Source organism: Lissotriton helveticus, chromosome 7 (genome assembly GCF_964261635.1).
Source record: "Lissotriton helveticus chromosome 7, aLisHel1.1, whole genome shotgun sequence".
NCBI classification, from domain to species: Eukaryota; Metazoa; Chordata; class Amphibia; order Caudata; family Salamandridae; genus Lissotriton; species Lissotriton helveticus.
In genome coordinates, this window is record NC_136068.1 from 745,693,017 (window position 1) to 745,837,195 (window position 144,179).

The following is a 144,179-nucleotide window of genomic DNA, read 5'->3' on the forward strand; positions in this document are numbered from 1 at the left end:
GAGAGTGGAGAGAGCATGGAGAGACAGTGGAGAGAGTGAGCGAGGGAGAGTGGAGAGAGAGAGTGGAGACAGAGAGAGTGGAGAGAGGCAGTGGAGAGACAGTGGAGAGAGAGATCGGAGAGAGAGAGAGAGTGGCGAGAGGGGAGAGAGAGTGGAGAGATTGGAGAATGAGTAGAGAGAGAGAGTGAAGAGAGAGAGTGGAGAGGGAGTGGAGAGAGAATGGAGAGAATGGAGAGAGAAAGTGTTGATAGAGAGTGGAGAGAGAGAGTGGAGAGAGAGGAGAGAGAGTGGAGTGAGAGAGAGAGAGTGGAGAGTAGAGAGAGAGTAGAGAGAGAGAAGGTAGAGAGAGTGGAGAGAGAGTGGAGGGAGACAGTGGAGGGAGACAGTGGAGAGAGAGTAGAGAGAGAGAGAGAGAGAGGAGAGAGAGTAGAGAGAGAGCAAGTGGAGGGAGAGAGACAGTGGAGAGAGAGACAGTGGAGAGACAGTGGAGATAGAGTGGACAGAGTTGTGAGAGAGAATAGAGAGAAAGAGAGAGAGTGGAGAGAGAGTAGAGACTGACTGACTCAGAGACTGAATACTGACTGACCGAGAGACTGACTGGCTGATAAACTGAGTGAGAGAGAGAGAGACTGACTGACTGAGAGAGAGACTGACAGAAAGAGAGAGATAGAGAGACTAAAAGAGAGAGAGAGACCGACTGACTGACAGACTGACAGAGAGAGAGACAGACTGACAGACAGACTGACTGACTGACTGAGAGAAAGACTGACTGACTGACTGGGAGAGAGGCTGAATGACAGAGAGAGAGAGACTGAATGACACAGAGAGATAGATTGACTGAGAGAGAGACTGACTGACTGACTGAGAGAGAGAGACTGACTGACAGAGAGAGAGAGAGAGAGAGAGACTGTGATGGAATTGGGGTCAAAGTGTGTATGAAGCTATGCAATGCCTCTTAAGATTACTATTGTCTACTAATAAAAATGTATTATCAAAATATGCTCTTTGTAGTTACATCTGCTTTTGAAATACTGCATTGTTGCATTGCATTGGATTGGATCACTCCCTGCCTTCCGCGGGAGTCATTGACCTAACAGACCCCTTATTTTAAATTTCACTGGCATTTCCTCAGCGCTTGCTCGCGCTTACTTTTAACTGGCACCTACCTGCCTTCAGGGACTCTCCCTTCCTCTGTGTCCGCCGCGCAGCCCAAGGTGACGCTGCAGCGCCCATTGCAATCCCTGATCGCCGCCTCCAGCGGCCGCTCCCCTGGCCACGCCCACTGTACCTGGCCACGCCCACCGAGCACTTAAGGAGCTGAATACGAGCTCAACACATTGGTTTGGATCACTCCCTGCCTTCCGCGGGAGTCATTGACCTAACAGACCCCTTATTTTAAATTTCACTGGCATTTCCTCAGCGCTTGCTCGCGCTTACTTTTAACTGGCACCTACCTGCCTTCAGGGACTCTCCCTTCCTCTGTGTCCGCCGCGCAGCCCAAGGTGACGCTGCAGCGCCCATTGCAATCCCTGATCGCCGCCTCCAGCGGCCGCTCCCCTGGCCACGCCCACTTGACCTGGCCACGCCCACCGAACACTTAAGGAGCTGAATACGAGCTCAACACATTGGATTGGATCACTCCCTGCCTTCCGCGGGAGTCATTGACCTAACAGACCCCTTATTTTAAATTTCACTGGCATTTCCTCAGCGCTTGCTCGCGCTTACTTTTAACTGGCACCTACCTGCCTTCAGGGACTCTCCCTTCCTCTGTGTCCGCCGCGCAGCCCAAGGTGACGCTGCAGTGCCCATTGCAATCCCTGATCGCCGCCTCCAGCGGCCGCTCCCCTGGCCACGCCCACTGTACCTGGCCACGCCCACCGAGCACTTAAGGAGCTGAATACGAGCTCAACACATTGGATTGGATCACTCCCTGCCTTCGGCGGGAGTCATTGACCTAACAGACCCCTTATTTTAAATTTCACTGGCATTTCCTCAGCGCTTGCTCGTGCTTACTTTTAACTGGCACCTACCTGCTTCAGGGACTCTCCCTTCCTCTGTGTCCGCCGCGCAGCCCAAGGTGACGCTGCAGCGCCCATTGCAATCCCTGCTCGCCGCCTCCAGCGGCCGCTCCCCTGGCCACGCCCACTGTACCTGGCCACGCCCACCGAGCACTTAAGGAGCTGAATACGAGCTCAACACATTGGATTGGATCACTCCCTGCCTTCCGCGGGAGTCATTGACCTAACAGACCTCTTATTTTAAATTTCACTGGCATTTCCTCAGCGCTTGCTCGCGCTTACTTTTAACTGGCACCTACCTGCCTTCAGGGACTCTCCCTTCCTCTGTGTCCGCCGCGCAGCCCAAGGTGACGCTGCAGCGCCCATTGCAATCCCTGATCGCCGCCTCCAGCGGCCGCTCCCCTGGCCACGCCCACTGTACCTGGCCACGCCCACCGAGCACTTAAGGAGCTGAATACGAGCTCAACACATTGGATTGGATCACTCCCTGCCTTCCGCGGGAGTCATTGACCTAACAGACCCCTTATTTTAAATTTCACTGGCATTTCCTCAGCGCTTGCTCGCGCTTACTTTTAACTGGCACCTACCTGCCTTCAGGGACTCTCCCTTCCTCTGTGTCCGCCGCGCAGCCCAAGGTGACGCTGCAGCGCCCATTGCAATCCCTGATCGCCGCCTCCAGCGGCCGCTCCCCTGGCCACGCCCACTGTACCTGGCCACGCCCACCGAGCACTTAAGGAGCTGAATACGAGCTCAACACATTGGATTGGATCACTCCCTGCCTTCCGCGGGAGTCATTGACCTAACAGACCCCTTATTTTAAATTTCACTGGCATTTCCTCAGCGCTTGCGCTTACTTTTAACTGGCACCTACCTGCCTTCAGGGACTCTCCCTTCCTCTGTGTCCGCCGCGCAGCCCAAGGTGACGCTGCAGCGCCCATTGCAATCCCTGCTCGCCGCCTCCAGCGGCCGCTCCCCTGGCCACGCCCACTGTACCTGGCCACGCCCACCGAGCACTTAAGGAGCTGAATACGAGCTCAACACATTGGATTGGATCACTCCCTGCCTTCCGCGGGAGTCATTGACCTAACAGACCTCTTATTTTAAATTTCACTGGCATTTCCTCAGCGCTTGCTCGCGCTTACTTTTAACTGGCACCTACCTGCCTTCAGGGACTCTCCCTTCCTCTGTGTCCGCCGCGCAGCCCAAGGTGACGCTGCAGTGCCCATTGCAATCCCTGATCGCCGCCTCCAGCGGCCGCTCCCCTGGCCATGCCCACTGTACCTGGCCACGCCCACCGAGCACTTAAGGAGCTGAATACGAGCTCAACACATTGGATTGGATCACTCCCTGCCTTCCGCGGGAGTCATTGACCTAACAGACCCCTTATTTTAAATTTCACTGGCATTTCCTCAGCGCTTGCTCGCGCTTACTTTTAACTGGCACCTACCTGCCTTCAGGGACTCTCCCTTCCTCTGTGTCCGCCGCGCAGCCCAAGGTGACGCTGCAGTGCCCATTGCAATCCCTGATCGCCGCCTCCAGCGGCCGCTCCCCTGGCCACGCCCACTGTACCTGGCCACGCCCACCGAGCACTTAAGGAGCTGAATACGAGCTCAACACATTGGATTGGATCACTCCCTGCCTTCCGCGGGAGTCATTGACCTAACAGACCCCTTATTTTAAATTTCACTGGCATTTCCTCAGCGCTTGCTCGCGCTTACTTTTAACTGGCACCTACCTGCTTCAGGGACTCTCCCTTCCTCTGTGTCCGCCGCGCAGCCCAAGGTGACGCTGCAGCGCCCATTGCAATCCCTGCTCGCCGCCTCCAGCGGCCGCTCCCCTGGCCACGCCCACTGTACCTGGCCACGCCCACCGAGCACTTAAGGAGCTGAATACGAGCTCAACACATTGGATTGGATCACTCCCTGCCTTCCGCGGGAGTCATTGACCTAACAGACCTCTTATTTTAAATTTCACTGGCATTTCCTCAGCGCTTGCTCGCGCTTACTTTTAACTGGCACCTACCTGCCTTCAGGGACTCTCCCTTCCTCTGTGTCCGCCGCGCAGCCCAAGGTGACGCTGCAGCGCCCATTGCAATCCCTGATCGCCGCCTCCAGCGGCCGCTCCCCTGGCCACGCCCACTGTACCTGGCCACGCCCACCGAGCACTTAAGGAGCTGAATACGAGCTCAACACATTGGATTGGATCACTCCCTGCCTTCCGCGGGAGTCATTGACCTAACAGACCCCTTATTTTAAATTTCACTGGCATTTCCTCAGCGCTTGCTCGCGCTTACTTTTAACTGGCACCTACCTGCCTTCAGGGACTCTCCCTTCCTCTGTGTCCGCCGCGCAGCCCAAGGTGACGCTGCAGCGCCCATTGCAATCCCTGATCGCCGCCTCCAGCGGCCGCTCCCCTGGCCACGCCCACTGTACCTGGCCACGCCCTTAAGCAGCCATATAAAGCATGTGCTTTTTCCGTACGCGCAGCGGACGGGCGCAGCGGGCGCGACGTTTGCGCGCCAAAGGCGCGCCTAAGGCGAGCCCGTCTGCGCCCGTCCGCGCCCAGACGGGCCCAGGGCCCCGAAATGCTGCCCAATTAATGGCATAATCATCCGCCGCACTTAGAAATCTCCAGCAGCCTCCCGGTGCTCTTCTATCTACAACCTGGGACCGCTTGACATCCCTCGGCATTGCGGCCGACGTAGCCTCTCCCAGACTCATCTAAGCATCTGAGCCGCTCCCTGCGCCGTCGGAAACTCGTATCCGCATACTATACCTTAACACTCGGTCTCTTCCCCAGCACCACGCTGAAATTTTTCTCCTACTGACTGCGGAAAACCCAGATATCCTGTTGCTCACCGAGACCTGGCTGTCTGACTTATCCCTTCCCGACATTCTGGCTGCCTTACCCCCCAATTATTACCTACTGAACGCCAACCGGCCGCACGGCCGCCGTGGCGGTGGGGTTGCAGCAATTATTCGCAAAGACCTTCCTTTCATCAAGTCTTCATCCCTATGTCTTCCTGATACTGAAAATTTGGTAATCAGCCTGCCAACCGTAGCTGGGGCCTTGACCCTTATTGTTTTATATCGCCCCCCTACCGCGATGCCTCTGTTTCCTGTCACGCTTTGTGAGCAGCTCTCTGCCCTCATGACCTCTTCAGCCCGCGTTGCCATATATGGCGACTTCAACTATTGGTTCAACCAACCATGCCGATGCTGGTCCTCATGCCATCGAATTGTTTGAGGCACTCTCTAGCCTCAATCTGACGCAGCATGTCACCTCTCCCACCCACATCGGGGTTAACATCCTAGACCACATCTGGACTCAGGGCATATTACTTTCTGACCTGATTATTTCCCCTTGCGTCTGGTCGGACCACTTATTGATTAAGTCTTCCATCCTTCTAACGGGCCTGGTCAGGCCTCCACTCCAGCTCGGAGGGTCTGCTCGGAATTGGAAGTCTCTTGACTCACCTGCCTTCCTCTCCTTACTCGCTAATACCCAGCCCCCACCCCCTGAGTCCTCAGACATTGACATCAACATTATGGATGCCAATATCTCTCACTGGTTAACGACGGCCAGTGACACTTGTGCACCTATTACTCGCTATTCCCGCACCCATCTTAATAAATCCCACAAATGGTACAATTCCATTCTAAAGCAACAACACCTGGAGCTGCGCCGACTGGAATGCAGATGGCGGCGCCACTACCTTGCCCCCGACAGGGAAGCTTACGTATTCGCACGCAAAGCCTATAAAGCCGCAATCATTACTACAAAAACCACTTTTATTTCTAACAGGATTTTAACAGCCCCTAACAGATCCAAGGAGATCTTTAAAGTCCTCGGCGAATTGACATCGGACGCCAGGACACTCCCGACCCCCCCCCCCTCCCTGGAATCCTGCACTGCCTTAAATCTTTTCTTTACCGATAAAATCACCTCCATCAAGAATTCTATCCCTCATTCGCCCCTCCTTGCTACATTAGATCCCTCCCCTGCCAACACATCCACTCTCTCTCAGTTCCCTGCGCTCGACCCAGAATCTCTCGCTAGACTGTCTGTCCGCGTGAAATCTGGTTCCCCCAGGGACTGCTGCCCTCCCTTTGTGCTTTGCGACATCTGCCATACCCTTCCCCACTGCATCCTCCCTCTACTTAATTCTTCTCTCAGCTCGGGCACCGTCCCCAGGTCATTCAAAGAGGCCACACTGGTGCCTCTCTTAAAAAAGCCTGGCGCCAATCCAGCAGTTCTAGCCAATTACCGCCCCATCTCCCTCCTACCCTTTCTATCCAAAATCCTTGAGGCTCATGTCACGACTTGCCTCTCAAATTTCATCGAGGAGTCCAGGTACCTGGCACCTAACCAGGCCGGGTTCAGACCTGCTCACTCCACTGAGGCCGTGATTCTCGCTGTGCTGGATAATCTCAGACGCAGCGAGGACAGAGGACAACCCCAGGCATTAGTATTACTCGATCTTTCAGCGGCTTACGACACGGTGGACCATAACATCTTAATCCACCGTGTCGAATCCGCTGGAATCCGTGGGGCCGCCCTATCCTGGGTTAAATCCTTTCTCGAGGAAAGGTCCCAGGCAGTCAGCTTGGGCCCTTTCTGTGCCACCAGTGTCCCCTCTTCTTGCGGAGTCCCCCAAGGATCCTCTTTGTCTCCCCTTCTTTTTAATTTGTATCTCCAACCCCTCCTTCACTCCCTGGGTAAATGGGATATCACCGTGTTCAATTACGCGGATGATCTACAGATTATCTTTCCCCTCACTGCCCCTGATGCTGCCATTAACTTCCAGGCTGTTATGACACATATCCAGCTTTGGATGAACCAAAACCAGCTCAAGCTCAATCCGACCAAGACTAAGCTCCTCCTTCCGGGGAGAAGCGCCCTTTTCTGGGGCCCTCAGTACTGGCCGGTTGAGCTTGGAACACCACCTTCCCCCGCTGGATGTGTCAAGAGTCTCGGAGTCTTGATTGACTCCGGGCTCACTCTCAAGGCACAGGTGAGCGCAGTAACATCTTCCTGTATGTTCCAACTTTACAGGATACGGAAAGTCGCTCACCTCCTTTCACCTGAAGCCCTGCTGCAAGTCCTAATAGCCCTGGTGATGTCCAGGTTGGACTTTTCAAACTCCATCTATTACGGTCTCCCTAAAACTTTATTGTCGAGGCTGCAGATCGTCCAAAATCAGGCCGCTCGGCTGATCTTTAAAATCCCCAAATGGCAGTCTGCTCAACCTCTTTTACGCCACCTTCACTGGCTACCAGTGAATGAAAGAGTTACTTTTAAAATCCACTGCTTGGTGTTCAAAGCTCTCACTGGTCCCGCCCCCGTGTTTCTCAAGTCTCTTATCACCCCTTATTGTCCCCCTCGTACCTTGAGGTCCACTCATCTTTCGCTCCTTGCTGTCCCCCGTTTCAAACTCTCCAGATCGGGCGGCCGCAGCTTCTCCTGCTTAGCCCCCAAGTTATGGAACTCTCTCCCTCTCGCACTTAAGTCATCTTGTTCCCTCCTCTCCTTCAGGAAATCCTTAAAAACCATACTTTTCCCCCATTAACTCCCCTCCCTTCCTGATCTTTCCCCTCTTTATCAGTCCAATTAGCGCCAGGAAACCTTTGGTGACAGTGCGCTCAAGAAATTTGTTATAACATAACATTGTCTAATATTTTAAAATGGAAACGAGAAGGAGCAGTGGATGCACTTTTGCCAAAACTGAACGATGAGTGGGCCCGATGTTGTATATCATGACAGGAGTCTGCATCAGGAAACCCGCCTACAATTGGGCAAACCTCCCCAGCGTACTGATGGCAGGGACCCTGTAATGAATGGACCACCACCTATGATAGCCTGCTGGCAGACTAAGCCCAACCTTTAACTCTACCATCCAGTGTTACTTATAATGGCTGCATTGGTGAAAGTGGCGTAACAATAGCCGCGCATTCCCTGCATGCAGTATGGCGGGTCGCTGGCCTGAGAGCTTTAGACTGGCACAGAGGGGAGAAGGGTGCAAGGCAGAGAGGAGAAGGGTGCAAGACAGAGGGGAGAAGGGTGCAAGGTAGAGGGGAGAAGGGTAGAAGGCAGAGGGGAGAAGGGTGGAATGCAGAGGGGAGAAGGGTGCAAGGCAGAGGGGAAGAAGGGAAGAAGGGTGCAAGACAGAGGGGAGAAGGGTGCAAGGGGGATGGTGATGAAGTTAAACCCCCCCCCCCCCCCCCCCCCCGGGAAACATTTCTGCGGACGCCCATGGCAACGCACACTATTTTGTGAGAGAGAGTGAAGTGAGAGAGATAGTGGAGAGAGAGAGTGGAGAGAGAGAGGGGAGAGAGAGATAGAGAGAGAGAGAGTGGAGAGACAGTGGAGAGAGACAGTGGGGAGAGAGAGAGTGGATAGAGAGTAGGGAGAGAGAGTGGAGATAGACAGTGGAGAGAGAGAGTGTGGAGAGAGCGTGGAGAGAGTGGAGTGAGAGAGAGAGTGGAGAGAGTGGAGTGAGAGAGAGAGTGGAGAGAGAGTAGAGAGAGAGGGGAGAGAGAGTGGAGAGAGAGAGTGGAGAGTGAGAGACAGTGGAGAGAGACTGGATAGAGAGTAGGGAGAGAGAGTGGAGATAGACAGTGGAGAGAGAGAGAGAGTGGAGAGAGCATGGAGAGACAGTGGAGAGAGTGAGCGAGGGAGAGTGGAGAGAGAGAGTGGAGACAGAGAGAGTGGAGAGAGGCAGTGGAGAGACAGTGGAGAGAGAGATCGGAGAGAGAGAGAGAGTGGCGAGAGGGGAGAGAGAGTGGAGAGATTGGAGAATGAGTAGAGAGAGAGAGTGAAGAGAGAGAGTGGAGAGGGAGTGGAGAGAGAATGGAGAGAATGGAGAGAGAAAGTGTTGATAGAGAGTGGAGAGAGAGAGTGGAGAGAGAGGAGAGAGAGTGGAGTGAGAGAGAGAGAGTGGAGAGTAGAGAGAGAGTAGAGAGAGAGAAGGTAGAGAGAGTGGAGAGAGAGTGGAGGGAGACAGTGGAGGGAGACAGTGGAGGGAGACAGTGGAGAGAGAGTAGAGAGAGAGAGAGAGAGAGGAGAGAGAGTAGAGAGAGAGCAAGTGGAGGGAGAGAGACAGTGGAGAGAGAGACAGTGGAGAGACAGTGGAGATAGAGTGGACAGAGTTGTGAGAGAGAATAGAGAGAAAGAGAGAGAGTGGAGAGAGAGTAGAGACTGACTGACTCAGAGACTGAATACTGACTGACCGAGAGACTGACTGGCTGATAAACTGAGTGAGAGAGAGAGAGACTGACTGACTGAGAGAGAGACTGACAGAAAGAGAGAGATAGAGAGACTAAAAGAGAGAGAGAGACCGACTGACTGACAGACTGACAGAGAGAGAGACAGACTGACAGACAGACTGACTGACTGACTGAGAGAAAGACTGACTGACTGACTGGGAGAGAGGCTGAATGACAGAGAGAGAGAGACTGAATGACACAGAGAGATAGATTGACTGAGAGAGAGACTGACTGACTGACTGAGAGAGAGAGACTGACTGACAGAGAGAGAGAGAGAGAGAGAGAGAGACTGTGATGGAATTGGGGTCAAAGTGTGTATGAAGCTATGCAATGCCTCTTAAGATTACTATTGTCTACTAATAAAAATGTATTATCAAAATATGCTCTTTGTAGTTACATCTGCTTTTGAAATACTGCATTGTTGCATTGCATTGGATTGGATCACTCCCTGCCTTCCGCGGGAGTCATTGACCTAACAGACCCCTTATTTTAAATTTCACTGGCATTTCCTCAGCGCTTGCTCGCGCTTACTTTTAACTGGCACCTACCTGCCTTCAGGGACTCTCCCTTCCTCTGTGTCCGCCGCGCAGCCCAAGGTGACGCTGCAGCGCCCATTGCAATCCCTGATCGCCGCCTCCAGCGGCCGCTCCCCTGGCCACGCCCACTGTACCTGGCCACGCCCACCGAGCACTTAAGGAGCTGAATACGAGCTCAACACATTGGTTTGGATCACTCCCTGCCTTCCGCGGGAGTCATTGACCTAACAGACCCCTTATTTTAAATTTCACTGGCATTTCCTCAGCGCTTGCTCGCGCTTACTTTTAACTGGCACCTACCTGCCTTCAGGGACTCTCCCTTCCTCTGTGTCCGCCGCGCAGCCCAAGGTGACGCTGCAGCGCCCATTGCAATCCCTGATCGCCGCCTCCAGCGGCCGCTCCCCTGGCCACGCCCACTTGACCTGGCCACGCCCACCGAACACTTAAGGAGCTGAATACGAGCTCAACACATTGGATTGGATCACTCCCTGCCTTCCGCGGGAGTCATTGACCTAACAGACCCCTTATTTTAAATTTCACTGGCATTTCCTCAGCGCTTGCTCGCGCTTACTTTTAACTGGCACCTACCTGCCTTCAGGGACTCTCCCTTCCTCTGTGTCCGCCGCGCAGCCCAAGGTGACGCTGCAGTGCCCATTGCAATCCCTGATCGCCGCCTCCAGCGGCCGCTCCCCTGGCCACGCCCACTGTACCTGGCCACGCCCACCGAGCACTTAAGGAGCTGAATACGAGCTCAACACATTGGATTGGATCACTCCCTGCCTTCGGCGGGAGTCATTGACCTAACAGACCCCTTATTTTAAATTTCACTGGCATTTCCTCAGCGCTTGCTCGTGCTTACTTTTAACTGGCACCTACCTGCTTCAGGGACTCTCCCTTCCTCTGTGTCCGCCGCGCAGCCCAAGGTGACGCTGCAGCGCCCATTGCAATCCCTGCTCGCCGCCTCCAGCGGCCGCTCCCCTGGCCACGCCCACTGTACCTGGCCACGCCCACCGAGCACTTAAGGAGCTGAATACGAGCTCAACACATTGGATTGGATCACTCCCTGCCTTCCGCGGGAGTCATTGACCTAACAGACCTCTTATTTTAAATTTCACTGGCATTTCCTCAGCGCTTGCTCGCGCTTACTTTTAACTGGCACCTACCTGCCTTCAGGGACTCTCCCTTCCTCTGTGTCCGCCGCGCAGCCCAAGGTGACGCTGCAGCGCCCATTGCAATCCCTGATCGCCGCCTCCAGCGGCCGCTCCCCTGGCCACGCCCACTGTACCTGGCCACGCCCACCGAGCACTTAAGGAGCTGAATACGAGCTCAACACATTGGATTGGATCACTCCCTGCCTTCCGCGGGAGTCATTGACCTAACAGACCCCTTATTTTAAATTTCACTGGCATTTCCTCAGCGCTTGCTCGCGCTTACTTTTAACTGGCACCTACCTGCCTTCAGGGACTCTCCCTTCCTCTGTGTCCGCCGCGCAGCCCAAGGTGACGCTGCAGCGCCCATTGCAATCCCTGATCGCCGCCTCCAGCGGCCGCTCCCCTGGCCACGCCCACTGTACCTGGCCACGCCCACCGAGCACTTAAGGAGCTGAATACGAGCTCAACACATTGGATTGGATCACTCCCTGCCTTCCGCGGGAGTCATTGACCTAACAGACCCCTTATTTTAAATTTCACTGGCATTTCCTCAGCGCTTGCGCTTACTTTTAACTGGCACCTACCTGCCTTCAGGGACTCTCCCTTCCTCTGTGTCCGCCGCGCAGCCCAAGGTGACGCTGCAGCGCCCATTGCAATCCCTGCTCGCCGCCTCCAGCGGCCGCTCCCCTGGCCACGCCCACTGTACCTGGCCACGCCCACCGAGCACTTAAGGAGCTGAATACGAGCTCAACACATTGGATTGGATCACTCCCTGCCTTCCGCGGGAGTCATTGACCTAACAGACCTCTTATTTTAAATTTCACTGGCATTTCCTCAGCGCTTGCTCGCGCTTACTTTTAACTGGCACCTACCTGCCTTCAGGGACTCTCCCTTCCTCTGTGTCCGCCGCGCAGCCCAAGGTGACGCTGCAGTGCCCATTGCAATCCCTGATCGCCGCCTCCAGCGGCCGCTCCCCTGGCCATGCCCACTGTACCTGGCCACGCCCACCGAGCACTTAAGGAGCTGAATACGAGCTCAACACATTGGATTGGATCACTCCCTGCCTTCCGCGGGAGTCATTGACCTAACAGACCCCTTATTTTAAATTTCACTGGCATTTCCTCAGCGCTTGCTCGCGCTTACTTTTAACTGGCACCTACCTGCCTTCAGGGACTCTCCCTTCCTCTGTGTCCGCCGCGCAGCCCAAGGTGACGCTGCAGTGCCCATTGCAATCCCTGATCGCCGCCTCCAGCGGCCGCTCCCCTGGCCACGCCCACTGTACCTGGCCACGCCCACCGAGCACTTAAGGAGCTGAATACGAGCTCAACACATTGGATTGGATCACTCCCTGCCTTCCGCGGGAGTCATTGACCTAACAGACCCCTTATTTTAAATTTCACTGGCATTTCCTCAGCGCTTGCTCGCGCTTACTTTTAACTGGCACCTACCTGCTTCAGGGACTCTCCCTTCCTCTGTGTCCGCCGCGCAGCCCAAGGTGACGCTGCAGCGCCCATTGCAATCCCTGCTCGCCGCCTCCAGCGGCCGCTCCCCTGGCCACGCCCACTGTACCTGGCCACGCCCACCGAGCACTTAAGGAGCTGAATACGAGCTCAACACATTGGATTGGATCACTCCCTGCCTTCCGCGGGAGTCATTGACCTAACAGACCTCTTATTTTAAATTTCACTGGCATTTCCTCAGCGCTTGCTCGCGCTTACTTTTAACTGGCACCTACCTGCCTTCAGGGACTCTCCCTTCCTCTGTGTCCGCCGCGCAGCCCAAGGTGACGCTGCAGCGCCCATTGCAATCCCTGATCGCCGCCTCCAGCGGCCGCTCCCCTGGCCACGCCCACTGTACCTGGCCACGCCCACCGAGCACTTAAGGAGCTGAATACGAGCTCAACACATTGGATTGGATCACTCCCTGCCTTCCGCGGGAGTCATTGACCTAACAGACCCCTTATTTTAAATTTCACTGGCATTTCCTCAGCGCTTGCTCGCGCTTACTTTTAACTGGCACCTACCTGCCTTCAGGGACTCTCCCTTCCTCTGTGTCCGCCGCGCAGCCCAAGGTGACGCTGCAGCGCCCATTGCAATCCCTGATCGCCGCCTCCAGCGGCCGCTCCCCTGGCCACGCCCACTGTACCTGGCCACGCCCTTAAGCAGCCATATAAAGCATGTGCTTTTTCCGTACGCGCAGCGGACGGGCGCAGCGGGCGCGACGTTTGCGCGCCAAAGGCGCGCCTAAGGCGAGCCCGTCTGCGCCCGTCCGCGCCCAGACGGGCCCAGGGCCCCGAAATGCTGCCCAATTAATGGCATAATCATCCGCCGCACTTAGAAATCTCCAGCAGCCTCCCGGTGCTCTTCTATCTACAACCTGGGACCGCTTGACATCCCTCGGCATTGCGGCCGACGTAGCCTCTCCCAGACTCATCTAAGCATCTGAGCCGCTCCCTGCGCCGTCGGAAACTCGTATCCGCATACTATACCTTAACACTCGGTCTCTTCCCCAGCACCACGCTGAAATTTTTCTCCTACTGACTGCGGAAAACCCAGATATCCTGTTGCTCACCGAGACCTGGCTGTCTGACTTATCCCTTCCCGACATTCTGGCTGCCTTACCCCCCAATTATTACCTACTGAACGCCAACCGGCCGCACGGCCGCCGTGGCGGTGGGGTTGCAGCAATTATTCGCAAAGACCTTCCTTTCATCAAGTCTTCATCCCTATGTCTTCCTGATACTGAAAATTTGGTAATCAGCCTGCCAACCGTAGCTGGGGCCTTGACCCTTATTGTTTTATATCGCCCCCCTACCGCGATGCCTCTGTTTCCTGTCACGCTTTGTGAGCAGCTCTCTGCCCTCATGACCTCTTCAGCCCGCGTTGCCATATATGGCGACTTCAACTATTGGTTCAACCATGCCGATGCTGGTCCTCATGCCATCGAATTGTTTGAGGCACTCTCTAGCCTCAATCTGACGCAGCATGTCACCTCTCCCACCCACATCGGGGTTAACATCCTAGACCACATCTGGACTCAGGGCATATTACTTTCTGACCTGATTATTTCCCCTTGCGTCTGGTCGGACCACTTATTGATTAAGTCTTCCATCCTTCTAACGGGCCTGGTCAGGCCTCCACTCCAGCTCGGAGGGTCTGCTCGGAATTGGAAGTCTCTTGACTCACCTGCCTTCCTCTCCTTACTCGCTAATACCCAGCCCCCACCCCCTGAGTCCTCAGACATTGACATCAACATTATGGATGCCAATATCTCTCACTGGTTAACGACGGCCAGTGACACTTGTGCACCTATTACTCGCTATTCCCGCACCCATCTTAATAAATCCCACAAATGGTACAATTCCATTCTAAAGCAACAACACCTGGAGCTGCGCCGACTGGAATGCAGATGGCGGCGCCACTACCTTGCCCCCGACAGGGAAGCTTACGTATTCGCACGCAAAGCCTATAAAGCCGCAATCATTACTACAAAAACCACTTTTATTTCTAACAGGATTTTAACAGCCCCTAACAGATCCAAGGAGATCTTTAAAGTCCTCGGCGAATTGACATCGGACGCCAGGACACTCCCGACCCCCCCCCCCTCCCTGGAATCCTGCACTGCCTTAAATCTTTTCTTTACCGATAAAATCACCTCCATCAAGAATTCTATCCCTCATTCGCCCCTCCTTGCTACATTAGATCCCTCCCCTGCCAACACATCCACTCTCTCTCAGTTCCCTGCGCTCGACCCAGAATCTCTCGCTAGACTGTCTGTCCGCGTGAAATCTGGTTCCCCCAGGGACTGCTGCCCTCCCTTTGTGCTTTGCGACATCTGCCATACCCTTCCCCACTGCATCCTCCCTCTACTTAATTCTTCTCTCAGCTCGGGCACCGTCCCCAGGTCATTCAAAGAGGCCACACTGGTGCCTCTCTTAAAAAAGCCTGGCGCCAATCCAGCAGTTCTAGCCAATTACCGCCCCATCTCCCTCCTACCCTTTCTATCCAAAATCCTTGAGGCTCATGTCACGACTTGCCTCTCAAATTTCATCGAGGAGTCCAGGTACCTGGCACCTAACCAGGCCGGGTTCAGACCTGCTCACTCCACTGAGGCCGTGATTCTCGCTGTGCTGGATAATCTCAGACGCAGCGAGGACAGAGGACAACCCCAGGCATTAGTATTACTCGATCTTTCAGCGGCTTACGACACGGTGGACCATAACATCTTAATCCACCGTGTCGAATCCGCTGGAATCCGTGGGGCCGCCCTATCCTGGGTTAAATCCTTTCTCGAGGAAAGGTCCCAGGCAGTCAGCTTGGGCCCTTTCTGTGCCACCAGTGTCCCCTCTTCTTGCGGAGTCCCCCAAGGATCCTCTTTGTCTCCCCTTCTTTTTAATTTGTATCTCCAACCCCTCCTTCACTCCCTGGGTAAATGGGATATCACCGTGTTCAATTACGCGGATGATCTACAGATTATCTTTCCCCTCACTGCCCCTGATGCTGCCATTAACTTCCAGGCTGTTATGACACATATCCAGCTTTGGATGAACCAAAACCAGCTCAAGCTCAATCCGACCAAGACTAAGCTCCTCCTTCCGGGGAGAAGCGCCCTTTTCTGGGGCCCTCAGTACTGGCCGGTTGAGCTTGGAACACCACCTTCCCCCGCTGGATGTGTCAAGAGTCTCGGAGTCTTGATTGACTCCGGGCTCACTCTCAAGGTACAGGTGAGCGCAGTAACATCTTCCTGTATGTTCCAACTTTACAGGATACGGAAAGTCGCTCACCTCCTTTCACCTGAAGCCCTGCTGCAAGTCCTAATAGCCCTGGTGATGTCCAGGTTGGACTTTTCAAACTCCATCTATTACGGTCTCCCTAAAACTTTATTGTCGAGGCTGCAGATCGTCCAAAATCAGGCCGCTCGGCTGATCTTTAAAATCCCCAAATGGCAGTCTGCTCAACCTCTTTTACGCCACCTTCACTGGCTACCAGTGAATGAAAGAGTTACTTTTAAAATCCACTGCTTGGTGTTCAAAGCTCTCACTGGTCCCGCCCCCGTGTTTCTCAAGTCTCTTATCACCCCTTATTGTCCCCCTCGTACCTTGAGGTCCACTCATCTTTCGCTCCTTGCTGTCCCCCGTTTCAAACTCTCCAGATCGGGCGGCCGCAGCTTCTCCTGCTTAGCCCCCAAGTTATGGAACTCTCTCCCTCTCGCACTTAAGTCATCTTGTTCCCTCCTCTCCTTCAGGAAATCCTTAAAAACCATACTTTTCCCCCATTAACTCCCCTCCCTTCCTGATCTTTCCCCTCTTTATCAGTCCAATTAGCGCCAGGAAACCTTTGGTGACAGTGCGCTCAAGAAATTTGTTATAACATAACATTGTCTAATATTTTAAAATGGAAACGAGAAGGAGCAGTGGATGCACTTTTGCCAAAACTGAACGATGAGTGGGCCCGATGTTGTATATCATGACAGGAGTCTGCATCAGGAAACCCGCCTACAATTGGGCAAACCTCCCCAGCGTACTGATGGCAGGGACCCTGTAATGAATGGACCACCACCTATGATAGCCTGCTGGCAGACTAAGCCCAACCTTGAACTCTACCATCCAGTGTTACTTATAATGGCTGCATTGGTGAAAGTGGCGTAACAATAGCCGCGCATTCCCTGCATGCAGTATGGCGGGTCGCTGGCCTGAGAGCTTTAGACTGGCACAGAGGGGAGAAGGGTGCAAGGCAGAGAGGAGAAGGGTGCAAGACAGAGGGGAGAAGGGTGCAAGGTAGAGGGGAGAAGGGTAGAAGGCAGAGGGGAGAAGGGTGGAATGCAGAGGGGAGAAGGGTGCAAGGCAGAGGGGAAGAAGGGTGCAAGGCAGAGGGCAAGAAGGGTGCAAGACAGAGGGGAGAAGGGTGCAAGGGGGATGGTGATGAAGTTAAACCCCCCCCCCCGGGAAACATTTCTGCGGACGCCCATGGCAACGCACACTATTTTGTGAGAAAGAGTGGAGAGAGAGTGAAGTGAGAGAGATAGTGGAGAGAGAGAGAGAGTGGAGAGAGAGAGAGCGGAGAGAGAGAGAGAGAGAGAGTGGAGAGACAGTGGAGAGAGACAGTGGGGAGAGAGAGAGTGGATAGAGAGTAGGGAGAGAGAGTGGAGATAGACAGTGGAGAGAGAGAGTGTGGAGAGAGCGTGGAGAGAGTGGAGTGAGAGAGAGAGTGGAGTGAGAGAGAGAGTGGAGAGAGAGTAGAGAGAGGGGAGAGAGAGTGGAGAGAGAGAGTGGAGAGTGAGAGACAACGGAGAGAGACTGGATAGAGAGTAGGGAGAGAGAGTGGAGATAGACAGTGGAGAGAGAGAGAGTGGAGAGAGCATGGAGAGACAGTGGAGAGAGTGAGCGAGGGAGAGTGGAGAGAGAGAGTGGAGAGAGAGAGAGTGGAGAGAGGCAGTGGAGAGACAGTGGAGAGAGAAATCGGAGAGAGAGAGAGTGGCGAGAGGGGAGGGAGAGTGGAGAGATTGGAGAATGAGTAGAGAGAGAGAGTGAAGAGAGAGAGTGGAGAGGGAGTGGAGAGAGAATGGAGAGAAAGAGTAGAGAGAGACAGTGGAGAGAGACAGTGGGGAGAGAGAGAGAGTGGCTAGAGAGTAGGGCAAGAGAGTGGAGATAGACAGTGGAGAGAGAGAGTGTGGAGAGAGCGTGGAGAGAGTGGAGTGAGAGAGAGAGTGGAGGGAGAGAGTGGAGAGAGAGTGGAGAGAGAGTAGAGAGAGAGGGGAGAGAGAGTGGAGAGAGAGAGTGGACAGTGAGAGACAGTGGAGAGAGAGAGAGTAGAGAGAGAGACAGTGGAGAGAGACAGTGGGGAGAGAGAGAGAGTGGATAGAGAGTAGGGAGAGAGAGTGGAGAGAGAGAGAGAGTGGAGAGAGCGTGGAAAGACAGTGGAGAGAGTGAGTGAGGGAGAGTGGAGAGAGAGAGTGGAGAGAGGCAGTGGAGAGACAGTGGCGAGAGAGCGGAGAGAGAGAGAGTGGCTAGAGGGGAGAGAGAGTGGAGAGATTGGAGAATGAGTAGAGAGAGAGAGTGAAGAGAGAGAGTGGAGAGGGAGTGGAGAGAGTGGAGAGAGAGAGAGAGAGAGGAGAAAGAGAGGGGAGAAAGAGGAGAGAGAGAGAGGAAAGAGAGTGGAGAGAGAGTGGAGAGAGAGAGGAGAGAGAGTGGGGAGAGAGAGTGGAGAGATTGGAGAGTGAGTAGAGAGAGAGAGTGAAGAGAGAGAGTGGAGAGAGAGTGGAGAGAGAATGGAGAGAATGGAGAGAGTGGAGAGAGAAAGTGAAGAGAGAGAGTTGATAGAGAGTGGAGAGAGAGAGTGGAGAGAGGAGAGTGGAGAGAGAGAGTGGAGAGAGGAGAATGGGGAGAGAGGAGAGTGGCGAGAGAGAGAGAGTGGAGAGAGAGAGAGAGAGTGGAGAGTAGAGGGAGAGAGTAGAGAGAGAGAAGGGAGAGAGAGTGGAGAGAGAGTGGAGGGAGACAGTGGAGGGAGACAGTGGAGAGAGAGTAGAGGGAGAGAGAGGAGAGGAGAGAGAGTAGAGAGAGAGAGCAAGTGGAGAGAGAGAGACAGTGGAGAGAGAGAGACAGTGGAGAGACAGTGGAGATAGAGTGGACAGAGTTGAGAGAGAGAGAGAGAGTTAGAGTGGAGAGAGAGTAGAGACTGACTGACTCAGAGACTGAATACTGACTGACCGAGAGACTGACTGGCTGATAAACTGACTGAGAGAGAGAGAGACTGACTGACTGAGAGAGAGACTGACAGAAAGAGAGAGATAGAGAGACTAAAAGAGAGAGAGAGACCGACTGACTGACAGACTGACAGAGAGAGAGAGAGACAGACTGACAGACAGACTGACTGACTGACTGAGAGAAAGACTGACTGACTGACTGGGAGAGAGGCTGAATGACAGAGAGAGAGAGACTGAATGACACAGAGAGATAGATTGACTGAGAGAGAGACTGACTGACTGACTGAGAGAGAGAGACTGACTGACAGAGAGAGAGAGAGAGAGAGAGAGAGACTGTGATGGAATTGGGGTCAAAGTGTGTATGAAGCTATGCAATGCCTCTTAAGATTGCTATTGTCTACTAATAAAAATGTATTATCAAAATATGCTCTTTGTAGTTACATCTGCTTTTGAAATACTGCATTGTTGCATTGTCTAATATTTTAAAATGGAAACGAGAAGGAGCAGTGGATGCACTTTTGCCAAAACTGAACGATGAGTGGGCTCGATGTTGTATATCATGACAGGAGTCTGCATCAGGAAACCCGCCTACAATTGGGCAAACCTCCCCAGCGTACTGATGGCAGGGACCCTGTAATGAATGGACCACCACCTATGATAGCCTGCTGGCAGACTAAGCCCAACCTTTAACTCCACCATCCAGTGTTACTTATAATGGCTGCATTGGTGAAAGTGGCGTAACAATAGCCGCGCATTCCCTGCATGCAGTATGGCGGGTCGCTGGCCTGAGAGCTTTAGACTGGCACAGAGGGGAGAAGGGTGCAAGGCAGAGAGGAGAAGGGTGCAAGACAGAGGGGAGAAGGGTGCAAGGCAGAGGGGAGAAGGGTAGAAGGCAGAGGGGAGAAGGGTGGAATGCAGAGGGGAGAAGGGTGCAAGGCAGAGGGGAAGAAGGGTACAAGGCAGAGGTGAAGAAGGGAAGAAGGGTGCAAGACAGAGGGGAGAAGGGTGCAAGGGGGATGGTGATGAAGTTAAACCCCCCCCCCCCCCCCCCCCGGGAAACATTTCTGCGGACGCCCATGGCAACGCACACTATTTTGTGAGAGAGAGTGGTGAGAGAGTGAAGTGAGAGAGATAGTGGAGAGAGAGAGAGTGGAGAGAGAGGGGAGAGAGAGAGAGAGAGAGAGAGTGGAGAGACAGTGGAGAGAGACAGTGGGGAGAGAGAGAGTGGAGAGAGAGTAGGGACAGAGAGTGGAGATAGACAGTGGAGAGAGAGAGTGTGGAGAGAGCGTGGAGGGAGTGGAGTGAGAGAGAGAGTGGAGAGAGTGGAGTGAGAGAGAGAGCCGAGAGAGAGTAGAGAGAGAGGGGAGAGAGAGTGGAGAGAGAGAGTGGAGAGTGAGAGACAGTGGAGAGAGACTGGATAGAGAGTAGGAAGAGAGAGTGGAGATAGACAGTGGAGAGAGAGAGAGTGGAGAGAGCATGGAGAGACAGTGGAGAGAGTGAGCGAGGGAGAGTGGAGAGAGAGAGTGGAGAGAGAGAGAGTGGAGAGAGGCAGTGGAGAGACAGTGGAGAGAGAGATCGGAGAGAGAGAGAGAGTGGCGAGAGGGGAGAGAGAGTGGAGAGATTGGAGAATGAGTAGAGAGAGAGAGTGAAGAGAGAGAGTGGAGAGGGAGTGGAGAGAGAATGGAGAGAATGGAGAGAGAAAGTGTTGATAGAGAGTGGAGAGAGAGAGTGGAGAGAGAGGAGAGAGAGTGGAGTGAGAGAGAGAGAGAGAGAGAGAGTGGAGAGTAGAGAGAGAGCAGAGAGAGAGAAGGTAGAGAGAGTGGAGAGAGAGTGGAGGGAGACAGTGGAGGGAGACAGTGGAGAGAGAGTAGAGACAGAGAGAGAGGAGAGAGAGTAGAGAGAGAGCAAGTGGAGGGAGAGAGACAGTGGAGAGAGAGACAGTGGAGATAGAGTGGACAGAGTTGTGAGAGAGAATAGAGAGAGAGAGTGAGAGTGGAGAGAGAGTAGAGACTGACTGACTCAGAGACTGAATACTGACTGACCGAGAGACTGACTGGCTGATAAACTGAGTGAGAGAGAGAGAGACTGACTGACTGAGAGAGAGACTGACAGAAAGAGAGAGATAGAGAGACTAAAAGAGAGAGAGAGACCGACTGACTGACAGACTGACAGAGAGAGAGAGAGAGAGACAGACTGACAGACAGACTGACTGACTGACTGAGAGAAAGACTGACTGACTGACTGGGAGAGAGGCTGAATGACGGAGAGAGAGAGACTGAATGACACAGAGAGATAGATTGACTGAGAGAGAGACTGACTGACTGACTGAGAGAGAGAGACTGACTGACAGAGAGAGAGAGAGAGAGACTGTGATGGAATTGGGGTCAAAGTGTGTATGAAGCTATGCAATGCCTCTTAAGATTACTATTGTCTACTAATAAAAATGTATTATCAAAATATGCTCTTTGTAGTTACATCTGCTTTTGAAATACTGCATTGTTGCATTGTCTAATATTTTAAAATGGAAACGAGAAGGAGCAGTGGATGCATTTTTGCCAAAACTGAACGATGAGTGGGCCCGATGTTGTATATCATGACAGGAGTCTGCATCAGGAAACCCGCCTACAATTGGGCAAACCTCCCCAGCGTACTGATGGCAGGGACCCTGTAATGAATGGACCACCACCTATGATAGCCTGCTGGCAGACTAAGCCCAACCTTTAACTCCACCATCCAGTGTTACTTATGATGGCTGCATTGGTGAAAGTGGCGTAACAATAGCCGCGCATTCCCTGCATGCAGTATGGCGGGTCGCTGGCCTGAGAGCTTTAGACTGGCACAGAGGGGAGAAGGGTGCAAGGCAGAGAGGAGAAGGGTGCAAGACAGAGGGGAGAAGGGTGCAAGGCAGAGGGGAGAAGGGTAGAAGGCAGATGGGAGAAGGGTGGAATGCAGAGGGGAGAAGGGTGCAAGGCAGAGGGGAAGAAGGGTGCAAGGCAGAGGGGAAGAAGGGAAGAAGGGTGCAAGACAGAGGGGAGAAGGGTGCAAGGGGGATGGTGATGAAGTTAAACCCCCCCCCCCCCCGGGAAACATTTCTGCGGACGCCCATGGCAACGGACACCATTTTGTGAGAGAGAGTGGAGAGAGAGAGTGAAGTGAGAGAGATAGTGGAGAGAGAGAGAGTGGAGAGAGAGAGAGCGAGTGGAGAGAGAGAGAGAGAGTGGAGAGACAGTGGAGAGAGACAGTGGGGAGAGAGAGAGTGGATAGAGAGTAGGGAGAGAGAGTGGAGATAGACAGTGGAGAGAGAGAGTGTGGAGAGAGCGTGGAGAGAGTGGAGTGATAGAGAGAGTGGAGAGAGTGGAGTGAGAGAGAGAGTGGAGAGAGAGTAGAGAGAGAGGGGAGAGAGAGTGGAGAGAGAGAGTGGAGAGTGAGAGACAGTGGAGAGAGACTGGATAGAGAGTAGGGAGAGAGAGTGGAGATAGACAGTGGAGAGAGAGAGAGTGGAGAGAGCATGGAGAGACAGTGGAGAGAGTGAGCGAGGGAGAGTGGAGAGAGAGAGTGGAGAGAGAGAGAGTGGAGAGAGGCAGTGTAGAGACAGTGGAGAGAGAGATCGGAGAGAGAGAGAGTGGCGAGAGGGGAGAGAGAGTGGAGAGATTGGAGAATGAGTAGAGAGAGAGAGTGAAGAGAGAGAGTGGAGAGGGAGTGAAAAGAGTGGAGAGAGAGAGTGGAGAAAGAGAGGGGATGAAGAGGAGAGAGAGAGGAAAGAGAGTGGAGAGAGAGAGGAGAGAGAGAGTGGGGAGAGAGAGTGGGGAGATTGGAGAATGAGTAAAGAGAGAGAGTGATGAGAGAGAGTGGAGAGAGAGTGGAGAGAGAATGGAGAGAATGGCGAGAGAAAGTGAAGAGAGAGAGTTGATAGAGAGTGGAGAGAGAGAGTGGAGAGAGAGGAGAGAGAGTGGAGAGAGAGAGAGAGAGTGGAGAGTAGAGAGAGAGTAGAGAGAGAGAAGGGAGAGAGAGTGGAGAGAGAGTGGAGGGAGACAGTGGAGGGAGACAGTGGAGAGAGAGTAGAGAGAGAGAGAGGAGAGAGATTAGAGAGAGAGCAAGTGGAGGGAGAGAGACAGTGGAGAGAGAGACAGTAGAGAGACAGTGGAGATAGAGTGGACAGAGTTGAGAGAGAGAATAGAGAGAGAGAGAGAGAGAGAGTGGAGAGAGAGTAGAGACTGACTGACTCAGAGACTGAATACTGCCTGACCGAGAGACTGACCGGCTGATAAACTGACTGAGAGAGAGAGAGAGACTGACTGACTGAGAGAGAGAGAGACTGACAGAAAGAGAGAGATAGTGAGACTAAAAGGGAGAGAGAGACCGACTGACAGAGAGAGAGAGACAGACAGACAGACTGACTGACTGACTGAGAGAGAGACTGAATGACAGAGAGAGAGACTGAATGATAGAGAGAGAGAGACTGAATGACAGAGAGAGATAGATTGACTGAGAGAGAGACTGACTGACTGAGAGAGAGAGACTGACTGACAGAGAGAGAGGGAGAGACTGTGATGGAATTGGGGTTAAAGTGTGTATGAAGCTATGCAATGCCTCTTAAGATTGCTATTGTCTACTAATAAAAATATATTATCAAAATATGCTCTTTGTAGTTACATCTGCTTTTGAAATACTGCATTGTTGCATTGTCTAATGTTTTAAAATGGAAACGAGAAGGAGCAGTGGATGCACTTTTGCCAAAACCTAACGATGAGTGGGCCCGATGTTGTATATCACGACAGGAGTCTGCATCAGGAAACCCGCCTACAATTGGGCAAACCTCCCCAGCGTACTGATGGCAGGGACCCTGTAATGAATGGACCACCACCTATGATAGCCTGCTGGCAGACTAAGCCCAACCTTTAACTCCACCATCCAGTGTTACTTATAATGGCTGCATTGGTGAAAGTGGCGTAACAATAGCCGCGCATTCCCTGCATGCAGTATGGCGGGTCGCTGGCCTGAGAGCTTTAGACTGGCACAGAGGGGAGAAGGGTGCAAGGCAGAGAGGAGAAGGGTGCAAGACAGAGGGGAGAAGGGTGCAAGGCAGAGGGGAGAAGGGTGCAAGGCAGAGGGGAGAAGGGTGCAAGGCAGAGGGGAGAAGGGTGGAAGGCAGAGGGGAGAAGGGTGGAAGGCAGAGGGGAGAAGGGTGCAAGGGGGATGGTGATGAAGTTAACCCCCCCCCCCCACGGGAAACATTTCTGCGGACGCCCATGGCAACACACACTATTTTGTGAGAGAGAGTGGAGAGAGAGTGAAGTGAGAGAGATAGTGGAGAAAGAGAGAGAGTGAGTAGAGAGAGAGAGAAAGTGGAGAGAGAGTGGAGAGAGACAGTGGAGAGAAAGAGAGAGAGAGATTAGAGAGAGGGTGGAATGAGAGAGTGGAGAGAGAGCGTGGATAGAGAGAGTGGAGGGAGAGAGTGGGGGGAGAGAGTGGAGAGAGAGAGTGGAGAGAGTGAGAGTTGAGAGATATTGGAGAGAGTGGAGGGAGAGAGTGGAGGGAGAGTGTGGAGAGAGAGTAGAGAGAGAGTGGAGGGAGAGAGTGGAGAGCGAGTGGAAAGAGAGTGGAAAGAGAGAGTGGAGAGAGAGTGGAAAGAGAGTGAGAGAGTAGAGAGACAGTGGAGAGAGACAGTGGAGAGAGACAGTGGAGAGAGAGAGTGGGGAGAGAGAGTGGAGGGAGAGAGTGGAGAGAGAGAGAGAGAGTTGAGAGAAATTGGAGAGAGTGGAGGGAGAGAGTGGAGAGAGAGTAGAGAGAGAGTGGAGGGAGAGAGTGAAAGAGAGTAGAGAGAGAGTGGGGAGAGAGTGGAGAGAGAGTGGAGAGAGAGAGTGAGAGAGAGTAGAGAGACAGTGGAGAGAGACAGTGGAGAGAGAGAGAGTGGAAAGACAGTGGAGAGAGTGAGCGAGGGAGAGTAGAGAGAGAGAGTAGAGAGAGACAGTGGAGAGATAGTGGAGAGACAGTGGAGAGAGAGAGTGGAGAGAGTGGAGAGATTGGAGAGAGAGTAGAGAGAGATAGTGAAGAGAGAGAGTGAAGAGAGATAGTGGAGAGAGAGAGTGGAGAGGGAGAGAGGAGAGAGAGGGGGAGAGAGTGTGGAGAGAGAGAGTGGAGAGATAGAGAGTGGAGAGAGAGAGAGAGTAGAGAGAGAGAAAGTGGAGAGAGAGACAGTGGTGAGACAGTGGAGAGAGAGAGCCAGTGGAATAGAGTGGACAGAGTTGAGAGAGAGAATAGAGAGAGAGAGATAGAGTGGAAAGAGAGTAGAGACTGACTGACTGACTCAGAGACTGAATACTGACTGACCGAGAGACTGACTGGCTGATAAACTGACAGAGAGAGAGACTGACTGACTGAGAGAGAGAGAGACTGACAGAAAGAAAGAGATAGAGAGACTAAAAGAGAGAGAGAGACCGACAGACTGACAGACTGACAGAGAGAGAGAAAGACTGACAGACTGAATGACTGACAGACTGACTGACTGACTGAGAGAGAGACTGACTGACTATGAGAGAGACTGAATGACAGAGAGAGATAGACTGACTGACTGAGAGAGAGAGACTGACTGACTGAGAGAGAGAGACTGACTGACCGAGAGAGAGAGACTGACTGACACAGAGAGAGAGAGAGACTGTGATGGAATTGGGGTCAAAGTGTGTATGAAGCTATGCAATGCCTCTTAAGATTGCTATTGTCTACTAATAAAAATGTATTTTCAAAATGTGCTCTTTGTAGTTACATCTGCTTTTGAAATACTGCATTGTCGCATTGTCTAATGTTTTAAAACGGAAACGAGAAGGAGCAGTGGATGCACTTTTGCCAAAACTGAACGATGAGAGGGCCCGATGTTGTATATCATGACAGGAGTCTGCATCAGGAAACCCACATAAAATTGGGCAAACTTCCCCCACGTACTGATGGCAAGGACCCTGTAATGAATGGACCTCCACCTATGATAGCCTGCTGGCAGACTAAGCCCAACCTTTAACTCCACCATCCAGTGTTACTTATAATGGCTGCATTGGTGACAGTGGCGTAACAATAGCCCCGCATCCCCTGCATGCAGTATGGCGGGTCGCTGGCCTGAGAGCTCTAGACTGGCACAGAGGATGGGAGGGGGGCCCCCTCCATGTAGTTTGGAGGGGTGCCCCCTCAAGTTTTTTTACGCCACTGAGATGAATCAGAATTAACATTAGTTTTGAGAGAGCGCAAACTGACCTAAATGTATGAGTGCATCACACTTACCCGTAGTAAGCACAAATCATGAGGAGAAATGCCATGAGTGCTAATAGTATCTGCAATTATATTCTGAATGTATAGCTAATGTAGAGATTTAAGTAGAAGTGGAACTAATACAGAAATGTGTGACACTATATGATTTTATTAGATGTGATTATTCCTGAATCCATGTCGTGTAGCTGTTAAATTGTAAGATGGTATGTGGTTAAACGCAGAATGTGGTAGGCCTCAGGGCCAGAGCTAGAAGGGAAGGGGAAGGTGTTTCTTTTCACGACATAGATTGTACTAATGTTTGGTCATTGCATTAATGGGCCATGATTTATAGATGTGTTTACTGAATAATAGAATAAGAGTATTAACATGCTTTAATTAATGAAGAAGTTGAATGCTATAATTATTATGAGAAATATTGTAGGCCTGAAATGTTTTAACATTGATTTACACGTACATGTCTGGGCCAAGAAATGTTGCGAACCTTTTTGGAAGTCTATGAGAGTTGGGATCTTGGCTGCAGATGTCTGTCTGCAAGAGAAAAGGGGGAATCCAATTATAAATAAAATGAATAGAGGTCTGTTCAGTAGACGGCCCAGACATGGAGGAGGGTTCTGGAATGTTTAAGGGGTATCAGCGGGCCGGAGAAGAGTCTGAGAAGCAAGGTCAACTCCAACGTATGAGGCCCAATACAAAGCAGCATGGAAAAAGCCAGAAGCTACACCACGTGAGGGGCGTCTCGTGAGGGGCGTCTCAAATGTTGTTGACTGTTTTGTATTAGGGACAGCACCCTTGGGTGGAGTGAGAGCAGATACCTGAGGACCCTTTAGAGAGCGGATGGGTAGGCAGAGAGGGGTCATGACTGGAGAACTATAGGTTTTCACCAAGAGACTTAGAGTGAGTGACTTCCCTTGGGGGTCATTCACTGCTGACACCTTTGTTAGGTTGGGATTTGGTTAAGTAGGGATACCATCTAGAGCAGGGTAGGGACAGCCTAACCTGTGCGTTTTCCTCCAACTTAAATGAAGGAGAGATATGCGTCAATGCTGATAGCTTTATTATTCTTAGAACTTGTGTTAGTAATTTCCGTTGCTCGTCTGAGGGCTTTCAGAGAGCACATGTATGTAGTTGGACCTGTGTATCTCGTGAATCTCATTCTGAGATGCCTGTATTTGCAGCTTATCATATCTTTACAATAAACTTTTGAAAGCTAGAAGCTGTTTGTGATCTTTTGGAGCGGGGTCCTTTATTGGGTGAACTAGCTTGGGAGAGAGGCACTTTCTTCCTCAAAGACAGGCAACAAAGGTTCAGTCGACCAGATCGAGGTTTGGATCAATAGTGATAAGGTATCGATCAAAATCTCGCCCTTCCAGTTGGTAGCTATAGAGGATGGTTGCCTTCTTGAGGACGGTGACCTAGGCCAGGTTAGCTTACCCCAAGGCCCCTAGAAATCGATGATCGGAAGAACCGCCCGCTGAAGAAGATCCGGATGACGTGAGACAGAAAAAGCAGCAGTATCGGTCGAGAGTGAGTATAAAGGGTCATGCGTGTTAGATTGCGGTGTTTTTGTATTGTATCTATGTTGTAATGTCTGGCGGAGTTGAATGTCTGTAGAGTGACTGTGGAACAGGTTGTGAGCGCGCGCAACCGGTGGAAATCTTAAGTTCAAGGAGAGCTTAAGTGGTTCGGGTGTATCGGACACCCAGAGTAATTGTTAACTAGTGTGAAGGGGGTCATGAGGTACCATTGATCACCCGAAAGACCGAGATAGGGGGAACGTAAGAGTGAGTGCGTGAGTAACGGACGCTGGTCGGAAGTTACTGTGTGTGTAAGCAACCTATCAGAGAGACGATAGACATTTCGTCAGTTGTGTTGACAATTACATATAGACTGTGGACGTACAGTCGAGGGAAGTGACCGCTTGGTCGGAAGTAGTCATTTTTCGGTGTATGAATGGGACGCATGCATGACCGGGAGACGAGTTGAGAAAGGAGGGGTGCTGCTGCGAAGCGGAGAAAAGTGACGTCAGGAAGTGTCGCGACGTGATTGGCCGACCGGAGAAAGACCGCGCTGTGATAGGCCAGCTAGCAAAGACGTCAGAAAGTGTCGCGACGTGATTGGCCGACCGGAGAAAGACCGCGCTGTGATAGGCCAAGTTAGCAAAGCCGCGACAGGATTGGTGGATTGTCATCAGGAAGTAAACAGAGTAGCGAGGCTGGATATTGTGCGCATAATTATGAAGTGTTTTAAATGGCTGAGAGCGGTGTTTAAAAAAGAGAAGCGGGGATCGTATGAAGGGGAAGAAGCCCCGCCGGAGGGTACGCCGGCTCGTTACATGGCAGTGAATGTTGGGTTGCATACGATCCTTTGGATATCAGAGTGGAGTAAGATTACGGAAGGAAATGAGGAACTGACGTTCCCGAAGTACGGGACGTTCAGATTAGAGGTGTTACATCGATTAAAATCAGTCATGACCTCAATGAGACCCTTGCCTAGACCGACCCAGTTTGAAGCCCTTGATGCATGGATTAGGGCAGCGCATGAAAAGAATATGAACAGACGACAAGAAAGGGTGAAACGATCGGTAAGGGCAGTGCAGGATGCCAGATGGGATGCGGATGCTAAAAGATGGAGAGTGCATAACATGGAAGTAAATAAACTGTACCCAGTGTTAGAGGTGCCCGGAAATAAAAGCCCCCTAGAAGAAGATGATGAGAGCGAAACAGAGGATAGCCTGATAAACAGATTATTGACAGACAGGCCACCCCCGTATAATAGAGCAGGGGGAGAGGTCGAGCATAGCGAAGGAGAAAAGGGGGGCAATGCAGGAGAGCATGGACCGCTTCCCAGTTCAGAGTGGGATCCTGAGGCAAAGAAAGAGCTGTCCCAGCCTAGTCAGGTGCAACAGGTAGTCGGGAGGTTTGTGGTACAAAGAGCGCCGGAAACGGAGAGCGCCACATCCTACGCATTACCAGATGCACTACAGGTACCTGTTACCATAGGTCCTATAATATCGATATATGACCAAGAAAGAGCAAGAGGGGAAGAACGGGTACGGAAGGACAGAGAAAGAGCAGGGACGGCAAGGAGGAGCGATACGATTAATTCCCCAAGTCAGATGCCGATACCAAGAGAGTGGAGCACACCGATGCACACAGCAGGGGACCCAGGAGGGGATCCCGGGGGCCCTAGATGGCCAGTGGATCTGAGGGGATCTGGACGAAAATCCTTTCAAGAGCTAAATGAGTACATGAAGAAGTGGGATGAGGCAGTGGAGGCTCACAAGAGCATCATAGCTGCAGAAGCTGAAAGGGAAAGTCAGGACAGCAGAGCTCGGACTCACTGCGGGGCTGGGGAGAGCAGCCCGGAGTGGGACTGTAGAGAGAGAGATAGTAGGGGAGTCACCCATTGGGCCCGGAGTGGAGGTAGAACAGACCTGGAAAACGGGGGCCCCGGGAATGGGAGGGTGGCGCGCCCAATACTCAGTGAAGAGGAGAGGAGAGCGCAAGAGTACAGAAACAGCTTTAAGTGTCCACACTGTGTGCCCGGCACCAGAGAACTGAATGGGAGTTGTGAGAGGTCGCACCATAGTCCCTGTGATGACGGAAATGAGCGCAGCCCAGGGAATATGGGGAACCAGGAAGGATCGTATCGGATACTGAGCGATACTAGGCAAAGGGAGAGTAGCGACCAGAGGGAAAATAACAGAGAGGCGTACGGTGAAAGGAGAGAAGAAGAAGAGAGTGGGCAGAGCAAGAGTGGGGGTAACAGGCCCGTGTTCCATCACCTTCCAAGATCGGATGGCCGAGCATGGGACCTGGAGAGATGGGAGCAAGGGAAGGCACTCATTAACTCTCCCGAGCCCAAACGTAGAGCTCGAAGTTGGGATGGTAGGGAGACTAGTGAGCCCCCTTCGAAAGACATATTGCGAGCTGAGATAAAAGCTAAGAGACTCGATGTCGCCAGCTTAAGGTCAGACCTGGATGACATGATAGATGGTACCCTGCCTTTAGAGAGAATGGAAATGTATGAGCAAGATGAAATACTGTATATGGCAAAGGACATTACTCGAAAGGCGAGAGCAATCCATGAGAAGTTAGTCGAACTAGCAGGCAAATATATGGTGGACCTGTCAAGAACCAAAGCATTACAGGGTAACCACAGGCTACATTACACAGATCGAGACCTAGATGAGAGGAGAACGATTGGGCTGAAAACGCACATAAGGGAACTGATCACTGGAATAGGGACATGGAGGGCACTAGATAAGTGGGAAGAGAGGTGGTCCAAGAAAGGGACCGTCAGGAGAAGCACGCTTGGTATGACACCAGGAGGGCTGCAGGGAATAGAAGCATACCCTTTGCGTGAAGTCGCAAATGGGAACTATGTGCATGTCCCTTGGAGTAGGGGAGATTTAGCTGCTTTTACCACCTCCTTCCCCAAATTGCGGGAAAACCCAGTGGAGTGGTACAAGCAAGTCGAGAGATTTGTAAAAATCTCAAAGGTCCTATGGATAGATCTGAACACGCTGTTTGACATTGTAGTACCAGGAGATCTGTGGACAGCATGCAAGGTTAGCGCTGAGTGGCCCACAACGGAGCCAGAGAGAGATGCTAAGACTAATGGGCCGTCCGAGATTGTGATGGCAAAATTCGAGAGAGTGATGACTTGGCTGAAAGAGAAAGTGCCAATGCAAGACATAGATTGGGTCAGAATAGACCGAACCAGACAGGAACCTAAAGAGACAGTCCACGAATATTACGAGAGATTGCTGAAGGCGTTTAAACAGTATAGCGGCTTGGATGTAATGGATCCAAAAGACATAGGGCAATTCGTGTCCAAGTTCGTCCTGGGACTGAGACCGGATATTAGTTTAATGATTCAGCAACACTCGATTTGTTGGCAAAGTAAACCCCTAGACGAAATACTGAGATATGCCAGGTACTGCTGTGATGAGATAGACTCCAAGGCTAAGAAACTAAAAGAAAAGTTGATGGTGGTACAGATGCAGGCAGCAGGGAAGGGGGGACAGCAGCAACAACCGCAAGGAACAGGTACAGGAGGAAAGAAGCAGTACAGTCAGAACAAGGGCAATGAGGAGAGTTCCACCTTTAGACCCAGAATAGACATAGCTGCCTTGAAGAAAACGACTAGGTGCCACCAGTGTAACGAGGTGGGGCATTGGAAACGCGAGTGTCCCTACAATGTAGAGATAGGAGAACAAGAGATAGAGGAGGAAGAGGTCCAGAGCGCGCCTACAAGAGGGGTGATGCCATACCAGGGAAAGGTGCTCAAAGGGGGGGGGGCTCCTCCCCGAGCCCAGTTCCCGCAACCTCCTCGAGTAGGGACTATGGGTAAGACCTATAGACAAATGCCCCTGTTTGTAGAAGGTCAAGAAGAGTGCGTGTGCCTAACAGAAGATACTCCACACCTGAGTGGACATATCTGGCGACAAATGTCTGTGAAACAGGAGACAGGGAGGATCCGAGCGGTGGTGGTGTCCAGTTCTGAGCCCATCGTCACCGTGGAAATACGACTGTTGGTACCCGGAGTCGAACAAGAAGGGTCACTAACATTCATGCTCCCCAGACCTCCCCGCCTCAGCAAGTTAAAACACATGTTTCTCTCAGAATTGCAATTCCCCGACTTTGGTACAACGATAACAGCACATGAAGAGCACAATCTTCGTTTGGAAATACTGAACTTTGCTATCGAAGCTGCAGGCACAAACTTGATAGTAGACTGTTAAAGGACTTTGTAAATAAAGCGAGCAGAAAAAGAAGATTACCTAGCGCCCAGGAAGCAGAGAATATTAGGGAACTTCCCTTGAGTTGATGGAGAAGGGCTAGGGTTGTCTTTATTGAACTGTTAAAGGACTGTTGCGAAAAAGGTTGTCAGCTTCCAGTTGTGTGGATTCTAAAGACAAAAGGATTAAAAAGAGACTGTAAAGGAACGAGAAGAAAAGAACTTTTTGCTAAGATAAGAGAGAGCCATATTGTCTGACGAAATGGAAGCCGGCACCCAGAACCGCAGAGCTAAATGTATAATAGGTACACTAATAGTAGGAGTGATAATATTAATAGCTTTAGTGGTAACAATTTCTTACGTAAAGGGACTACTGGAAGAGTGAAGACAGATTGGCCAAGTTCTTCATTCCTTGGATTACCTTAGATACTTCACATGCCCGTAGAAATAACCTGACATGCAAAGTGTCAGAAGTCGAGAAGAAGTTCATAGGGCAGGTGGATGATCGTTACAGGAGACAAAAGATTTTGAAAAAATCAGGACAATGGAAAACAGATTGGACCGAGGAAGAGAAGGCACACAAGAGAAAGGGTAGTAGTGGTCCAATAGCTTTAGATAAGACGCAGAAAGGAAAGCTATGTCTTCACCGAGCCAAAACGTATTATGAAAATGTATACGTGGGAGAAGTCGACTGTGAACATGCTTTCAATATAGAGTACTATACTAAAGATTTCCTGAAGGGAATGCAAGTGATTCCAAATGTGTATTTTGTATGTGGAAGAAATGCCTACGTGAGACTACCTGACAACTGGTATGGATCATGTTACCTAGCAATTGTCTTCCCCAAAATATATCATGCACAAGACTTAGTGATCATCGAGGGCAAGACATCATCGAGGGGAAAGAGAGATGTAGGAGATGCAGAAATGGTTGGAGATGTCTTTGGAGCTATGTTCCCTCTTTTGGGTCTAATCCTTAATGATGTTAAAATTAGACGACTGGCAACAGTCGTCGACAGGTTGTCTGCCAGCACTGCTCAGTCCTTAATGCTGGTAGAAGGAGAGATGCAATCGATAAGGGCTATGGTTCTTCAGAACCGTCTTGCATTAGATGTCCTACTGGCAAAAGAGGGCGGAGTCTGTAAGGCTTTGAAGGTCCAGGAATGTTGTACTTACATTCCAGACAATTCGAAGCCCCTTGAGAAAGTTATTAGGAACATAACTGATATTCACAAGGAGATCGAAGACTTGAGTAGAGAAAATGTCTGGGAAAAGGTGGGCCACGGAATGAGTGAAGTTGGAGGGTGGATTTCCACCTTAGGCAAAAGCTTTGTGTGGTATATACTAAAACCTGTCATCATAATATTGATCTGTGGGATTATATTGTGGGGATTGGTGAGGGTATTCAAATGGTACAGAGCAAGAAGGTCAGAAAGGGCCCAAAGAGAGCAGCTGCAGAGATTGGCTGCCATACAAGATAATCAGTACAGGAGTCTGAGGGCTCTGGAAGCGCAGAGACAAGTTATGCTAGCAATAACTACAGTTTAAATGTTAGTGATGACCCCGAGAGGTCATCAAAGGGGGGAACTGAGAGAGCGCAAACTGACCTAAATGTATGAGTGCATCACACTTACCCGTAGTAAGCACAAATCATGAGGAGAAATGCCATGAGTGCTAATAGTATCTGCAATTATATTCTGAATGTATAGCTAATGTAGAGATTTAAGTAGAAGTGGAACTAATACAGAAATGTGTGACACTATATGATTTTATTAGATGTGATTATTCCTGAATCCATGTCGTGTAGCTGTTAAATTGTAAGATGGTATGTGGTTAAACGCAGAATGTGGTAGGCCTCAGGGCCAGAGCTAGAAGGGAAGGGGAAGGTGTTTCTTTTCACGACATAGATTGTACTAATGTTTGGTCATTGCATTAATGGGCCATGATTTATAGATGTGTTTACTGAATAATAGAATAAGAGTATTAACATGCTTTAATTAATGAAGAAGTTGAATGCTATAATTATTATGAGAAATATTGTAGGCCTGAAATGTTTTAACATTGATTTACACGTACATGTCTGGGCCAAGAAATGTTGCGAACCTTTTTGGAAGTCTATGAGAGTTGGGATCTTGGCTGCAGATGTCTGTCTGCAAGAGAAAAGGGGGAATCCAATTATAAATAAAATGAATAGAGGTCTGTTCAGTAGACGGCCCAGACATGGAGGAGGGTTCTGGAATGTTTAAGGGGTATCAGCGGGCCGGAGAAGAGTCTGAGAAGCAAGGTCAACTCCAACGTATGAGGCCCAATACAAAGCAGCATGGAAAAAGCCAGAAGCTACACCACGTGAGGGGCGTCTCGTGAGGGGCGTCTCAAATGTTGTTGACTGTTTTGTATTAGGGACAGCACCCTTGGGTGGAGTGAGAGCAGATACCTGAGGACCCTTTAGAGAGCGGATGGGTAGGCAGAGAGGGGTCATGACTGGAGAACTATAGGTTTTCACCAAGAGACTTAGAGTGAGTGACTTCCCTTGGGGGTCATTCACTGCTGACACCTTTGTTAGGTTGGGATTTGGTTAAGTAGGGATACCATCTAGAGCAGGGTAGGGACAGCCTAACCTGTGCGTTTTCCTCCAACTTAAATGAAGGAGAGATATGCGTCAATGCTGATAGCTTTATTATTCTTAGAACTTGTGTTAGTAATTTCCGTTGCTCGTCTGAGGGCTTTCAGAGAGCACATGTATGTAGTTGGACCTGTGTATCTCGTGAATCTCATTCTGAGATGCCTGTATTTGCAGCTTATCATATCTTTACAATAAACTTTTGAAAGCTAGAAGCTGTTTGTGATCTTTTGGAGCGGGGTCCTTTATTGGGTGAACTAGCTTGGGAGAGAGGCACTTTCTTCCTCAAAGACAGGCAACAAAGGTTCAGTCGACCAGATCGAGGTTTGGATCAATAGTGATAAGGTATCGATCAAAATCTCGCCCTTCCAGTTTCATCTTCAACCTCATTCATGCAAGCAACAGTTTTCTTTTCTTTATTCAATTTAAATCTGCAAGCTTTGGTAAAATGGCCAACTTTACCACAAAAGCAGCATTTAGATTTTAAAGCTGGGCACTTAGTTTCATTGGCATTAATGGCCCTTGTAGCCACGTCTATAACAATTGGGAGTTTTGTCAGTTTTAGAATTGTTGGAAAAAGTAAAATTCTTTTTTACTTCAGACGATGGACGTTTGTTGTTCTTTTTAATATGACCATGGGAGATTTTGGCAACAGTCAAACCATCTTCCTTATCTTTAAGAGCTACTTTCGCACACCTCTTAGACATTTCTGCTTTTCTAATAATTGCAAAAATGACATTAAGAGGAGCATCCCCATAAGTCCATAATTTTTCTTGAACGGAGGAGTTGTTGGAATGCATAACTAATTGATCCCCGATGAAACTGTCCTTGAGTGTACCAAACTCACAGTTAATTACCAACTTTTTTAATGAGGACACATAATCCTCTACTGCTTTAGATTTTTCTTGCTTGCTTTTAAAGAACTCATATCTACTTATTCCCACACACACAGGTGGATGATAATAGGCATCCAAGTCTTCAAGGGCATCCAAGAACACATTTGCACTGTCATCAGGTCTTAATTTTTTTCCATCTGGTTGAATACCCTGTTCCCTTCAGGACCAAGACTATGAAGAAGCATCTTCTTTTTTCTAGATTGGGAAAATGCATCTTCATGTTTTTCTTCTAATGCTTCAATGTAGTTTAGAAAATAGTCTTTCCGATCAGACCATTTAATTAAGGGTTCACCAGGACGTGGTAAGAATGGAACAGGAGTGTTTAATCCTCCTTGTGATGCCATGAAGAGTAAATAAGGATCTAATAAATAATGAATTTTAAAAAATGAGTTAAAAAAATACTGAAATACGTGTGCACACTTAATTATGCTGTGTGCACATCTCCAAAATAAGAATGTGCAATGTACTATAGTAATTTATAAATCATAACTAAATGTGTAATAAAATCGTTTGAAAATGTACTTCACCTAAAGAAGAATTATAGTAATACATAAGTCTTAGTCAGGTGTGCACATCACCGTGTAGTTTTAAAGGTTAATATGCAATTGATTCACAGGTGTGCACATCACCGTTGCAAGTAAGGAATCAGTAACCTGTTGTGTATGAATCACCGTAGAAGACAATGTCTAATTTAAAAGTTGATGTGCAATTAAATCAAAGGTGTGCACATCACAGTTGAAAGTAGTAAATCAGTAACATGCGGTGTGCATATCACCGTAGAAAACAAAGAAATGAACGAATCCACAAGAAAGTACCTTTTTTTTTTATTCTGCTGTCTTCAGAATACTCTGTAAATTATTTTGCCGTCTTCGGAACACTCTGTAACTAAGGCGATCGAAAATCCTGAAGAATAGCAAGATGGCAGTACGTTGCGTCACGTACGTGACCCTGTGTGATGACGCGTACGTCAGGGTCATACGTACCGCGTCACAGCCTTGGATCTTTGAGTGCGCATGAGAAGCTTCTGAAGACGCGCAACAAGAGAATGGCGCCGCCGCTCGACTGATGCGGCCGAGGAGCGCCGTTGATTCAACTGCCTGGCGCTGCCGCTCGAATGATGCTGCCGAGGAGCACCGTTGGAAAAACAGTCAAGTATTCCCCAAAGTGGAAGGCAAAGTAAAAATAAGAAGTAAGGCTACTTCCTTAAGTATTCTCCTCTTTAAGCAAGAAAGCTCAATAAGTATAACAGGAACGTGTATAGTAACAGTGAATAATCGACGGGTATAGGTCAATCAACACTGTTACAAATATTACACGAACACGTTACATATAATTCCATGATTGAAGAATTTTGTAATCATCAGTCACAGATTATCCATAAGCAGTCAGTCATTCTTCCTTTACTCACGGGTGCCAGTCGAGTAAATCATGATGATAGCTGTGGAATGGAGATTCTTCCTAGAAGGTTAGAGTTGAGAAAATGAGTAATCCTGCGGATAATCTATAGAGAGTAACTCTTGAAGGATGTAAGTCAAAAAAAACATTTTGAAGATGCTTTTTCTTCTTTATATGAAGAGTAATCAAAATGTTAATATAAGATGAAGCTGCATGGGTCCATCATTTACTCTGCTTGTTGATCCATCCCATCAATAGTCGCCAAAATGTAAAGATGAGTATATCCAGGTTAGAGTAAAGTAATCCTTTAATGCAGAACAAGCAGGTACATCTTACATCTCCAACTTCTCTCCTTCAACTGTCCTACTCCACCCCACATTCTGGAATCTAACTACAGAGCATCCTTCATTTACCATGGAGCTGGATGCATGCACTGCAGCCAAGACACCACAATAAGCAATAGTGTGTGCTCTCCACATACCTTAGAGAGAGAGAGAGCATGTAGTAGAAATGATAACCGTCACTGGTGAATGTAGGCGGTCAAGTTTATATAATATTTAAGGTAGGCTGATAATGTATGCACATACTGCATTATTTAGGTGTACACTACTCAGCCATCACTAGTAATTGGAAAAAGATGAAAAAACACTAACTTACTACATGGATAGCGTTCCAATTATGCTTCTAAACAATCGAATGCTGGAGCAAAACCAGGAATTCCTTCAACTTTCAAGCGTTACAGGAGAAACCCGCAAGCTACTCACAAGTAGGAGACAGTTTGAAGATTTTAAGAATCAACATGTTGATTAATAAGGAACAAAATATTTTAATTTTGGAAGAATAAGTAAGGAGTGGGGTATAGCAGTGATAACCTCTATTATGTGCCACACAAAGATGAGTTTAAACAATAGAGACCACTGCTTGATTCTGAACGGTGTCCTTACAGGCAGTTGCATGAGGCAGTTTATGGGTCTTATGCAAAAATTTGAGGATACAGGACATTTGAAAAAAATGGGCAAATGTCCTGTCTGCAGTAGTGGGAATGCACTGAAGTCAATGGTACTCTAAATGCAGGGGATGGAACATCTGCAACATTTTGATGTCTGTTCTCAATCTTAAACTCTAAACAAGGCCCTACGTCTACAAGAAAAATTAAATTTAAGAATCAGGGTATATTGAGCTGGCCAAGACTTTATAAAAGTGAAATGTATAGGATATTTCCATATCTGTCCAAGAAACAACAGTAAACGCATAGCTCTTAGTGAGCTAGTAGAGAGAAAGAGATCATCGGGCAAAAAACAAGGGAATCCAAAGTTGCGGCAATCATGGAACCCTTAGAAAAACAGAGAATACTAGTTCTCTAAGTAAAAACGGAGTTCCCAAACATACTGATGTGTATTTACTGTTCGCGTAATATATGAATGAAAAAGGAGGGAAGTAGAAAATACTCATCAACTTAGAAAAACTGCTACTGCAGGAGGAAAGACTCCTAGATTTAAAATGGAATCATTTAGGTCATGAATAGTCTATTGTAAAAGTTATGTTCAAGCATTTGGTCAGTATTCTGTACATAGCATCAAGCCAATTATTACAGGACCTCACAGAAAAGTCATTTTCATTCATTACTTTTGAAGCATGAGGGAAATATCCTTGCATACACATACATTCATCACTTACAGAGAAAGTGCATTGCAGGTGACAAAAAGAAGAAAAAAAAGAATGCTCCTGTCATTATTTTAGACAAGGTTAAGGAGGAATAGAGATATTCATTCACAGGCTGTAATGAACAAGTATTGGCATAGAAAAAAAATAGGTCTCGCTTTTAGGACCATATATGTGTTTAGTCATGCAGCACATTATTCTGGGTGGTTCAACCATAGCACAAGTCCAGAATATGTTTAGGTTATATCAAGCCCAAATTGCATCCATTAAAAAAATAAAAATAAACTGCACTCAAAATAAAAAGTGTAGGCCAAATCGCAGGCACAAAGGAAAGTAACAAGTCTTAAGAAGATGAAGGTACCACCAATCCCACCATGGGATGAGCCTGTGAATGGGGAATTGCTCATTTTAATAAGGGTGAGAATACCAGATGGCCCTGTAGGAGAACCAGAGTGGACTAAGCAGGGGGCTACTATGAAAGAACCAAGCATTGTGTAGAAAATAGAAACCTTCTCAGGGGTCTCACTGATACACCTGGTTCTTTTAAACCAGCAAAGACGAGATTGGCACAGGAGCTGTAATATAAAATACATATTTATTGACCTTAGATGAGGGAGACTACGTCACACAGTACCCTCAAGTAACTGTAGGAGGCATTTTAAGGAGTACAGAAAACAGGGGCTTTGTATATGCTTAGGTTTACATAGTCAGCATAAAACCAAGGGGAGGTCCTGGCTCATAACAGCATGCTTACTGGCTAATATGGGTATACAAAATTTGCTTGCTCCACAAAGTGGGAGGAGGGACATTTATCCTTACGTCAGCAAGAATAGCCTGACAGTTATAACATAAGAGCAGGTACATTCTACTAGCTAGGCCCCTCTGAGCATGTGCAAGGCTCTGGAAGAGGGAAATAGCACATGGCAAGCACATGGCTAACTAAGATGGCTGGCAAGTACAAAATGGCTTTCAGCTCATGCGAACAGCGATCCCTGCAATCTTTTAACAATTGTGTACCAGTAGTGAGGTGAATCTAATGAATGCCTTGTACCGCTAACATTATTTGTTGGATTTAATGCCTGTAATAAACTTTGCCGAACAGGTTTTGTACCCTATGACAATGACGCATCCTTGGAAATAAAGTTCTCTTACAAGGCCTAAAATGAAGCAGGCTTAAAGATGAGAAACGTGATCAAGTGGGCAGACAAAAACTTGTCTCTTCAACTTGCAGGATTAAGTTTGCCATCTAATGTACTTTTCTACAAAACTCACCCTGCACGTGAACAAATCGATAACTGATTTAATGTTATGCAAATCACTCATGGCGGCATGAAAACTCCCAAAGGTCCAGGCCTGCTGATGATATCCACATGGTGCACCACTGGTATGCCAACTCTAGCAGCAAAAACACACTAGAACAGTCGCTTAAGGCAAATGGTTCATATGTTCTAACTATATTTAAGAAAAATTAAAAGTCATGACGCCAGTCCATTATGCAGAAAGGCAGTTAGGATGGATAAATTCCCAGGACAAGAGCTACTAATGTGAGCAGTATTTTGTTGCCAAGTCACACCAAAATCTAGAATTAAAAATACATTTAAAAAGGCTTAAGTCTTAAAAAAACAAATTGAGGATTTGCTCCGCAAGAGGCAGGTTTGAATTACTGACACGCACAATGTAATATGATGCTGCAGCCAATTAAAAAGGCAAGCGTGGGGCAACAATAAGAAATTGACTTTTACAACAGTGGCACAATCTGATCGTGCCTAAAAACAATGGAGCTTAGAAAGAAAAAATATACACATTCACGGCAACCGCCTTGAGTGAGTGGATAATGGAAAACAAATAAGACGATGGCGTAAACCGTAATAAGCGGCTAGCTTTTATTCTGTCGAGTGACTCACTTAAATGATATTTGGAAAGATAATCAAACAGTGAGCAAGGGAAAGCGAGGGTGAGACAGGCAGTGGAAGAACAAGCGCGCGCGGCCACGCTAATTGAAAACAGATGGCCCCTGCGCGTCGCTGCTCGCTCCCGCAAGGTGGATGCCACCACAAGCAGGAGTTTGTGAAAAGAGCAGACCAATTTCTAAAGGTCATCTCCTAGAGCAGCACATGTGCGCTGCTCTAAGCTCGACCTCAAAAGAAAATGTAATCTTACTCAACATTACTTAACGCACTTCCATTGCAGAAATTTGTTTGCAGTGTTGTATCATCTAAGATGGCGGTCATTGTGGAAAGGATGCCACAAGTGACAGTGAAACTAAAACAAAATATTGTAACACTTGGAAATCTCATCTTGCTCAATTTCATGGTAGCGGTCATCTTGAATCTCCAGTATAAAAGGAGAAAGCTAAGTGAATCAAATCACTTCCTAATCTTGACACTGGAGTCCTGGAATCCCTGGATTTCTTGAGCCATGCTATGTTTTTCAAGTTGACTTGAATTTCTGCTTCCCTCGCCACTAGTACTGGCTTTGGAAGTCTGGTAGGAAAGTGTACTTTCACCCATGACTGTCTTTAACTGAACTATAATAACATCTTGCAAAGATTTGCTTGTGACTCTATTTCACCTCATGGAATGAACTCTGCTGAACAGGGAATCATTTTATAAGAAGTCAAGGACAGACCTTTCTCCATATTTTGTGAATTTTACTGGATTGTGAGTGCTGTTAACTCACCTTCCTTGAAACAGTAAGATTTATTTTTTTCAAGGTCGATTCTAGGCAGTGCATGCACTGACTCTTCGAGACATGCTGTATTCACTCTGTGGGGTTACAGCCCGCCCACTGCTTTTTTTATTTGTTCATTTCAGTGCTGCTTGAAAATCCTTGCTTCTAAGTGTTTTTTTCCCTCCTTTTTTCATTGTTTGTCCGCTCCCAAGGAGAAGGCCCTTACTACTTGTAACCTTACACTTGTCCCATTTTATAACTGTAAAAGGGACTACTTTTTCTTTTTTCTGAGGGCACTGCACATGAGCGCTGGATGTTTTCAGTTGCTCCGAGCTCCGATGTCAGGCAGCCGAAGTGCAATAACCCCCACAGCGAGCCTGGCCAATTGAAAGGATCATTACCTAACTAGTGCAGCCATCATGAGTGGCCGTCCTTGTTGCTCAACCCTCCTCCCTGCACTTCCACATTCCTTGCCCAGTATGTACGCTCTCGTGGAAGGCGCTTTCCATTCTATGACATTCAGGTGCTCCTGGGGCACCCACCAGGGAATACACCCCTGCCAAGCTGCCTTGGGGCCCATCATGAGTATGAGCACTTTTTAAAGCGTGCCATCAGAATGCAGTGCTGCTTGGCAACAATAGTCTCTAGGAGAAGACCTTCAGTGTCATTGGTTTAAAAGTCAGCACTAAGTCCTTCTTCATGTTCAATGGTGACTCCAAGACGGTTGAATCTATGAACCAATCAGAGAACCGCTGCCTCAAGGTGGGTGCGATAAAGAGTTGGGAAATACGCAATCCACTACAGGGCTGGTCCAGTACTATGACGCTATTGTGTCATTAGTAGGGCCGCTTCTGGTAATGGGAAGCGGGTGCTACGCTGGCATCATGGCTGGCTCCCGACTGAAGTTTAACATCCTACGGCTGCTGTCTCGCTGCTAGACCATGACCTGGGAGAGCCCTGAGCATGGGGACTGGAGGCTGGAGAAGGTGGGTAATGTCACTCCTCCCCCTCTTGTCCTGGCTATCAAAGTGACATGTGTTAGTGGTATATAGTTTAAGTTTAATTAGAGCAAACTTCATCTGATTAGGCCTCCAGGAGGTGACAATGTCATCATTCCGATGGATGAATGCTCCAATAGTTCAACATGTGCTGCTTGCTCAGGTTGCGATCATGGGCTCAACTTCTAGTATAGTAGCTCAGCAGGTTATTGCACCTGTTGCTCCTGAAACTTGTATGTAGCTTACTGCTTCCAGTCCCTGTATGGCGTCTCTGAGGGTAAATGTTGTGTGCAGGCCATGCCTTCCAAACCAAGTGACATAGCTCAGAGTGCTATTGCACCTGCTGTTGTGGTGTGTGTTTAGTATACAGATCCTTATACCAACAGAGAATGTCAGTGGGTTTATACTCAGTGCATACTGAGCACTGTCTCCTATGCCAGAGAGTAAACGCGAGGGGTTAGTGTTACCGTTGCAAAGATCTGTGTGTAACTTGCAGATTATATTATGCAGTTTGATGAAGCGCACATCTGCCAATCACTTGCTCCCTTGGCACTTTTCATTGCAGATGTACGTGTTTAAGGTTGTAGGGTTGCCCATCGAGGGTTGTCCTTGACAGACCATGCCCAGTAAAGAGTTCCATGGTTGGTTTTTGCTGCAGTTGTGTTTCTGAAGGGAGGGCATGTCATTGTGATCTGCCGGCCAAACACATGTGAGGGTAAAGTGGATTTTTTATTATTTATTTATCATTAAAAGAAGTGACACAATAACGTACACAGAGAAAGCTAGTCATAATCTTAACATGACATTGTGTCTTTCAGTGAGCGATCCGAACATATTGTCTCCACACAGTTTCACAGTTTCACAACTAAATATTATTACTTGAGGGTTACACATTTCATGGGTACCTAGTCCGTTGCCAATACGGGTCTTATACTATCATATGTATACCCAGCATGGGAGCCACTGCAGACTGCTTAGTGGACAGAGCAGAGTTGAGTCCTTAAATGGCTAAAAGTGGACTTCAGAATCCGCTGGGGGGAAATCTCTAGCTGCCTTGCAACCCATCTGTGTATAGCAGTGGGTAATCAATCAGACATCAGAGCTTTGGAGATAACAGCAAAACAGTTCATGTTGTGATAATCAGCAGATAGCGTTTCAGGGGCTCCAAATGTCTCTGGGCCTAGACGGGGCTGCGTTAGTTCTGTGTGCAATTTCATCTGTTCGTCGCAATATACAAGGGAGTCCAGCCATTGCTTGAACTTCACACGTCGTCCCTACCCCAGCAGCAAGCCACCTTTCACCTGGCCAGCAATAGCGCCGGGGCAATCCATTTTTTATGTGCAGTGGGAAAAGCCCTAGTCCAGCCCAGCAGTGCAATTTTGGGGTTCAGTTGTATTTCATATTCGATCGTGAGATAACGCAGACATCTTGCATCAATGAAAGTGTACTCCATCACATGACCATGCCAAATAGAGGAAGCCAGCCTCATCCACATTGGCACAGTTTGAGCTTTCAAGAAGGCCAAACCTCCAAAGATCTAGAGGAGTGTAGGAGGCCCACTGTAAGACTTTATAATGTGTGATTTGTAATTGACAGCTCGAGATTGTTGAGCCAGTTGGGATACAACAGAACCTCCAGGTGTCTATATGAATGTCCTCTCCAAGGCCTCCCCTACCTGGCATTTAATTCTAGCTGGGCAAATTGTGGCCCGGATCGCATCCTGCACAGCGCAATATAGAGTAGAAATTAATTGTTTGGGAGATATAGCCATCAGAAATTTCTCAAGGGGAACATTAGGAATAGCTGTTTTGCCTGCTCCATGAATGTGGTAATGCTAAAATATGTCAAAGGGGTGCTGTTTAAGCCTTCCCTGAGATCAGTAGCTGTGAGAAAACAACCGTGTTTATAGCTTTCTTTCCAATTGCTTATTCCCTGACCATCCCGTTGAGTAATTTATTTTGTTTCATGTGTCACCGGCAGCCTGTAAGTCAGGGGCAGCTCCTCCATTAGGGCGGAGGCGCGTCGCCCCATTGCCTACTCACAGTGAAAGAAGCATAAACATAAAATGGTAAAACTACCATTTTATGTTTCTGTTTCTCGCATTGCGAGAAAGCAGAAGGGTTTGGTTGGGGGCGGCAGGGTGAGCGGGTCTGCTCTAGGGCAGGGGAGGAGCGGCTTGCCCGCTGCTGAATACGCTGACTGTTTGGTCGGCCCGCTGTGGCCGTCCAAACCAGTCATGCACACTCTGCCTTTCCTCCTTGTAGGCTGAATGCAGCCTATATTGAGAAAATGGCCTCCCCATAGGCGCCTAGCCCCCTTGCGGCCCCCACCCATGATTAATGCCGGCCGTGACTGCTGTAGGTGATAGTGTGTAGGCAGTGTTGGGGAATAAAAAATACTTCACCCAGCTCCTTTTCCCAGCCTACCCCAGGCACCCACTCTGCAGGCAACAGTGCTGGGCACCGCCCCTTGAGCGAGGGGATGTCGCATCAAGCCAGGATGGAGGCGGCATCAGTGTTGCTTCTCTGATCTGGACCTCAATATGTGGCGAGAATTATTGGCCATGCCAATGCTTGTTTTTTCTATAGAGCAACACTTGCAGGGTAAGTTCTTTTAACTCACATTTTTACTATACTCTCTATAGAGGATGTCAGCATAAAAAGTAATCACTTTGATATGTTTTGTTTGTAGATTCCTGTTAGAACCGGGAGTCTCTAGTTGGTAGAGGTAAGTACCTTAGACCAAGTAGGGACCCCTGCTTCTAGTCAGGGTGAAGGAATAACCCTCTGAGATAACCCCTGCTCACCCTCTAGGTAGCATGGTGCGAGCAGTCTAGGCTAAACAGAGGCAATGTGGATAACATTTGCACTTAACACAACAATAATCCCCAATCCACCACAAACTGAGACCACACAGGTAAGTATATTTTATAAAAATATATACATTTATCTAGTTTCAGCAAGGTAAATAAGGCAGTTGTACGATAATCATTTCTTTAGACAGATGTTGTACTTAATCTTAATGGTTGCACTTATCTTTATGGTTGTACTTAATTTCAGAAAGTTCTTATGTAAAAAGATAGTCTCAAGTCTCTTTAAAGATCAGGGTTCAGAATAAGCAGTCCTGACTTATTTAAGAGAAAGGTGCTCTCAAAAACGAGCAAGGAACCACTGCCCACGTGTACTCTGATTTGTGGGCTCCAAGCGCTTCAAATGCGCTCCTTCGCGAGGCCCAGGGACTCTTTCTCTCCCCAGGTGCAGCCTCGCGCCTTCTTGGGCCTCAGGCGCCCCAGGCCGTGCAGATCGCACGCGTCCCCGCCCCGGCCGGTCCCCTGTCCTCTCCCGCCCGCTCTCGACAATCCTACGAGCGGCGGCGGAGGCGATGCTGCTCACCTTGTGGGGGACGGCTGGCCAGGGGTGCGGGACGCCTCAGATTCCCTCGGCGGGGTCGGGTCAGTCTTCCCCGGTCCCGGCGGTGATCGCGGCGATTCCTCGGCTCCTCCAGCCACCTCAGCTAAGGCAGCCAATCCCGTCGCGGCTCTTCGACGAGCCCCTCTGAACGCGAGGCCGCCAACCAATGGCAGCGCGGCCTCGCTGATGACACTCCGCTTCCTCCCCCAATCCCTGCTCAGCCACGGCAATGATGCTGCGCCGCACGGGCCAATGCCGTTGCGGCGTTAGTGAGGGGGCTTGGCTCCTTCTTCCAATGGGAGCGCGGCGGCTTCGATCTTCGGCCCCGCAGCTCCTGAACACCGAAGCAAGTTGCAGGGGGTGTTCCTGGCCCCGGGCCGCAATGGTGATTTGGCGGCAAAGGGTTTTTGAGGGCGCAGGTCCCGAATAGACCCCCCTCTCGGCCTCACAACCACTCTGGAGCGAATTTCACGAGGGGAGGCACCACAAGCCTCCGACCCTCGCTGGGAATGTGCCGATGAGCACACCGATCCCTTCCTCACGCTCCGCAGTTGAGGACCACACGTCCCAGGTCACCACAGCACGATCTTGCAGCTGCTTTTGGCAAAGTTGTAGGAACCTTTAACCCTGTGTTCCCAACAGGAGGCCAGCTCTTCTCAGGCCCTTGGAGATTCAAGTTGCAGACACAGCACACAGCAAAGTCTTGGCAGTTTCAAGCAGGTAGGGTCACAGCACACAGCAAAGTCCCTTTCTCCTCCTCAGCTTTCAGTTGCACAGCAGAACAGGTCAGCCCTTAGAGCACACAGCAAGGCAATCTTCCTTTAGTTCTCCAGCAGTCCTTCTTCCAGCGGAGGTTCCTTCTTGATGGTAGGTTCTTAGAATCTAATCTACTGTAGTCAGGGGTCCTTCCCTTATACCCCTCAAAGTCTTTGAAGTCCTTTGAAGTCTTTGTGCAAGTCGGCCCTGCCCGGTCTAAACCAGTTCTGGGGGTTGCTGGAGGACTGAGGTGTTTCTGGTTTTCTTCTTCCTGTCAGCTTCAGGGTCAGAGGTGTCAGTTGGCCGGCAGGAGAGGGAGCCAGCAGGGGGGGCAGGCAGACACAGCCCGGCACTATCAGGGCTTCTTCCTCCCACCTCCTTAGCAGCAGATGCGGCCTTTCACCCATGGCTAACTCCGACCCCCTCCTCCGGGGGCCCTGCAGCCCTCTGTTACACCCAGACCAGACAGGCATTCCACAAACCCAGGCACACAGAAAGGTTTAGACAAGAGAACAGCCACTTTATAAAAGTGCTATTCTCCATTACAGGATTTAAAAACACCCTTCACTAAAAGATGTGTTATTAAATTCTGAGTTCAGGGATATCTTTCACTTATGTCCCATCTTGTTCCTATGGGAAGATAGGCTGGGATCCCATGGGACCCGCCTCCTCCATGTTACTCTATGGAGCAAGATAGCCTTACAGCAGTGAGCACATAAAATGGCTGCAGCCCACTACCAGAGCATGTGACCTGCACTAGTACATGCTCTACCTTATCCATACACTGCACCCTGTCCAGGGGGGTACCTAGAGCCTTCCATAGGGGTGACTGAGGTGCACAGACAGGGAAGGGTCAGGCCCAGCCAGTGGAGATACTGGCCAGGGGGACAGGCAGTCACTGACTGCACACAGGCCCTGCGCTGGCAGGCCTGAGTCACCTTTTTAGGGCTACTCATGTGGGTGGCGCAATCTGCGCTGCAGGCCCACTAGTAGCATCTGTCATCACCAGCCCTGGCACACACAGTGCACTTTACTAGGGACTTCATGGTGATGCAAATATGCCAATCAGGTATATGTAATCAATATGGCAATTTACAGAGGGAGCACTTACACTCTGGCACTGATCAGCAGTGGCAGAGTGTCCAAAGCATCTAAACCAGCAAAAACAAAATCCAGCACAGCATCAAAAATACATGAGTCAGAGGCAAAAAGATGGGGAAGAACCACGCCAAAAGGTGTCAAGTCTAACACGTGTCCCCTCCAGCTGAAAGTGGGGAGAACTACCCAACCTCTTGGGAGTCCTCATCACTAAGGCGGAAGAATCTGGACAGACCGTCAGCATTGGCGTGTTCTGTACCAGGGCGGTGCTCCACCGTAAAGTCCATCCCCTGTAGGGAAATGGACCACCTCGACAGTTTTGGATTCTCACCCCTCATCTGCATTAACCATCTGAGGGGCCTGTGGTCGGTCTGAACACGGAAGTGAGTCCCAAACAGGTAGGGCCTCAGCTTCTTCAGAGCCCAGACCACAGTGAAAGCTTCTCTTTCAATGGCACTCCATTTCTGTTCCCTGGGGATTAGCCTCCGGCTAATTAAAGCCACTGGTTGGTCTCCGCCCTCATCATTGATCTGTGAGAGTACTGCTCCCACGCCTTGCTCTGAAGCGTCAGTTTGCACAATGAACTCACTGGAAAAGTCAGGTGCCTTAAGCACCGGTGCTGTGCACATGGCAGTTTTGAGGGTGTCAAAAGCAGTTTGACAGGCCTCGGTCCAATTCACTTTCCTGGGCTGATTTCTAGATGTCAGCTCTGTCAAGGGGGCCACAATGGTGCCATAACCTTTGACAAACCGTCTGTAATACCCGGTGAGACCTAAAAAGGCTCTCACCTCAGTCTGGGTCTTGGGGGGCTTCCAAGCCAGAATGGTATCAATCTTTGCCTGTATGGGCGCCACCTGGCCGCTCCCCACCTGGTGTCCCAAGTACACCACCGATCTCTGCCCTATCTGGCATTTACTGGCCTTGATAGTGAGGCCTGCCTTCTGCAGAGCCTTCAACACTCCAGTGAGGTGTTGCAGGTGTTCCTCCCAAGTGGAGCTGAACACAGCAATGTCATCCAGGTAGGCTGCGCTGAATTGCTCCAGCCCCGCCAGCACCTGGTTGACCAATCTCTGAAATGTGGCGGGAGCATTTTTCAACCCAAAGGGCATGACACGGAACTGGAAGTGCCCTTCTGGCATGGAAAATGCTGACCTCTCCTTGGCCCCCTCGGTTAAGGCAATCTGCCAGTAACCTGAAGTCAAATCAAAAGTGCTCAGGTACTGGGCAGCTCCCAACCGATCCACCAGCTCATCAGCTCTGGGATGGGGTGCGCGTCAGTCTTGGTGACCGCATTGAGCCCACGGTAGTCCACGCAGAACCGGAATTCTGGGGTGCCACCGGGGGTAGCAGCTTTCTTAGGCACTAAGACCACTGGGCTAGCCCAGGGGCTGCTGGAGGGCTCAATAACCCCTAGTGCCAACATCTTGGAAACTTCTTCCTTGATGCTGGCTCTGACTTTGTCAGCCACTCTGTAAAACTTCTGTTTCACAGGCAGACTGTACCCAGTGTCCACATCGTGGACGCACCATTTGGTGACACCTGGGGTCAGGGAGAACAGGGGGGCGAACTGACCCAAGACTTGGCGACAGTCCTCCTGCTGCTCTGGGGTCAGGGTGGGGGAGAGGACCACACCATCCACTGACCCATCTTGCTCCTTGACTGCCAGGAGGTCAGGGAGAGGATCACTATCCTCCTCCCCTCCAGCATCTGTAGCCATGAGCATAGTTACTTCAGTCCTCTCAAAGTGGGGCTTGAGGCGGTTCACATGTAGCATTCTCAGGGGCTGCCTGGGAGTCTTCAGATTAACCAAATAGGTAACCTCGCTCTTGCGCTCCACCACCTCATATGGCCCAGACCATTTGTCACGGAGCGCACAAGGCTCCACTGGCGCCATCACCCACACTTTCTGACCAGGGTGGAACTCAACCAGAGAAGTGTTCTGGTAATACCACCTCTTCATTTCCTCCTGGCTAGCCTCCAGGTTCTCTTGAGCGAGCTTCCTGAAGCGCTTGGTCTGGTTGCGAATGGCCAGCACATAGCTGAACACATCCTGAGGGGTTTTCCCACGGGATTTCTCCCACCCCTCCTTCACCAGAGTAAGAGGCCCTCTGACAGGGTGGCCATACAGCAACTCAAAGAGACTGAACCCTAAGGATTTCTGAGGCACCTCCCTGTAGGCAAACAACAGGCATGGCAACAAGACATCCCATTTCCGCCTCATGGGCTCTTCCAGGCCCATAATCATGCCATTCAATGTGCGGTTGAATCTCTCAACCAACCCATTTCCTTGAGGGTGGTACGGAGTGGTGAATTTGTATGTCACCCCACACTCCGCCCACAGGGACTTCATATACCTAGAAATGAAGTTTGTCCCTCTGTCTGAGACCACCTCCCTGGGAAATCCCACCCGGGAAAAGATTCCCATCAAGGCACGGCCCACCACTGGGGCTGTGACTGTCCTGAGCGGGGTGGCTTCCGGGTACCGAGTGGCATGGTCCACCAAGACCAGGATAAACCTGTTGCCTAGGGCTGTCTTGGGGTCCAGGGGCCCCACGATGTCAATGCCCACCCGCTCAAAAGGGGTGCTCACCACAGGAAAGGGTTGGAGGGGTGCCACGCACTTCCCTCCGCTCTTGCCACTGGCCTGACAAGTCTGGCAAGATTTACAAAAGGCAGAGACGTGCTTCTTCATCTGGGGCCAGTAGAAATGGGTGACAAGCCTGTGATAGGTCTTGTCTTGCCCCAGATGTCCTGCGAGAGGCACGTCATGAGCCAGACCCAGTAGGAAGTTCCTGAAGCGCTCGGGTACTACCAGCACACGGGCTGCACCGGGCTCAGCGAACTTAGGCTCACTATAAAGTAAGTCGTCCTCCCAGTAGATCAAGTGCTCCTTGGACCCCAGGCCTGTGGCCTGGTCGGCAGCCTGCTGCCGCACACCAATGAGAGAAGGGCACTCCTTCTGAGCCTGGCAGAATTCCTCCCTGGAGGGACCACCCTCTTGCTGCCACTGGGACAGCTCAGGCAATTCCCCTAGTTCGGCCACCTGCTCCCCTGTAGGTTCCAGGGCATCCCCCTCTGGGTCTGCTTCCTCCTGGACCGTGGGAACAGTGGGGGCCGGTTTCCCGCGCCCTCTACCCCTTCCTCTCTTGGCAGGTCCCTGGGCCATTGTTCCAGGCTCCAGCTCTGCTAGACCGCCCTCTCTGGCTGTCATTGCACGGGTGGACACACAGATCCACGCAGGCAAACCCAGCATCTCCAAGTGAGTCCTGTGCTCCACCTCTTTCCATGGGGAGCTCTCCAGGTCATTACCTAATAGACAATCTACCGGCAAGGCATCACTTACAACAATCTCCAAAATACCGGAGACTCCTCCCCATTCAAATGGAACCTTGGCCAACTTGCAGTAGCGCACTGAACTGTCAGCTGCCACCACAGGCCGGAGTACCTTGGGAACGATTTGCTCTTCAGACACCCACCGACACCTGACAGATGTCACACTGGCCCCTGTGTCTCTGAGAGCCTCTACCTCCTGTCCATTGATGGTCACCTTCTGCCCGTATTTCTTAGTGTTTTGGGGCAGCAAGGTTTCCTGGGCCATCTCTTGGTCTCCTAGAGAGACAAGGGTCACCAATGCTAACCCCTTCTCCCCACTAGAAATCAAATCCCCTCCCAAAGCTACACTGGCTAACGCCGAAGCTGAAGCTGGAGCACCAGTGGGTGCTGATTTCTTCTTTGGACAGTTGGGAGCAATGTGCCCCACCTCCCTACATGAATAGCAAGCAAGTGGGGTCTTTCTGTCCTGCGTGCCCTTATGGGGCCAGGACTTCTTAGGCTTGGGGGGTTGAGACACCTTCTCCAGGGAACCATTTTGGGGCCCTTTAGAAGACTCCTTGTGATTACCCGTGTCCCCCCCACTCTTCTGCGGGGGACCCTGTCCACCTTTGGCTGGGGTACTTACCACCCCCTTGTGGACCCTGGTGCTAGTCCACCGGTCCGCCTCTTTAGCAAGCTCACTGGGGTCAGTTAACTTGCTATCCAAAAGATGCCGGCGCAGCTCTGGGACACATAAACTACTTAAGTGCTCCCTACTAATCAAGTGACACAACCCCACATAATCAGTAACTTTGCTGCCCTTTATCCAACCTTCCAGTGCACGCGTGTACATACTCACACACTCCACCCAAGTACTTGAATCAAGCTTCTTGAAGTTCCTAAACTTCTGGCGGTACTGTTCTGCAGTGAGCCCATACCTGAGGCACAAAGCCTCCTTCATAGCGGGGTAGGCTAAAGCATCTGCTGCTTCTAAGGGTGCCAAAACATCCCTCCCAGAGGCCTCAAAATGCTTCCACAATCCTGCCCCCCAATTCTTCTCAGGCACGTCATTCATCCTTAAGGCAAGTTCATACGCTCTGAACCACGCATAAATATCCTCACCCCTCTGATAATTCTGTACCAGATCCTTTGGTATGTATACCTTACCCGCCTGTACCGGTTGTGCGCTGCCACCATTAGAACTGGACTCCTCCTTTCTGAATCTAATGTCCAGCTCCTTCATGCTCAACTCATGAGCCAATTGGAGTTTCTTCTCCTCCAAAGCAAGAGTATGTCTTCTCTCCTGCGCCTCTCTCTCCTGCGCCTCTTTCTCAGCTTTGAGCTTAAAAAGCTCAATCTCATGGGCCCTAGCTCTCTGATTCTCCTCCACCTCCTCTGGAGAAATAATCCTACCGGAGTGGTTGCTGCCGGTCCTAGACCCTGGCCTCCTCACTGGCAATTCACTGGGCAAAAACCCATTCTCCTGTGTGCCTCCCTCTCCAATAGTAGCTTCTGGAACACCATCCTTGGCCTCCCACCAGGCCCTCAGAGCTTTCCTTAGCTCTTCCTTGTTTGCGCTGCCCCTCACTGGGCATTCAAGCCGTTTTCTGAATTTTCTCAGTTGCTCCTTGCTATAGATGAACAACTCCTGGATTTCAAATTCCACTTCCACTTCTCCATTCACGCTTGGCGCGTTCTGAGACATGATGCTTCCTAACCTTTTCAACTAAAGAGGTTTCACCAAAAAAGAAAAAATCTTGCGCAACCTGTTCTGCTAAACTAGACTAGTGATGTACAAGAAATCACTGCAGGTCAAGTGCAATTATTAGTTCAAAATCCGCACCACTGTCCAACAATGTTAGAACCGGGAGTCTCTAGTTGGTAGAGGTAAGTACCTTAGACCAAGTAGGGACCCCTGCTTCTAGTCAGGGTGAAGGAATAACCCTCTGAGATAACCCCTGCTCACCCTCTAGGTAGCATGGCGCGAGCAGTCTAGGCTAAACAGAGGCAATGTGGATAACATTTGCACTTAACACAACAATAATCCCCAATCCACCACAAACTGAGACCACACAGGTAAGTATATTTTATAAAAATATATAACTTTATCTAGTTTCAGCAAGGTAAATAAGGCAGTTGTACGATAATCATTTCTTTAGACAGATGTTGTACTTAATCTTAATGGTTGCACTTATCTTTATGGTTGTACTTAATTTCAGGAAGTTCTTATGTAAAAAGATAGTCTCAAGTCTCTTTAAAGATCAGGGTTCAGAATAAGCAGTCCTGACTTATTTCAGAGAAAAGTGCTCTCAAAAACGAGCAAGGAACCACTGCCCACGTGTACTCTGATTTGTAGGCTCCAAGCGCTTCAAATGCGCTCCTTCGCGAGGCCCAGGGACTCTTTCTCTCCCCAGGTGCAGCCTCGCGCCTTCTTGGGCCTCAGGCGCCCCAGGCCGTGCAGATCGCACGCGTCCTCGCCCCGCCCGGTCCCCTGTCCTCTCCCGCCCGCTCTCGACAATCCAACGAGCGGCGGGGGAGGCGGTGCTGCTCACCTTGTGCGGGACGGCTGGCCAGGTGTGCGGGACGCCTCAGATTCCCTCGGCGGGGTCGGGTCAGTCTTCCCTGGTTCCGGCGGTGATCGCGGCGATTCCTCGGCTCCTCCAGCCGCCTCAGCTAAGGCAGCCTATCCCGTCACGGCTCTTCAGACGAGCCCCTCTGAACGCGAGGCCGCCAACCAATGGCAGCGCGGCCTCGCTGATGACGCTCCGCTTCCTCACCCAATCCCTGCTCAGCCACGGCAATGACGCTGCGCCGCACGGGCCAATCCCGTCGCGGCGTTAGTGAGGGGGCTTGGCTCCTTCGTCCAATGGGAGCGCGGCGGCTTCGATCTTCTGCCCCGCAGCTCCTGAACACCGAAGCAAGTTGCAGGGGGTGTTCCTGGCCCCGGGCCGCGATGGTGATTTGGCGGCAAAGGGTTTTTGAGGGCGCAGGTCCCGAATAGACCCCCCTCTCGGCCTCACAACCACTCTGGAGCGAATTTCACGAGGGGAGGCACCACAAGCCTCCGACCCTCGCTGGGAATGTGCCGATGAGCACACCGATCCCTTCCTCACGCTCCGCAGTCGAGGACCACACGTCCCAGGTCACCACAGCACGATCTTGCAGCTGCTTTTGGCAAAGTTGTAGGAACCTTTAACCCTGTGTTCCCAACAGGAGGCCAGCTCTTCTCAGGCCCTTGGAGATTCAAGTTGCAGACACAGCACACAGCAAAGTCTTGGCAGTTTCAAGCAGGTAGGGTCACAGCACACAGCAAAGTCACTTTCTCCTCCTCAGCTTTCAGTTGCACAGCAGAACAGGTCAGCCCTTAGAGCACACAGCAAGGCAATCTTCCTTTAGTTCTCCAGCAGTCCTTCTTCCAGCGGAGGTTCCTTCTTGATGGTAGGATCTTAGAATCTAATCTACTGTAGTCAGGGGTCCTTCCCTTATACCCCTCAAAGTCTTTGAAGTCCTTTGAAGTCTTTGTGCAAGTCGGCCCTGCCCGGTCTAAACCAGTTCTGGGGGTTGCTGGAGCACTGAGGTGTTTCTAGTTTTCTTCTTCCTGTCAGCTTCAGGGTCAGAGGTGTCAGTTGGCCGGCAGGAGAGGGAGCCAGCAGGGTGGGCAGGCAGACACAGCCCGGCACTATCAGGGCTTCTTCCTCCCACCTCCTTAGCAGCAGATGCGGCCTTTCACCCATGGCTAACTCCGACCCCCTCCTCCGGGGGCCCTGCAGCCCTCTGTCACACCCAGACCAGACAGGCATTCCACAAACCCAGGCACACAGAAAGGTTTAGACAAGAGAACAGCCACTTTCTAAAAGTGCTATTCTCCATTACAGGATTTAAAAACACCCTTCACTAAAAGATGTGTTATTAAATTATGAGTCCAGGGATATCTTTCACTTATGTCCCATCTTGTTCCTATGGGAAGATAGGCTGGTATCCCATGGGATCCGCCTCCTCCATGTTACTCTATGGAGCAAGATAGCCTTACAGCAGTGAGCACATAAAATGGCTGCAGCCCACTACCAGAGCATGTGACCTGCACTAGTACATGCTCTACCTTATCCATACACTGCACCCTGCCCAGGGGGGTACCTAGAGCCTTCCATAGGGGTTACTGAGGTGCACAGACAGGGAAGGGTCAGGCCCAGCCAGTGGAGATACTGGCCAGGGGGACAGGCAGTCACTGACTGCACACAGGCCCTGCGCTGGCAGGCCTGAGTCACCTTTTTAGGGCTACTCATGTGGGTGGCGCAATCTGCGCTGCAGGCCCACTAGTAGCATCTGTCATCACCAGCCCTGGCACACACAGTGCACTTTACTAGGGACTTCATGGTGATGCAAATATGCCAATCAGGTATATGTAATCAATATGGCAATTTACAGAGGGAGCACTTACACTCTGGCACTGATCAGCAGTGGCAGAGTGTCCAAAGCATCTAAACCAGCAAAAACGAAATCCAGCACAGCATCAAAAATACATGAGTCAGAGGCAAAAAGATGGGGAAGAACCACGCCAAAAGGTGTCAGGTCTAACAATTCCCTATTGCTATCAACAATGTGAAGAGAGTAGCTGAGACAGAGGTATGTGTACTCCATATATTACTTTGCCTTAAATCAAAGGGCTATTAGAATCTAGCTTATGATAGTAGTCAAAAGAAAACTGAAAAGTTACATTTTCTTTTGTAGACCAGAATACAGAAGTTGCACTTACTGAAATGTGCCTGATGTGAAGAAAGCCTTACACCAGCTATTTTTCCCTCTTATCCCATTCCCCTTACTCCTTGAGTTTTTCGTGATCTACATTGAATGTGTTTTTTGTCTGGAGTGTCTTTTGGGAGAGTTTGAGCAAGTCTTGTTGTATTCATGGTACTTCTACAGAACAAAGACTTCTTGTATGTTCCCAGAGTTCACGACAAATCCGATTTGGACATGATGAGCTTCATTGTGCATAGAGGTAAGGAGATGTTCATTATGATACCTATTATTGACATGTATTGTAACAGAGAAGAGAAATACAGTGATCTATATTCAAATATATATATTGGTAAGTGATTGCCACTCGAAGGATTCATTAGGACCTTGTTTAATTGTATCTAGATAAGAAATCCAGTGGTGTTCTCTGAATAATATTTGTGTTGTGTATACTAACATGGATAAAAGGAGGTTTAACCCCCCTGAGTTACTTTCTAGTTGAAGTCAGTCACTGTGTGTTTGAATTGTGTGAAATGCTGTACTAGCAGGACATTTTCAATTCCACAGCATATTCTCCTCTCAAGTTTTGATCCTGTGACCTTTATCTTGTGTCTGGAATGCCCTACATAAAGAACACACAAAACGTGACTCGAGGCTGCTAGCAATAAATCTAACCACTGGCAGAAGCTCAGGGTAGCACTCCAACCTATCGCTCTTTTGCACACCATGCCACCTCAGTTTAAACCAAGCCATATGCGAATCAGTTTTGAAACTGCTGCAATGGGAACAGCCCAGTCTGAACTGCTAATGCAGGTCCTTCTTGAACCGGAACACAAGCTTCCTGGGACTGGTTTTGCCCTAGATATGGGCTCATCAGCCAGGTACAGCTTGGTTCCAGTGACACAATGTGATACATTCTTAATAACATAGGCAGTTAGTCCTTGCATGGGCCTTGTCTCCGATCAAATGTATGCACAATTGTTTATTATGCCTCATTTTGCAATTTATTCACATGTAAAGATTGAATTTCCAAAGTAACCAGAATCTCCTCATCAAGGTTAACCATGCTATCTTCAGTTTTATTAATGTGGTGTGTGCTGTCCCACATTTATGAATTTGTTATAGAAACAACAAGTTTTACAGAGAAATCAATAGATTTACTTACAGGTTCTAAAATAGATCCACAGCTGTTCTCTGTCACTTTACCCCTGATTTGTAAGCATCAGTGAGGCCAGAAAATAGTTCTGTAAGGATTATGTGGTTGAGGCTATTCAGGCTTTCATTATGATAAAACATTTCTAAGAGGAATTTGACATCTTTATTGTCCTATGTATCTTCCTGGCCATATGTGCATCTGGGGTACGATCATCGAATGGACAACTGCTTGTCCCAGCAGACTTGTCAACATCAAATTCTTCTTAATACATGAAGGGATTTAAAGGATGACTTAATTAATGCAGGTCTTCTTTCAGGAAGTGCGGAAATACATGTTTCTCATTCTCCTTCTGCTCCCCAAGCAGAATATCCTAATTGCCCCATGTAAGGACACAGAATGTGGGGATGAAACATTGTGTCTGCTCCAGAAAGATGAATCCTAGTTTCTGTTGAATATGTATCAATACATCCAGCAGCTAGGAACATAACTGTTTGACCAAAACATGTTTTAGCAATCAGTTTTTTTAAAAGTTTGTTATGCAGTTTTATTAACAATGTTTCAAATAAGTATAACAGTTTTGCTTATTTGTGACAAATAAAACTACACATCTATCGCTGTTATTGTTACTGCAGTGTCAAAATAACCGAACATATTGTCAGTGTATAAGAGTATGAAGAAAATAGTACCATATCAATATCGTGGTACAAAGTCACATTATAAGGAATGAGAACTTTAGTAATATATCGACTCTTGATAAATCCAGAAGAGTAAGAAAGAATAAACAAGCCAAACATGTAGAAACAATACTCAGTGAAATCAAGTACAAATATAAAATAACCTGCCCAGGTCAAGCTGTCTTCCTAGTAGTGTCCTCACAACCAAGCACGTTCAGAGAAGAAGCAAAGACGATTACCCAAATTAATTCACAGGCAACACTTCCATACCAGCTCTAAAAGCAAATAGTATCTTCTCCCAGAGAGGTGCATGGGGTATTTACAGTGGCCCTTTTGTTCTTATGCATTTAACACAAGACTCTCACATGTAGCCCATACCAGCACTTACACAGACTTGTATTTATTATAGGGGAGTGTAAGATTTGCAGTGCATCGCACTACAACTTTTAGCAAGGATCAAAGCCAAGTTGAGAAATCTGTTACCAGCTTTTTTTTCATCGGGCAGACTAGCCAGCTCCTGCTTGGCTACATACTGAGCTAACATACACAAGCAATCCAGGATACAAAGAATAGCTCAACACTTTACATAACACTTTCCACATTTTACATGGTTCTCACAATACACAGATATGCTGCTGAAATGGCTATGATCGTACCCAAATAGCACTTAATGGGAACTGAATATCCTAACGCTCATGATATACAGAATACTGCACAAGTATACAACACAGCATAGGTAGGCACTTTGTACATACAGCTGGATTTTTCATGTGAAAACATCCAACACAACACATTAAAAAAAAACACACACCCAACGCAACACAGACAAGGCATATAGCTGGATATCAAAATGACGACAACAGCAATAACGCACACAAAAGCATACAACACAAAATATTAGACAAACATCTAATACGCATGTGAAATCCAGTTCTGTCCAAACAACAGAACATGTCAGATGTAAATCTTACAGCCATAAAGCCCAAATAAACTATAAAATGGTAGCATGACTCGCCTATACCAATACTAACTGCAGTAAATTCATTCACATCACATCATGCACAATGGGCAAGCCAAATTGCCAAATGGGAACACAACATAGGAGGCCCAAGGGAGATTTAAAGACCAGCAGACGTTGACGCCACAATGTTACCACTATACCACACAAATAAATACCGGGGTCTAAGTCAGAAGGAGAAATGGATATAACAAACACATGCAACAAACCTGGGATCGGATATTCCTTTTTAAGGACAATTTCCCTCACCCACCATAGGTGGCATGCTTCATCATTGGGAACCTCCTCACACCGTGATATCTAGTCTCAGTGCGGGCTTCAACTTTTTCACTTAGAAATAGGAGCTCAACTGATGTTTTCAGAGGTATGGTAGGTGCCCTGCAATGAACTGAAGGATAGGAAGGTAAGCAGATCGTGCAAAAAGTAATGTGGTGGTTTAAATTGTCTACAGGGTACGCATACACCTTTATTCATGCACCGCTGGGTCAGAATTAAAACAAAGACGCTGCAGGAGTGAATTAAATCTGCTGTAGTATTTCACCAGTGGAGGTCAACAAGCTTCTGCCATTAGGGGGCGTGGTTTCAGCGCCGACCGGGATGGCTGCGTGAGCGAGTTGCTCCGCGCCGAGTCCCGTCTTTTCTCCTGTAGGACCCAGTCCCATGTCACCTGGCGGCTGAAACCGAGGTCCTGGAGGGTCGCTGACCCAGTGGGGAGCATCTGACCCCCGACGAGACCCTGGGCGCTGCGTGAGGCGGACCTGGCGACCGGATCGGCTTAGCCAGAACACGGAGGCAAGATGGCGGCGCCGACGGAGTGAAAACACCGGGGGCTGAGCGGTGAGAGGTGCGGGGCCGTCGGAAGGCGCCTGGAGGGACCTCGCGCGGCGGTGAACCGAGGTGCGGACAGTGGATGCGGGACCTGGGCAGCGGAGGAGGCCGGCGCGGAGAACTGGTAAAAGCGGCGCCCCTCCCCCACCTGATCACCCGGCCGGCTGGAGCGCTGGGCCCTGGCTCGCGCTGCGCGGGCGGCGGTGCTGTTGGCGTGTGGGGCCGCCCGGCCGCTGGGTGCACCGCAGTGGGGGCAACTGAGGAACAGAGGAGTGCAGCACGTCATCGGAGCGCTGGAGGTGCGGCCGCCCACGGCGCTTGGGCACCCCGAGGAGCGGGCAGACCGGGCGGCGGCTGGCTCGGTCTGACCGATCGGTCGCCGGGGGTGGGCCCGCCCGGTGAAAGGCAGGGGTGCGCCGGACTGGCGCCACGGTATTTAGACCCCAACGTATCCTGAGACTGGGGTGGCCTGGATTTTACAGCTAACAACAGGGACGTTTCACAAAAATAAAAGAAGGACTACATTTTATTTTAAGCGCTGGAAACGCTCCTCAGCAGAGACTTACAGGACATGCAGTAAGACCATACCTACAATGCAATTTTTAAGCCCAGTATTTTGCCTGTTATTTGAATTGCTTTCTTGAAACAACAGCTAACTATCCCTGCTTTGTGACACATAAAAAACACCTCCCACCATTTTCAGTCGACCCTCTCCAACAACGGGGTCATGGGCAAATTTTTTTTTAACCTTGCCTGAACAACAGGTTAAAACTGGGCCCGCCCTGACACAACAGGGACGCCTGGTCGCCCTAGCTGGGACCCACAAGGAACGGCGCTACCGGGGGCAGCGGGCTCGGTCTGCCCGGGGACAAGAACTTCCAGCTGCCCGCCTGTTCGGTGGGGCTTACACCCCCAGGGCTTGGTGGGCCATGCAGGCGCACTGAGGTTGTCGGTGGGGCGGCACGGAGTGCACATCTGGACCGGAAGCTGACGGCTGAGCATGGAGGAAGGACGGCTGGCCCCGCGTGGTCACGCTTGACCTGGAGATCGGAGAGCTGCGCTCCTTCAGATATCCCATTGGGCGACACCGGGTGGACCTAGGATCGGAACGACCGGAGGGGCTGCCGCCACCGACCGTCGTCAGTAGGGGCTGCTCGCGCGGCAGGTTTCCGGTGCTCGAGATGGCCGCGCAGGGAACTGGCATCGCCGCGCCGCCTGAGCGGGGAGACAGGAGGTCAGAGGACACGGATGGCGGTTTCTCGACGGGGCCCTCGCCACAGGAACAGAGGCTAAATCTCCGCCTTGATGCAATATTGGCCGCGATCACTGCTACAAAGGAAGAGCTGCACCAGGACATAGCGCAGGTGGCGACGGGGCTTGGCCTGCTGAGAGCGGACCACGCCAAGCTCTCTGACAGAGTGAAATCCAACGAACAACTGCTCCAGGAGCTGAAACCAGCCGTGGTCACTGCGGAACATAAACTTGAGGACGTTCTCCACCGACTGGCGATCCTGGAACGTCGAGCAGAGGATGCGGAAGGACGCAATCGACGGAACAACGTGCGGGTGGTGGGGCTTCCGGAGAAAATCGAGAAGGGTGACGCGGTGGCCTACATGGAGGACTGGTTTCGGACAGTGGTGGCGCCGGAGGGCCTATCCCCCTTCTTCTCACTGGAGAGAGCACACAGGGTGCCCGCCAAGCCGCCCCTGGAGGGCAGACCGCCCCGACCGATGGTGGTCAGACTGCTGCACTACAAGGATCGGGATCTGCTGATCCAAAGGGCGAGATCCCAAGGGCCCTTCCAGGTGGATAACAGCAAGGTGACAATCTTTCCGGACTACACGCAGGAGGTGCAGCGGGGCAGAGCTTCTTTTCTGTCGGTGAAGAAAGAGCTGAGAGAGGAAGGGATTCAATACTCCTTGCTTTTTCCGGCGAAGCTGCGGGTCATCGTTGATGACAGGACTCACTTTTTCCAAACACCCGATGAAGCATGGTCTTGGCTGGAACTGTATCATGCGGGGACGGATCGTGCACACAGGCCTGCCAGGGATCGGCAGCAACCGGTCAAGGTCAGGAAGTCACAGCGCATCCGCTCCCGGAACAGGCGCCAACGGGCCGAACGTGAGGCACAAATGCTGGCCGATAGACAGAATGCGTTGGAGGCCACGGCGAGCATCACGGGATCGCAGCAAGAGGACGCTTCCAGAGGCTCGGCTTCAGAGGGAGAAGGGGAGAAGACCGGCGATGATGACTCGGAGGTGGGAGGAGTGCAGGGGCCGGAGGTCACCCCACAGACATCTGATGGTATATTTAATGGGTGAGGCTCGTGGCCGCTGAACATTTTGGTAAGACCTGGGGGCGCGGACACTCCTAACTTCTACTGGACTACCAGGTATGGGGCTGCATTAGCAGTGTGGGGCTACAGGCGCGGGGTGGTTGCTCTGTCGTCCTGGTTTGGGGCTCCATAGCCCTCATCAGACCCTTAAGGTCTTCTGTGGTGACGACCACAGGTTAGTGTGATGTGTTGGGTGTTTACGGTTTGGAACGGGGCTGAAGCTGGGTTATTAGGCCCTGTCCTGGGGAGGGGGTTAGTGGGAGTTGAGGGACATGTTTTGAAAGGGTTGTACAATTGCTGCAATGCGGGTCACATTTGTTGGAGGGCGCCACTGTTGGGATTGATGCTCTATGGGGACGTTACCTAACCTGAAATGTGTCACATGGAATGTCCGGGGTATTCGGACTATGGTGAAGCGCCACAAGGTACATGCCTACTTGGTGAGGCGGGGCATTCAGATAGCGATGCTTCAGGAGACTCATTTGACGCAGCAGGAGTGTGGGGCATTACAGAGGAGGTGGCGAGGTCAGGTGTTTGGCACGACTTACTCGGCATTCGCCAGAGGGGTGTTGATATGGATTAGGGCGGGCACGCCATTCCAAGTCACGAGTCAGAGAATAGATCCGGAGGGTCGATATGTGGTAGTGGAGGGACGGCTATATGGTAGGGAGGTGGTGCTGTGTAACATCTATGCCCCCAACGCTGATCAAGCACATTTCTTCGAGGGTTTATCTCGCTCACTGGCGTATTATTTAGCAGGCCCTGTATTGCTGGCGGGGGATTTTAATTCCATTTCTGATGTGCTGTTGGACAGATCGCACCCACCTTTAGTGGACTCCCCAGTGCGCCGACTTGCGTCCCATATGCGGGACTGGCAGGAAAAATGGGGCCTGGTGGATGTATGGAGGGCGCAACACCCCGAAACTCGAGATTATTCTTACTTCTCCGCGATGCATGATCTGCATGTTAGACTGGATTCAGTACTGTGCAGCGAGTCACTGGCGACCGTGGTGACTCACTCTGAGTATTTGTCCAGGACCATCTCGGACCATAACCCCCTGCTGCTCTCTATGCAATGGCAGCTGGTGAGATCGGCAGTCCCTACGGGGCGACTTCGCCCGGAGACGCTGGATGACCCGGCGTTCTGCGACACGGTCCGACAGGGCATAGACAGCTATTTTACGGATAATGCTGGGTCGACAGCGACTAGAGCGATTGAATGGGATGCAATGAAAGTGGTGGTGAGAGGGGTGTGTATGGGGCGGTTTCTGACAGTGAGAGGAACAGTGCTGAATGACCTTGCGAAGGCGGAGGAAGTGCTGAGAGGGGTGGAACGGCAGAGACCCGAGAGGCCGGAGTTGCAGGACCGATTGTTGCAAGCTAAGGAGGTTGTGGCGACTGAGACGGAGAGATTGCGGTGCTATGATTATAAATTGTATGCTGTGAAAGTGCATGAGGAGCGAGATAAAGTGGGCACGCTCCTTGCGAAGCTGGCTGATCCGAATCCTAGAGGTTGCCCGGTCATGAGTGTGCGACAGGAGGATGGGGAGGTGATCTATTCGCAGTCAGCGGTCCTGGGGCGCTTTCAGTCCTACTATACGGGACTGTATGCCAGCCACCTCGAAGCAGAAGCTACGGAAATAGGTGATTACTTAGATCAGATCCCTTTACCGTTACTGGATGGGGAGGAAGCCTGGGATCTGGGGGGCCCCATCACCCTGGCAGAGATCAGAGGGGCAATTAGTCATATGGCACGGAACAAAACCCCTGGGGTGGACGGATTGCCGATCGAGTTCTACGCTAAATTTATGGAAGTGTTAGCACCCAGGCTGCAGATTGTGTATGCGGAAGCGAGACAATTGGGGCGGTTGCCTGACTCTATGAGGGAGGCGCTGGTAGTGCCGCTGCTGAAGCCGGGCAGGGATGCTTTGGATGTCTCTTCTTATCGTCCATTGTCTATGCTAACGGTAGATTACAAGATCTTGAGTCGCATACTAGCTACCAGGCTCCTACCGCTGATGACCTCCTTAGTGCATAGGGATCAAGCGGGGTTCATCCCCTCTAGGAGCACTTCGATGAATATCCGCCGGCTGATTGGGGTCATTGATGGTGCTGCTACGGCGGAACGGGGCCCGGTAGTGTTGACGGTTGATATCGAAAAGGCGTTTGACAGCTTGGAGTGGGATTTTCTAGATGGCGTGCTGTTGAAGTTCGGAGTTGGGGAAGGGTTCCGGGGTTGGACGAGAGTGCTTTATTCCTCGGCTAAGGCGCGGGTGCGGCTGGGGACCATGGTCTCTCCGGTTTATCCGGTCTGTAGGGGCACGAGGCAGGGCTGTTCGCTATCCCCTCTGCTCTTTGCCCTAGCAATGGAACCGCTAGCGGCGCAGGCAAGATCGGGCTTTGTCTACGACGGGATTGCACAGGGACCTGAATCGCACTATATATCGTTATATGCCGACGACCTGTTATTGTACCTAGCGGACTCTGGGAGGGCATTGGAAGGCGCGGTGGACATGTTGGGCAGGTTCGGGAGGCTCTCAGGCCTCAAGGTGAACTGGACTAAGACTTGTGTGTTTCCATTGCGGAAGACCACGCTCTGCCCGCGGCTCACGAGGCCGGTAGTGTGGGAACCCTCTTGTTTTGTTTACCTAGGAGTGCGCATCTACCATGACGCAGCGGACCTCCTTGAGGGGAATGTGGGGCGCTGCATCCGAGCACTGAGGGGCAGCATGGACTTCTGGGCCTCTCTCCCGCTGTCCGTGCTGGGTCGTGTTGCGCTGTTGAAAATGGTGGCACTCCCGCGGCTACTCTATTACTTTAGAACGTTACCGGTATGGATCCCGCAGGGCATCTTTAGGGAGCTGAGGACGTTGGTGACTGGCTTTCTCTGGGGCCAGGGTCGTCGAAGGGTGGCATTGACCACCTTGACGAGACCCAAGTGTGAGGGGGGGATGGCAGTCCCCGACTTTGAGTTATATTATCTGGCGGCGCAGCTCCAGGTCCTGACACAGAACGTGGCCAGAGAATTTAGGGGGCCTGATAGCGGCCGAGGGGTCGGCATTCAGAGACATGTCTTGTCTTCTATAGTGATGCAACAGAGACTGGCTAGTAGGGATCTTATGATGGAGGAAAGGACACTTAGATTGTGTTGGAATAGGAACCTGAAGAGGGCAGGGAAGCGCCGGCCATATGCACCGGAGATTCCGCTGGGAATGCTGACGGCCTTACCGCACGGAGGTGATTGGTCCCAATTATTAGCGTGGGAAGACTTGGGTTTGCAGATGGTAGGAGACCTCTATGTGGACGGGACGCTGGCCCCATTCCAGACTTTACAAGAGCAATTCGGCCTGCCGAGTGGTACCTTCCTGTTGCATGCGGCGGTTGTCGCAGCGATACAGCGGCATTGGGGAGGTGGACTGGTGGAACCGGAGGTGACAATGGTGTGCCAGTATGTGGTGATGGCCGCGGGCACCGTCAAGGCGGTGACCTGCCTCCACAACAGAATGTTACATGAAGGACTGGTACCGCTGGTTGAGTTGAAATCGCGATGGGAGGCCAGCATAGGTAAACAAATCCCGGACTCCGTATGGGGTCAGGTGTTGCACAGGACCTGGAAAGGGACGAGGAATGCGAGGTTTCAGCAGGTGCATTTTTTCGTTCTCCATCGGGCGTATTTGACCCCGGAGAGGTTACGTCGACACTTCCAGGTGCTCGATGCCATGTGCCCACGATGCCTAGAGCCTGAGGTTGATCTAGACCACATGCTGTGGGGATGCCCGAAGTTAGGGAACTACTGGCCTGAGGTAGGGGAACTCCTGAACGCTGTCACGGATCGGGAGGTAGACTTTGACATGGCTGCATGTCTGCTTCTTTGGTTTCCGCACACCAAAAAGACCAAGGTAACGAGCAAATTCATTGGGTTGGGTTTAATACTGGCACAGCGTGAAATCACTTGGCATTGGAAATCTAAAGAGGGGCCGTCTGTGCGGAGATGGAGGAATGAATTGGTGAAGTGGTCGGGCTGTGAGAGTGTGCTAAGGATGCGTCAGGTGACTAGAACTGGCAACGAGAAAAGTTTGGAACTGGCGCGGTCCTGGGAGCTGGTAGTGCAGGCTTTGAGGGACTACTTCACTGAAGGCGAAGAGACCGATCAGGTATAGGAAGGGATTCCATGGGACTACTTGATTGTCAGAACTTCCTGGTAGTTGTCACCCTAGGACAGGAGGGGGATATTGAAACCCGCATTAGCAGCAGTTGGTGGGGGGGGGGGGGGGGGTACTGGGAGGGAGTCGGAGGAAGGGGTGGTTTGCCGGCCAGCGGCAGCCTCCCGGAACCGGGTGGCCCTGGGAGGTCGTAATGACGATTTAAAGAAGCGACAGTGGAGTGGCCTAGGGCTAGATGGAGCGGGATGGGTTGGATGTTCTGGGGTAAAAGCAGATACGATGTGTTACAATTGACCTATGGCCCGAATAGGGCACGCACCGAGGTACCTCCAGCGAATTGGTTCATGGAAGTGCCGCCCAGCCTCCGGGATGTGGGCTAATCGGCTGTGTATTGTATTGCTGTCATACTGAATGTTGGGGGCCGTCGGTGTGTAGGTTGGCCTGTTGGACCTGTTCATTCCTGATTCTGCAATAAAAATATATTTAAAAAAAAAAAAAAACAAGCTTCTGCCATTATACATGGTGTTATGGCATTCGTAAGGATCTAAAGTAAATGTGTTTCTGCTCCAAAAGATGTGCTAAAAAATAGTAGTACAATACAAAACCGTACATTGATCCAAAGGCATATTTAAGGGGGATCCACTCTCGGTCACCTGTAGGAAAATATAAACAACTAGGTTATCGTTTCCACAACACAGCGGATTGTTTTGTTGTGCCTCCTATCACCCAAACAAAGAGAGATGTACACCTGGACCTATTATTGATAGCTGTAGATTGGACACACTTGAAACAATTGAGTGAGACACAATTGGAACAACTGCTGCTGTGAGTACTTCATATATTGTACAAGTGTACATGCAAAATAAACCCTAAAAAAGGCTTACCTGCATTCGTCAGGTGTGGTACCTCAACTATGGGTCCCTGGCATGGAGCTCAGGGTAATCTCTGCCCAACAGAAGGGCATAGGAGAGACTAGGGAAGTAGAGGTTAAACGTTCTAGGTACTTCAACAAAAGAGAGATAGAAAGAGAAAAGAGAGCTGTCTAATAGGCAGCGTATAGAATTAAAGTCAGGTTTATATGCAGATGTAGACCTCACACCCTCTATATAGAGAAAATACTGACATACTTCCGGCTGCACCAACCTAGAAGTCATAGTAACTGGGAGTAGTCTTGGTCAGTACTAAGTGTACCAACCAAATCCAAAAACAGGTATACCATCAGGTAAGAACTGATAATGTAAATTTAAAAATACTCAACAACTCGGCTTCATACAAAAGACACACTGTGTGCAACATAATTGCTCAACCTAGAGTAGGCTTGAAAATGGAGGACAATGGCTCCCTTCAAATACACTACCAGCCTTTTGTTTGAATTATTAAGGCAACAGTGTTCCCTTACAAATAATAATGATTAATCAATAAATATAGACGAAGTCGTTGCTATATTTGAAAATGACATGCCCAGCCGGGCAGAGGTCTAGGTATTTACTTTTCAGTCAATGTAAAACATGAATAACACACAATATACAAGACAGGGCACAAGCCTGTACCCAGTCAATCACACAAGAAATATCAGGACAGGGAACAATTAAAGGGAACAAACAAAAGGGCTTAGGCAAGAGGTTAACGTTCTGTAAACTTGTTAATCGCACAGTTTTGGTTGTAAAACAGAACAATATTGACACCTTCACACTTTTAAAGGACAAATAAATCATTCCATGTGTGTAAGGTGCTCATAATTGTCGACGGCGTTTCGATCCGTTTAACACATTCTGCCGATCTCATCAGGACATTTAATGTATGCCTAATAGTAAAGCAGCCTCATTTGCCAAGAGGGAAGCCAAGGGGTTCAAGGCTTATTGTGTACCTGATCACAGGAATTTCCGGGTGGGCTGTTGCTGACCTGTTGGCCTGAACGTCAGGCGGACAACATTCGGGAATATAGGGACATTCAAAATAGTCCAGTACAATAACCGATAGTAAGGATGCAGTGCTGCTCAATCGCGGGTGCTGCCGTTCTTTTACTGGCCAAACCTTGGCCCTTCTTCAGTCTTACACAAGCACATTGCTAACCGGAATCGAACCCAAGCTGACCCCAACAGGTCAAAGCAAGAGCCCGCCCGTAAATTGCTGTGATCGGGTACACAATAAGCCTTGAACCACTTGGCTTCCCTCTTGGCAAATGAGGCTACTTTACTATTAGGCATACATTAAATGTCCTGATGAGATCCGCAGAATGTGTTAAACGGATCGAAACGCCATCGACAACTATGAGCACCTTACACACATGGAATGATTTATTTGTCCTTTAAAAGTGTGAAGGTGTCAATATTGTTGTACAATCAAAACCGTGCGATTAACAAGTTTACAGAACGTTAAGCTCTTGCCTAAGCCCTTTTGTTTGTTCCCTTTCCTGATATTTCTTGTGTGATTGACTGGGTACAGGTTTGTGCCCTGTCTTGTATATTGTGTATTATTCATGTTTTACATTGACTGAAAAGTAAATACCTAGACCTCTGCCCTGCTGGGCATGTCGTTTTCAAATATAGCAACGACTTCGTCTATATTTATTGATTAAGCATTATTATTTGTAAGGGACCACTGTTGCCTGAATAATATTGACTCCCAAGGTCCCTTGCCGACTTCTTTGGGTTCCCTTGTTGTTTTCAAAAAATGCCTTTTGTTTGAAGCCATCCTGATGGCTTATTTTTACCATGCTGCTTCTATTTGAACTATGTGGCTCCCACGTTGCTCCAGATGCGGACAATTGATTTTAATTAAGTATTTTTAAATTTACATTTATGTAACTTATTTGATTATTTAACTGGGTTCATACACTGAGAGAAAGTTTTATTGTTAATGTTTCATATTTGTCTGTACATCTCCGGATAACATCAGCATAGAGGGTGTTGAAAACGATTTTAGAATTGGGATGGTGCTTATGTGTTAACTTAATGGCGTGTATTATTCTTGTGTTCTGATTTGCTAAAGAACTGATACTTTTGCTCACACCACCAACTTTGCATTGCACCCGAGAGCTTTCAAGGCATTGACTCTGTACTGCTTATTTGAATTTTTGTAATAAAACTCTTTAACTTTTCATTGATCTAAAAGTCAATTACTGAGATGACCCCATTACTTAATGAACTGTTTTACTCTGCTAATTGATGTTGGAGGTGGTGCCTTAACGTGAGGACAAAATGCCTCATGAAATTGAGGTTTAACTCTGCCTCCGATCGAGTAAACTGTGGGAGAACAGAATGAGTTAAATTTGGGGGGGGGGGATGTTTATCCAAATTTTGGGATACAGTTTTACTCCCACGTAGGTATCCTCAAAATCAGGGCAGTTCTAATAATGTTGTCAGGCCGCACTAATGGCAGGCCATTAGTGCAGACTGACAACATTGTCAGAACTGCCCTGATTTTGAGGATACCTATGTATGTAAATATTCCTAGCGTAACATAACATGATAATTAGGACTAGAGGAAGATAATTACAGACAACAAGGTGTACACTGCACAACTATTATATGCCGTTCAACATCCATTGACCTACCTGGGATGATGGAAAGAGTTCTTCAGTTTTAAATGGACGCTTTCTTACACTCTGTTCCATGATGCCATAACACAGTATTTGAATGGTTAAAGGGGTACCTTTGAGTTTACCAACCTGATAAAAAATATGTTTTGCAATAATACTTTCCCCTAATCAACACGTTAATAGTAATCTATATTCATTTAAGAATAAGGCATGTGTCTTCACAGCACAGCATGCAGTATTAAAAGGAGGAAACTTTAATGTAAAAAACAAAACAGTAAATGTATATTTTTGACTATTTGTAATATAGTATATGCCGCTATTGCTAAATATTTGAAATGTACGATTCCAATGTAAAACGTTTTCTTATGTGCCCAAATACAGGTCAAAACTGCACACTGTTATTCTCAAACATTTTTAAAAAGCGAGATTATTTCTTATGTAATTAATAGCATTATAATTGTTCGTTTTTGCAGATTTCCTTACATTTCAAGTGACAAATATGAAGTGCCAGCAATGAACAGCTGTGGCCACCAGGTGGCAATCAACTAAAATGATAATGCTAATATTTGACAACTTTATTCCATACGGTCTATAAACGACCCTGGGTCGGAGCACACAACATTTAGCACTGGCACCATTTCATGTCCCTGGTGGTAAGTTACGGCAATGCTTGGTGCAGATACCTTTTGCCACCATATTATTAAAAACAGGCTTGTGGGGATGACAATGTGTGACAAGAATATTTGTGCATTTTTTGGAGTGGTACTTAGTTGTGGTGTTGGTGTGTTTTGTTGTGTTTTTTGTGCTGCTGTGTTTATGTTCTATTTTATACCAACGTTATGCCACCGTATTTTACTCTGGTTGTTGTGCTGTGCCTTTTAAAAAATATATTGTGGTTTGCCCTGTTATGTTTTAATTGTTTTGTTTTTTTGTGCTTTAAAGTACGTTATTAGGATGTGTTCTGTTGTTTTCTTTAGAAATGTCAACACATGTAGCAACCATTTCCCACTGTTCAAGGTGGTAAAATAGCAGAGCTTCAGTTCAGCTATTTAAGACCTCAGGGAGCCCAAAACTGTTGCAGAGACTGTGCCTTAAATTAGCACGTGCAGTGTGTACTTTCTATAATCCGGCCATGTGACTCACACATGACAGATACAAAAAAAAATCTTTCACAAGCACAGTATAATGTTCTCAAACCTCCCCTGCTGTAAAGTAAGCCTCTCAAAGTTGTTCTATAAGTAAAATCAATTGTATTACTACTGTAAATGCAGGGCTATGAAAAAGCACCCAGGAACTAGATACATATCAGAGTGCTTCGTGATACACCGTCATGTGTATAAAGCACTATATAACTGTTACAGTAAATACAGCACAATATTGGATCTGAGCATGTAGCGTGCTGTCACATTCAAACCCTCCAACCTTAGTTGGTTTCACAGTTAAAAAAGGTGGTGCATCTGACTCCAATTGTTTTAACTCATCTTATCCAACATAGTGTAATAATTGAAATATTATCCCATGTTCTACTGTTGTGGTAGAGTCCACAACCCTCACTCGCACCTCAGCTTCTGGTCACCTTAGAAAGATTCCCAGAGAATGCCCCTCACACTAAGAAAACAAAGAAAAGGGGCAAAGAAAAAAAAACACGTACCTTTCCGGCGGCCACTTTCCTCCATCCTCATCAGGTCGACAAACCAGGAAGCACACAGGCTCCCGACTCCCCTGAATAATCCCAATGCTGCAGTGCAGCGTTGTGATTGGTCTGAGCGCTGTTGTTTGGGCTCAGCCAGGGAATGGGAGGCTGAGCATGTTTTCCATCAGGCTGTACAACACACCCCAGTGGAGAACATGCCAAGTGCGCATGACGGTTTGGCTGGCCCGATATGGCCGGCCAAACCCTTGTGTGCACTTAGGAGAGTGCCACCACTCCTTTCCCTGCTCTGTGGGAGACGCAGACCCAACCCGCCTGCGCCGGCTTTACATAGCCAATAATGAAAAATATAATGATAATAATATTTTTATCATTTCATTTTACTTGTGGGGCGACACTCCTCCACTTTAGTAGTGGAGCCGCCACTGGGAAGATCTCTGCACACACAAACGCCCATTTTTTTGGACTGTCAGTCCACCTGCTGCCTCTTCAACCTCTGAGACTCTGAAGACTTACGTCTTCGGAAAAGCATTCTATACTCTGGCTAACTTCTCCACTTTTCAAATATTCTCTTCAAGTCAACTGTATCTACTATTTCCGCATTCCACATAAAGTGCTCAGAAGCGTCAATATTTAAGTGTGACCTCTGGGTGAAAACCACAAACAAAATAAATTAAGTTATTGAAGTTCCTGAAACCCAACATGTTATGTCACGTTACCTACAATGTATGTGTAGGTCGATTTTTGACTTATAACCATTATTTCCAGTTTCTTAAAACAATGGAATTCAAGCTACGTTATGTTCTGTGAATTTCATTCAATCCCAATGTGCATGTATGTTTACTGTTCTATGCTGTGATTTACCGTAAAACATTAATTTGAAAAGGATTTAACAAGAAAGATGGAATGAATCGCCGATCATTAGTGTGTTTGTCCACCGGACAGAAATGCCTAAATTGGGGCCAAACTTGAATGATAAACTCCTAAACAGCACTGTGCAGATCGTTTGCATGAAATCTGGTACGCTGGCACCAAACATGCACACATTCATGCACTTATTAGATGTAAAAGTCCCGAGCAGTCATTACAGGCAGGTAAAGGTAAGTTCCATTTGTGAAGGTCCAGCTTTAATTTACATTTCTTGGAAGGTGATTGGTGGGTCATAGATTGAAATGATACCCAGTCTAGCCAAACACGACAGGCATGTGCGCATCATTGTGGACATCCAGGAAGCATAGTGCTTTCTTCCCTAGCAAATTGGGCGATGGAAGATCCTCCATGTTGAATGTTTTACTGTTTGGCATTTTGGAATAATGGGTTTTCTGTAATCTTTGAATGGTACCAAGCTTTGTTACTTTCCTTTCTGTCCTGGGTTCTCCTCAGTACAGGCCCTCTCATCAATCAATCAATCAACAAATTTATATAGCGCGCTACTCACCCGTGAGGGTCTCAAGGCGCTGAGAAGGGGGGGGGGATGCTGCTACTGCTCGAAGAGCCAGGTCTTGAGGTGTTTCCTGAAGGTGAGATGGTCCTGGGTCATATATAGGTGTGCGGGGACGGAGTTCCATGTTTTGGCTGCCAGGTAGGAGAACGATCTTCCTCCGGCTGTGGTTCTTCGAATCCGTGGGACGGTGGCGAGGGCATGGCTGGCTGAGCGGAGCTGGCAGGTGGGAGTGTAGAATGAGAGGCGGTTGTTGAGGTATTCGGGGCCCATGTCGTGGCGCGCTTTGTGTGCGTGGGTGAGGAGCCTGAACGTGATCCTCTTGTTGATGGGGAGCCAGTGCAGGTTTTTGAGGTGGGCGGATATGTGGCTATGGCGAGGGATGTCGAGGATAAGTCGTGCGGAGGCGTTTTTGTATGCGTTGTAGTCGTTTCTGAAGTTTGGCGGTGGTTCCTGCGTATAGGGCGTTTCCGTAATCCAGGCGGCTGGTGACGAGGGCCTGGGTGACCATCTTTCTGGTTTCAGTGGGATATGGTAAATCCACCTAAGACCTTTATCCTTCCAGGGTCCCAGAGATGAGATGGACACCTGACCCACAGAAAGGACCCGAGATGGGGGGAAAGATGAGGATTACAGGGTAATGCCACAGAGACTTTGCTTACTTGAACCTCCATTTCCAGAACATTGATGATCTCCCGAGATGATTACAAGGAGCCCCGGCACTCAGTTGCTCCAGCACAGGATTTTAGAAAATTCCATTTCCAAGGACGACCATCAGGGAAGAGATCAGCCTTTCTACCCAAAAGCCGCCCAACCTAAAGCGCAGCTGTCAATGAGAGGGAAAGGGTCGGGACTAGCCCAAAATGTCTCCTCTCAGGATTTGTCATCACCAGTGAAACTAGAAGTACTGTAAATACAGGTCAGGTAACCTGAAAGAGAATAGGGCCTCCACTGGCCCAGAGGTATAATGACCCCGGTTTCATTCTTGTAGCTGTAGCTCGGAGCTATGTTACATTTAATCACTTCCAAAGGTGAGAAAGTTAACCAAATCTGTTTCTGCATTGGTAGACTGCTTTTTATATGTGACTTTGCATACCTTATTGCAAATTAGAGTATTTCGTGGGTTCAAGAGCCTATAGTTTAGTAGATACAACACAGGTAGGCGCCCTCTCTATTCGTAAGTAATGCTCACCCTTGAACGTTTGGTTCACCTGTGCTGCTAGTGAACATAGCTCAGATCAGGGCTCTTAATCTTTGTGGGAGTTTTGCCTTTGTACCAGAGTGGATGAAAGTTTATAGCTTGGGTAGGTGTTTCAGGTTCATCAGTGAAGGAAGCTGAGGACTAGGGAACCCCTCCCCACTGCAGTGTTTATTACCTTTAGCTCACCTACACAAAACCCAATGAAGTGAACATACACACCCTAAAATACTAATGTGTTTCAGTGATACAATAGGATTGTCTTGTGTAGCTGCTTTTATTAATGATTGTTTGTTTTGCATTTCATTATTTCCCCCAGCCCATCTTTCCCAAAGTAGAGCTCTGTAGTGCATTTACAGTTCAGTTTTGAGGACTGTGACAGAGTATACCATATACCATCACCCTACTTCTGGACCACTCTCTACCTGCTGATACTGATCAAGGCAGAGCCCAATATATCTTCCGTCTTCTCCCTTGTGTTTGTCACCTCAACTACCTGAATCTCATTGTTGGACTTGGCATCTTTTGGCGTGTTTCCCCTGAGTTTTTGCTTTCTGACCTCCCGGTTATGACTCTGTTTTTGCTGGCGTAGTGTTTCTGCGTACTTTTCTCACATCTGATCAGTGGTAAAGTGCAAGTGCTACTGTGGTAAATTGTGTTATGGATTGATGTTTCCAAGGTTGGATATTTGATTTACTTGTTAGTCCCTAGTAAAGTGCACTGAGTGTGCCAGGGCCTGTGAATCAAATGCTAGTAGCGGGCCTGCAGCTCTGATTGTGCCACCCACTTAAGTAGCCCTGAAAAAGTAACTCAGAGTCGCCATTGCGGAGTCTGCGTGCAGTTTGCAATAATGAATGCAAAGTCACATATTAAAAGCAGTCTATAAAGGCAGAAACAGATTTGGCTAACTTTCTCACCTTTGGAAGTGATTAAATGTCGACTTGGCCAGTGCACACACTTGTCAGACCCTCACTTTCACTTTCCCTTTCCTTACATGTCATCCACCGCTAAGGTAGGCCCATGGTACCCCTGTGGGCAGGTGCTGTGTATGTGAAAGGTAGGCCATGCCCTGGTGTGTGTGGCATGTCCTTATAGTGAATTATGGCCAATTTTGTTTTTCGCTATTGCAAGGCTACCTGTTCCCCATAGGACAGAATGGGGAGTTTGTTTATAACATCTTATAAACATAACTGGCCCGGGGAATTAGGTAAGAAAATAAAGTTTAGTATGTCTGAACTCAGAATCTAAAGTTGCATCTTTTAGTGAAGGTGATTTCTACATTCTGTGTTTGAAAATACCACATTTAGAAAGTAGGTATTTTCTTGCTCAGTCATCCCTGTGCCTCTGCTGGACTGTGGATTGCCTGTCTGGGTTTTGGATGACAGAAGGCTGGGGAGCAGGAGTGGCTCCTGATAGTCTATGTGGGTCAGGAAAGGCCTGAATAGACCTGGGCTGCAATTGGGGAAGGAGATTTCCTTGCACCTCAAAGTGCCTGGTCTGCCTCTGACTGTGCCGTCTCCACCTCCTGCCAGGAGGTCACACCAGAGAAAGCAGAGCTGGTTCTGGCTGAGCACAGAGACTCTCTTCCTAAGAGCTTAAACGATTTTGGGATATAACTATTGGGGCCCAGACCCATGACTTTTAGAACCCTTTTGGACCAAGAAGACTGCCAAGAAGTGGAGCTGGAGAAGCTGTGAGGAGGAACTACCACATTGCTGTGTGGTTTGCTGTGTTGGCCTGCAGTGGCTGCTTCTATTTTGGGCAGTGAAAGGACTTGACTGAACTTTCTGCAATCTACTTTTGTGAGTTTCCCCAAGGGCTTGAGGTAGAGCTTGCCCCCTGTACAAGAAGTCTCATGAACAGCCAAGACTTCAAGCTCTTCTGCCCTCAGCACTGAGTACTGTGTGTTTTGTGTTTTGTGCTGCAACAGAAGAGTAAGCAACCTGACGACGTTGACGACGCCGCTGCCGACTCCATGTCCTGAAGGTACCGCAGAGGGCACTACCGCAATGCTGCACCACGACCCTGGTCTCACCAATGCCGCCTGCTGATGCTGCCACTGAGCCGCTGCTCGCACCGTGACCTGTGGGCACCGCACTCCGCACCGCCTCGCTTCACACAACGCCTTGGTATCCCCGCCGACGACGCTGTCACAACAGAGACTGGTTAATTAACCTTGAAAAGCCGGATACAGCAGGAGCGATGAGGATGCTAGACAACCCCTTCCCTATAAGTGATACTGCCTGCGAGCGAGCATGTCAACGCTCTACAGATATTACACCAACCGGGGAAGGGGAAAAAAGGGATAAAAGAAACAATAAAGTTGTGGTAGACTGAACACTCAATGGCGTGGAAGGAAGGAGTTGTAGTCTTCACTCCTATGCAAGCCCCGTGTTCCCTGTACGAGAGATACAATTCAAAAGGTATGAGTTTCCCCCTAACCCACTCAATGCATATATATATATATATTTTATCTGTGACTAAACTTACATAACACATGCGACAATCATCTTGAAGAAAAGAAAAGCACAAAAAGGCAAAAAATAAAGAAAAGAAAAACAAATTGTTCTTTTTTCATTGTAATCCAAGGTAGCAAAAACTGAGCAGAGTAAGCTTCAGGATACACAAGAGGCACTGAAGCTGGCAGTCTTGAGTCTCAAATATCTTCTTTGGTGCTACGAGAGTCCATTGGTGCTAGTATCATATGTTGAACTCACACGATAATCTCCAAGTCGTAGTATAAGCCCTCCGAGAATCACAATAGATTTAGTAAGCCCAAAAGAACGTAATCCGGTATTTTACCAAGGAGCAGATAAATGGTACCTCTCCTGCAGGGGTAATCGTTCAAAGGGACCAGAAATTACTGCCCCCACGCGGTATACAGAAAGCAGAACTCTCCTGCTTCCAAGCTTGCTTCCGGTAAATAAAGAGATGCGATCGCGCTCCAGTGCGCTAACGTGTCTTGAATAAACACAAGCTGGTTCGCTCGAGAACGGCAGAAGCTGCCAGCGGGAAACAGGAAATATCGGCAGACGCTGCCGATCCGGAAAAGGATGCGGTTTCGCTCCAGTGCGCAAACGCATCTTGACAGTTACGAGCTGAGACACTGCGGACTGCAGGGGCTGCCAGCGGGAGTCAGGAAGTATAGGCAGACGCTGCCGATCAGGAAAAAGACGTAGTCGCGCTCCTGTGCACTTAACACGTTCTCGATTGCAAAATGCTGACAACTGGACTCAGGAAACTTCTCCTCCAATACACAGGTGACAAGCACCAGGCAATAGGAAAGAAGCGTAGTTATAGGAAGTTGAGAGAAGGATAGTAGAAAGAGAAGACAGGACTATGTGTTAGGTTTTATGGGAGATGTAGTTCCCTGTCTCTTTCATTCAGACTATCTATACTCTCCTACCTAACCTGGCTTAAACGTGACAGATGCTCCATGCCGAAATCTACGCTGCCGCTTGTACCAGGGTTTGAGGGCACTGCTCATAAAGTTACGTGATGCATCGCCCTCATCCCGCACCGCAGCCTTGGCCTACCGACGCCGGCGCCATCAACTCCCGTTAGCGGACCACAGCACTTCAGCAACAACAACGCCACTGCTTGCACCGCGATCTGCCAGCACCGCGATGAGCACCGCATTCACTTTGCACCGCGACCCTGGTCTCACTGATGACACCATCTGATGCTGCCACCGAGCCGCTGCTCGCACCGCGACATGAGGGCACCGCACACTGCACTGCTGCACCCGATGCCTACCGATGCCAGCGCTCCTGACTTCAACAGAGAGGAGTTCGATCTGCAACGCGTGTGACTTCGAGGGCCCGATGACTCCTGCACCGACCTCTGGAACCGACAACTGTGGACGCCGTGCTTTTGGAAGCTCAGCGAGAGTTCGCCAATGCCCTGCATTTCTAAAAAGTACTGTTTCCGGGTCTTCCTGACACCGTAGCTGGCTCGGGATGCCGCGGTCGCCTGAACTGTTGGGATTTGTTTGTTCACGACGCCATGATAGCCCCTGACGGAGCTATCGACATCAAGGAACTGTTTGTCAAGCATATTTTGATAATCGAAGATTTTTAAGTACTGTATTGTGGATTTTTATTGTTTTGGGTCTTGTTTTAAGTATATAAAAATATTGGATATTTTTATAAACTGGTGTGGTGTCCTTTTGTAGTGCTTATACTGTATTACTGTTGGTTATGTGCAAATGCTTTACAGATAAGCCTGACTGCTTGTGCCAAGCTACCAAGGGGGTGAGCAGGGGTTATTTTAGGAGTGTAACTCCCTTATCCTGACTAGAGTGGTGCTTTCTGCACAGGTTTGGCACATACCCTAGCCTACCAAAAATCCTATTTCTAACACTCATTCTGACGCCTACATGGTTGACAATTACACTCCAACCAGTATGTTCTTCCTCCCTTAGGCGCTGGAATTAGGAGCGTGTGGGGCGGGGTTCTGCAGCGCCCACAAAAATAACCATTCTGGAGTTAAAAAGTAGATGAGCTGGTGTTTGTGTGATCTTGGCACATTTGCTGTTCATTCAAAGACACAGGTCAATTTCCAGGCTTCTGACGTTATGCTTCTTATGGAGGCACTGGCGTTTACTTTTATTTCTCTGACTGCTGTATGAGGATTCTGTATAAGTGACCTAGGTGATACTCTTGCTGGGGTATAGGAAGGGCTGTGGGATGTCAGTTTTTTTCTGACACACAACAACTCTTAAAAACTTGTAAACGCACTACACACATATTTCAAAATATATCAGCAATTAGGAAAAAACAACTGAAGCACATTTTTTTTGTAATTCTGAAGTGTGTCATCCTCCGCTCTCTCTTTTTTGGTCGAGCTTGGGCAGCGCATGCGCTGCTCTGCGAGGTATGCTGTATTCAGGTATGGACTTGAAGCTCTGCCCACTCTCCGCCCATATTTTTCATTGGTTTGTGTCATTGTCCTTTGTAAATGATGGCTTCTGATTTGTTAATAAGCTTGCAAGTCCCTCCTTGGTATTGCCTTTCTACATTTGTAACCTCCCATGAGGACTTGCCCTTTTACTCGTGTAGTTGTACGGATTTTTTCTGTACAGTCTGTTAGCACTATTTTTTTTAATGATTTTTTCCTACAGCACAACACAGACGGCATGCTGCACTACTTACCAGAAGTTGTGGCTCGCCAAAGTCTATTTTTTCAATATTGTAAGCTATAAGTAAGCAGGCCACCACAGGTGGTGTTCTGCGCTGCTTAACAAAATCTTACAATATTAAAAAAATAGACTTTGGCGAGCGGCTCATTTCTTTTCTATGTCACGGCTCACCGAAGTCTATTCTTTCAATATTGTAAGCTTTTAGTAAGCAGCGCTCCACAGGCGGTGTGCTGCGCTGCTTACCAAAATCTTACAATACTGAAAAAATAGACTTCGGCAAGCCGCGACAAAGAAAAGGAAGGCGCAGCTCACCGAAGTCTATTTTTTCAAAATTGTAAGCTTTTAGTAAGCAGCGTGCCACAGGTGGCGTATTACGCTGCTTACCAAAATCTCACAATATTGAAAAAAATAGACTTCAGCGAGCCGAGCCTTTCTTTTAATTGGCGCTGCTCACTTCAGCTGATCCCTCCCCGTACGCTCCCTCTCTTCCTCTACAATAGGATTCAATGCAAAAGGTCTCACATTTGCGAGAGTTTAACCACTTGGCATTGTAAATGACAATGCTTTCTATTTATTTGTTTTAAAAACAAACACATAAATAATATGCATTGCCATCTACAATGCCAATACCTTAAACCCTCGCAAATGCAAGACCTACTGCACTGCAAATGCTTGTTTCACAATGTGATCAAGCCAAGACATCCATGTATATTTGCTGATTTATTTAAAGTAGAGGAAAATGCAGTTGATGTGTCATAGGACCAGTGGCGGTTCATCCATTAGGGGCGTTGGGGCGTTGCCCCACTACCCAGATGGACGACCGTCACTGCAAGTGTCACTTACACTGCCTGCGAATTGAAAAGTAAAATTATGAGCGCAGAGCACACAACAAGAATAGCTATCGCGATCACGGAAGGTGTGGGGGGCGGACCTGCGGCAGTGAGTGCCAGGCTGGCAGCGTGTGACTCACTGATTTATTATCAGTGCAGCGTGGCAGGGTGGGCAGCAGCAGTGTGCGCATTTAGGACAAGTAATTTTTTTGACTTGCCCACGCATGCGCACACACGCAGTAGTCCCTTCCCTCCTCCTCCTCCCGTCGCCGTCACACAGGCAGAGACCCGGGGGAGCCGGGTCTCATTATGGGCAATATTAGCCCTGCTCTTTAGCCAATCCTGGCGCAGTGGCGATGTTAATCTGCGCCAGGATTGGCTGAGTTACCGCGCGCACGAGGATGGTGTTGCTGAGCTGACCCTGCAGGCCGAAAGGCAGCAGTTGCAGTCGGGGCCAGAGACAGAGATACCACCGTGACCGTGTAAAACAAGAATAAAAGAGGTAAAACTATGACTGCCTGGATTATGTGCACGTTTTCAGAAAACACTTTTGACTCAGTGACACAGTCTGCGTGCTAACGCCAACGCACGAATAAATATTATTATTGGTTTCGAGGCTTTGTGACTCACAACAGTGATGATGACTGCGTGACGTTGTGGCAAATTATGTCAAATGAACATCGTTATCGTATAATTACTATTGTAGCTTGTTTGAGGGAATTTTAATTAATTGTGATGATGTGCTTTTACGTGAGCTACGGTGGATTGTGTGACATGATCGCTGAAGTTTTTCAGACACCAATTAAAAAACAAATGAAATGTACAATTGACAAATTGCTTACTGCGTTACACGAGTTACAAAATGATGGCACAGCCCGGCCGGCACAAACAAGTAATCAAAGGTTAAACACTGTAGTCATTATAGGGGCAGGAATGTTTACAGAGTATACCGTAACCGTCCCTTCCTCACACGATGAATAATGGTTTGAAAAGGGTACTATGGTCTGTGTGTTTTGTAGGTCCTCATTACGAGTGGCCAGTAACAATTTTTTTTTGCTATTTGCCTGCCTCATAATTCTTGTTATCAGAGTTCACGTTAATTCTTAGTGCAGGGAAATAATATGAATTAAGAGTTTTTCTGACATAATATTCGGAAATCGGACTTAAGTGCTAATTTTGCATGTTTTTCCCCGGTTATTCCACCTGAAGACTTTGCTTGCTTGCAGCTGGAATAATCTCCGTGTAAAACACAGCTGTGGTGTTCCTGCAAAACCTATACTTCTGAGAGGGCTGGTGCTCCCTGCTGCGCTGGTCTGTTCCTGACTCACGCAATGAAGGTGCACATCCGCGCAATCTGGGGGTGGGTGCGTCCTACTGCTGATCTGGTCCCAGAACAGATGCAGCACGGCAGCACCTGTCATCGGCGCCTAGAAACCACACAATGAAAGCGCATGCTACAAGGTGTAACATTTACTATTTGTTATTAATTATTGAAGTGCCCTACAGTTGTGTCCTAGTGTGAAAACAATTCCAACCGCTCTTAATGTAATGCGTCTGTCTGTGCATAGGAAGACTGAATAATCACAATTGTGTTGCATGTTTTTTTTTAACTTGGTTGTAGACTAGTGTTACTTTCCAGTTATTTTTGGGTTTAGAGGCTTTTTCATGTACTCCCCAGGGTATGGCCACACAAAGAGGTTAACAGGTTAACGTTTATCTCAGAGTTTACTTGTTGTCCAAAAATATCAGTTTCCTTGCAAAGAATGAATGCCTGGCAATGTCTCTGTTCTAGTCTGTCCAGCTTTTAATTTTTCAGAGACTGGATACTTGCATATCCCAGCTGAAAGGTAGTTTGAGATGATGAGTAAAAAATTAAAAAATATCGTAGCCTTAGTTCAGCTCTAAAAATAACGAGTTTTCATGAGGGACTGACGGAATGCATGAAGCAGTGTTTAACTACGGTTTTAGCAATTGGCCTGTGCCCTGTCGGGTGATGTCAACTATAGTATGTATGTCTACACTTTCACAATTGCTTTATAAACCGTTTTGCTTTATCAAATGGTCTTTAAAATGCCCCATTTGCACTCTTTTTTCTCGGGATAATTTTCCCCACCCTCTTATGACGTTCACGCTCGCTTCGCGTCTCATCCGCAACTTTTACGCCCTACCAATTTCAAATGTCACCAGCCGCCACTGCATAGGACTCAAGCTACACACTACGGAAGAGCCTTGAGTAGGGTGAAACCAGTATGGGATTGTTTGTAGTTCCTCCTGGATGGGGCCTTCCCTAGAAGTACAGGATAGACAGTTCCCATGAGGAGCAGCAGCCTCGGTACTGATCTGCATAAGGCAAGCCTTTGTCAAGCGTAGCATGGTGGATGAAAATCAAGGACTAGAATTCAGCCCAAGCCATTGCCACTGGTAGCAGTCCCTGCATCACCTTGTTGTTGTTGTAGGCCACATTTGCTCATGCTGGATCTGCTAGTCTCAAAAATACAAATAAAAGCAGAACTATTGTGAGCTTTACAGATCGAGGCATACCAGATACAGACCCTACTGATTGTAGAAACGCCGCATGGAGACCCTTATCTAAGTTGTATTCGTTTTTAACACAGCCAATAACCCTGGTGTAATCAATTGTTTGATCATGTGCATCCATTTTGCAGTGCTTTATGTCAACATTTTCTGCCATCTCTTAAGGCTGTAAAAATAGATCTTACTAATGCTCAATTTATCAATATTGAATTGATCCAAGAAGCATGGATAGCTGAGCTGGCCTTTTGTTATTTGAACTCCTGACCTGCAAGGCAAGTCGAGCACATGTCAGATGCAGAAGTTAGTTCTTCCTGCTTAGGTTGTGCAAATGGAAGCATAACAAGTTAATTACACGATCAGGACTTAAAACAGACGGCAGACATGGGGTACAGGCATTGTACTCCCCAGCTGCAGGGCGCAAATATGAGAAGTGGCGAAGTTTAATGGCTAGAGCTGAAATAGTAGCACATAAAACAAGGAGCAAGGCAAATAACCCTATCAATACGTTTGGGGATTCAAATCTCAATGCTTAGATGCAGTAGATCTCTGTTATGGCAAAGAAATGTGGTTCCAATGGAAGCCACAAAGCAAATGAGGTGGCCAATAATCAAACTGTTTCAACTCTTCAGGCATTACAGTTGTTCTTCAGCAAGAGCAGGCATGTTTTGAAGACATCCATCAGAGATGACTAACAATCTCTAAACTGTCGGGATCTCGCCGTCACTTGATACAAACACGCCGTCGCGACTGGGGCGACTGGGGCAGATCGAAGGTATTTCATTGTAAGAGCCCTGATATCATCAAGGTGTTCATCAACAAAACTATAAACTGCAGCCTGTCGAGTCCTGTCCCAAGCACTCCTGCAGGATGAATCCAGACTTCACCTCTTGAGATGTTCACTTATAGTCATTCTTAAAGTCAACTGAGCGACTTCCCCAAGAGCAAGCTTCTTTCCTACTGTACACAGAGGAAACGTACAGTGTGATGTGATCCATAGTTTTATGTAGCATGCAGAATTAGTGTAAGTGATTATCAATGCACATACAATTGATGACTTGAACATGTCAGGAATGATTAAAAAAATAATTTATTAGTGCAGGAAGTAGTACTGCAGGAGGGCCCTTTTTTATTCTCTTACATGCCTTTGTGAATTGTCTTTGAAATATATACTCCCTATTAGTAAAACTGCAAAGAGGTCACAGTCTGTATATGTGTATGAATATTTCATGAATATTCTGTATTTATTCTCATTTTAGACGTTTTGGCCGACAATTTATAAAGAGCACTACTGAAATACTTCTTTACGTACTCCAAAATGCCTTTGTGAATGAGCCCTTGCTTGCACTGTTGCTTTCACGTGCATATTAGAGTGTAGCGCAGACTGTTATTGTTAGGTGGCAAGCAATGCTTTTTCCATGTAGCACATATACTTTAGTAGGGGAAACATAATTTACCATGCAGTCTGTACAGCCTTTACAACGAGGTTGGTACCTAGCATGCGACGTTATCACGTGTTACTTGCTGTATGGGGTGCGTTGTTGGACTGATGTTGGATTTAAGTCCAGCACCCTCCCTACCGTTGCGTAGACTGGAGTCGCAATAGTAATTTGTACATTTCCAAAGTCCAGCACCCCCTAAAGCAAGTCGTTGTAACGTGCTATACGGGGTACTGACTGCGTGGTAAAGGCATGCAGGGTAAATGCTTGTGGGGTTCCGTCATACATCTCTTTAATGGAACACTGTGGCATGCAAATAGTGGGTTAAACAAGTCACCAGGTGTCATACTCCAGACATCATCATGCCATAACAATGTTGTTTGGACTTGGACATTTTCCCCCTCCTTGATATTCAATTAAAAATGGACAACTTATTTTCACTTCTATTCAGCATCAGAAATATGCACGGCCGGATTGTGAACAGCAACTAGCCCTGGCAGATTGTTGCTCCACCAGCCCTGGGAGCAGGCTGTGTGAGGGGGTGCTAGCAAGAAGCATTGCTCCCGGTTTTGGTGCAGGGGTTCGATATTACAGCACTGCTGCAAAACCAGCCCCCTCACATCCGACCGATGGGTAAGGAAATGCCCGGTGCCTGCTGCATCCAGTCCGGCCCTGGAAATATGTGTCCCTCACTCACCTCACTGAGCTCTGTGTCGTTCACATTAAACATGGCTCACGTCGCCAAAAGATGATGGATTGAATATCGATCAACCAATTTTCAATGCTTCCGTTTCCTGTTTTGTAAGCATTTATTACAATTTCTACAAACAAATTATTGAACTTTATTAAATTCACAAACTCAAGTCTTTGTAAGCGGGATCATTGGGTGCTGCTTTATTATAAATATACCAGACTTCCTGCTTACCACAGGGCAAATGTGTTTCTTTGCTCTCAAATTTTGTCAAAAACCCATTTAATTCTATTTATGAACAGTTGATTGCTTTTTTGTTAACCTTATCGAGCAGGCCTATGGCTACCTCACTCCATGTTTGCTTTCTGTTGTACTCTGTAATTGCTGGTAATAACTTTGTTTGCTTTATATAAAGAAGTAGCCTGGAGAGTAACAGTGCTTCTGAGCAATGCTTTTATTTAAGTAATTTTTAGACATTGTAACGCCTACTACACACATTTTAAAAATAAAGTCCATAAACAAGTGTTAAGAAGTCAAAGTTTTCCATAAAATGCTATGTGTGGTTATCACTCACAGGAACTTTTATTGAGCCACGCCATCCACTCCTTGTAACCAGTAGGGCTCTAACATGCCGGGCTGTGTGCATTGCTCTCTGGTTTGAAAAGTCAAACAAGAATTGAAAAAGCAATCAGTTTCATTCTTGGGCCTAATTGGTTTGCCTATATTGTTTAGCATAGCTGTGCAGCATGGCTTAAAAGTTGAAAAAAAGCCTATGTCACTGTCGCTTTTTAGGTCTCGTGGCGTTGAACAGCGTGTAAGCGCTGTCTCACCGAGACCTATTGTTGCTGAGTCTGCTTCCCAGGAGACAGCACCTGGCCGCGCGCATTTTCTCTCCGAGGAGGCGATTTGAGCGCGCCACGCGCACGCGAACGCGCGCGCTGTGGCCAGCTGCTGTCTCCTGGGAAGCTCTCACACGACACGCGCATACACAGACACACACACACGAGCGCCCATGCACACACGCACGCACGCACATACATACATACAGAGACACCCCCCCACGCATACACACACGCGCGCACACACACACACGAGTGCACCTAGCCCCCCCCGCCGTCGCACACATACATACACACACGAGCACACACACACACAAGTGCACCCAGACCCCCCCACCCCTTTTTAACTTACCGGGCCAATCTCGGGGGACTCCGCTCTCCGCACGCGGCAGGCACCGGGCATGTGCAACACTTGCGCAACCTCCTTCTGGCGGCCCCGGGGCTCTCCACCGTTCACAGGAGCCCCGGGCCGCGAGAAGCTTTCACTCCGCCTGCCTCCTCATCCGGTCCGGACGCGGCCGCGCCCCTGTCACAGGCGACCTTGCCTGACTTCCGGTGAGGCTGCGCATCTTTCGCGGCGCTTCAACGCTCCTCCCCCCCTCCCACCACCACAGAGCGTGTCTCACGATGTACCTGATAAAACGTTGAGTGCCACAATAAAGAAGAAGCCCCAATTTCTGATGTAGGCTCATAAAATGAGTGGGAAGGGAAGGTGCAGTCCTATAAAAAAGAGGTGGAGTGGTAACATTTATAGGAAAGGACATTTCGTAGATTTATTCTGTAGCTTCGAATGAGATCAAACCTCGTGGCCTCTCCTCTGCTAGTTCTATTTGATGCTTGTGTTTTTTTGTTTTCGGTTCTTTTGTGAATCGGTATTGCAGCGCTTTACTTCATCAAGAAAGGACAGCTAGCGGCACAGGTTTCCTTTGCAGCTTTCACAAGGGACATCTGTTGGTGGATTGGTGCCATTGCAGCCTCTTTAAACAGACGACGAAATACCGGCTAGCAGTTAAAATGTTGTTGACTTTCAGAGAGAAGTCAACATCAGGCAGCAATTACACAAGCCTATGCCGTTTTCATGGACATATGCAGAGTAAATTAAATTCCATTCCATTAATGTACAATGATTAATTTGAAAGATAAATGGACCATGCTGATGCCCAGTGGCACACTTCCCTCTTGAACTGAAACAAAATGAAAGCATGAGTGCTTGTCGTTATCTCCTACCGTCTGAAGTGAGTAACTGTCCTGGTCTCCCTGCACCTATGCAAAGACATTGAATGAGAAGCTTGCACAAGTTTGAGTGCAGTGTGAGTATGGATACTGTGTGAGTAATGTGCTTTCAAGAGTGCAGAGTGAGTGAGGACGCTGTATGAGTGCAGGGTGTGCGTTGTGCCTGTGTGAGTGCAGGGTAAGCGGTGTGCCTGTATGACTGCTGAGTGTGCAATGAGAGTCCACTGGTTGTGTGTGTACACTGTACGTGCTCAGAATAAAGGGTATGCATGTGTGAGTGCTGGGTGAGCAGTATGCGTGTGAGTGTGTGTGAGCAAAGCAATGTGCGTCTGTAACTAAAGTGAGTGGTGACTTGTCTGAGTGTAGGGTGAGTAATGTCTGTCTGAGAGCTGGTAGAACGGCAAAACTGAGTCTATGTGCTTTATTGAAAGATATACTGAAAATACTTCTTTTACACCCCCTTATTTCTTAAATTCTCGTGAGGGGAGAACATGTTTGAGGAAACCTTGGGCTATCGCATGACAGAGAAACCATTAGACATAAAGACCAAGGGGGTGGTTATTGAAATATTAAAGCATAAGGAAAAAGTAAAGCCACTACTTCTAGATTATGAGTGGCAGAAAGATTTACATATTTAAGACAGTGAATCTCATCCACCACGTTCACTAGGGGGTGAGAATGAAAATGACCAGTAAAAGATGAGGAAGCGTAGATTTGACAGCACATAGAAGTACATTTCCCACTGAATGATACAGAATTATATTCTACAAAACGCGTAGAGCAGAAAGGTATGTTACCTGTTAGGAACATAAAGTCGTATGTCTTGGAGAAACTGATACCTATGTTACCATAGGTTATACTACAAAGTAGGGAAGCAAAATCAGCAACTTTATAGAGCAGTCATACTAGAATTTAGAAAGTATTTAAGTCGTTTCTACACAACCCACAATACATCTACGCTTCTGTGGAACCAGACTCCCCTACAGTCACTACTGCAAGAAAGTGTCTGTAAGAGGCAGGCCTGAAGATAAAGACAGCTGTATCTATAGTCAATTCCAGAGCCCTTTTGAACGTTTGAGTGCACGAACAGTGGGAAAACTGGATAAACTGTTACAGTTGCCGGATCAGTATCAGACCAAAGGCCTTAATAGAGCAAGCATTTGCAATGCAATAGGTCTCGCAGTTAAGTGAGTTTAAGCTATTGGCATTGTAAAGAACAATGCCTTTTATTTAGGTTTTTAAAAAGAAAACAAAAATAAAAGGCATTCTTATTTGCAATGTCATTAGCTTAAACGTTTAACTACGAGACCTATTGCATTGCAAATGCTTGTTTCTTTTTATTTACCGATCTGAGTAGGATCAGTAAATAAGAAAAGAAAGATAATCTCAGGACAAGGTGGGGGAAAGCACCTCAGCGGGCGAGAGCAACATGAAGCGTGGCGATGCAGAGGGGAAAAGAAGTACACCAGAAAGACAGCTGGAAAACATGGGCACTGTTGTGGAATGTTTCCCAAAATAAAAAGTAACACAGCCATGCTCCCGGGGAGAGCCAAACACAAGAAGACGAATGAAAGCCCACACAAGCTTTCAAATAACAAAAGCATTGGCAAAGCCCATAGACCTTCAATGTGTGAGAACTAGTGGCTTTGCCAATTTCTTTTAGCCATGTTGTACAGCCTCATGGCTAAAATGTATTGGTGGGGTGTAGAGTAGAATGGCATAGAGGAGAGTGGAGCAGTGTGGTGTAGAGTGAAGTTGCGTAGACTGGCGTGGAGTGGCATAGAGCAGTGAACAGTAGAGTGGCATTGAGTGGAGTGGCGCACAGTGGAGTACAGTAGAGTAGTGTAGAGTAGAATGTTGTAGAGTAAAGTGGCAAAGAGTGGTATAGAGTATAGTGGCATAGAATGGCGTAGATTAGGATGGAGTGGCATAGAGTAAAAAGGCATGGAGTAAAGTTGTGTGAAGTGGCATATAGTGGAGTGGCATAGAGAGGCGTAGTTTAGAGAGGAAATAGAGTGAGGTGGAGTGGCATAGAGCAGAGTGGAGTGGCATGCCATGGAGTGGTGTTGTGTGGTGTGGAGTGGAGTAGAATGACCTAGAGTGACGTGGAGTGGCATAGAGTGGAATGAAGAGGTGTAGAGTAGAGTGGCATAGAGCGGAATGGAGCGGGATAGAGTGGAGTTGCATGAAGTGGTGTAGAGCAGCATAGAGTGACATTGGGTAAAGTGGAGTGGCGTAGATTGGAGAGGCATATAGAGTGATGCAGATTAGAGTGGCATAGAGTAGAATGGTATTGAGTTGAGTGGTGTAGGGTGGAGTGTAGCAGCGTAGAGTAGAGTGGCATAAAGTAGGGTAGGGTGAAGTTAAGTGGCCTAGAGTAGTGTAGTGTCGAGAAGAGTGCAGGGAGAACAGTGTGTACAGTGGAGTCAAGTTGCGTACAGTGGAGTGGCGTAGAGCAGCTTGGTAAAGAGTGGGGTGGAGTGGCATGGAGTAGAGTGGCATAGAGCAGGATAGAGTGGCCTAGAGTGACGTGGAGTGGTGTAGAGTGGAGTGGCAATACATTTTTTTTTTTTTTTGAAAACCTTTATTGAGAAACAATATCAGTACAAGCGCAGGCCTACAACCACACGGGCCGGCCGCAAAATCAGGAGAGTCAAAGAGGAGCAACATCAATGTGTACAGTAACAGGAAGAATACAGGATAAACTCAGAATAACATCACTACGTAGTAAGCGCCAGGATAAGAAAGGTTTCATTTTCTAAGTTATAGAGGAGGCAACGGCCATATCTACCAGGGCGTCATGCAACATATACAGAAAAAGAGGGGGGGGACTGGAGGGATGCAGCCCCCCACGCAGTCAGATAATCACCGTATTGCGAGACCCAAACACAGGCTATGCCCCTAAAGGGGCCCCAACATAAAAGACAAATCATAGCAAACAATTGAATGGGACGCCAAATAGACAGCCCTCCAGCCCCGAAACAGGAGAAAGTGCCGACACTTACGAAATGAAGGAGACAAAAACGAAAGGACATAGCCCACCCCCTGGAAGAAAGCAAAAAGGGACCATAGAATAAAACAAACTAAAATAACAAACTACCCTCCCCACCCTACATCACTGTAATGGCTATGGCCTACCCCACTAAACAGCGTGCCTGTCGCCCAGAGTCACCCGAAATATAGAAGAAGAAGTATATAAAAGAAAGAAAGAGTGGAGGAGGAGAGAAACAGACCCGCTCTCGATGAGCACTACTCAGGCCGCCCAACCCCTGACCCCATCAACGATACAGATAAACTCCGAACATCCCCGACTAATCATCAGCAACCCAGCGGCACGAGTAACAACAGGCAGAACATAGGAGGAGACACCCCCACCCCACCCCCCACCCCACCCGGCGTAATGACAAAGTCCCGTTTCATAGGACCGTCCTTCACCTCCAGTCTCAACAGTATACAGCATCACGGTGATTGAGAGGGAAAGATCAACCTTGTCCCCGGCGATCAAAAATGTTGACGTGGTATAGTAGCACCGTAGCCATCTTGAATGGAACAAGCAAACCGTGGAACCCCAGGAAAGCAGGATATCGTCTCAGTAAGTCTGCCCAATCCACTGTCAGGCGCGTAGCAGCGATAGAAATGTAGACATCACCCAGGAACAACCTGCCCAGCCCAGACAGCAGCAGTAGCCACAGGAGAGCGTAGAAAGCGCCTATAGTCATCAAAACTGGAGTATCCAAAGATGGCGTCCGTGGACGAGACCCCACACAGTGAGCCAGCACCCAGACATCCGACCGATGTCTCCCCGTCACGGACAGCATTGGGGGGGTATCGAAAGCGCAGATCACTAGTCTCGCCGGGCACACCAGGGCAGGCAGTCCACCATCGCCGGGCACAGGATGAGACTGAGCGCCACACGGTCGCAAATGTGCGTCGGTAGGCAATGACATAACAGTGAGAATCGAATCCAAACTGCGCTCTAGGTCACCGGCAGCTGCACACATGGCAGCGTGAAAATCATCCAGGGCCATCAGAATATCCAGAAGTCGCACTGGCGCCACAGGAGGGAGGGATGCAACGGAGCTTCGCACGCGGGGCTTAGAAGCTTGGCGCAGCCCACAAGGTCCGCCATCCATTTCACCATCACCAAGCTGTGTACCTCGCCCGCACACCGTAGAACACCTTCGGTCCAGGGGTACAAAGGGAACACCGCCCAAGGTGTACCAGACAGGCGTAAGTGCGGCCGTCGGAGCAGCCATGGCAGCAATTATATCCAAGAATCATGAAAAAGGGGCTCCGATGACTCCGTCCTCAAGATGGTTCCCCCTGCGTCGCGGAGCGAGATCAAAGGCGCTCAGAGACATACAGGAGGACGGGCGGTGAAACAACGTAGCAATCGCCTTCAGTGTATCCCCTGCGGATTAAGAAGCCGAGCGGTGAAAGGAGACACACGGGATGCAGCCGCGGCATTCCGCCAGCCGGGCCAGTCCAGTGCCGACCACAGCAGCCGCTGAAGTATGTGTAATGGCGGGCGCACCCAGAGAACAAAGACCCGTCCACGCCGGGCAGCGCCAGGAGGAGGCGAGGGCGCCCCACCGCTGTCCCCGCATGGAGCAGCGAAAGAATCACACCATCGGAGTCGGGGCCCCCTCCCGCACCCGAAATCAGAACTGAGAATCAGGATTCATGCCTCGATAGGACGCGGGGCGGGAGGGAAGCGCGAAGGTCGGCGGAGCCGAGGGATCAGGCGGCCATCGTGGCTGCAGGCTAGGCTCCTCCCCGAGTGGCAATAAATTGAGTGGAGCATAGTAGAGTGGTTTAGAGTGGTGTAGAGTAGTGCGGTATAGAGTGAAGGGGCTCAGAGTAGAATGGCGTAGAGTAGAGTGGCATTGTGTGGCTTAGAGTAGAGTAGCATAAACTGGAGTGGTGCAGGGTGCCATTGAGAGGCTTTGTGCGGATGTATGTTGTTACAACGCATGCTTTTTCCACGCATGCCTTTACAACACAGGTTTTACAACGCAAGTCGTTACAACGACTTGCGTTGGGGGGCGCTGGATAGTGAATAGTTTAATTTACTATTCCAAATCCAGTCCCCGTGGATAGTAGGGAAGGTTTTGGATAGTAATTAAACTATTCCCTATCCTACAGCGCCCTCCAGCGCAAGTCGTTGTAACAACTTGCGTTGTAATTCCTGCGTTGTAAAGGTACTGCGTGGAAAAAGTTTCGTTGTAAAGGATGTTTACCGCTTTGTGCGGAGTGGAGTGCCATGGTGTGGCCTAGAATAGATTGGTGACGATGAGAGTGGAATGACTTAGAGTAGAGTGGAGTGACATAGACAGTGGTGGCTCCTCCGCTATGGCGGAGGAGCGTCACCCTACTGCTTTTAAGCAGTGTAAAGAAGAGGCATAAAATGATAATAACTTTAAGTTATTACCACTTTATGCTTCCTGCTGCTTTGCGGGCGTGTGGGTAGGCGGGTCTGCTCGGCTCTTGGAGCAGGGCAGGGGAGGAGTGGTTTGCCCACTACTAAGTGTGCAATGACTGTTTGGTTCATCCTCTCGAGCCACCCAACCCATTCATGTACGCTTTCCCTATTGTCCTTCATTGCAAAGATAGCACGTGGTAAAGGACACACTAAATATTGATCTTCGTGTTATTCCCTGTTCTGTGGATGATCACGCTAGATTTAGATGCAGGTACACCATCCAGAACTGTTAATTCTAATTACCTGGTACCCCCACACCCAAATCCAGTTAACTTGTAATCCTGACCCATGTCACAATTTATCCCAGTATAGTTAACATCAAATATCTTTGTTCTATATGTTTAAAATGTATCTTTTTAATTTTGCACAGGGCTGTCTTGTGAGTGTCCTTGCCTTCAGTGGGAATTTCTGTCTCAGTGGTACACATGTTCCAGATGATGGAATAGTGTGATGGTGTAGGTCCGTTCTGCTCTCCATTGCAAGTTTGGTGTCTGTCTCCCACATATTGTACACTTGTTCATTTATCTTATTATGTACCCATTGAAGTGTTGTGTGAGTTAGCAATGGAGGAGCCCTTTTGCCTCCTGGTGGACTCTAGAAACTGTGACATAAGCCTTAGAGCGGAGCAAACTGAATGTAGGTTTGGAATGTTGAGTTCGCGGTTACACGCAGAAGAGTAAAGCCATGTTATACTAAGCTCCGTGTGTGGCTCAGTCATTGGCGAGTACCCAGCCTGGGGAGGATGCTACAAATGGCAATACGCTAGAGGATAAATAACCTGAAGATCGCCAGTATTCTCCCTGAGAGATTGCTGTGGTCCAGCAAACTGCTTGCGTGTGCCACATGTTCCTTCGTCAAAGTGCGCAATTGAAGTATGGCATATGTGGAGTCAAAGCACAGCCGCAGTCCGTGTGAAGCATTTGAAGATAAAAGCTTCACTGAGAAGTCAACACATTGTTGGCCAAGAACCTGCTGGTACGTCCACAAAGAGAAGTACTGTGCTACTACGCATCCTAAAGCCATAAAGCATACAGAGTGATAATGCTAAAAGTGGATGCACCCAGGCTTTCAAAGAGCAGAAAATAGTGACAGCAAATTGCAAAATAACACTATGAACAGAAGCGCTATGAGGCAGAGATCAACCAGCTGTCAGCCAGTACAAAGAGATGATTACAAGTAAAGCAATTCAAACACAAGAAATGGTCATCTGCTTAGCAGAAATGAGCAAAGATAGTCATCATACCACAGGGGTGGGTGGAGCAGCCCCAGAGGAAGTGACCTGGGTTGTGCTTGCAGAGCCGTCCATAAACAAAGCAGCGCACCACCAAAGCAGCCAAGTGGGGTTGAGAACAATTCCAGAAGTTTCCAAAGATCACAAAACCGAGAGCAGCGATTAGAATTGTGAAACTTTACTTTTCCAATGGAGACTAAGAAAGAGGTTACGTTTCCTGCAAATATCAAAGATGACCCAGAGGCCAGCACATTGCAAGGCCTCAGAGATCGTTTGCATGAACATGGTCACTAAGCAGCATCAGAAAGAACACTACTCTCCACATCAATAAGTTCCATCAATCGTTACAATGCCGCCTACTTCTTGAAACCACAACTACTATTCGATACTGCCAAAAAGTTGAATATTGGTGACAGATGGGCTGTCTAGATAAAGACATTGCACAATTTCATTGATGCAATAGAAGAAGCAGATTTCAAAAAGATTATCAAATATCTTAAGAATCTTCCAGGTGAAGGTGTAAAATGCCGTTAGCTGACGAAATTACTTACTGTCAAATCAAAGCAGCCTTGCATCTCAAGTTCAATCAAATCCCAAATGTAGATTATGAAAATACATTTTCAGTCCAGAACAACAGAACATTGGTAAAATCGACAAATTTGTTGAGAGGCTGGATATGCTCATCAAACACCTGAAGTTCAATGAATTTAATGAAGAGGAAGCTATATGCCTTGGAGTGATAAACTGATGCCTGTCAGATTCATTCAGATGACGAATGCTGAGAGAAACCTTTAGTATGTAGTGAGTTTCATGGCTGGCAAAGCTGAAGATCGTGCTGATTGACAAGCTGCTATATGGAGGCTGGAGGTGCCCAGAGTGAGCCATTCATGAATATGAAAAGTAAACCAAAGTGCAATGCTAAAGGACACAGAGAGATGTCTCCACGGAAAAAGAAGTTGTGTTTGAGGTTTGGATTTTCTTTTCCACATGAAGGTAAATGTCCCACCATTGGACTTATCTGCAAAGGCTGTGAGAAGGAGAACCGCTTTGTAAAAGCCTGCATGGTAAAGTAAAAAGTAAGTATGTCACGGCCTAAAGACAAAACGGGCTCCCAAATGTTCCATAAGCGACGTTTGACCCACATCCACAAGGCCAGATGATCACATCAGATGAGGCAAATCAACATCAAATGAAGTTGATTGTCATCTAAATCATTGCCAAACAGTTCTTAAGTATTAGTGTCAAATGAAAGTGAAGAAGATGGTTGTGTAATGTCGATGTTTACGTCAGACAAACGTGCCGATGTTGGACTGGCCACAAAGTCGGCATGATAAAGCACCAAAGTCATTCAAACATTGTCCTAAAATCGCACTAATAGGGAACAGTTGCTCAATTCCTTTCATTATCGATAGTGGTGCATCAATAAACATAATGACTGAAAAGAAAAGCAATGAACTATCTAGTTTGCCTTGCATTATGCCATCGAAAACTAAAGTGTATACATGGGCTACATTGACACCATTAAAAAGTCAAGGTTCAATTGTAGGAATTGTGAAACACAAGAAAACAAACGCATAAGCACCCATTCATGTACTTAAGGTACAGCGTCAAGTGCTTGTTTACACCACTTCAACACTGCTGCTGATATGGGACTGATATCAGTGAACTATAACATGAATGATCATCACAAAATAGTAAGTCAGTTCCCTCTGTTATTTCATGGGTTGGGAAAACTCAAGACTATGAAAGTACAATTACACATTAATGAGGACGTTGTTCCTATTGCTCAAAGACACAGACAAATTGCATTTCATTTACAGGAAGCTGCTGAAAAGGAACTTGAATATTTACTCAAACATGATATCATTGAGCGTTCCACTGGTCCAACGCCATGGTGTTCACCCTTAGTGGTAGTACCCAAAAATGTTCAGTGAAGGAGCTGTACGCTTCTAAGTGATATGCATTAAGCAAACAAGGCAATTGAACGAGAAGTACATCCAGGTCTGCACATTGCCGACATGATCACACAAATTAATGGTGCAAAGGTATACTCTTGCCTTGATTTAAATAAAAGATATCACCAGTTGGAATTCAAGGAGAAATGCAGGTACATTACAAACTTTTCTACACATATTGGTCTGTTCCATTATGAAAGACTAATTTTGGTGTGTCATCAGCTGCAGAGCTGTTTCAAGATGTCATTTGACGTATCAGACAGCCTGTCATGAATGCTTTCCATTATAGTGATGACATATTTGTTTTCAGAGCAATACAGAAGGCGCACGCTAAAGCTCTCATACAAGGGTCGATTGCTTGCTGATTCAGCCTTAACTTTGTAGGCTGAGAAATGTGAGTTCAATAAGACAAAGCAAAAATACTTTGGCCCTTTCTTTTCCTATGGGGTACGTATGACTCACGATACCACTAAAGTGCAAGCGTTGTCAACTGCCAGTCCCCCACAAAATGTTTCAATGTTTCGCTCATTCCTTGGCATGGCCAGCTACTATTCAAGATATATACAAGACTTTTCCATTATCAGTGCACCATTAAGAGATTTGACGAAAAAAAAAATTCTTTTCATTGGTTACATGAATGTGAGCAAAGCTTCAAGAAAATCAAACAAGCTTTTGAGAATGCTACTGCATTGGCATACCTTTATCCAAAGCTTCATACAGAGGTTGTTGTTGATGCTATCCCTGGTGGGTTAGGCGCAATCCATGCACAACACAGTGGCCACCCAAATGCTTGAAGACATATTGTGGCATATATACAAGCAGAAGTTTGGCCCAAGCGGAACATGCTTATTCACAAGAAAGAAAGCTTAGCATTGGTGTGGGCTTGTTAATATTTCCACATATTCTTATAAGGGAACCCTTTCATGCTTGTGATAGATCATCGAGCAATGTTGACAATCTTTGGCAATTCAAAGGCAAAGATGACTTCTCGCATTGAACGTTGGGGTCAGCGATTGCAAGAATACAACTACGCCATCGTCCACATTTCAGGGAAGATTAAAACCGTGTCACTACTTCTCACGAGTGTCTCTACAGTACCCTGGCACCATGTCCAAGACAGCTGAAGCTTACATAAATTTCATTGTGAAATCAAGCACACTAGCTGACATTTCATTGGAGAAAATAGTCACTACCATGAGTCAAGATAGTGACATGTTAAACCTGAAAGTCATTTTTACACATCAGTCTTGGCACCAGCACCCTTGACCTCTTACCAGCGACGGAGAATACCAGAAGTTTAAAAGTGTCAAAGATAAACTGTCCTTTGCTCAGGAAGGCATAATCCTAAGATGTTCTAGAATTGTTATTCCAGAGAATCTGCGAAAACAGATAATTGAAGTGGCCCATGAAGGACAATGTGGAATCGTAGCCACCAAATTAGCTCTCCTAGACTGAGTCTTATTTTCTACATCTCAATGAGTGAGTTTAAAGAGAATTGAAGGCTTGTCATCTATGCAGCTGCCTTTCATCGAATACCACTCAAAACATCTTAAACATGTCAGAGTTGCCAAAGGATGCATGGGAAAGAATTTCTGTTGACATTTTCAGTCCTCTTGACAATGGACTTCATCTGATGGTTATTGCTGATGAATACGTCTATTTTCCATTGCTAGAAGATCTCTCATCTATCACTCAAGAAAGAGTCATTGAGAGAATAGATGGCATCTTCATGACATGAGGTGTTCTTGTGATTTTAAAATCTGACTGTGAGCCCCCTTTCAGCGTCGAGAATTTAGAAACTTTCTCAGTCATCTCAATGTGAAGCACCAGAGGAGCACACTGTTTTGGCCACAGGCTTTATGAGTACTCTTAAGAAAACTGTTGAGCATGCTGTATTGGAAAAGCTTGACCTTAAAACTGTTTTGTATTTTACTCTTCGAGCCTACTGTTCGACCCCTCACTTAACCACAGGTGAAAGCCCTGCAACCTTGAAGTTCGGGAGAACCATGACGAACAAGTTACTTCAGTGGACCAGCATTAGACCAAGTACAGAGGAAGAAACCCATATGAAAGACTTGGATCATAAAAGGAAAATGAAGGCCTATGCAGACAAGCGCCGAAATGCAAAAGCGATACGTTCACTAGAGGAGACCGGGTGCTTGCTAGCAAGCTTAGTATACTGTAATCTGCTGCTACCTTCGATGCTGAGCCCTTTCATGTTGTGACCAGCAAAGGACACATGGTAACTGCCCAACATTCTGGGAAGTCGATTGCATAAGATTCCTCACATTTCCAACATGTAGCTCATCACTCGTCTAACACTGATGTCAATGTAGAGACTGGAACTTAAAGGACATGCGAAAGCCCCCTGACTGCTGTTGTTCCTACATCACCAACACAGTTCATGGACACTTCTATTGCCTGTCCCCAGTTTCTGAAGAGACGGTCAGGACCTGTGATAAAAGCGCCATGAAGTCTCATTGAAGAGCTACAATTGCTTATATATTTGTAAAAAATGTTTTACATTTTTTACTTAACAGAGGGGGAGATATAGTGTTGTGTGAGTTAGCAATGATGGAACCCTTTGTGGCTCCTGATGGACTCTGTATTTATTTTTTTATTTATTTTGAAAGTTTTATATAGCGCAAACATGACCACAGAGGGTATCAGAGCGCTTTACAGATTATGCAGTAGGACGAGTACATGGAAACACAAATAATCATCATATCGACAAGTACATATATTTAGAATGTCCAACATTCTCAAGAACCTAGCATCCAGGGCACAGAGCAGCATCAAAAGGCCCGGGAGTCAAGTGGGGAAGGAAGACTGAGGCAGATATCTTGGTTCCCAAATACAGTTTTTAAATGTGAGTATTTGCACAAATGGGCCACAAAATTTGTGTGGTGTGTATTTATTTGCATGCATGCTATGTGCTTGGGGGTGGGGAGTGTCGCCATGATGGTACTATGCGGCGGCCCGAGGCCACCACAGGAAGCCACTCAAGAGGGCGGTAGAGCTGTGACGTAAGTGTTAGATGGTAGCGAAGTGAATGCAGGTCTAGAATGCTGAGTTTGCGATTACACACAGAAGAATAAAGAAGTGTTTTACTAAGGTCCGTATGTGGTGTAGTTATTGGTGAGTATCCAGGCCGGGGAGGACGCTAGACACATTGTTTGCTTGTGTATCATTCTTGTTTATGAGAAGTGCCAGGACTGCATTAAGGCAATTCCAACCTTCCATTTAGAAGTGAGACCATTAAGACAATCTGGATTTCAGGCCTCAAATATTGAGAGTCAGACACTAGCTTCTAGAAATCTGTCCAGTGTATGCTATGAATAGTGATCCTGTGTGAACTGCTAAGTCTAGGCACTCAAGCTAGGAATGTTTTTGTCCATTCCACAAAGCACTTATAGGTGCTTGAATATTATGAGAAACCAAATTTAATTATGTGCTAAACTCTGGTTATCTTCATTGCAGCATTTTCGAAGGGGGGTTGTAGCACTTCATAGAAGTGTTGGTGTCTAGTTGCTACCGTTATGAAGCGTTTCAAAGGTGGCTCCTGCACATATATGTTGGGAGATTAAGCACTGACTCACATTAGACAGATGTTCAGTTTGGGTCTGGCTCTGTTGCAATGTGAGTTTCCTCCCATGTAGTATGTGTGCTAAATTAGATGACAATTGACTTTTGTAGGCCTGCAGTTGTATTGCGAGTTGTAATAGCTGTTCGTTGTATGTGATGCTCATTCTGCTACTATACTGTGCCATTAAATATTTTCTGCAGATTTTTGCAGTGCACATTACATCTTTCTGTTCTTAGCTTGGCAGACTCCTTGCTAGGATGGTGGAGTGAGGTAATTTGTTGGTACCCTGTCTCTTCATCCGGGCACTTGCAGTGGTAATGGAGTTCTTGGCTGCACATCACATATTCCTTTGTGTGGTTTCAGAAGAGGCTTGCCCAGTGCAGTGATTTCTTCCAGTCTGTGAGCTTCTTATGCTTGACAGTTTCTTTTGTTTCATCACTTCAAAACGTGTATTTATGCTGAGCAGTGTTCTGTGGTTTAGTTAATACAAGGGTGAAAGATGTTGAAGTCATCATGGGGCCTATTCACAAAAGTTGAAGCTATTTGCAGCCATAACAATATTTGTACAGTCGAAAATACTTCCAATTACACATGCCAGAAATCCACAAAAGAATTCTAGGCCGGTGTAAATGTCTTCACTCCTCCGGATTTCGTCCCCACGACTGTGGAGAAATCTGGGGTAGTAACACCCAGTCAAGGGCTGGTAAGGGTTATTCTCAGAGAAAAATACCAACCTTTTGTGTGTTTGAGGGTTCTGAAAGGGCCAGGAGCTGGTACTGGGGTAGCAGTTTGTGTTAAATATTCCATATTCCTTTTAAACACATCAATTCCACCTCTCTTTTCTGTTAAAAATAATATTTAGCAATAGTGTAGACAACATTAATATTATTTTGGCATGTTTTCATCTTGTATTTGTTGCCTTTAGTTTATATTTCAATAGGGAAAGAATAACAGATCTTAATTATTTTCCTCATATTTTTACATGGCATGAAGGACCGGGCAGGCTAAAAAACATAGTGTTGAGGTGGCAACCTTAATTCCAATGTGTTATTTTCCACAGAGCTTCAGAACGCCCACAAACATCGAAGATTGTGGACATTCCCAAACTTTGATCCAACTATTTCACACCATGGAAATAGCCTGGCATTTACTCCAGTCAAGGGCTGGGGTAACTCTCCTATCAGGATGGGTTAGGGAACATTTCACTCCCACATTTAAAGTGGTTGTAGGGGTAGGGATTTTTGCACAGGGTAAGCATGTTTTTCATGTAGAAAGAAAGAAAAGAAAAAAAAGTATGCGTTTTGATGTGGGGAATTCTTTGAGCATTATGCAGAATTCAGTACAGGGAGAATAGGAACCCACGGGTTATATCACATCCCATTCTTAGAAGACTCCTGCTAAACCTGTGGCTGGTGCAACTTTTCGGGCATATTGCTCAGAATGTCTGTCAATAGAAAAAAACTTCACTTCACAAATCTACACTCCGGAAGTACTGCCAGTAAATCTCCACCCATAGTGTTATCTGTCGTTTCATGAATGGGGCCCATAATAAAGTCATTTAGATTAGGTGACTGTTGGCCATCTGTCCAAATGCAAATTTCACAAGTATTTTTCCATAGATGCTTTTAGGCAGAGCTACAGCAAAAGCTGCTGAACGGAATTACACCATATTCAGAAGGAAGCTAGAAGTTAGAACTCGGTCCAGAAAGCATGTATTTTTATGAAAACTGGTGTAAATCATTTTAGTAGTTTTTCTGATATTAAGTGTCAAAAATAGTTGTACATCTGAAAAAGTGGGTTCGATGGTCTCTCGCCGTGATAGTCCCTTGAACCCATTTTTGAAAAACAGAGCATTCTGATTGGCCTAGGGAGCTTTTTCACTTGGGCTATCCCGTTCCCGTGGGAGTGAGACACCTGCAGATGCGAGGACACACTGATTGGCTGACAGCAAAATGAAGAAAAATGTTGTTGGCTGCCACTACTTGACTCGGGGACTTACTAGTCTTCTGATCTGCAATACTTTAAAAAAAATTAGGGGGCAGGGTAGGGACATTCAGCTCCCTAGCACTACTGGGGTGGTCCCAGAGGGATTTCTCTGCGCCACACCCTGCGCCCGAATATGAAAAAAGTGGCAGTTTTTGCCGCAATTGCATAGCAAAATAAAACGGCTTCACAGGAAAAAAAAGAAAATGGACGCCCACCATTAAACAAGCATTTGCAATGCAATAGGTCTCGCATTTACGCGAGTTTGAGCTATTGACATTGCACATAACAATGCCTTTTATATTTGTTTTCATTTTAAAAACAAATAAAAGGCATTGTCACTTACAAAGCCAATAGCTTTAACTCGTGTAACTGCGAGACCTATTGCATTGCAAATGCTTGTCCTTCATCTCTGGACATCCCACAGAGAAGCCCAGGAACCGCCACTCTCGGAGAGAAAGTGTCATCTTTAATGAAGCGTCCCAGGTTCAAACAGAGCTTCAAAAAGAGGCGGATATCACAGCAAGAGGGGTGGGTGTTAGCCCGCAGTGCCCCTTACATGGCACTAGCCATACCCACCCTGGTTCTGGTACAAATATCACTATATCAGCCACCAGAGATCAGTAAATTACCAGAATAAACAACAATCCTATACCGTGTTTTTAACAGCCTTGTTCTGTAATGCACGACTTTTCTAATTTAATGATGAAAAACAATGGTCAGTACGGGGATCGAACCTACGAGCCTCGCGTTCATAGCACTAAGCTCTAACTGAGTTGACCAATTAAGCGACATCGTAAGGAGCATACACTTACCCAGGATATTCTAATTGCTAAATCATAGGTTGCTCCTGTGTACAGAATAATTCAAGAGGCATACAGACAGGCAAATACTGACCCATCATAGTTTCGGGCCAAGACATTGAGGCGCTCAGATAATCCTGCATCAACTCGCACACACCGGGGAGCGTCACCAAAGAACAGGTATATTATTTAATGAGCTGCACTGAACGCACTTCACTAACGAACTGCACGACCATCACTCCCCAGAAAAGATGTATTGAAGGCTAGAATCACACCACAGACTTTCTCCTGCCACACTCACCCAGAAAGTTACTGGTCTCAGCTCAGCAGCACTGCACATCCTCAATGTTCTTCTCACACCCTGGCATGGGGGGAGCTGGGACTTAGTAGCCCCACTTGCTTCTGCTAAGGCTGTTGAAACACAGATATTAACAATATGAAGGGGGGTGTAATAGTGACAGCTATCACTAATTGCGTCAAAGGGATACGTTGGAACTGCTAGCATCATCTGCAGCAGCGGAATGTGTGGGGACTGCTAACATAATTTGATTCAGTGGGGTATGTATGAGCTGCTAGCATCATTTTACAGCTGCGGTATGTGCAGGGGTTGTTGCCATTTACAGCGTTGGGGGTATACAGGGTCGGCTGGCACCATTTGAAAATAAGGCTACTAGCACTGTCTGCAACAGTGCGTTATTTAGCAGGTATCTGTTGCAACAATGGGCGGAGTAGTGGCTACTGGCACCATCTGAAGTGGGGGTTACTAATAGGCTGCTAGTGCCGTGCACAGCGGGGGTATTTTCCGATGGAGATTTTATCGCTTGTTATGGTGTACAATGTACGGGGCTGTTCGAAATAATTGCAGCGAGAGAGATGTAGTGGCCCGCTTGTATGATTAGCACCAAGGGTGGTAGCACGAATTTCTGGGGTGTTGTATTTGCATGCTAGCATCGCGTGGCCCCTTAGTTTGACAAGAATTGCTGGCTTCTAACTGCGGGGTTGGACCCACGGGCCTCTGATTGGCTGAGCTCGCTATCAGTCTGCACGCACTTGAGAGACACCCGAGAGCCGGGAACAAAGGACTGGCCCACACAATATCACCCCCTGCCACGAACCCTCTCCGAGGCTCACAACGACACACTCCCTGGAGACCTCTCTATTAAATAAACCTACCTCCATCTCCGACCCTAACACCGCCTCGTCACAGGTCCCTCCGCAACCCACCCTAGTCTCAGGCTGCAACCGATATTCACGACGCTCACACGCTGCATCAAACACTTTCCTTCTACACTTCGCAAAAAGGTGTCACTCGCCTGCATGCTCTGTACAGGCTTGGAATGCCGCACTGGGGGCGGGCGGGGGGAGACTGTAGTGTGACATAAAGAAGCAATTCAAGGTGAATGTCACAAGAATATAATTTAATAAGTGTAAAAGGACCCGCAGGAAGCAGGACAGAATAAACAAGCAATTACGGGCGCCAGCTGTCAAGTGGTTGACAATGACAGCTGACGTCATATAAATAGTAAATGAACATTCCATGATCTGTCATAGGATGCCAGATCATGGAGATAGAAAATGCACTAATATTATAACACTTGGAATCTAACAATGCAGGAAGTACAACATCTCCCTTTTTTCCCATGTGAATAACAACCATTATATATTGAGAATCACTCCATTACATAGTCTTTGAATCTTCCAGGAAGATTTATGACTCTTCCACCTCTAGAATACTTTCCTTCTACATTTGCATGAACAGTATCATGAGCAGGCTCCCTATATACAGCAGATTCAACATTTCCAGTACACAAGTTTTCGCCACCATGTATTGTAACAGAGTCATCTTCATCCATAGAGGTTCTCCTTGAATTTACTATAAACTCTGAAGAATCTCTGTAACAGTCATTGATATGTTCTGTCATAGAATTATTTTGCATGTCATCCCATTCAAGAACACTATCATCAACGCTACTTTCATGGTTTTCCTCACCTCTCATTATAATGCACTCTTGCCCTGGTTTAAGTTTCACCACATGGTCTTTACTTCGCCAACCTTCTCCTTCCACTAAAACTGCACCATTTGTAGCTTTGTCAACTCTCTTGGGTTTACTATACTTGGACTCTCCCTTACTCACCATACCTGGTCTTTTCACTAAAACCCAATCACCAGGTTTTATACATTTCACCTTCGCCCTGTTAACCATGTTGGCATATGCATTTGTAGACCTTTGTTTTCTTTCAATGTTTTCTCTCACTCCTAACTCCTCATCATTTATCACTTTAGATTCAGTTGCAACACTGCTCCATCCACCAATCTTAGGCGTCAATATATTGTTACACGATCTCCCTCTCATCAAAAAAAAAGGAGTGTGTTTGGTGGCATCTTTCGGAGTATTATTGTAGGTATTGACCTTCATTCTTATGAATTCTTTCACATCCATTTTGTTAGCGATTGCCATTTGAATTCCTTCCTTAAAGAATCTGTTCAGTCTCTCAACCAGGCCATTACTCTTGGGGCTATACAAAGGAGTTTTCTCTTGAGCAATGCCTGACTCTTTTAGAAAATCTGTCATATTACTTGAAATTAATTGCGAACCGTTGTCTGACACCAGAATCTTTGGTTGTCCTTCCCTATCAAAAATTTTTTTTTTTAAATTTATGACAATGTCAGTTGTGACAGTATGCACGAATTTGTAACAAACCCATTTAGAATAGTAATCCGTTAACACAATCAGGTACTTACTGACATTTGGCAGTACATAAAAAGGTCCGGCAAAATCGATTGCGACTTTAGCCCACGGACCATTCGGAATAACCACCTCCTGCAACACATTTTTCTCCATTTTCCAGTGCTTATCAGTCTTCAAACACTGTTCACACTTGTCCACATAGCTCCTTATCTCATTGTCTACCCCAGGCCACCAGTAATGCAATCTGAGAATGTTTCTGGTGGCAGTGACGCCAGGATGCCCATTGTGAGCAAGACTTATGATTTTTTGTCGTAGTTCATAAGGCGGCACAAAGACTTCGCCTCTTTTCAAATAGCCACTTTCCATCGTCAACTCATCACTCACTTGTTGGTAGCTCCTTAGTTCACTAGGTAAGTTCCTTATGGGAGGCCAAGCACTGCGCACATACTCTTGCACCTTGGTTAAAACCGTGTCCTTAGCTAATTTTTCCTGCCAATCCTCCTCCGATATGGATCCACGACACATGATAGTAGCATCTATCAGAGCTACCACACACTCGGTATCATCCAATGACTCTTCCTTTAAATTTTGAATTGGCAATCGTGACAAACAATCAGCTCTGCAGTTTTTTCCCCCTTTGATGTGTTCTATTACATAATTGAACTCCTGTAATTTAGACATCAATCTCAGTAGTCTTGAGCTAGCATTTCCGTTGCCACGTCCCGTTCCATTCAGCATATAAACTAGAGGTTTATGGTCCGTCACAAGAGTGAAACTTTTACCCCATAGATAGTCTTTGAGCTTGTGCACAGCCCATACGCATGCCAAAGTCTCACGCTCAATGGTACTATAGTTTTTTTCCGTTTCATTCAGTCTCCTTGAAATAAAAGCAATAGTATTCTCCTCATTACCAGATTTTTGACAAAACACAGCACCGATCCCTTCATTGCTAGCATCTACAGTCACTATATTCTTTAATTGTGGATCATAGGGTTTCAGTGCAGGTGCAGTAGCTATTTCCTCCTTCACTCTTTTGAAAGCTACTTCTTGCTCAGTCGACCATTTGAACACAGCATTTTTTCTCAAAAGCATCCTGAGTGGTTCAACTTTTTCAGAATAGTTCTGCAAAAACCTGGAATAATATTCACTGAGTCCCAGAAAACTTTTAAGTGCATCTTTATTACTTGGTTCCGGAGCATCCCTTATGGCTTGAACAAGATCATCCTTAGGATGAATTCCGTCTGCAGACAACACATGCCCCAAGTATTCAATTTCACTTGTCAAGAATTTACATTTGTCTTTTGACACTGTCATGCCTCTCTTTTTAAGGACACCCAAAACCTTGTCGATTAGTTGCAAGTGCTCCTTTTCAGTTTCTGAATGCAAAAGAATATCGTCCTGAAAGGCTTCAACACCTTTCATTCCACCAAACAGCAAGTCCATAAGTTTTTGAAACACCCCTGAAGAGGATGCTAACCCAAAAGGTAACCTCACATACCTGAACGCTCCGTAGGGTGTAATAAAAGTAGTCAGCTCCTTAGACTTTTCAGATAGACAAACCTGATGGTAGGCAGCTCTTAAGTCAATTAATGAAAAAAATTTGGAACCGGACACCGATTGAAGGATGTCCTGAATCTTAGGTAGTGGGTGACAATTCACTAAAATGTTCCTATTTAAAGATCTCAGGTCCACACACAACCTGATGTCTCCCGTTTTCCTCTTCTTGGAAACGACAATTGCAGAAATCCATTCGGATTCTTCCGCTTCTTCAATCACACCTTCCTTGGTCAGTTTCTCTAGAACCTCTTTAAGCTCCTTTTTGATTGACAAAGGTACAGTTCTCACCTTATGTTTGCATGGCATGGCACCCTCTTTCAATTTAATATCATGAGTAAAACCTTTGACACACCCAATACTGTTTTTGAATACATCAACATGTTTTCCCAAAATGCTGTTCAAATCAGAATAATCACTCTCAACAGTTATATTATCAACCCAATCTTCTCTTAAAATAACTGGATCTTTGGCTCCTGGTATTAATATGACACCTAATTGGGCTAGATCTCTCCACCCTACCAATATCCTCCCCTTTTCAGCTACATATATTTTGGTATCAATGGACCTACCCCTGAAAGTCACTGTGTCATTGAAGTAGCCTAACATGTTTATCTCCTTCTCACCAAACGCCTTGGGGTTTATATCAGAATCAGTGAGTGGTACATTTTTCCATTTCTCCTCATATAGTACATCAGAATTGTAGTTATAGGTGCACCTGAGTCAGCAGTAAACTTAAGCTCAACATTTCCTATAATAACATCCCCAATAGGACCTACAATTTTACCATCTATCATTTCAACATAAAGAATGATATTCGAACACATTTCCTCATCAAAACTTCCCACCATGTTAATATTCATGTTGTTACCTGATGTCTTAGACTTACATAAAGTAGAATAATGGCCATATTTTTTGCATTTTACGCATCTCTTACCAATAGCGGGACAATTTTTGTAATCCGCTAGATGATCATTGGATCCACATCTAAAACAACTCATATGCTTACCTCCTAATTTCTTATCCCACACATTCTTTCCAAAAGTCTTACCATCACTTTTCTTTTTGTCCTGTAAATAAAATACATTAGTGTTATTCCCAGCATGAGATAATTCTCTTGTAGATACAAGTGATCTTTCTATACCCCTAGCAATATCTAAAACTTCCTGCAATGAAGGTCTTTTGCAAGCCAGCAACCTTTCCTGGACTTTCTTTGAGAAACAATAGAAAACGATCTGATCTCTAATGTAAATATCAGTCATTTCATCATATTCACATTCAACAGCAAGTATCCTCAGACAAGCTGTATATTCATCAACAGTCTCCCCTTCCTGTTGCTTCCTTAAAGCAAACCTATGTCTCGCCACCATTATATTATTTTCCTCATCGAATTGTTTTTCAAGTCTTTTTAAGGCTTCATCATATTCATTCATGGGTATAAAAGTTCCAGGTGGGTTTTCAAATTCAGGCAGACTGTCAAAAACGTCCTGTCCAGCCTTTCCCAATAGGCCAAACAATAAGGAACATTTCCTCTCTGCGTCAAAAGCTTTCCCATCAATGGATACTATATAATTTTCAAAAGCCCTTTTCCATTTCTTCCACTTCATAGTGGGTTTGCCAGGCTCTTCTAAGAAACGGGGTGGTGCACAAATATTGTTGCTCTCAGCCATGTTACCTTATGTAAATATTGCCAAGGAAAATATTTGTATCCTCAAAAAATTAATATTCACAACAGTACTTGTTCCAGATTATTTAATTGCTCAGAATAAGAAAAAGATATAATCTGTTTGAATTACCGCTTCACCAGAGTTAATTTCACTTCAAAATTGGCTAAAATAACATCATAGTCAGTGCTCTGTAAGAGTTTCCATTAACTCCCGATGTTTGTAGTATGAAGCAAATTCAAAATGGCCACACGCAGCCACGTAAGATGACGAGTTGCTTATGAGAACCAATCAAAGCTGACGAAGTGCCTCCCAGAATGCCTCACGCGTAACAGCTGAGGAGATTGTTAAACTCTAGCGAACGCCTGCTTCTGACTGGGCTGTGCGTCAGCAAGTAAGTTCTCTTTTCAGAATATAACGCCGATTGTTTCCTCAGCGCTCGCTTCAGCTTCGTCAATTTCACTCTCAAACACAAGCTCGACTTGTTTAGTATGATCAAACACAGCCGCGTATAACTCCGCTTGCAGTTCAAGTTAAATTCAATGAGCGCTCGCTCAAATCTTGACTCACGCCGTCAAATCCTTCAATTAAACTAGTTAATGAAGCGCTTCCCAGTGACACCTCATGCGCGTGGCTAAACTCACACTGAGAAGTATTCAGTAAGTCCGCTTTACCTCATTTCCGTCATGACAGGTTTCATCAATCAAACCTGGATTGATAGGAATTTCCCAAAAAATACCCGCAGGTCCTTTCCACGATCTCCCGTCCTCGTCGCCAATTGTAGTGTGACATAAAGAAGCAATTCAAGGTGAATGTCACAAGAATATAATTTAATAAGTGTAAAAGGACCCGCAGGAAGCAGGACAGAATAAACAAGCAATTACGGGCGCCAGCTGTCAAGTGGTTGACAATGACAGCTGACGTCATATAAATAGTAAATGAACATTCCATGATCTGTCATAGGATGCCAGATCATGGAGATAGAAAATGCACTAATATTATAACACTTGGAATCTAACAATGCAGGAAGTACAACAGAGACGCCCGCGGGCAGCCGACTCCCTTGGAGGGCAACACGCCATATCCGGGCACAGCGTTCGCGGGCGGCGATTGGTAGGTATAGGGTCGATGAGGAGGGGCAAAGGCAGTGTCACCCGGACACCCGCTACAGGGGGAGGGGGTATGATCCACAGGGACGCACGGAAAATAACTTGGTTTAGGTTTTGAAGAGTGTGGTGAGGTGCCACGTCGCATACAATTAATAAATAAATGACAAGGCATAACTTACCGCGGAGGTAGTAAATTGAATGTAATTGTGGTGCAAGCCAACCCTTTAAAAAAAAAAGCGTGAAATGGCCAACGTCGTTAACAAGATTCAAGGCATTTTCCTATTTAAGAGAAACTTGACGAAGAAATACAAATCCATCGCAAAATAGACTTCAAGTTCTCGCCGGGCCGCCGCGCTGCCTGCGACGACCCGGAAGTGGTTGGGCAGCCGGCCAATCGCAGCGCTGCCCCAACCGGAAGTCCCGCCCACATCGCGGCGCGAGAGAGAAGCCACTGTCCGAGGAACCCCGAGGGCTCCTGATCGAGTCCCGGTCCCGAGATGGGGGACCGGGTGAAGAGCGGCCGGGCGCATGAAGAAGGCGGGACTCTCATGTGGTGAGAGAGCCCCGCAAAGCGCAACCGCCGCCCGAGAGGCACGCCGAGCACCGCCAGAACAGGTGAGTGTGTTGCGGAGGAGGAGGGGTGAGTGGGGGTGGGGTGTGCGCGTGTGTCTGTTGTAGTGTGTCTGTGCGTGCGTGTGTCTGTCTGCGCGTGTGTCTGTTAAAGGGGGGGTGCGTGTGTGTGTGTGTGTGTGTGTGTGTATGCAGTGTGTGTATGTGCGCATGCGTGCGGGAGCCTTTCTGTGCATGGGAATAGCAGGGACGGCGACGCGACGTGCGCGCTCACGAGATACAATCGCCAGAAGTACAAGCTCGTCACAGTCTGCTGTCTACATTCCCCGGAATCCCTGGAAAGTGGTGACATAAGTTGTCTCCCTAGACAGCAAAAGCTTCGCTTTTGCTTTCGTCTAGGCGAGACCTAAAAACATTATATAGGGAGGGGTGGGCATGAGTTGAACACCTTTCCCGAGCCCCCTCTGGGCCCTAGGGATCCTATCCCTCAGGGCCAACTTTAAAAAGAAGAAGAGGGTACTCTGCCCCCCACCTTGAGCCTTCAAAGGCCCTGTGGACCCCATCTCACAGGACTGGGTACTTTAATTAAGGGAAGAAGGCATTCGATCCACCCTGCCTGTGCATCCCTTCCCCATTAAAAAAAAAATGAAGGCCCCATGCAATGGGGTTCCCTGGCCCTATAAGGCTTAGGGAGGGGGCTGTGTCCTTCCATTAAGAATTTCGATTGTGGGAACTCTAATCTCCGGAGCTTGAATGAGGCTCGGGGAGGTGCGCTGTGCACCCCCTCCCATTTATTATAGAAGAAGGTCCCGGAGATGGGGTCCCCAGGGCCTGTAGAGGGTTCAGGAGGATAATCACGTACCCCTCTTCCCTAACATTAAGAATATCACCATCAGGGGACAAGGCCCCCACGGCCTGAATGGGGCTCGTGGAGGGGGCATGTTTAGCCCCTCCCCTTGAAAAAAGGAAAGGCCCTGGGGGATGGGGTCACCTTTGCCAAATTTAGCCTTAGCAGCCACATGCCTACTCCCCTTAAGATAAAAAAGGCCCCAGGGGCAGGGGTTTCCAGGGCCACTATTAGCTCAGTAAGGGTGGGCTGAGTGCCTCCCACTAATTAAGCAAAAAATATCCCAGTGTATGGGGACCCAGGGACGTAGAGGCTTGGGGAGGAGGGCCACAGGCCCGCCTTTCCTTAATTAAAGAAAAGTACCCCATTGGATTTGGTTTCGTGGGTCCTTAAAGCTTGGGCAGGAGAGCCGTGTGCTCCCTCTCTAATATATATATATATTTTTTTGAATTGCTTGCTTCCGCCATGCCCTGTGGCTAACCGGTGAGGGGATGGCTTTACGTATGGGAATAAAATATTAGTTTACGTTAAAGTGCGAGTTACAGTTACTAGTGATAACTTTAACTGGTGAATTTCAGTGTTTTTTTTAGTTTAGCACGTTACGTTGTCACTGAAATTTTTACCTTGTTATAATATCACTTTAACCTTTTTCCAGTGGATAAATCATGCTTTTTGGGTGGCTTTTGGATAGAAATCCAGTCAGTATTTTTGAGAAATTAAGCATTAACATGTATGGATGTATCAGGCTGTGGAGGATCCCCGGATCCAACAGATATTAAGATAAGATGGGATTGGCTGCCACCACATTAACAAAGATGTGATGACAGCTATTTTAGGACTCGAGGACCTAGTCCCTAGTCCCCAAATTTTTTTTTTTTAAATAATATAGGGGGCTTGGTAGGGAAGCCGACTAGGCTTCGTTGGGGGTCTCAGGGAGTACCCAGTGTCAAAACTGGATTTAAGAATTGTTTTTGACTGCAAATCTGCAGAGGCTCCGTAGTAAAATTAAAAACAAAAACTCCAGGGTGGGCCAGGACCTGGGGGAATGGCACAATTACTTCTAATAGGGAGGAGGCATGCACCCCCACCTTTCTCAAGCATTTTCTGGGCTCCGGTGTCCCCAATCCCCTGGTGCCAAGTCATGTGTTATGGCGAGGGTAGTGTGTGGCCCCACCCCCCATCCCGGGCCATTTCGAGGCCCCCAGTGACCACACCCCCCTAGGCAAGTGTGTATTATGGGGGGGGGGGTAGGTATGAGTCCCCCCTCCATGAGCCTTTTGGTGTAAATCCGTTCAGTAGTTTTTAAGAAATTAAGGTTAAAAATGTATATATCAATTAACAGCTGGACTAAAATTAAAAAACGTAAGCCTTCTGATTATCTTAGGGAGCTTTGTTGCACAAGCACTCTGATTGGCTGGCCATAGCATGAACAGAAATGTTGTGGTATCCATTACAGGACCCACAGACTTGGTCCTTTCTCCTGAAAATCGTTTAAATAGGACATAAGGAGGCAGGGTAGGGATACCCTGACCCTGAGCCCTTGTGGATCCTCCAAAAAAAATGTTCTTTATTGGATGGTCCTTCGGTCCTCAAGTGGGACCGGTAAAATAATAAAAAATAAAAGGGCAGGCGTCCCTTTTAAATGAAAATAAAACCCAGGCTAGGCCAGGGCCCGGGGGTTGTCACATTCTGTTTTTATCTAAATGAAAGTGGGGAGGGAATGTGCAACAGCAACCCTTCCACAAGCCATCTTTTGGCCCTGGGCACCCAATCCCTCCATCCTGAAGCAATGGTGCACTTTCATTATTGACATATTGGGGAGGAAGCATGTATCAATCAATGCGTTATTCGGTTAAAAAAAACATCAAAGTACATTAGAAACAGTACCAGTATAAAATATATCAGAATACGTTAAAATAAGCTTTAAAAAAATATATATATATGTACCCACAGTTTAAGGAAATTTACTACTATTTCAACAATGTAGGTTTACATAAAAAAAATTCTCAAGAAAAATGATAGTAAAATTATAATTACATTTTAACCAATGACCTAGTCAGGGAATGTACAGTAAAGTAACTGGGGCCAAAATGATTATTCTAGCCCCACCGAGAACTTACCTCAGGGTAGGTGCTGGTCAGTGACTGGGGGCAAAATGACTATTCTAACTCCACTGAGTACTTACCTCAGAGAAGGTGCTGGACAGGGACGGGGGCAATATTACTATGCTAACTCCGCCAAGTATTTACCTCAGGGAAGGTGCTGGACAGTGGCTGGGAGGCAAAATTACTATTCTAACTCTGCCAAGTACTTAACTCAGGGAAGGTGCTGGACTGTGACTCTGGGGCAAAAGTACCATTCTAACTCCGCTGAGTACTTTCCTCAGGGAAGGTGCTGGACCGATGGAACTGTTACTCCACCTGCTTAGAGGGAGGTGCAAAAAACAAACAATGCTGTGGAGGGATGGCATCATTCCATAGGAAAATCATATCCCTAATCTATATCATTTCTTGAAGATTTTGAAAAAAGAGCAAAGTTTCCAGGAAGTGAGAATGGCGCAATCATTCCAGGTGGTCTTAATCCTTGTATATCATTTCCTGGAAATTTTGAACAAAGAATAAAGTTTCCAGGAAATAAGAATGGCGTAATCATTGTCAGGTGGTCTGAATCCTCGTGTATCTAAAAAAAAAGTAAAGAAATCTCTGAGAGACTATTAACAAACATCCATTGATGCTTGCTTTAGCTTACCTAGATGATATAGCATAGATCTTACTCTACGAACATCAACTAATGCCCTCTAAAATGATTCAGCTGTTTTAACAACATTATTAAATTAAATTGTCATTGAATTAATTTTTTTACATAATTAAAGAATAGTTTTCGCTCCTATCTGAGTTGTCTTCTTTCTGCGACTCTTAGTGATATTTAATTAAATCTGTGACCAATAGTCTTGAGCAATCCAAGAATCCAAAGTGTAAAATCCAAATCTCTATAAAGGTCTATACACATTTTTCTATAAACTTTCTGCTGCATCCTATTTTCCGGCATTCCACAGAAAAGCAAAAAAAATAATAATAATGAATTCCCCCCAAAAATCGGTTGTTAAAAAAATTGGAAAAAGGCATCCAATTCCCAAAACAATTCCCCACCCCAAAAAAATTCCTGCAGCAATCCATCCACAAATCCAGAGTTTTTCTATTAACACCGTGCTCTTTGTCTTCTAAAATGCAAAACTAATAAAAAACCATGACACCATTTTTTAAAATGTTTTTCATTCAAATAGGTGTTTGAAAAAAATGTATCTATGAATTTTTTCCAATTTTTTTAAACCTAAGCTATTTATGTCCATAATATTTTTGACAAATTTTAACAAACAAGGGGACCCGATAAGGTAGCTTTAGGACCACGGGTGAAGTGCTTATTTCAAAGAACAAAGATCCTTAGCTTAAAGAGTGTTGAGGAAAGCAAAAAAATATTTTATAGACTTGAATCAGTACTATAAATGTTCATCCAACGTCTAGCCGGACGTTGGGATTTATTAATAGATCAGAGCAAAGGTTTAAACAAAAATGAGAGCAAGAACAATTAGAGAAAAGGCACAGTCCTGTACCCAGTCGTCAAGGCAGGAACATAAAGGACAAAGGGATACAGAAGGGAAAACAAAGTAGCAGGCAACAATTCTCGAGCAACTAGTGGCTTACATTACATTCAAAACAATTGGCAAGCATAAACCAACAGAGACCACAATACAATTACTCAATGGTTAAATTGTGGCACTGTTAAACAAGTCGACGTTTCGAGCCTTAGCTCCTAATACACTAGGATCATCTTCAGGACTAACATTACATTGCCTGTTTTTAATTTAGCCTGTTGGAACAAGAGGGAAATAAAAGGCGGAACATAGAATAAGATGGCGAAGCATAAACACTACAATTCAAGCATTATTATAAGACAATTAATTGTCGTTGTTGTTGTGAATAGCACCGAGCACGGAATATCGTGAGTAATAAACAGGTTCAGGTACACATTTTTTGCGTTTTCATGCAGAGGCATGTAAAGTTCAGTTTGTTTAAACCTTTGCTCTGATCTATTAATAAATCCCAACGTCCGCTGGGCGTTGGATGAACATTTATAGTACTGATTCAAGTCTATAAAATATTTTTTTTGCTTTCCTCATAATATTTTTGACATCACAATATTCCTGTAATTATATTTTTGAATCACAATATTTGTTTTCTGATATTCTGTTTAAACATTGCTATGATGATATCTTGCATGAAACAATTGGCAATGCAATTTGTATTATTCCAGGTAGGCTTCAGGGAATTGCTGTGGACAAGTTCTTATTGATTTGTTAAAATTATTTATACTTTTGGCAGAAGCATGTTCGCTCAGTATTTAGTTGGTCTTCTGCAGTTGAGGTTGTAACTCTAACGTGTTGCTGCATGAAAGTGAGTTGACCACAGAAATGTACTACTTTTTATATCTTCAGGCTGAGTTGTTCTTCACATGTGGACTCTGTTTTAATAGAGAAAGGACAGATAGTGCAGGTAACAGTGAAAGTGTGTAGATGTAGCTATAAGGAGTTATAACAGGAGAATGTCACACAACTAGCAATCTACAGAGCACTGTGGGTAGTAGAGACATTTTTAAAGATTGTATACAGAAAGCCAGTGGGAGAGGATGGAGAGAGGAACATGGTGTCATTTAGCTTAGGTGGTGAAAGGAGCTTGGATTTTACCAATCGGTTTCTATGAGGTGCTCCAAAAAGCAGTGAATTTGCATGTGGAGTAAAAAATTAGCCATCCTCATCTATGGTATCATATTGTTATATATCCTGGAGGAATAACTTGAGGAGACATCTTCTCTGTTTATTTTGCACAGCAATCTCGGTTACTATGAACAGTGGTACATGCACAATGAACCAATAATAATACAAATGAGGAAGCTGGAAGCAGAATTGGTTCTGTGTTTCAGTAGCGGATCCGAAATTGGCAACAAAATGGGCTGGGTGACTAAGAGTGAACACGCTGATATCTCTTAGAGGGCCCGAACCACTGCAAGATTGCTGGTCCATCCATTGACTGGGAGGGGTGGGAACAGTAGCATTTCAAATGTTTGCCCTCTCCAGTTCTCTGTCTGTATGGTGTAACCACAGAGACCTGTTCTGCTAGGTTGACGATAGGCAATCATAATTAGTGTTTCACCATGCTGTGTCAAAAATTCTCATTGGCTGTCAGTGGCTGCCATCAAGCAATCAGAATGGGTCTCGGTAGTTTGACCATTGAGATAGGCTGCTGGGCAGCCCATCCATTCTGAATAAACATGCATAGCCTTGGCCACAGTGGGCTGTTTTGCTGACTAAGGAGGAACACGCAGACAGATCACTGGGGCCCGGATTTATCGAACTTTCCCATAATGCAGCAAGTCACCTTGGTGCACTGCGCTGCATGAAAGGGGGAGATGGCAGGAATGCTCCATAGTTAACATTGTATGGTACATTCCTGTTCTCTCCTTGCACTGGCACACAATGTGCTGCTCTGAACCAACGCAGGCACCCTTGCGCCATGGTGCAAGAATGCCTGCATTGTAAGTAGGATTGGTTTTGTACAGGAAGGCGTCCCTTCCAGCACAAAAGCAATCCTCTGAGTCTTTTTCCTCTTTCTATTTGTGCTGCAGAATGTGAGTAATAAAGATTTTCCTTATTACCCCTCTCTGGGAAAGGTATAGTGTTTTGAGGCATTCCCATGTCTACCAATCCTGGTAAATCTGGGAATGTGCCAAAATCCATGGATGGATGCGAGGGAACACCAATGCTCCACCTTTGGAACGCCTCCCTGGGGAAGAGTACCACAAGGCAGCAACTTATGCTGCCTTGCATTACTCCAGATTTACCAAGCCACACATGGCCATGAAAAGTGGCCTTGCGTGGCCTGGTAAGTCTAATTTTCGGTTGTGCATCGCCCTGAATCTCCTTGCACGACACAAAAGCTTAAGTCAGTCCACGGAGAAGATTATGGTGTGTTTTATTTACTCATGTAAACTAAAGACAGGGCTTATTATGGCCTATTGGCTGTGCAGTGAAACATTTCACTCATTCCTTCTAGTGACTGAGGGCCTCATTTAGACCCTGGCGAGTGGCCTGCTGGCCGTGTAGGTCAGTGAAGGCTACGTCCCCCGCTCCACTGGTAGAGGACTGCTTGCCAAATTTAGCAGCCCCTCCCAGGTTGGCAGGGATCACTGTTTTTTCAATGGAGCTGCTGCTGTGGTGGCAGCATTGAAGACACTGAATCTTACTGAGCGGGTTCCATGTTTGATGTGCCCCCTTGGAAAATTATTTTACTGAGCAAGAACAAACTCGCAAAGAAGGATATTGTTTGTGCAGAATAAACTTGCTATAGCCCAGGCTCAGGGAGATTTCTCCCTCTATGGGGCCCATTGTGCAATTTCTGTACCTTGAACCACCATGTTTCGCTTGCCACTCCCTGATAAGGAAATCTAGTAATGCTGTCTCTGCCCTAATTAGGGCAGGGCAATTGTCTCTGTGACCTGGTGGCCCTGTGGCAGACAGACACCAGTCAAAGGTTTCGAAAGGTGGACACAGCCCAGGCTCTGCTGTAAGAAACAGTGTAGTTCCCCCTTGCCTAAATGAAGTATGGGAACCAAACGCTTGGCAGTGGATTTGTTGTTTTATGGTTGATGAAACATTCCAACAAACTCTAAGTAACTCTCTATGTGTCTATGGGTGTGATATGAATATATTTTTAAGCAAGTTTATATAAATAAGATTGATAATTATTGATTGTAATTTTTGTTACTGTTGGCAGCATATTACTGATATTCATAAATGCTGAAAAAGGCTCAAATGAAAACCATCAGTGATCCACAAAAGGATACCTAAGAGACATAAACACATTCACTACATGTAAATGTATGCCATGACTACATATCCTTTTTTTAAAGATAAATATGTTTATTAACTCAATGTTGACCATAAAACATCACACATAAACATCATATAATATAAATAATCCATTACATTGTAGTATGGTAGTATGGTACTATCACGTCCTCTAAATTATCATTTCTAAGTAGTAAACCACACCCATGAGTGGGAAGTGAGTGGATGAAGATGCGGCTTTCTTTGAGTGTTTGTGAATGCCCATTAACATATGATATTGTAGACTTAAACCAACCCATCTGCAACCCTTTCTAACCCGTAAAAAGGGTGGGGAGTGGAATATGAAACTCCTAAAATTAGTGGTGATGTAGGGGAATTGGTTTCTTCTCTGGAAATAATGTGTCCAGGAACACCACAGTTAATGTCCGGGAATTCCAAAAAATTGCATTTGCACTTCTTCATAGGAATACTTTTCACAGGTGCAGATTTACTAATTTTCTGTGACTGGCCCTTTGTGTGGTTTTTTTATGTTTCTTTAATAATTCATTTTTATTTGCTTTTTCTGTCTATATGTGTGATGTGAATATGTTTGAGCAGATCTATGAAGATGATTGTTATCTATTGAATTAAATTCTATTACAAAAGTTCATACATGCAAATGTTTTATTTCAAACATGCAAAAATAGCCCTCTACTCCAGATTATGCGTTATGCAAATGAGAATATCATACCTCATAAACAAAAGTGTCTGTATCTGGATATATTATTATATTGCTGGATCAGACACACAATTCTTTTCAAGATAAGTGTTCCGTGGAATGCTGCTATGCTGGTGGAATAAACAGTTCTGTGATTTATTTGGACAATGTGTTCTTTTTTTCTATAGCTTTTCTTGAATTCTTCAGAGGAATATGGATATGAGAAAAGAGTGAAGGTCAGCGAGCACTGGCCGCCCTTGAAAATCCCATGGCCCTGTGATGTCATCTTTTGGACTCCTCAAGGATTTAGCCGCGTTCAAACCGCATGGTTCCTGAGAGATGAGACAGACATACAGGCTTTGGCAGTGCTAATCTATTTGACTTTTGTGCTCTTTAAAAGATATCTGTTAGCTTGACTAATACTCAAAAGAGGGAGCATATGGTGGCTGTGGTGTTTGCTCATTTGCGACATACACCGGGTCTTGTACTGCTGTACGTACTATGTGTTAATGATGTGCGTGGTTGTGCATGTGTGTGTGCTCTTGAAGGGGCTAGGGAGCAAAGGGCGTAAAAGGCAATGAACAATGCAAAGGTCCACAAAGGGTGCTACTGTTGGGAGCAGAAGATGTAATGGAGAGCTTAAGCTACAAGGGGGCACAGAGATCTAGGAAAAGTGCAAAGTACAGAGTGCAAAGGGAAGTGCATGGTGCAAGAACGAGATTGGAGGACGTAGGGCACAAGACAGGAGGGCAGGGAGTTTAGGGTGCAAGCTAGCCTTACTCTCTCTCACTCTCTCTCTCTCTCTCTGTCTGTCTGTCTGTCTGCCTGCCTATCTATCTATCTATCTATCTATCTATCTGTCTATCTATCTGTCTATCTATCTGTCTATCTATCTGTCTATCTGTCTATCTGTCTATCTATCTATCTACCACTAAGTACAGAACAGGCATCAGAAGTCCATTATGTATCCATACACACAGATAACGGTAACGACATGTGCATTAGCAGTGCAAACCTCTCTTGTACACTCAGAATAGGTACAACATGGACATCAGCATTGGAAGTTTCCCTCAAACACAGGCAAGTGGCACAGTGCAGGCTACCTCAATGAAAACCTCGCTCAATACAGTGCGATTACAACAAACACAATAACAGGTCAACAGTCTGTAGCAGCTCCTGACAAGAGAATCGCATCTTGTGCTACCACCCACATTACTGCCCACATCACTGCCCTGGCAGAGAGTGACATGCTCATGACAATTGTCAGATGATTGACCTTGCTCCTCTACTGTAGCACATACTCCATGCCACAGACCCCATGGGGGTCCTGAAAGTTGAGGCTACCTTTTGAGGAAAGTCTACTCCCTAGTACAAACTCCTTTGATGTGTTACACTGACTCTTGGGGCAGTCCGGGAACCAGACGGTGGCTCACTGAGACTGTGATCATCTCTGTGCTGACATCACCAGAGTATCTATAGATATATATATATATCTCCATGCGTTGGTTCACCATTCCCCGGCCATTGAGTGCTCTTTGTGGGTGCGTGCACCTACGGCGGAACCACCCCGTTAGAAATCATCACACTTTTCCTTTGGTTAAAAAGGATATCGGGCGCGTGGAGAAAAACCAATTTGATTAATGGTTGCTGAGTACGGCCTTTGAAACCCCACATTAACACGATAAAAACTGTTAAAGAAACGGCTGAAAAGGAAAGCAAAATGGAACAAAGGGCAGCAAAACGTAATGAATTGTTAACGACAATGTTTGTAAAAGGAAGCACGGAGAAAGATAAAAAAGACAAAAAGACAAAAATAGACACAAATAAATCGGATGTCAAAAGTAAATTAAGAACATGGGAAAAATTGAGTCGGAAGGAGATAAACAAATCATGGGAATTAATAACATTGAAAAAATACCTGGAAGTCCGCAGAGTACCCAGGGGTTTAAGAATACTATTGATGCCGAGTCATCAAGATACATCAAATGAATTACTAGAAGACTGGGGGGAATTCATCATGAAGTCCTCGTTGGGATTAGTAGAGATTCTTGTCAAACATATTGAAATTGGCCTCAATAAAATACAAGCAGAACTTAACGAAATCGAAAAAGAAGTCGCGCAATTGAAACTAAATAATGACATGACCAAATTCAAAGAGGATTTGGAAAGCCAGATTGAAAAGCATGAAGAAACGGTGAGAGAACGTAAACATAATAAATTTATCCGCGACACTGTGGATTATGAGGAAGGTCGAATATTCACTTTCTCGAAGAAATATGATTATTATAAACAACTGTCCTCCAAAAACCAAACAGGATATATGTCCGCCAGTGCCTCCTCATTATCTCCGTCGGTAACATCACTAGAACTTGGTGATGAAGAACCAGGCACATCAACTAATCCTGAAAACAAGCCTTTTTTAGAGGATATGCGCCTCGTGTTGCAGCAGCGACAGTGGGAACAGCACCGGGGCGCCCAGAATCAACAAAGAGGAAGAGGACGAGGGCGTCAATGGACATTCCCCAAAAAAAGACAAGAAGGGGCAAAAGGAACAAGCGAAGCACCCCCAAAAGTGGGAACGGAAACACTGAGCATGCACCAGAAGAAGGGGACATAAACAACGAACTACAAATCATAAATTTGTCAAAAAGAATAATAACAGAAACAGAAATCTCAATACTCAAAAGGGGCATACATTTTTGCCCTAAAAAGAAAATGAACATGGCTCAAGCGCGAATAGACTTTTATCTATATATAAGGAAAATTAAATTGGCGAAATTCTTTGAAGAGAACAAGGTGAAAAACAAAAGATCCCAACCGAGCGAGGACATGTCCCTGGACTTAAGAACTAGGGATGCCACTGCATATACCACACTAATCAATTTGGATGTTACGAATGAAGAAGAAACAACTCTAAGCCAAGTGGTTACCCAAGCAGGAGCAGGCCTCAGCCAAAAGAAACCAAATTTAAAATTCTATCCTCAATTGGCCCCCGGAAATAAAGTTGATATTTTCCAAGAAGCTGTAATACAAGATCTTCAAAAAATCAAGGGACTCAACTATAAGGACAACCTAACACCAGGGGAACGTGAAGCGCTGAAAAACCTAACCAATGATGATCAAATTGAAATAAAGATGGCGGATAAAGGGGGAAATATAGTGGTGTGGGAAAAGAGTGCCTACATCACTGAAGCCCACCTCCAACTAAGGGACACCAAATATTATGAGAAACTGAAAAGCAATCCAACATCTGAAGTGAAAACTAAACTTGATAATGATCTGAAACAATGGAAACTGAAAAACCTTATAGATGATGACGAACTAAAATATCTAACAGTAAACCACCCCATAACAGCTACGATTTATTTCCTGCCAAAGGTACATAAAGATCAAAGGAACCCCCCGGGCAGACCCATACTATCTGCAAAAGGCTCCGTACTCGAACCAGTCTCCAACTATATTGATCACTTTTTGAAACCGTATGTGACTCAATTGAGCTCTTACATTCAGGATACTAATGACATGTTAAGAAAATTGGAGAATACTCCTTGGCAAGACAATTACCAGCTCATAACAATGGATGTCATATCCCTATATACAAACATCAACAATGATATCGGGATAAAGGCATGCAATTATTTTTTACAGGACAGAAACATCAAATACCGAAATCATAATCAGATGCTGCACGAAATGATTTCATTATGTTTATCTCAAAACATTTTTTTGTTCGGAGAAGAACTATACCGGCAAAACAATGGAACCGCTATGGGTTTTTCTTTTAGCCCAAACTATGCATGCCTAACAATGGGCTATTGGGAGAAAGAAATTGCATGGGCACCAGAAAATGACAACATGACCAGCAAAATCATGTGCTGGATAAGATTTATCGACGACCTATTGATCATCTGGGATGGATCTCCAGAGGAATTCAAGGAATATCACACAACTATCAATGGAAGCATGACAGGGATAAATCTAACGTATGAGATCAGCAATCAAGAGATAACTTTCCTTGACACGCACATATACATCAAGAATAATCAAATACAATCAACCCTACACAGAAAATCAACTGCGACCAATGCCACTTTGGAAGCAACAAGTTTCCATCAAAGTTCATTAATTTCAAGCATCCCCTATGGGGAATTCCTCCGAATAAGACGCATATGCAGCGAAGAAACTGAATGGCAAAGACATAGCGCTGAAACTAAAAGGAGATTCAAAAATCGTAAATACAACCAGGAGAATGTAGAACAATGCTGGAAGAGGGCAAATGCAAAACCTAGAGCAGAGTGCCTAAAAAAACAAACCAAAAACAAAGAGGAACAAGAACCAATTAGACTAATCACGGATTTCTCAGGAGGCAGCAAAGTATTTGTAAATATCCTGAGAAAAAACTGGAAAATATTACATCTGGATGAGACAGTCGGCAAAATAGTAGGAAAACACCCGACGGTAACCTACCGAAGAGCTCCAAACTTGAAAGATCATCTTATCCACAGTCATTGCAAAACAAAAAAAGACAACAAAAAGGATTGGCTCAAAACCACTGGTTTCATCAAGTGCTATGGATGCAAAATGTGCCAAATCGCAAAACAAACTAAAGAGGTTAAGATGCCCAACAACAAGACGTGGCTAATACATCAACTAATCACCTGTAAGACGGAATTCACCATCTATGGAATAGAGTGTCCATGCCCACTAATATGTGGGAAGTACTAAGGGTGAACTAAAGAAACGCATCATGGAACATGCTAGAGCAACTACGCATAAAGATCGAGCAAATGCAGTTGCTAAACATATGGAGCAGGCACACAATGGAGACTGGCTTAAATTGAATTTCTTTGGCATAGAAACGATACCAAAACACATACGAGGAGGTGACCGAGAAAAATCTTTAAGGCAAAAGGAGTCACGCCACATAATAAATTTCAGAACTCTAAGTCCGTACGGCCTTAATCAATCGGAGAAGTTATATATTCATCTCTGATAAACAACATGATGGACAAACAAAACCTATAAGAAAAAGTAGAAATTAAGAGTCATTGGAAAATGGAAACAGCAGGACTATAAATATCCTTCCAACTAATGATAAAGAACTAACAAATCCCACTGGAGGGATAGAAATGAGAACGGAAAAGATGGGGAAATGAAACTTGAACCCCTAATAAACAATCAGTTGAAAATAAGGCGCAATTATTTTCCAATGAACTAGAAATATAACTGTCCCAGAGACTGATATACTACAATGACCACAATGCTTAGCAACTGAGCAGAGGAAATGATGCAATAATCATGTGAATGCTTTAAATGTTCTAAAAAAATGCAGGAAGTTGATCGTGACCAAGATGCTTGCAGCATCGAAACGCGTTGATCGAATGCTTTCATTGGCCTAAATAGTTTAAAATAAACGAAATTGTGGAAATTCAAAGGGAGTGCGCCCGATATCCTTTTTAACCAAAGGAAAAGTGTGATGATATATATATATATATATATATATATATATATATATATATATATATATATAATTATATTATTATAGTTAGGACCTATTTTCCATAGGAATTCCGCAACATTCTATTTGGAATAACTTTGGTGCTGGTTGATGAATCTTTGTGAAATTTTCAAAACTAATGGCGAGTTCCGTTCCGCTCCTTTCCTGAAAGTTTGGGGGTGATTCATCAAGCAGTGGCCGAGAAAAAAGGGGATTCCCAAAACATGTTTTCCCCATGCAATTTCCCTTAGGACCTTTAGCCACAGATACAGCCCGAACTGCTGAACCGAATTACGCCAAATTTGGCAGAGATGTAGTCCTCAGTTCAGACTCGTGCCTTTTTCTTAAATGGTGTCAATCTGTTCAGTAGTTCCTGAGAAAATTACAGTTAAAATCATATATATATCTATGGGCGCGGTGCATCCGCAGACTCTGAGCGCACCGTGTGAGCACCATGAGCACACCCTTCCGAATTGGTTGTCAAGTGGTTGTCAACATTCGAAACCAGGAACTGTTGGCAGCCATTTTGTGCCTCGGTAGAAGCGAGGCTGAAGAAGTTAGTGGAACAAGTGTGCAAAACGTAGAAAGGGGGCAGGGTAGAAATATCCTGATCCTCTAGACCTGTTTAGGGGACCCCCAGGGCTCAAAATTTTATTTAACAAAAAAAAAGGCAGGTGTTTCCCAACGGCGCTTCTTTTATAATTAGCCCCCGGGGGGGGCAAATTCCGGGGGCACATTTTAGAAATGTATGGGGGCCCAGAGGAGCCCCCTAGCCCTGGGGACCGCCACCCCCCTGCTCTCTTTCAAAATCCAAACCAAGTTTGCTATGGGAGGGCGAAAGCCGCAAGACTCCCGCGCTCTCATAGCAAACAGCAGTGTCCCGAGGGTGGGCACTTCGGGACACTGCAGGAGCTGAACCTGGGGGGTTGCGGTCCCGAGGGCCCTCGAGGGATCCAGGCGGGGGGCCATGCAACCTCTTTTCCAGAATACAGAAAGCCCCAGGGGTGGTGGTCCCCGGGGCTTGGGGGGGTCGTTAAAGCCACTCCACCTCTATTTTTGCAGGGGGGGCCTTGGAGCCCCACCCCAACCATTTATTTTATAGCCCCAGGGGGGTGGCTCTCACTCTTGCATAGCAAACAGCAATGTTGAAAAAATCTTCCGGTAAGATAACAAAGGATTTTGAAGTCCATTTTCACCGTTTTTGTTGTAGTTTGCTGCCAATAAAGCGGGTACAATTTTAACACCGTCTTTGTAAATATGCCCCTAAGTTTTGTAATGTCGACAATCCCGTCTCCCATTTAAATAGGCACGAAATATTTATTTAAGTGCATTGTGAATCATTAAGCAACACTGTCTAATTGTGATCGATAAAGAATTGAAAGAGTTGTGTACTTCTTTTACTCGTAATGTGCATAGGGTCAGATTTACAAGTTAATTGCGTTACTTGTACATCACTTTTAAGATGGGAAAAGTGACACGAAAGTGGTGCAAGGGGCTTGTAAATCTGCTACACAGTGTTCTGTCTTACTTTGCTTTCCTTTCTGTCATGTAGAGGATCCTGTGTAAATATAACAGTTTCTGTACAGCTAGTACCTGTCAACCCTACACCAAACTGCTTACTGCCTCTTACCATAGTAACAGGTCTTGGAACACTTAAGTGAGCACAGAGGTTAGAAGTTCACTACAGAATGTTGCTAATCGAAACAGTTACTGTGTTGGAGTTATAAAAGTTTTCCATAGGAACCGTTAGTCTTAGCTATAGACTCTGGTAAAGAGTTAGCCTCAGTATTATACTTCTAGTTATAGATATCATTTCTAGTTTTTAAATGTTTTCTAACTATATGATTATCACACTAAATAATAGTGAAATGTCAGAAAAAGAAGACGTACATACTTTTTAAAAATGAACTTTTATTAAAACAACAATAACTAGAAACATAACTTTAAGATAACAATATAATAAATAACTAGAAACATAACTTTAACATAACAATATAATAAAATGTGATATGGACTCCGATAGAAGTAGGGTATGTAATCTGAAAAACAAAAATGAAAATAAGATCGATGTGACTGAAGGAGGTCAAAGATTACAAGTTAAGGTAATACTTGGCAATATTTCTTAATTTGCAGGTCTGCAGCGTGCCTGATACATTCCACCTCTCTTATAGGCCGCGTTCAAGAGGTGTCTGTACGGAAGTGCCTACTGCGTCAGATTTACAGTATGAACTAACAGGTCTTTAAAAGGATTCAGTGATGAGATAGAATTAGGTGAGAGATCAAGTCATTATGCAGGACAATATTCTTTGGGGCTTATTTATAAGCCTCTTGCGCCACTTTTGTGTTACTTTTCAAATGTTAAAAGTGACGCAAAAGTGGTGCAAGGGGCTTGTAAATAAGCCCCTTTATTTCTAATGCATTTAATCGGAGGCATTGTGTATCTAGGCAGCTCTGCTTGCCTTCTGTAAACACTGTGGCCAACAGAGTTCACAACTTGAACTCAACTTTGGTTTTACACTGCAGACTGTCTTTTATTCAGCCTCAGCAGAGTGGACAGCAGCGCCCATAACTTTAAAAGAGAAAGAGAAACGATGCGAGAGAGAGTGAGAGAGAGAAAGAGAAAAAAACTACATTAAAACTGTGAGAGAAAGAAAGTTATAGATGGAGCAGTTAATACTGGAGAAAATCTTCGTAGCTCACCTTTTTGCCTCCTTTGTGTGTCCAAGCACATACCGGTTCATAGTGCACCCTCTAGTTTAGTGATCTGAAAGATAGTATATCGAGTTAGTAATAACATAGTACATACAACTGCAAAAGTATCTTTTTGCTTTATTTCTTTGTACACTCAGGATACTATTTCATCAACTTCCACTGTAAGGAGGTGTCTGTGTGCTGTTTTTCTTCCAAAGTACTATATCTCATGCACTCCCACTACATAGCGGTGAGTTTACAATACTGCGTACCCAGACGTTGCACCCCATTCACTCCCAGAGTCCGGAGGTGAGTGCTTTTTCTTGCGCGCTCAGGGGCAGATTTACAAGCTCCTTGCGCCACTTTCCCCCATGTTAAAAGTGACACAAAAGTGGCGCAAGGGCGTGTAAATCTGACCCTTAGACTGTTGTAACCTATCTATTCTCACTGCTCGGAGGTAATTGAACGTTCCTACGTAGTGAAGCTGCTGCACACTACCCAGTCTCTCCATCCACAGATGACTTGTCGTTGTTTCGGAAAAAAGCTTCTTTGCTCACTTTGTTCCATTGGCGTGATTGAAAGAGGGTGCACCACGTGTTGAAGCAGCCTTCTCAGAAGGTGTTACAATGGCAACTCATGATCGCGGAATGCACGAACGTTAAGTTTCGGAGGTGTTTGGGGGGGGCGCCAATTTGTGAAACATAACCTGTAAGATAAAAGGGAAGTGAACATTGTGCGTCATTTCTTTATCAAAGGAGAGAGGAAGTGAGAGAGTGACTGAAAAGAATATTCGCAGCTCACCTTTGTGTCACTGGTGTGTTTTTCACCACGTGCCGGGACATAATGCACCCTGAAGCTCTATATCTAAAAGATAGTAAAAGAAAGATGTTATGATTGGTAATTGTTACTATCTTAATGTGGAGTAGAATTACATTGCCCTTTCACACACCTTCCCTCCCGCATTTAAAAACAACTATTTGTACAGTTCCAACTTGTTAAATAGGCTTCGATTTTTTTAAAATGTCTATAGTAGTAATCTTTTTATTCGGTTGTGAAAGCAAGTAGTGTGAAGTGATACACGTGGTTTCGATCATTACGAGCTTTGGACATTTGACCGATTACAAAAACGTTCCTGCTATTGGAAAAAATATATAAATGCAATAAGATACGGTATATAGGACTTGCTACGCCTAAATCGCTGCGTCGCCTTTTTGTATCCAGTCTGCTGCAACCCATCGACTCCCTTCGATGCGCACCCAGGTCTCATTGCTCTCCTTTTCGTGGACAGGACACCTTCAACATCATGCAGTCCCGCTCTGCCACCAAGAAGTCTGACATATGGTGCCGAGTCTTGATATCGTTATGGGAAAGGACATACTCGTGCACCTATCTTCATCGCAGGTTCCTCACCCGCTCAGTCCTTGCGGTACCACTAACTCAGTGACCTAAGAGGCCACGCACGTAGCATACCAGCCATGAGGGAGTGTGTGTGTGCCGTTCTGACAACTAGACCTGGAACTAAGAAATCAGTACAATAGAAATCGGGGCAATGTTGCGTTTTTGTTTTTTCCTGAAAACGTAAGCCGAGTGGGCTGGCCTGATGTATGCCAGTGCTGCACGAGGCTCTGAACGATGACTCTAGAGCTATGGCCTTGGTTCCGTCGTGAGCTATATGAGAAATCAAGTGATTCGGGTGTCCGTCTTGTAGTGCTGATGTCACCCGGGTCTTAAACGCAAATGTGCCATTATATCTGTAAAGTTCCACAACATGGCCAACATGGAAGGTACAGGGTATCACTGACTCTATATTCATTCATAGTTGCATACATAAAAGATGGTGGACATGACGCATTTCTGCGATTATGAATGTTTGTTGTACATTCAGTGGAGTGTTTGTAGCTGTAGTAATACAGGACTGTGAAAGGTTCAAGTTGCAGTTTTTGGCACATGAAAGGCAGATAATATATATACGTTTGTGGTCATTCAGATATACTGTTGAGTTTGGTGCTGGAAATCAGTGTTCAAGGATCGGAGTTGCGTCCACATCCTGTTATTGTAGAGTAATGACGTAATCAGAGCACCTTGATGCCCTTGGGCTTTGTCCGCGATTTACAAATTCCCTTTCATTCATTCATTCATAATCTGCGCGTGCCTGAAAATGTACTGTAAATACGGTGGTCATGTAAAGTGTTGATATAGTTTTGGGTTGACTTTGCGCTATATAAATATGCTAAAAAAGAAAAAGAAATAGAACACATTTATAAATTGCAGTATTGTAATGATACGTTTTGTATGTTCGTATTTGCAGAATGATTGAGAGAAAGTTTTATAATTGAAGTTTTTGTTATTGGCAGAGGTAAGATGGTTGCATACACTGTTTACAGCACAATATAATGTGGTAGGGCACAGGAGCAGCATTTTACAAACATAATAAGTAAACTGACACAGATAGATAGTTGAAGTGGGTACGGGCACGTGTGCTCGACTCCATTTTAATACCTTTCTGTTGGTAAGAAGTAGAATAGCAATCATGATATCATATACAGATATTCAATCATAAACGGTTTATAAATTCTACTGTACAAGGGTAGGAGCATTGTATGTAAAATAATACACAGAAGATTCTATCATAAAGGGTTTCTGAGTTGTGGTACTCTGAGGTAGGGGCGGTTTGTCTAGAGCCTGCGATGATGCGTGGTTCAAGCAGGACGCACTGGTAAAAATGTCTTTTGGCAACTGAATTTTGTCTTAATAAGGCCACGTGGCGATTATTTATGGTGCACTGAGTTAGTGGTACGTGTGGTGCTCAGTGTGTGCTCACCCTGCGATCATGCGTGGTTCTAGCGGTCTGTACTCAAAATATAGAGTGTTGCATACTGGTCTGCATGAACTTTGAGGTTAAAAAAAACTACCATCAATGGTTATCAATTGCTCTTTTTTTTTTTACGTCATCTCACCAAAGACAATAGCAGATTTAACAAGCCGACTTATGCATTCCTGGGCGCCCTTCGACTCACTGCGTATGTCTAGGCCACCATGGTTATCAAATTGTTCTGCAAACTAGATCTACTGATTGCTCCGCATAACAAATTAAATGATTGCATTTCACGCAGTGCATTCTAACTTTCTCAAAATGGGGATGTATGTCTGGTGGCAATGTTGAAGATGATACCCCAGAGGTACTTGGTATCGCCGGTGGTGGAGGTACATTTTGGCGCTGTGTTCTACATTTTTTGTAAACATAGTTCACAGGATATAGGGATTAAAGGGGCTTGCACATACTAGCAGTGTCACAGGAGTATTTTCTGGCTGTGCCTTAAATAAATCAAGGCTAAATTCTCTACTGTCTGTAGTGTAGATCCAAAGCTGAATTCAAGTTGTAAACCCTGCTGTCTGCAGAGTAGATCTTAGGGTGGACTGCATTATCTGCAATCATGATTGAAATGAAAGATAGAACATGTATGTAGCGTAAATTGTATTATTCAACTAAATCTATACGTGATATAAAAGAGGTTTTGGAAGGAAGCATAATAAAGGGATTTTGTGTAGGTTTGATAGGTGTTATACTTAATTTGGTTTGCACTGAGTTAGTGGTATCTGAAACAACAAGGTTCTGTGGAGCCTGCGATGATGCGTGGTCCGGGCAGGCCGTACTGATAGTAATGTTTTTTGGGTTGTGAATGCTGCCTTAGTAAGGCCACGTGATAATGATTTTTGGAATACTGAGTTAATAGTACCTTTGATGCATAGCGTATACATATCCTGCGATGATGCATGGTCTGAGGCGGAGGGGGGAACAGTAATTGGAGTAATGTCTTTTGTCGATTGGATTCTGCATGAATTCCACTTAAAAGTGATAGTATGCTTCATTGCTGACATAAAACTGTTCACTCTTCTTTCCGATGATTTATGGTGCACTGAGTTAGTAGTATCTTTGGCGCTGAGCTTGTACGTACCCTGTGATAATGTGTAATGCAGGGGGGCTGTACTGGGAGCAATGTTTTTGCCTAGTAAATTCTGCTTTAATAAGGCTTCGGGGAAATGACTTGTGGTGCAGTGAGTTAGTGGTACCTAAAGAACTCAGCGTGTGAGTACCCTGTGATGATTCGTGGTTCGGGGGGATCGCAGTGGTATAATGTCTCTTGTCTACTGGAATGCGTCATGTATAATCGTCATTCTAGCTGAATGGTGAGCCCTCACAATGTAGATCGAAGGCAGTAGTCATCACTGACATCAAGAAATTCTTTTTTGTCGTATCTTTTAACAAAATCTGAGGACATAATGTACAATTAACTCTACCTTAAAAAAAAACAAGGCAACGTTTTATACTGTTCGTCGTATAAATTCATAGCTGAATTCAAGATGTGAACCCTGCTGTCCGCACTTTAAATTGCAAAAAACACAGTTGATGGACAGAATGTAGAACAATGTCATACATTCACCCCAGTACAAGGATCTGGGCCTAAATCCATCGTTTTTTTGCACTCCACACCACCCTGGGTTAGACACTGGCTATATGCAAATCAGCTCTGACCCTGTGCCTCATGGGAACAGTCCAGTCCGAACTACCAAGCCATGTCTTTCCCAGACCGGATCCAAGCATCCAAGGACCGGTTTCTGGCTATCAGCCTTCATTCAGCCTGGATAGCTTGACTCCAGTGGTGTGGAGAGCCTGGGACTCACGTCTGAGCATACCCAGCCGACTCGGGGTGAAAATTGCAAAAAACACAGTTGATGGACAGAATGTAGAACAATGTCATACATTCACCCCAGTACAAGGATCTGGGCCTAAATCCATCGTTTTTTTGCACTCCACACCACCCTGAGTTTGACACTGGCTATATGCAAATCAGCTCTGACCCTGTGCCTCATGGGAACAGTCCAGTCCGAACTACCAAGCCATGTCTTTCCCAGACCGGAATCAAGCATCCAAGGACCGGTTTCTGGCTATCAGCCTTCATTCAGCCTGGATAGCTTGACTCCAGTGGTGTGGAGAGCCTGGGACTCACGTCTGAGCATACCCAGCCCACTCGGGGTGAAAATTGCAAAAAACACAGTTGATGGACAGAATGTAGAACAATGTCATACATTCACCCCAGTACAAGGATCTGGGCCTAAATCCATCGTTTGTTTGCACTCCACACCACCCTGGGTTAGACACTGGCTATATGCAAATCAGCTCTGACCCTGTGCCTCATGGGAACAGTCCAGTCCGAACTATCAAGCCATGTCTTTCCCAGACCGGAATCAAGCATCCAAGGACCGGTTTCTGGCTATCAGCCTTCATTCAGCCTGGATAGCTTGACTCCAGTGGTGTGGAGAGCCTGGGACTCACGTCTGAGCATACCCAGCCCACTCAGGGTGAAAATTGCAAAAAACACAGTTGATGGACAGAATGTAGAACAATGTCATACATTCACCCCAGTACAAGGATCTGGGCCTAAATCCATCGTTTTTTTGCACTCCACACCACCCTGGGTTAGACACTGGCTATATGCAAATCAGCTCTGACCCTGTGCCTCATGGGAACAGTCCAGTCCGAACTACCAAGCCATGTCTTTCCCAGACCGGAATCAAGCATCCAAGGACCGGTTTCTGGCTATCAGCCTTCATTCAGCCTGGATAGCTTGACTCCAGTGGTGTGGAGAGCCTGGGACTCACGTCTGAGCATACCCAGCCCACTCGGGGTGAAAATTGCAAAAAACACAGTTGATGGACAGAATGTAGAACAATGTCATACATTCAGCCCAGTACAAGGATCTGGGCCTAAATCCATCGTTTTTTTGCACTCCACACCACCCTGGGTTAGACACTGGCTATATGCAAATCAGCTCTGACCCTGTGCCTCATGGGAACAGTCCGGTCCGAACTACCAAGCCATGTCTTTCCCAGACCGGAATCAAGCATCCAAGGACCGGTTTCTGGCTATCAGCCTTCATTCAGCCTGGATAGCTCTTAAAATCGAAGGCAGTAGTCAGCAGAGATATCGACAAATGATTTTTGACACTTATTTTAACACAATCAGAACACATACAGTGTAATTGTCTCTGCATTAAATGAATCAAGGTTGAATTCCTTACTGTCTGTAGTATACATGCAAAGTTGACTTCATGTTGTGAACCTTGCTGTCCGCAGAGTACATTGAAGGCAGTAGTTGACACAGACATCGAGGAATGCTTTTTTTGTCACATACTTTAACAAAATCTGAGGACACAGTACTATTTTCCCCCTTAAATAAATTGAGACTGAATTTTATGTTGTCTGTAGAGCTTATGCGCCACTAGTATCAAGTGGTAAACTCTTTTGATCGCAGTGTACATTTGAAAACAGAACTCAGTACAGTCATTGAGGAATGTTTTATGTGGCATCCTTTAACAAAATAGTCTTTGCCTTACATAAATCAAGGATAACTTGAATGCTGTCCGTAGTGTACATGGAAAGCTGAATTGAAGTTGTGAACCCTGCTGTCCGAAGTGTAGATCGAAGGCAGTAGTCGACACAAACATCGATGAATGCTATTTTGTCACAGTTAACAAAATCTGAGGATACAGTACAATTGTCTCTGCCTTAAGTAAATCGAGAATGAATTTAATGTTATCTGTAGTGTTGATGCGCTTCTGGTATCAAGTAGTGAACTCTGTTGAACGCAGTGTACATATGAAGGCAGTACTCAGTACAGACATTGAAGAATATTTTTTGATGAATCATTTAACAAAATTGTCTCTGCCTTAAATAAATCAAGGCTAACTTCAATGCTCCGTAGTGTACATGGAAAGCTGAATTCAAGTTGTGAACCTTGCTGTCCGCAGGGTAGATCGAAGGCAGTAGTTGACACAGACATGAAGGAATGCTTTTTGTCACTTATTTAAACAAAAACTGAAGACATATATTAGAATTGTCTCTGCATTAAATAAATTACTGTTCATACTTTAACAAACTCTGAGGGCATAGTACAATGATCTTTGCTTTAAATAAATCGAGACAATGTTGTCTGTAGTGCTTAAGAGCTACTGGTATCAAGTTGTGAACTCTACTGACCGCACTGTAGATCAAAGGCAGTACTCAGCATAGATACCGACGACAAATTTGTATAACTTATTTTAACAAAGTCGGAGGACATAGACTAGAATTGTCTCTGCCTTACATAAATGAAGGATAACTTCGATGCTGTGCGTAGTGTAGATCCAAAGCTGAATTCAAGTTGTGAACCCTGCTGTCCACAGTGTAGATCAAAGGCAGTAGTCGATACAGACATAAGTCTGCGGTGCTGTGGCACGGAGTTCGTAATTGGCCTGTATCGAGGAGGCACGTGGTTATGGCAGCAGCCACGTGGCAGGGTGAGGACCTTCACTGTGGCAGTCTTTTCTCTTTGCAGAAGTGAACCACGCCCAAAGCGTAGGCTAATTATTTATACTCTTACGCTGACTTGCGTACGTTGGATGAGCCCACTTCAGTTCTGCTTCAAGGGGGGAGACAACACAGCAACATGACCGAGATATTCCCCAGAGTCTGAGATAATATGGTTGCGTCCACTGTGCAGTACACACGTATCAATGGTATATCTACACACAGGAAAGTTTATGGTTTCTATAGTGAGATGTGTATAGCATTTCACCGGTAGTCTTGGCAATGTGTAAATTATTGTTGATGTGCGAGTTCCTTTCCTTATACATAGTTGGTTGCCACATCTCTGAAAATTGAGCTAGTGTGATGTTGAGGGGATATATTATTTTGAGAAGGTCCGTTATCCTGTTTTGCTCTGCTTCTGAGGTAGTAGAGGGGGAGGGGTCAGGAGGGGGGTTTGTAGTGGTAGTGGCGCTGGTATTGTGATTTTGTTGGGTGTCGGAAGTGTACCTCTATCACATATTGCTCCTTAAATATGGGTGTGAGTTGGATGTATTTCACGCAGTACATAGTCGACGTCCTTACATCAGTTAAATGTTGATGTTAATTTGTTAGCGGTAAGTGGAACTATTCCCTGTTTTTTTAGGTAGGATTGCAGATTTGGTTTCTTGTTGAAGATATGGGGAAGTGGTCAACATTATAATTAGGAATTGTCATTTAAAAAACCTTTGAAATTCACTGAAAAAACAATAGGTTTCAGGCAGGTTATAGTTAGGAATTATCATTTAAAAAACCTTTGAAATTCACTGAAAAAACCATAGGTTTCAGGTAGGTTATAGTTAGGAATTATCATTTAAAAAACCTTAGAAATCCACTGAAAAAAACATAGGTTTCAGGGGTGTTATAGTTAGCTGGATATTTCACTCATACAAAACCATTGAAATTCCTCAGTTATAGTTAGTTGTACTAACTGTAACTCTCGCGCCCGCCATCCACTGGTGATGATGTCACATATTACATAATTCATGACAAGGTCAGTGACATCACTGATGACATCTCAAATGACATCACTGATGACATCACTGAGGAACATGTCCTCAGGGGCACCCACAAACTGTTGTATGACTCCAATATCATTCAATTTTGGGGTTTATTGATGACATCTGTATGATTTGGAAGGGCACGGTGGAGTTAGCTATAGAATTTGTTATCATCATTAACAGTAATGAACTTAATTTGCAATTCATGGCTGATATCAGTAAAACTAGTATCAAATTTCTGGATGTCGAGATTTATATTGATGATCATGAAATTCAAACTAGAATGCATAGAAAAATAATGGCAGGTAATTCAATACTGCATGCCAGTAGTGCGCATCTGGGTCACCTGATAAAGAGTATTCCGTATTGGTGAATTTTTGAGAATGAGCAGGATTTGTAGTTCTGACAGGGACTTGGAGACCTGTCAGATGGAGGCATATCAAAGATTTCTGGCACGAGGCTATTGTTCACAGGAGCTAAAGGAGGCTAGGATCAAAGCTAACTGTCAATCTAGAGAAGAGTATTTGAAAACCACCAACTATCGAACGATAAAGGGAATAGGTAATGCCAGCTCTGATCCATGTACTTCTCTAGAGCCAATAAGATTGATCACCACCTTTAACACAGAAGAAAGAAAGGTTAGGGGGATCATTAACAAACATTGGCCGATATTAAAAACTGACAACACATTAGCACAGGTCCTACCAGATCAACCCTCCATCACCTTTAGAAGAGGACCCTCGATGAGGGATGCTCTTATGAAATCGAGCCCAGAGGTGATAACCAATAAGAATTGGCTCTCTAATAAGACAGGATTCCATAGATGCATTTCATGCAGAGCATGCAAGTTTGGTGTAAACACCACGGAATATCAAAGTGTGTTTCAGCCCAATCCTATTAAAATCCGAGGCCTATACACATGTCGTACAGACTACGCTGTATATGTGCTTGAGTGCACTTGCAGAATTAAATATGTTGGAAGTACTAAACTGCAAGCATATAATCGCATTCTACAGCACTTAAGGGCAATAGTTCATTCCGACGAAAACTACCCTGTAGCTCGCCATTTTAAGCTTGTACATAACAAAAATTTAAATGACTTGAGCTATTTTATCATCGACTCTGTTCCTAGAAATATATGGGGAGGTTAGAGAGAGAAACAGTTTAGGCAGTTGGAATCTAAATATATATTATTGCTTGATACGAGAATCCCTAATGGGCTGAATACTGGGGAAGATCTGCACAATTTTCTGTAGACTCATTTTTAAAACCTTAATGACCTAATCTTAACAATCTAGCTGGAATCAATAAAAAGAATGGAAAGGATATGGGTTATGTTGCTAATAGGTTGATAGAAAGTCTTGTTTCGAAGTGCCTAGGTATTAAATCCTAGAATATCAGAAATATTATTCCATTGATATTCAACATTAAACGTATGGTCAATCCTATTTTTTACAGAATGAATATAAATATCCAACACAAAATGTATATTATTTTTTTAGGAAAGTTAAGATTTAAGAGACTTTTCTATAACTATGATTGCTCATTTAGGATGTTCTAATAGTAATGGCACTTGCACTTTATTTTATTGTGGGTACATTTGAAACGAGCTATTTATGACTATATTTCTCACATTTTTTCTAATTTTTTAAGCTAATAACTATTTTATCCTGGAATTGTTTGATATGAATTTTAATATCATGTAAATTGCACTATATTGGCACATTAGGGAGTTTGTATGCACTAGCACTTTAGGTAGTTGAAAACGGTTACATAGAGGACAAGGACTTCTCTTGTGAATTGGGTTCTACAATATGAAAGCTCTAACATTAATGGCCACTTGGCATATGTCATAAATTCGATCGTTATTAACTCTGTATTTTAAACAGTTTTAGTCTGATTGTATTTTATTGAAGTTCATATCAAATATAGTACGTTGTTTTAGTATACATTTATGTTTTTAACATTTATTTACAACATCTGTACTTAAATTTGACCCAGGATAGCAGTCGTTTCACAAAAGTATTTTTTCTATCTCTATTGTTGTAACGTAATTAAGTTGGACCAGGAAGTCACTATATATGTAATGCACTATTTCCAGGGTGACATGTGATCAAGGCTGGTGCTACGCAGCCGAAACGTGTCATGCTGACAATGGAGAAACACATGAAAAAAATGCACTGTTGTGGTCTGTACCTGATGGTCTACGGAGGAGCCGATAGTTCATGATTGACGGTGATACATATATATATATATATATATATATATATATATATATATATATATATATATGTTTTGCTATTTCTAAAGCACAAAGTAAGTTGGTGCTGTACAGAAGGCAAGCCCCAGTGGAGATACATAGGGTGGAGGGGGAGACAGTGGGAGTAGGAAGAGCTAGCAGAGGTGGTGAAAGGTTAGCCAATTTGAGGTAGTGTTCCTTGTGCAGGTGAGCTTTCAGATTCTTCCTGAATTGTAAGAGGGTTTGTGCTGTTCCTTTGTTGTAGGGGACGTTGGTCCAGATCCCGGTGGGGTTAGACGCCTTGTTTTCTTATTCTGTTCTTATTGTGGGATTTAGTCTCTTACCTGGTGAAGTGGGAGCTCCTTGTCTGCCACGGGCCTCCATATATTGTTAGTTTGTTTGCTAGGTAGACAGAGATCTTGGAGTTCAGAACATATATGTGATGCAGCTGATCCTACAAAAGTGGGTGATGATGGACGGAGCATCTGAATCAATCAAACACTCACACCCAGTCAAAAGATCTGGGTTTAATCCATCACCGTTCTTTAGCCCACTCTGCCACCCCAGTTCAGACATGGCTATATGCAAATCAGTCTGACCCTGTGCCTCATGGGAACAGTCCAGCCCGAACTGCCAAGCCATGCCTTCCCTGGACCGGAAACAAGGTTCCGAGGACCGGTTTCTGGCATTCCAGCCGTCTTCAGCCCGGCTTGCTTGAATCCAGTGGCAAAGTGAGCAAGGGACTCACGTCTGAGCATACCCTGCCACACTTATGGCGGCCAAAAGCGGTACAAAAGGGGGTGGTGATGGACGGAGCATCTGAATCAATCAAACACTCACACCCAGTCAAAAGATCTGGGTTTAATCCATCACCTGTTCTTTAGCCCACTCTGCCACCCCAGTTCAGACATGGCTATATGCAAATCAGTCTGAGCCTGTGCCTCATGGGAACAGTCCAGCCCGAACTGCCAAGCCATGCCTTCCCTGGACTGGAAACAAGCTTCCAAGGACTGGTTTCTGGCATTCCAGCCGGCTTGCTTGAATCCAGTGGCAAAGTGAGCAAGGGACTCACGTCGGCGGCCAAAAGCGCTACAAAAGGGGGTGGTGATGGACGGAGCATCTGAATCAATCAAACACTCACACCCAGTCAAAATATCTGGGTTTAATCCATCACCGTTCTTTAGCCCACTCTGCCACCCCAGTTCAGACATGGCTATATGCAAATCAGTCTGACCCTGTGCCTCATGGGAACAGTCCAGCCCCAGCCCGAACTGCCAAGCCATGCCTTCCCTGGACCAGAAACAAGCTTCCGAGGACCGGTTTCTGGCATTCCAGCCGTCTTCGGCCCGGCTTGCTTGAATCCAGTGGCAAAGTGAGCAAGGGACTCACGTCTGAGCATACCCTGCCACACTTATGGCGGCCAAAAGCAGTACAAAAGGGGGTGGTGATGGACGGAGCATCTGAATCAATCAAACACTCACACCCAGTCAAAAGATCTGGGTTTAATCCATCACCGTTCTTTATCCCACTCTGCCACCCCAGTTCAGACATGGCTATATGCAAATCAGTCTGACCCTGTGCCTCATGGGAACAGTCCAGCCCGAACTGCCAAGCCATGCCTTCCCTGGACCGGAATGCAGCTGATGCAGCTGATCCTAAACATGATCTGTGTCAGTGAGGATTCTTTAGCAAGATTATGATGTGCTCAGATTTCTTCAGATCCATGCTGCTGCATGAAAAATGCATTTCAAGGGAGAAAGATTGCTCTCTCTGATGCTGTTAAGCATTGCCTTCCCTCCTATAGAAAATGAAGAACCGATCACAGCTGCCAAAACCAGTTCAGTTCAAGAGTTCCCCCAGGCCCCAGCCAATCCCGGATCACCTCCCTTTCTCAACACTAAATACATGGGTTTCCCCCTAACTAATTGGTTGTGAGCACGCAGGGGCCACAATCTCTGTCCTGTTCACCATGAATACCAGACAGAAGGCATTCATGAAAGTAACTATGACTGTGATGTATTCCTATAGGTTCTGTATCGATCCCCCTATTCCTGACCCTATTCTGGTTAACAAGTTAACTAGCAGCCATCCCATGAGGCAGAAAACCCCCATGATGCAGGAACCGTTATCTGATAAAGCCACACTACGGCACAGGAAGGTGTTATCTGATTAGGTCATAACGCTTGCCATCTAATTAGACAAGCGATATTCCTCCAGCCCCTGATAAGGCATACGGAATTCTCAAAACAAATCAAACCTATGACAGACCTGGGAAAAACCCTGCGGCCATTGTTTTGATTTCACCGAGAACTTCAGCAAAAGAATGTGCTAACGACCAAGTCGTATGACATCCTTATTGACGTATCTATGTCCATCCTTACGTCAATCTCGGCACCTTAAAGGTATAAATATTACCGATATTGCCCTATGCAAACACACGCGGTGGTGACGAGATCGGAGCAGCCAGACTTGCCGAAGCCCAGAGCAGAGCAGTCCCCACTGGCGCAGCCCCGCCTTCCTGACGCGCTGAGAACGAGACGCTGCCTTTTCTCCTGCCGAGAAATCCAGCTCCGGCGCTTCCGGGTAGCCCTCGCAGGCAGCCTGGAATATCGAGACCAGAGACGAGAGATACCATCCCTCATTCATCCTAGATTCCAGGTACAGAACTGAATAACCCCTCGCAGAGAATTCTTTAGTCAGTCACTTGGCAAAACAAACTTAACTTAAACTGTAACTTTCTATTCCCGTCCACGTAATAGGCTTAGGTCAGGTACACGGGGTAGGCGTAGTTAGAAACACCAGTTGAGTACGATTAGTCAAATGTATATGTGTATGTATATATCTTATTCATTTTAAACCTTCATATGACTTAGAAACCATATCAATGTTTTTACAGTATTATTTTATACTTCTGCTTTTAATGTATGCACTTTACTTAACCATAAGTATTGCAATAATATCGATCCATTTCTCTTGTATGAGAAAAGAGACTGATCAATAAATAACATCTTTTATTGAACACGCCCGTCTCTTCCTTTTCTCTACAATCTGGTGAGACTAAGAATGCACGTACTGACTGAGTAAAATAAATTGCCTTTTGTTCGCACGACTCTAGAAATACACTCTTGATTAGGGGAGAGCAAAGTTGTCATGTTCTATGGTTGTCAGAAACTAAATCCCTTCTTGTCTATCCAGGGAGGTTCAACTCCTCCTTGCCTATTCGAGAAAGTTTCTAGTGAACTCTGAGCTAGCTGGCAAACCCAAAACTTTAAGTCTAATATCGACAGTAGTAGACCTAGTTAACGTCTGGTCTAGGCCTATACTATTGAAGGTATTATTCCAATGCGCAGAGCCTATTGGGATAATCGGAACTACACTACATGGCGCCCAACGCGTTTGGAAGGGCGATAAAACTAACGTAAGACATTTAGAGTAACTCAGTCGTGCTTTTTCACTCAGACCCCTTTTTCCCATAATACTCCAAAGACGTCTGGAGTGGGTGAAAGGTCATATCCGCCAGACCTCGCAGGAGGAAACTCCTATGTATGGTTCTTGGTTTAGTCAACGTTGAAGGATACACGGTTCCAAAATATTGTGCATCTAATCTTTGATTCCATAAGAAACCTGATCTGCAAACAAACAAAATAACCTTCCTGTCGGTAAAATGGTAGACAGTGATGAAGAAAGAGAGACAGCTAGATTAGCAGCTGAAATAGTAGCAGCTGATACTGCTATACAAGAAACAGACCCGGATATAATACTCATCCCGGTCATCAAAAGGAAATCTATAACCTTAAAACTTATAGAAAATGGACTGACACCTAGAGGTGGCACTGTCATATTCGTAATTGAGGCACACGAATATCGGCAGACAGAGGTATACTATTCATGGATACATTTTCCAGCAGCAAATGCTGTAACTAAGTACTTCCACTATTACAAAACAGAAGAACCTCCTGATATGTACACTCCTTTCGAGGAGGTGGAAGTACCACTTAAATTTCAAGAGCACCTGCTCTTATTTAATGGCGCCCTAAAACATAATAATCACATCACCAGGCTCGGTCCCTTAGGTAGACCAGGAGCAACGTGGCCGGTCCTAGCCGGATACACACCACATCCAGACATTGAAAGAATGCCTGCACCAGAGCTGTTAACACAGCTAAAACAATTAATAAAATTACATAGACAATTAGTCCAATATGTGATGCGGACTTCAACAATCCAACCAGCAATTAAAATTCCACAACTGACCCCTCACCAGGGGAACACAAATAAAATTACACCACAGAACATACAATCCTGCCTAGGTAAAGTACCAGCTAAACGGGAACAAATACCATTCTGGTTAGCACAAAAAATCACCCAAATAGAGGCGGTGTTTCCAGACACCACCCCGTTAGAAAAACACAGGATTCTGACTATCTGTCTTCCAATGGGAATCGCACCACACGTGGAGGACTGTGACACTTGGGGTACAGTCTTTGCTTCCATCTACACAAAAACGCACGGTGTTCCATCCATTTCGGTAATACCAGATGTGCTAAAACAAATTCAAGACGAATACGGTCCAGAACCTGCTTTAACTCTTGGTATGAAATTACTAAAAGACTTCAAGCAGGTCTCGGCTATATTATTAGCCAACATAAAGGGAGAAGCAGCAAACGTGGCGATCCGCCAGAGGTTAAAGGAGACAGATATAGCAGCTGAAATTGCCAGAATCATAGAAAAATCCTATGAGGAACTAGGTAGAGATAGTTTAGGTGGAATACCAGTAAAACCACAACTGATTGAAAGTCCTGAAAAAAATATTGTTTAATAATAATTCAACATCACAAAAAAAGAGCTGGGATGGAAACAAACAATCCAATCCTAAAGAAAAGAAATTCCAGTCCAGAGGAAGGTCTCCTCGGCGAAGAGAAAAATCTCCGAACCAAAGACACAGGTCACCCCAAAGTGACCCCTCTGGGAAAAGATATAACCTTAGAAATAGGGATAATATAAAGAAGCCTGATAGATATCAAGACATTGATACACGTCCCTCTCAATCTTTTCAGACTTCCTCGCAGAAATCGGAAAGAAGAGGACGATCAGAACAAAGAGAAGAGCACGCCAAGTCCAAAGACAAGGAACCTGCTCATCTAAAAAAGAAATTACAATTTCCAAAGAAGAAGGTAGCCAGTATCAAGGTAGTTAACAATGCCGAGAATACTGAGGACACAACTGAAAAACGGAGAATGGGCTCAGACAATGCTAGACAGCGCAGCAGAAGTGAGCATAGCTCGCAAAGTCCTTATGAATCATCTGGAGACAGTGGACACGAATGAATATCTTCAAGTGGAAACTGCAGACACCAGAGTTAGCAAACCTCACAAAATATATGAAATAACTTTACGTATAGAAGGGGATAAGACTAGAAAAATAAGGGGACTATTTTGGGATAATCTCTCCAAGGGCTATGCCATCCTTCTAGCTGAAAAAGACTGGCCACCAGAGTTTGTCAGGGAGTGCCCTCATGGCGAAGAAATAATTATGCCTGCCTTCTCAAATCATATCCCAATTCATAAAAAATATACACTTGCTAGAAAGTGGGCAGTAGCTCTCTCTCCTGCTTTATATAAAAATCATGTAGGATGGGATGAGGACTCTCCTCCTCACAAAATCCAGTTAAAATCACAACCTACTGCACAAAGACAGTACCCAATTAAGCAAGAAGCTAAAAAACAGGTAAAAGAAATCCTAGATCAGCTAGAATACCAGGGGGTGATTGAAACTTGCACCTCACAAATGAACAACCCTTTGTTTCCGGTCTCCAAACCAGACAATTCATATTGTCTAGTTTTGGATTACCGACACCTTAACTCATGTTGCAAAACTTTTGCAGTGCAAAACTCGCATAGTGCAGCACTAATGAATAACATAGTGCGCAAAAAATACTAAACAACATTAGACATCTCTAATGGATTCTTTTGTCAAAACATAGCACCAGAGAGCAGATATTTGTCTGCGTTCTCAATAAATGGCACTCAAAAACAATTCTGTCGGTTAGCCCAGGGGTACAAGAATAGCCCAGGGGTATTCTCAGCGAGAGTAACAGAATTACTACAAACATATGATGACGAAGCATTATCTTATGTCGACGACATATACTTAACAGATGATGACTTGGATACTCACTTGAAGAGAGTGAACACCATAATACTTGGGTTCGCAGCAGAGGGTTACAAATTCAACTTTAAAAAATCCAGAATTGCCCATCTAACAGTCCTGTTCTTAGGATATGAATTATCAAGTGAAGGCAAAAGCCTGGCTGACAATTTCCTAGAGAAATGTGCCGTACTCCAAGCACCTAGAACACTAAAAAACCTACAGTCAATTCTAGGCTTCCTAAATTTCGGAAGAACATACATTGCAAATTACGCAGAAAGGGTCAAACCCCTGTATGATCTAATAAAACCAGATTTTAAAAGAACCAATTGGACTCAAATACACACAGAAATTCTGAGATCCTTACAAACAGACATGTTGATTAAAACAAAATTAGAAACACGTGATAACACACGCAATCTTGTGATTCGAGTCATCCCAGGACGATGCGGATTCACATACCTGACCTCTAATGAGGGAGAAAAGGTACCAATTGCATTCAAATCACACTTGTACACAGAAGCTGAAAAGAAATTCAGCATTAAAGAAAACATTGTTCATGCAGTTCAAACTGCAATAGCTAGAGAAAAAGATCAAGCGGACGGTAGACACATCACAGTCAGAACAGCAGAATCAGCCTTTGAGGCATTAACAACACCGTGTAATTTACCAACAACAACATTGAATCCGGAATGGATACAATGGGTGAATTCAATTACAACGGACAAAGTATACTACTACTTTGATCCAGAACTAGAGGAACTGAAAAATCTAGAATATGAAAGAACATTCCTTCTGCCAATCGACATTCTGCCCTTACGACAATACGCTTGTGTAATCTATACAGACGGACATGCTCAACCCTCCGTTTGGGGAGAACAAGCATACAACCCCACATGTGAGATTACAAAAGAAGTGTGGAGCGGAGGTAAACTAAGACCTCTATTAACAAAAACACACTCAGTAGAAACTAATTCAGAACAACAGACTGAAATAATAGCATTGAAAATGGCGCTAGATATTGCGGATCGCGAATTCCCGACACTTATAGTGTCCGATTCATATTACTGCGTCAAATCATATAACAACGATTTGCAGACATGGATTCAAAACGGATACAAAGATGACACAGATGCAACAATAAAGCAGAAACTGCTTTGGGAACAAATAGCTCTTTTACAAAAAGAACTACCAAAGACTCACGTGACACACTCACTGAGTCATCAGCGTGATGGCGTTCACGTTGCAGGGAATTCATTGGCTGAGACAGCCACAGCGGTAGCAACTAAATCGGCTTCCGTAGTTCGAAAAAAGCGTACAGTGAAGTATATTGACGGTGAAACAGTGCTGGCGGTGAAAACGTCATCAAAAGGCGACTGCTCAGCGCTATCGATCAACTATCCACTCAATTATACATACATAATCGATGCAAACTCCGTCCCTTTTGCTCGAATCCCTGGAGTGGGGGATAGAGTGATTCCAAACATGGACAGGAGAAACTTGTTAATTGCAGACGCGCATATGGGTGAGGGTCTCAGACATCTCAAACTAAAAGATTCTCTGGAAGAATTGCAATCAAGGTACTGGTGGCCAGGCATGAGCCTGCATCATACCATGTTTGTAAAGAACTGCCCAAACTGTAACAGAAATCGCAGTGGTGAGAGAAACGGTGTAATACCGTGTCGTTTCACTCCAGAAAAGATCAACAGTAAAAAGCAAAGCGTCCGATTAACATATACAGGCTAGTTTCCACTTATAATGTAGATCCCCAGCACTCGGCTGACGTCTGGACTGTTATACAAAGATTTGCGAGTCAAAATGGCATATACGCTAAGAGCATGCTACGTTTGACCATTGTTTTCACTCTAGCCCTCCAGCCTGAGGGGAAACATGGCCAAATGAGCATAGCATAGCGGGAATCTTCTCACTTCCTTCCTGAGGGATACGGGATGGTGTAAAGAAAAAACCAAGGCATAAAGCTATCTATAACAGAAAGGATATTAGGTTCGGGAGCTGGGTGGGTCAAACATCTAATAAGTGTCCAACGTAGTCTAAATAACCTGCCAAGAAATTCTCTGAAGGGATTCAGTCCGTACGAATTATTGTTTGGAACTAGGATGTTGGTCTTTGACCTCGACAGTCAGACTTCAGTGGTGAAGGAACAAAGCTTTGATATCAAAGATCGTTTGGCTATTTTGCAGGACTTAAATGAAACAAGAA

The 144,179-nt window shown here is 46.3% G+C and overlaps 1 long non-coding RNA gene across 1 annotated transcript; it reads left to right on the forward strand.

Moving 5' to 3' along the window:
- Positions 1-36,209: 36,209 nt before the first annotated feature.
- Positions 36,210-117,439, forward strand: LOC144767010 (uncharacterized). The gene is made up of 3 exons (XR_013598019.1): positions 36,210-36,374; positions 69,409-69,588; positions 117,190-117,439. It is a non-coding gene; the product is annotated as an uncharacterized LOC144767010 (long non-coding RNA).
- The last annotated feature ends 26,740 nt before the right edge of the window (positions 117,440-144,179 follow it).